At 38.0% G+C, this 144,179-nt stretch overlaps 1 long non-coding RNA gene across 1 annotated transcript; it reads left to right on the forward strand.

Annotated features, from left to right (window-relative positions):
* Window positions 1-5,435: 5,435 nt before the first annotated feature.
* Window positions 5,436-96,553, forward strand: LOC144294359 (uncharacterized). The gene is made up of 4 exons (XR_013361761.1): window positions 5,436-5,564; window positions 9,681-9,921; window positions 64,092-64,196; window positions 95,759-96,553. It is a non-coding gene; the product is annotated as an uncharacterized LOC144294359 (long non-coding RNA).
* Window positions 96,554-144,179: the final 47,626 nt, after the last annotated feature.

Below are 144,179 nucleotides of genomic sequence, written 5' to 3' on the forward strand. Positions count from 1 at the left end.
TGTGCTTTCTTTAGAAAAGCATTATCACTCAGTCTTCTAAATAAAACAGATCAAACTCTTTCTTCAACTTCTTTAAATGTCCTCCATATTATTTTCAGAGGTATTTGTTATGCATACTGTATCGACATAATAAAAAAAGAAGGCTCTGAGAAGCAGTCTCAGAGGTGTGATCTAGAGACCAAGGCAGGGGCAGAGGATCTGAAATACTAGCTTCTCGTCATAGTTGCAGCCTGAATTTCTGAGAATCATTATTCATAGGTTGTGTATGGAATTAGGTCTACCCATAGGGACTTTTAGCTCCAACCTCTGAACATACAAGTGGAGGCATTTACCATTTCAATAATAAAAGGAATAAAATTGTATCCTGACAAAATCTGCAGTCTAAAAAATGAGTTAAAACATTTCTAAGTAATATAAATTTATCAATTTTATTAAAAAAACAAAACAAAATAAACAAATAAAACACTAATGCTTATATATGCATAGATGGTTCAGGAATCAAGTTTATGAGGCCTGTAGACTCATAGAGGATTTAGTCTTGAGATACTACCTCAATTCTCCTATCTGGAAAATGGGATCATAATATTAGCTCATTTTATATAACAAAGATGAATGAATGGGATGCAATATTTTTCTACCACGAGAATTAAGTGTAAAGCATTTTGGAACAGACTATTTCTAAAAGTAGCCAAAAGGATTTAAAAAAAATGGTCAAAGTCAGCCATAGAAACAATTACCTAGGGCCCAGAATTTGGCATTTTTTCGACCAAGGATATTATAAAACAGAGGCTACCTCAGTCTGAGGGTTTTGCATCTGTTGTTATGACAAAGCCATTTTATGCTCAAAGGTTACATTATAAACACCAAGTTACATTATAAACAGGTGAGACTGAGGTTGGGCTAGCTTCAGGGTTTTCTTGTGAGTGTCTCCAACACTATGAGCAAGGCTTAGAAGTGCTGGCTTGCACCATCAGTGCCTGCAAACATCCTCTTTGATCTCACTTGATAATGTTTTTGTGTGAACTGAGATCCAAGCTCAAATAAAAGAGCATTAAATGTACAAGAGAGATAATGAGTCTCTAAGTTTGCCTTCTCCAAGTTAAGTCAACAAATACTGGGAATTTTACAAAAAGAAAGACTCAGGAAAAGTAGCATAGTTAGTGAAATGCAACAGAAGAGTCAAACAGATTTCAGTTTGTTCATTCTTTTATCTATTAATTCTATTTATGTTTTTCAGTATCACCTATTAAATATCTATCTTACTTATCACATGCTACAAACATCATATATGGTGCTTTATTTACTCTCCACAATTTATGAGGTGAAGAAGGTGAGTAGCATCACCTTAAACATAGGGAAATAGGCTCAAAGAGGGGAAGAAACTCAGCCAGGGTCACACAGCTGTTGTGAGATGGAGTCTGGATTTGTCTGTTGGGGGAGTGCTTCAGTTTCAAAGCCCACACCTATTCTCTGGGGCAAGGCTCAAATTTTCTAGTGTCAGAATTCTCTGAGGGAAGCTTCTTTTTTTGTTTTTTTTTTTCTGGAATTTATTTTTGTAATATATTTTTAATTTAAATTCAATTAATTAACATATAATGTATTATTGGTGTTAGAGGTGGAGGTCAAGGATTCATCAGTCTTATATTATGCCCAGTGCTCATTACATCATGTGCCTTCCTTAATGCCCATCACCCCACCCCTCTTCCCTCCAACAATGCTCAGCTTGTTACCTATGATTAAGAATCTCTTCTGGTTTGTCTCCCTCTCTGATTTCATCTTGTCTTATTTTTTCCTCTTGGGGAAGCTTCTTAGGGACAGATTCTAGGGTACCACCTCTAGATATTTTGATTAGGTTGGTCTAGAGAGAGGCTAGGGATCTCTCTGTGACTGGGATGATGTTCATCCATGAATTATTTTGATAAACACTGCCTATGTGATGTTGTCACTCAATAAATAGTAGTTCCTTTTGGAATGACTTTGAGATCATTCTCATGGTGAGGATGGTATTTTCACCTGAAAACTTAAATAATATAATTGAATTCAATCCCTGTTGGGAAGATGAAAGAAGATATTGTATGGCAAACAGTGTGTCTGACATGTGGAAATTGCTTTGGAAATCATGGTTTTCTTTCCCAGCAGAGCAGAAAGAACCAGAATATTTAACATTAATTGTTTTAAAGAGTGGCCAATTTATGAGGTGAATCAATTGCCTGATCTAAATCAGGGCTACTGGACAGAGAGGAGATACAGGAATGGAATTGGTCTAAGTGAGGAGTGGTGGGTATGGAAGTATAGTTAATCATAGCAGCAGAATTCATTGGAAAATAAAGTAATCTTTATCGCTAAGGTAGCCCAGAGGTCAACTTCACTACTGGCCATTGTGTTACTGTGGTCAGGTCATTTTTTTCTGAATATCACTTTCTTCAGCTACAGAGCTGAGATCATAAAGGCTTACTCATAATGTTGTGTGAGAATGAAATGAATTAAGGGTACACTAAAAAAGGGGCCCTGGGTGTCTCAGTTGGCTAAGTGTCTGGCTCTTGGTTTCTGCTCAGGTCATGATCTCAGGGTTGTGAGATCAAGCCCTACGTCGGGCTCCACGGTCAGTGGGAAATGTGCCTGAGATTCTTTCTCTCCCTCTCCACCCATGCTCTCTCTCTCTCTCTCTGTCAAATGAATAAATAAATCTTAAAAAAAAAGAGTATATGGAGAAGTCAACATGAAAGAAGAGTCATCTGGCACATAGTATATGTCAAAATAGAAGCTCTGGACACTATAGTTATATTATGATTAGGAGAGTGATTATTATTTCCATACCATTGAACCTGAAGAATAATACGTCCCATCATTTTTTATAGGAAACCCTGAGGCTGGAGGTGTATCAGAACTTTTGGATTTTAGGGATGCCTGGGTGGCTCAGTAGTTGAACGTCTGTCTTTGGTTCAGGTCGTGATCCTGGGGTCCTGGGATCAAGTCCCATATATTCTCCCTCTGCCTATGTCTCTACTTCTCTCTGTGTGCCTCTCATGAATAAATAAAATATTTTAAAAAAAGAACTTTTGGATTTTAGAAAAGTAATATGGTGCATATATTACCTATCATATAACACATTAGGGACTGGAAAGAACCTTGTAATGACACACACTCATCTTTCTGCAAAGAAATGGATGCATATTCTCACTAAGTGGTAAAAGTAGCCTCATGTCAGGTCAGGTTTTGCCATCAAATGCCCTACAAAAAGCTTTTAGTTTTTTATAGCTTTTTGGATCTCAGAATTGCAGATATGGCATTATGGACCTTTCTAACATTTCCATTAACATTACTCTCCCAGGATACTGCTTCCCAAATCCATAAAGTGGGCACAGCATTTGTAGCAAGTGTAATGTGATGTCTAAATTCAATATATCTTTATAAAAAGAGTTGGACAGATTACCAACCAATGGGACTAATTGGAGGGTTAGATTGCACTATTCCTTCTTTATCTTTTTTCCCCAAATTTTAAAAAGTGAAATAAAATATGAGAAAGTTTAGAAATCAGAGGGAAAAAGTTATTCCAGTCATGCAAACATTTTAAAATGCAACTACAATCATTTAATGTGCATTCACTTAGGTTTTATGTATTTTTTATCTAGATGTAAATATATTGAGCATAAAACACATATTGCTTTAAATGAATTTATCTTCCTACAATATTTTTACAGTGGTCACTTTAAAGTTTGTGCACTATCACATATTACCATACTCATATAATAGTTCCCTTATTGGTGGAAGTTTTCACTCTTACCAAAATGCTCTGATGAACCAACCACATTTGCTCTTAGCCAAATTTGTTATTTCCTAGAATTAGTCTTAGTATGGTGATGTAAAATTTTGATACAGAAGATGTAAATATCTGGCACCAAAACTAGGGAGAGTTAAGAGCCAAGTGTAATGCTGAAGGCCTTTAAATTTACAAAAGGGGGGCGGACAGGAGTCTGGGGGATTATGCCACTGTTAAGTGAGAGAAGAAGCTTATTCAAAGCTAGAGGTGTAAGGAAAAGTGAAATTAGAGAGTTAAGGAGTGAGCAAGGGCCACCCAACAGTGTTGGACAGCATTGCCAGCAGTGTGGCCTCTCTTGAGTCTGTGGATGGACTGCATGTCTTGGTTTGCAGGCACAGAAGCAGAATTGATACTCCTGGAATGTTCCTTTCCTTCAGTATGCCTTTTATTTCTGTTAAGTCATCGCTCAAAGTGGACCTTCTTTTTACCTGACTGTAGTCCAAGTGACCATCTGCTCTCACCTGGACTCCTGCAAAACCATCTTAACCCCTCTCTACCATTCAGCCTAGAGCTTCTCTAATCTATTCCCACACAGCAGCCAAAGGGGCTTCTGAAGTGCAAATTTACTCCTTCATCTCCTGCTTAAAACCCTTCAAGGTCTCCTTAGTGTTCCTAGGATAAAGACAAAAGTACCTGATGTGGATTCAGACTTTTTTTTTTTTTTTAAAGAAATGGAAGGTCTTTTTTTTTAAAAAAAATATTTATTCATAAGAGTCACACACATACACACACACAGAGAGAGAGAGAGAGAGAGAGGCAGAGAGAGAGGCAGAGAGAGAAGCAGGCTCCACGCAGGGAGCCGGATATGGGACTCGATCTTTGTAACTCCGGGATCACGCCCTAAGCTGAAGGCAGACACTCAACCGCTGAGCCACCCAGGTGCTCCCAGACTCTTTTGATTATAAGTAATAAGCAGCCTAATTCAAGCTGACTTCAATAAAAAAAAAAAAAAGGGATCCCTGGGTGGCGCAGCGGTTTGGCGCCTGCCTTTGGCCCAGGGCGCGATCCTGGAGACCCGGGATCGAATCCCACATCGGGCTCCCGGTGCATGGAGCCTGCTTCTCCCTCTGCCTGTGTCTCTGCCTCTCTCTCTCTCTCTCTCTCTCTGTGACTATCATAAATAAATAAAAAAATTAAAAAAAAAATTAAAAAAAAAAAAAAAAAGAAATGTTATTGGATAATTCTATCCAAAATCCAGGCTCAGGACTTTAAAAATTTAATAAAAGATCTGCTTTTTCTCTACACCAGCTTTACTTCCTCCACGTTGATTCTTTTCAAGTGATCTCTCTTTCTTGGCCACAACACAACTGCCAGCAACTCTACTTTATGTACTGTGAGGAGAAACCCTTATCTCAGCAGTCTTTTTTCTTTTTTGAAAGATTTTATTTATTTGAGAGAGAGAGAGCAGGTGCAGAGAGGAGAGGGAGAAGCAGACTCCCTGCTGAGCAGGGGACCCTGGGACACTTAACCGATTGAGCCACCCAGGTGCTCTATTAGGCCAGCACTCTTAACCAGAATCCTTGGATCTGTTCTGATTGGACTGGTGGGTCACGTGTTCTCTCCTGAACCAATTACTGAGGCCAGGGGAACAGGTTCTATTGATTGGCCCGCCAAAGGCTGGATGACATGCTTTACCTAGATTCTGCTTCACAGAAGCCACGTAGATAGAGAGTGGGGGAAGCGCAGATACCTGCGGGAAACCCGGAGCTTTTGCTTTAAGAAGGATGAAAATGAGCTGGGGCAGGTGAGATACAAGTGTCCACTATTACGTATATATAAGACTCTATATTGTCTGTTTTCTACCTATTTCTCCTGCTTTGTCTAGCACAACAGTCCCCCTTGCTTTCTGTAATCCAGACACATGAATTTTTTGTTTTTATCAGATAGCATAACAGACTACCCTCAAACTTAGTGTCTTAAAACCATACTATTTAGCATTTCTCACGAGCCATGGATCAGCTTGGTGGTTCTGCTGATCTGAGTTGGGCTTTGTTAATGCTCTCCTTGCTTATTCTGCTTCTGTGCTTGGGTCATCAGAGGGATAGCTGGTTGAATAGCCCTGGCTGGGGTACCTGGGTGGCTCATACTGCCTTTGCCTCAGGATGTGATCCTGGGGTCCTGGGATCCAGTCTCACATCAGGCTGCCAGTAGGGAGCCTGCTTCTCCCTCTGCCTACATCTCTTCTCCTCTCTCTGTGTCTCTCATAAATAAATAAATAAAATCTTAAAAAAAAAAAAGAATAGCCCTGGCTGGGATGATACAGGTTTGTTCCATGTGGTCTCTCCTCCTCTAGCAGGTTAGCTCAGGTTTGTTTTCATGATAGACTGACAGTCTGAGAGAGCAAGCAGCAGTGTCCAAGGTATCTTGAGGCCCACCCAACTTGGAACTGCCACTTTCACTACAAGCAACTGCAGAGCCAGCTCAGGATTGGTGTGTGGGTGTGGGTGTGGGTATGGGAGGGTACTATCAAAGGGTGTGGCTACAGGAAGGTGTGGACCCTGGAGCTCTTACAGTAATCAATCCACCAGTCTTTTTCTAATTCTTCAAATAAATATGCTTTGCTTCTTCCTATTGCACTGTTTTTTTGCACTTGCTTTTCCTTTGGCATAGAATAAATACCCTTTGCCCCACACTTTGATTTCCTCCGTTAATTCCTACTTATCCTCTGTCCTCTCTAACTAGGTCAAACCACTATGTTGTATGCACTAACATCACAATGGAGCTGTCTCTCAAAGCGGTTATCAAGGTTGGATTTTATATTTATCTGTGTGATTAGGCAATGACTATATGCCCACAGAAGCCTATAAACTCCTAGAGGAGAGGACTGGATTTTCTTTTTCTCTTTCTTTTAAATTTTCTTCTTTTTTTTTTTTTGGCATGTTTTCTTCTTGTCATTTTAGGCTTGGCACATATACTTGGCAAATATTAGGCTATCAAAAATATTTGTCAACCAAATGTGTAATTGAATGAATATTCTGAGAAAGATTGTGCCCTGTAGAGTGCTCTGAAAAGATGATTGCCTGTCCTGCCTCACCAGTCTGTATGGCTCTAGGCCATGTATGTGTTCTTTACCATACTGTGGTAGTGGAGGGGATTGGGTATGTAACTTCCTGAGTGGGAGAAGAGCTGAAAACTTATTCTTGTATTGAGCCAAATAGGAGATGAAATGACAAGTTCAGTTCAAGCCACATATTCCTTGTGGTTCCTGCACATGGAGTTCCTGCAGCACAGTTGGGATGGAAGTAATTTTGTTCACAAATTACAGAAACAATAATCACCTTTCCTCTATGGGCATCGTTGGTTGAGAATTAATGCATGTTCAGGCATATGTTAACTCATTCATTTATTTATTCAACAAATGTTTATTGAAGACCGACTATATTTGAGAACTTTTGAATATAATCATGAATGAACATAGATGCAATGGAGTAAAATGGGGAAAAAAAGTGTTTGCTGAGGAAAACTCAGCATATGAATACACTTGGAATACTGGTAAGGTCCCCCCCCCCCTTTTTTTAAAGAACAAAGAGAATCTGTTACTGAGATTTCTCAAATATGCTTTCTTTAGATATAAACGATTGAAAAGGAGGTGAATCACAGTGTCAAAATGAAAAAGTAAACCTTTTGCTGAAATATGAAGAAGAATATTGGAACGAGGAGAGGGAGAGAGAAATACGATTCAATGTAAATGATTCCGTCTGCTGCAGTAAAAAAATTTATATGTTTCTTCATTCTTCAAGTACTTCCATATTTCTAAAATGATGACCCTTTCCTTTTGAATAGGCTCAAGCCTTATGTGAAAGCCAGCCACAGAATTATAAGAACTTCCAAAATTTATTGAGGGACTGCAGGAAGATCACTTATTGGGTGAAGAGGAGAGGCAATAAACTTTAGATATTCAGTGGCTCTGTGGGACTGGTGCCAGCTGGGAGAAGGAAACCACTCACCATAGTTAACTCTAAGGAGGCCAAGCAAATTGCAGGGAGGGCTCCAATTCTTCACCCTTCCCTTTATCCATGCCTTTTGCCATATTATTTTGCAGTTCCATCCCGATATGGGCAGCATAACCTGCCCTGCTCCTTGCCACTGAGGTCAACCATGAAACTTGCTTTGGCCAAAGGGATATTAGCAGCCAATGCCAGCAGAAGAGGCTTGACTTGGGGCCTGGTACATTGGGGCATACCTTTTTTCTTGGACCTCTCCCAACACTATGGAAACAAGTCCAGGCTAGCTTCTTGGTCTCAGGGGAAGGATGAAGGACACATGCAGCAGTGGTGGGCTGGATTGGTTGATTCTAGATTAGATCAGTCAACAGCCAGCCAAACCCAGAAATCTAAATGATCCCATTCATAGGCAGCAGATCTGCACAGATGACTCCCGTTGACCCCAGGCGCAAATGCATCTGGAGCATGAGGTTATGGTTGCTATGCAACAACAGCTAACTCATACAGGATATACTTGACCTTCCAGACCTTCACTTGGCTGCTTGACTAAATCTGGAAAGGCAGTATAGGGTTTTGTAGAATATGAAAGAGTTTAAATCTAAGTACAAAGATCAGTGTTCTCACTGAATTCAAGGGTTAAATGGTACACTTGAAAAGGAGTGGGCTCCAGAAACCCTGAATTCAGGTTCTAATTTTGCAGTATACTATTGCTGGTTGCACTTTGGATAGATACCTTAACTTCTGTTATGTCAGCCTCCCCTTTCTAAAATGAGGATAGATAACACTTCAGGCATTTTATGATAATTAACTAGCATAACACAGGAAAGATGCATGTGCCTACAGCTACATATATATGTTAGGGGTCAAATTGTAGTCCCCAGAAAGATATAATGGAGTCCCAATGCTAGGTACCTTTGAGTGTGACCTTATTTGAAAATAGGGTTATTGTAAGTATAATCAGGTTAAGACTAGATGGGCCCTAATTCACTAACTGATATCTTTATAAGTAGAGTGGGATTTGGAGACATACACAAGGACATTGGAGTGAGGCACTGGTGGGCCAATGGATGTAAGGACTGCCACTGAGGATTATTGGCAGCCACCAGAAGCTAGGAAGAGGCAAGGAAAGATTCTTCCCTAGAGTCTTCAGAGGGAGTGTAGGCCTGCTTGATATTAGACTCTCCCAGCTCTCAGAACTCTGAATGAATAAATTTCTGTTGTGTTGAGCCACTGGGTTTGTTGTGCTTTGTCATGGCAGCCCTAGGGAACTCATGATATGAGTGTTAGGTGTTGTGCTAAATTATGCATTTTACAAAGAAAGAGTCACCTTGTTTATGAGTATCTGTGAGTCACCTTTGGGGACTTCAGAAATACCAAGGAATAGGATCTTTTTTTTTGGATTCTGAGTTCCTACAGGTGAACTAACTAAGCTTATGGAATCTGAGTATTAATATTAATGTGAACTCAATTGTGCACTCATAAGAATAAAGCTCAAGGGATTTCTCATTACTTAGTGGAGTAATAGTATGTAAAAATATTTAATAATCACTAGTATTTATCAAGTTCTTAGTACTGTTCTTAGTGTTTTTTAATATATTAACTCATTTAAACATTTCGATAACACTGTGAGGTACTGGATCACTCAGGGTTTAACTGGGACTGACCAGCAAAACCCTATCCTGAATATGTAAAACAGAGGGGGTTACTACACAGGTGATGGAATTGATAGATGTCAAAAAGGGACATTGAAACACCTTAGGTTCATAGCATCAGGAAGCTGCTATCACATCTGGGCTGGAAGAATGATGAGAGGAGGCAGTGTTGCAAGAGGCCAGTGGGGAATGGTCACTGGGTCACAGTCAAGGTTGTAATCCTAGCAGGCTTATCTTTTTTTTTTTTTTTTTTTTTTTTTTTAGATTTTATTTATTCATGAGAGATACAACAAGAGAAGCAAAGACATAGGCAGAGGGAGAAGCAGACTACCTGCAGGAAGCCTGATGAAGGACTCGATTCCAAGACCCTAGGATCATGACCTGAGCCAAAGGCAGACACTCAACCACTGAGCCACCCAGGCATCACCTTAGCAGGCTAATCCTGAGAGAGCTGGAGCTGTGGAGGAAGAGAAGACATTGCAGAAAGCCTGTCCTAGGAGGAAAGGTGGGGAAAGAGGTTTTCTAGCTTTTTCTTTCCTCTAACCCTCTACTCATTAATGCCACCTACTGGCTGAACCTACTGGGAGTCAGTTGATGTGGGAGCTACAGAGCAGAGCAGGGTATAAGAGTTCTGGGATCCATTAGGTATTTTTTGAGATAAAAAACGGGAGTAAAGTAACTCGCCTGAGGTCACACAGCTGGAGCTGAGATTTGAACCTAGGCCATCTGGCTCAAGTCTGTGCTCTTGTTCACTGTCCGCAGTGCTGTACTGGATTCAGAAGGAGAATAGAAGCAGGGATGCCAGTGTGGAGGTTGTCATGATTGTCCATAGCTAGACATTCAGGGCCTGGATCAGATTCCTATCAGTAGTAGTGAATAAAATAGATTTCTTTGAGAGATATGACAAACTAGAGAATTACTTGATTAGGAAAATGTGAAAGGACATAGCATTTTGTCATATAAACAGAGAAGAGAGAGACTATTTTTATTACTTATTTATTATTTGTTTTTTGAGAGAGACCATTTATTTGAACTGTAACTGTTCAATTTCAAATCAGAAAATGAGTGAGGCAGCAAGATGGGATTTAAAAAAAATTCCTACATTCATTATAACAAATTTCACCTCCAGAAAATGATTTGAGGTGTCTCTGGAAGTCTGCATTTTCCTTTTGTGAAACTTCCAAAGTTGTTTCTCTTTTATAGTTTCCTTTTATCATCTGCCTCAAGACACAAGCTGGTTATGTTTTTCTCAATAAATAACAGTGTTCTAAGATATTTTTTTTCTTTGCAACTTGGAACCATGAGCCTAAGATGACAGTAGTAAAATTAGAAGTGTTGTTTTATGCACAATTTACTTTCTAGTCTAGGAGGTACAGAATAAAATAAGGAATAGTTAACTAATCACGCTAGGAAACACTGTTGCATTTTTCTTTCTTTTTTTTAATGATTTGTTAGCTAAGTTTAATTAAGAAAATCAACAAATCTGCTAGAAACTGATAATTACTTGAATAATGGGTGATACAAATCCATTCTAAAAATATAAGCTGTGAAAAAAGGAAAAACCAGCTACAAGAAGCATAAATGTTCTTTCTAATGGACATGGCATATGGGAGAGAGATTGCATATACAGATTAAGTATTTCAATTTATTTCAACTTGACCAAAACAAATGCCAGTCTGCATGACTTAGATAACCCTGAATCCCCTTTTACTTCAGTTACTGCATTTTGCCATTGACTGGAATTATCCAGGTGATTGCATTAAGTGTCTCTGCTTTGCCCGTGCAGATAAACATAGGGTGTGACAGTTTCCATTTCATGCAGGTGAGTGAAAGCAAAACCATACAGGAAATGCCACTTGGACAGATCTGAGTTTTCCTTGAGCATTGGAGATTGTACCTTCTCTGTGTCAGTAATGGAATATGTAAAGGACGTGTGGGTCTTTGGTTTCAGTCCATGGGAAATATGTCGGGTACTGATGTCTGTGTGGTTTAAATCATACAACATTGTGAACCTCCCCATCAGCTTAATTTATTCAAGCAGAGCTTGGACAAATATTGGGCAGGACCATCATAAACAAAGGCCTGAAATTCAGGATCCAATTGAACTGATTAGCTGAGGTTCCTTTCAACGTTGTGATTATTTGAATATATAAAATCTCAAAACTTTGTCTTTACAAGCATGATTGAATCTTATGGGGTTAAAACCAGCCTTATTTTCTATGGGAGTGCTTGATAAAGTGATCCCGAAGGAAACAAACATATGCCTATTTGGTTCCACACTATTTCAGTTCCTGTTATGTATATTTGGATGAAGATTCTGGTTAAGGGACTGTTTTACTGACACAAACTGTGGACTTTACCTAAGAGTGCAGAATTTAGACTGCAAGTGCAAATGGATTTCACTGGGAACAGTGGTTCTGAAACTGGAATACCTATAGAGGTTCATAAACATAATTATGGGGGCTACTAAATTATATTCCACATTTTAAAAATGTGGAAGTAAGTTTTAAAAGTAAAAAGAAATTTGAAAATCAAAATATCCAATTGAAAATTCTGTATGTCTGTGATGAATAGATATTATGAAATCCAAGCTTAAATGCAGTCTTGTTGGTGGAGAAACATTTTTTTAATATGGGGTTTATGAGAGAGAAGTGAGGAAATGTGTCTTTAATGCTTATTAGGGTTGGAATTACTGATCTTGTTCAAGCCCTTTGTTTTTCTCAGATAAGATGATTGAGGTCAGAGCTAGAGTGGTTTCCTTTAAAGCCACAGAGATCTGTAGTGGCTTTACTTGTACTAGACATGAAATCTAGAGATTTCTAGGGAAAAAGGCCAGAACTCACATGTGAAGAACTTTCTGAGGGAGAAATAACAAATCTAGGAAGTTCTCTTATCCTTGGTTACATATGAATTTATCCAGGACAATGTACATGCATGAAAATATTTTATCATAAACATTTTCAAAATTATCTCTTCCACTACCATCAAAACTTATTTTCAATAGGGTTACAAAATATAGATGTATTTTGCCCTTAGGGAACCTGTGTATATACCCCTTTAGGTATGGTTACCTTTTATAGATAAAGCTTTGAGTGCATGCAGGTGTCAGAAGCTTCAATGATAGTATAGAGCTAATTAATTTGTTATCATGAATCTGTAAAGACTAAATAGAGTATATGGAAAATAACCTTTAAAGCTCCAAATTGAAGAAGTGGATAATTGAGGTAAAATATCTACATAAAGTGGTTTATAGGAACCATACGGATAAAGATAAACAGAACATTTAGATATACTTAAATATTTTCAGGTACTATGTTTTATCTAATAGAAGACATTATATTAGTCAGGTTCTATATAGGGAAAGATGAATCATACCAAGTATTTCTGATTGAGGCAATTTAATACAGGAACTGGTAATGCAGGTGTTGGAGGTTACAAGTACAAAAAGTGGATGGAGGGTTCCCATGATATGGACACTGTAGTAAACAGTTACCATGGTAGGGAATAAAAAGAAATGGGTCCACCGAATCTGGGGGCTTGGTGCTGTGTGGCTGGTGCTTGAACCTCTGGGGCCTACAGTGTGGCTGATGTGGGCATGGGTGGTCATCTCTTAGAAGACTATTCTATGGCTGGTTCTGGAACTGCCAAAAGAATCTTGAGTCTGAAGCTATAGCAGCCCTCCATTATTGGAGCAAAGCTGACAGGAGCTAGACACAGAAAATAAGTCCTTTCTTCCCCTTTCCCACCTTCTAGGCTCCTTATTGGGTCTCCCATCAGCAGAGCCTACTGGGGAGCCATGAGGCAGGGAAATGTGGGATCTGTGGTTTATCAGAGAGTAGGTTAGATTGGCTGCTGAGAGGAATAAAGAAATAATCTGCACAGATGCCACTCATCCTAAAATATCTCATTATTTTATCTATACTTAGGGAGGAAAAACTGATGGATCACCATATAAAGCTTTAACATCTTAGAATTTTTTATCCCTGTGTTATGGAATGACTTGTGTGTCTTGTGTCTCAAAACTCGTGTGTTGAAGCACTCAGGCTCAGTACCCCAGAATGTGACTACATTTGGAGATAGGGCCTTGAAAGAGGTGATTAAGTTAAATGAGGTCTTTAGAGTGGGTCTTACTCCAATCTAATCAGTGTCCTTGTAAGAGGAGATTAGGACACACAGAAGAAAGACACCAGGGATGGTATTTTGTTATCATTTTTAAATGGTGCTTAAACTCAACACATAAAAGGCCAACAATTCACATACTAGCTGAAGTTGCAACATTATGGACATCTATGAACATCTATGATGAGGGTTACACACATGCAGGCAAGTAGAACAGTAGCCTGGGGACACCTGGGTGGCTCAGTGGTTGAGTGTCATGATCCTGGGATTGTGTCCTGCATCAGGCTCCCTGCAGGGAGCCTGCTGCTCCCTCTGCCTGTGTCTCTGCGTTTCTCTCTGTGTCTCTCATGAATAGGTAAATGAAATCTTAGGAAAACAAACAAACAAACAAACAAACAAACAAACAAACAAACCCAGTAGCCTGGCCACTTGTCAGATGTAGCCCAGTTCCTAAGATCTAAAATGAGAAAAAAATGTACATCTTAGACTTAACACAATGCAGTCATTCCTTTATTCTTTTACCTTTCACGTGTCACAATTCCATATCAGGTCTATTCTGTCTAGAAACTGGTTTTTTTTAAGCACTTAATGTTCAAGGAGTTCTGAACCCATGTGTTTGGGTGAATTTAAGAGCTATATTCTTTATGTGGCCATTGACTCAGAAATCTAAGAGAAAAGGGATAATTCAGTATTGACTTGCAAGTTAAAAGCAACCTGTTAGGTGTAATTTTAACGCGCAAATCAAGAGTCCTCTTACCACAGAAGACTTATCTGCCAGCCAATGGAATCCTTATGGTGCCAAGTCAGTGGGGGTATGGCTAAGGGAAGGAAGACTGCAAAAACCCAAACCATGATTTGACCCAACTTCTATCTGGACAGAAAGGAGACTGGAGTGGGGGGAGTTGCTCAGAACCACACAGCAGAAATTTCTGTTATATTATTTATCTGAAAGTTCAAGCTTTAACATTTAAAATCACTATTGCAAATATAAGATTTTGCCATGTCCATGATATGTATATATGTATGAAAATATATGCTTTCTTTCATTAAATTGCCAATTTTTCATCTCCCTGTCCTTATTTATTTTCTCTAGGGCTCCCAGAAAAAACATGCCATATATATATATATGCAAGTTAACAGAATATTATGGAGCTATCACAGAGAACAATAATCCTTAGACAAGGGATTTCGACTTTTACCAGTTTGAGAACAATCAGTAATTTCCTTCTCTGCAGTCCCACTGGGGTGAAATGTTCCCCTTTACAAATGCTGTCCCCAAACTATAATTAAGCAATTATCTTCTAGTTTCCAGCACTGAATTTTTTCTTTGTCTTCGGGACTCTGTTTGAATGGTATTATTTTAAGATGCATTCAATTCTCTGTCCCAGTGCCCAAAACTCTATCACTCTTTGGCTTCTTCATACATCCTATCCATTAAGTATTGTGTCAGAAGCTTGTGGTTGCAAGTAAAAGAAAATGGGAGTCAAATAGGCTTCAACAGTAGAAGGGATTTATTGGCTCACACTCCCAAAAAGTTTAGAGATGAGGCAGCTCTTAAACATGGTTGCTTATTTTGTGATTCTCTACACCTTGCTTTCCTAAGTTATCTTTCTGATGCCTAATGGTCATGAGATGGCAACCGGGAGACTGTGGTTTTCCATAATTACTGAGCAGATTTTCTGAGTACTATACAGACTGGACTGCCCCAGAGCAAAGATAAATACCTACTTAGCAATAGCCAATATATGGAAACAACCTAAGTGACCATCAATGGATAGATGGATAAAGAAGATGTGGTATATATACACAGTGGAATACGATTTAGCCATGAAAAAGAAGGCCATCTTACAATTTGTAACAACATGGATGGACCTTGTGGACACTATGCTAAGTGAAGTAAACCAGACAGGCAAGGACAAATACCACATAGTATCACTTAGGAAATCTAAAAAAGAAAAACAAAAGTCAAACTCCCAAACAGAGAAGACAAGTAGTTGCCAGAGGTCGGGAAATAAGAAGCTAGGAGAAAGAGTTCAAACTTGTAGCTATAAGATAAATAAGGTCTGAGAATCTCATGTAAAATCTTGTGAAAGGAGGTTAGAGATGCTGTTTTACATAACTGAAATCTGTTAAGAGAGCAGAACTTAAATATTCTCACCAAGAAAAAAAAGAGAGAAGTAGGTGAGGTGATGGATGTGTTAATTAACTAGATGGGAGAAATCCTCCCACAACGTGTATGTGTATGTGTGTGTGTTTGTGTGTGTAAAGTCAAATCACCACAATGTATGTGTTAAATCTCTTACAATTTTATTTGTAAGTTATACCTCAGTAAATCTGAAATTTTTTTAAGAAGGGGAAAAAAGAAAAGGATTTGTTTGGTCTATCTGGTAAATGACTTTTGACAAAGGAGGTGCAATGTCTATGATTGGTTTGACCCATCAGATCCTGCCCTGGAGCTGGGTTTGGTGGAGGAGAATAGATAGATACTGGGGAGCTAAAAACAATACATGCCCTAGGCTCATGCTTATTTTACTTTCCTCTGTATGTTTTTTCTCATACTCTGCAATTTTTGTTTCTGATTTTTTTTCTTGCTGATCCCAAATACTGCCATTTAAGTTTGGTTATTGCTAAATGCCTTGTTTTAACTAAATGTAGGTTCCTTTTCTTCCATAATGTGAGCACACAAGGAATGAGAGAAACCAAAGCAAGTTTTCATTGCCTTCTCATTCATGTTCTTTTCCATGCTCCCTGGACACAGTGGCCAGCAGGAGGAGGTGTAATGGGCATGTCTCAGCAGCCTGCAGCCCCCGAAGGACCTGGTTTGGCCTCATTTCGTCAGGGAAGTTTCAGCAGTTGTGCCAACAGGCTGCAAGTGAAATAGATAAAATCTATTCTATCTATTCTCAGGGTGTCTGGGAGAGAGCCACAGGGTTTGCCAATCTCATAGGACATTCAACTAAAGTCACAATTGTTAACAATGGCCAAGAACCCAGGGTCTACTCTGGGAAAACAAACATAATACAACAATTCTATCAAATAGTATTACCAAGTGCCATTATATTCTTAAATTTTGAATTTAGCATTAGTCCCTACATAAAAACTATAGAAATATAATGATGTTGTAACCCTTTTCTTGTATCTTAATTCTGTCAGGCTTTGAGTAATTGAGGACCCGTCTGGGGACCACACTTTTATAAATATCACATAAGCCATTCAGTGGAGCCAAATAGTTATTTATAATATATTAGCACGCTTAATGTATGCATTGCTATATTTTGTTATAAACATTACTAGCTATGTAGTTCTTTTCAGAATCAAGACTCAGTGAGTCCAAAGATTAACCTCTTATTCATTTAGTGTTTTTTAAAAAAATCCAAATAGAATAGGTATGTAGTTTTGAAATTAAATAATACTGCAAATCTAATAATGATAAAGACCCTCAAATCTTGCCATTCTCACCTCTATCAACTTTCAGATTTTTTTTTTTGGGGGGGGAGGTGGATATTTACCTCCATATGTAATATAATTATACTGCTACCTTTTGATTCTACTAAGAGAGTTTTGTTTTCTTACCCACATATCCTAACCTTGACTGACACATTCATGTCCTCTGTTCCTATCACACTATTCCTTCCTCCTTGACTCTGCTAATGCAGTATAGTCATGTCATAATGCTGTATTAAATCAATACTGTGCCTCCGTTATTATATCTATGTAAATATTATTCCCAGCTGAGCCAACTTGTGTAATACGATTGCATTTTTTTTTTGGTTGTGTTTCAATAATTTCTCCATCTTTCCTGTTGCTTAGTTTAATCTTTCACTGTCATTAAGTCTGTTCTTCTTGCCCCGACCCCAGTCTCTGCCTGATGTATAAAGCTCTTCTCCACACAGCCCTGCACATCAGCAACCTCTTGACTCCATTTTCTCCAGAGAAGTCTGTGCTGAGTCCCAGAACCTCTTGCTCTATCTAGGACTTGTTCCTGAGGCTGGCACATAGCTGTCATCTGGGGACTTTCTTTTTTCAGTGCTGGGATTCCTGAGAGAGCAAAATATTAACATTATCTTGGAAGGTGCAAATTCATTCTATCAAAAACCTGTCTGTGCCACTCTGGTAGTCACTGGAAAGGCTCAAGAGCTAGAAAATGAATATCAAAGGCAGATTTTATCAGAGGGAATAAGGCATATACGGGATTCATCGTTGAAGCAAGCAAAAAAAAAAAGAATTATGTTTTCCATATCATTGTAACTTGATCATTGATATTTAGTGTTTCTGTTGGATTTATGCAAGTATTTTACTCTTTTATTTTTCCTTCCAATTTTTTCTTCTATTTCTTTAGTGCTATCTACCCATCTTTCGGACCACCAACTTTTGTGTCACTTCTGTAATCTATTTGACTTCTGGACTTATGACCTCAAGGTTATCATATAACTTTTGTTCTCCTTCAAACTTTTAAAACTTTGGTTAAGTTAGTAAATCTGAAAATAAATGAAAATGTTGATGAAACAAATGTTCATATTATGCATGCAATTAATATAATTATTTTATGTACTATATTGAGTTCCAAATCCTATGTGTTTAATTAAGCACACTATCAACATTCTAATCTTAATTTTAAAAGTTAAAAAGATACATGCTCAGAAACACATACATCCTTATAAAGTTATTCCCTTTTCACCTATTAATGTCAATATTTATCAAATAACAGATTTGATTTTTACAGTATCACTGGATGCTTACCTGTCCATTAACTGAAATGGTCGTAATGAATTCAGTTTACCTCTAGCCAAACCTACCTGAATATGTATAAAACATACCTGAGCACACAGATATATAGGTAGGGAAAGAGAGATAGCTTGATACATGGCATCTCACTTATGGAGCATTTACTGTGTGCATTGTTCTAACTGCTATATTTGCACTAACATTGTGAATTCTTATTACAGTTTAATGAAATTGGTATTGTTATGGCCTCCATTTTAAAGACAGGAAAATGGATGTAAAAGTGTCCACAGTCACATAGCTAATAAAATGGTAGGGCCAGTATTTTAATCCCTATCTGCCTGACTCATAGCTGGAGTTCTCAGTTACACTACAATACAGAGCATGTGTTAAAACCTGATAGTAACCAACAAGCTATCAATTGGGTCTCATATGAGGAGTGTCAGTTTTCAAGCACTGCATCATAATCTATATATATATGAACACTCTTTTACATGTCATTTGAGAACATATACGCACTTTTCTGTTGGGTATACCTGACAGTGTAATTATTAGACATATAGTAAGGCTACGTTCAGCTTTAGTAAATACCACTAAAGATTTTCCTAAAGTTCCAATTTATACTCCTTCCAATGGTAGCACTTGAAATTTCCAGTTTCTGGTTAATAATTGATATTGTTGGTTTTTCTTATTTTAGGCATTTGGTTGGATTGTCAATGGCATCTCTTTGGAGTTTCAGTTTGTATTTCCCTGATGCCTAATGAAGCTGATACCATTTCATACTTAATGGCCACTTGGATACCTACTTTTTTGAAGTGTCTGTTCTAATCTCTTGTCCATTTCTTTCTTTCTTCCTACTTTCTTTTTAAGTATTTATTTATTTGTTTGAAAGAGAGAGAGTACAAGCAGGGGGAGGGGCAGAGGGAGAGAACCTCAAGGAAATTGGACTCCCTGCTGAGCATGGAACCCAGTGCAACCCCATGACCCATGAGATCATGACTTGAGCTGAAATTATAATCCAGACCCTTAACCAACTGAGCCATAAAGGTGTACCACCTTTGGTCCATTTTTCTATTTGGTTGTCTGGTTGATAATACTTAATGGCTTCATAATAATTTGGGGCCATATTTTTAGGAGCATGGAACAATCCCACTACTGCTGGGCATTTTGCTGTATAGAGTTGTTGCAGCTTATTGAATGTAACTCTAGTTCCACAAAGTTGCATAGGGGAAAAATGCCTCTCCACGTTTCTTCAGAAATTAAAAGCTGTCATAAACAATATATATTTTTGGCAACTGATATTTAACACCTGACCTGTTAGTGGGGCACTTTTTTTTCTATCCCAATTGCCATATGCTCCCAGGTGACAACTCTGAGAATGCTTACCTCTTAGACAAATGCTGACCTGTCACTGCTTGACATATGGTGAGTTGTAGGTAGACCTTTGCTTCCCTATAGGGCATCTGCTACCCACTGATTTCCTGGAGAGGTCAACATGCTTCTGGTCATATGCCTATCTAAGCCATACAACAGTGACACTTCCTTTTCCCTGGGGCAAGAAGCCCAACCCATGTCAGCGCCCCACCAGTTTTTTTACTTGGCATGAATTAGAAAATGACTTTTTAAAAGTAGAGATTTGAGTAGTGTTTTATCATTAAAAGGTGGGAGTAGAAATGGGACATTGATGGTAAATATACATGAGTTGCTCAACCTATGTGAAAGTCAAATTTCTTATTGGCAAAATGGGGATAATTATACAGGAGCCACTTTTCAATGTTGTTGTGAGGTTAGAGATAATATATATAACAGGACCAATCCAGAGAAGTGTTTAGCTGTAAAGAAAGGGCATAAAAGGCCTTGTTTCATGTATCTATTATGTATGCAAACCACATCAAAACTTAGTGGCCTTAATAGGTCTCAGAAGGCCAAAGTCAAGGCCAACTGGCATTTATCTGGAGGCTTGAGGGGAGGAATTCCACTTCTAAGTTCATTCAGGTTGTTAGCAGAAGCCAGTGTTTTGTTGGTTGGAAGAGGGTTGGAAGCTTGCAGGAGGAAGGGGACCACTCATTGCTTATGGAGACAAGTGCCCCCTGTATCTTCAAACCAACAAGAATGCACTGAGTCCTTCTCAGGTTTTAAATCTGTCTTCTTCTTCTGCCACCAACCTGGGGAGCTGGACTTTTATCTTCCAGGTAAAATGAGGGAGTGGAGGCCTGCCACATTTTAGGATGTTCACTGGACTTCCAGTGCCAGTAACTAGATCTCTATGCCTGAGGATTTTTCTGGAACCCCAGAAAGCTGCTGCTCTGCCTGTGTAAAAATAAAGATAGGCTAACAACTTGTCATCAGACACTGATTGAGCACCCTTCAAGCGATGCCTGATGATGGCGTATAAATATCCCCCATACCTCTGAGTGTTAGTTTCTTAGAACTTCTCTAACAAAATACAGAAACGTGTTCTTCCACACTTCTGGAGATCAGAAGTGCAAAACCAAGGTGTTACCAGGACCACGCTCTCTCTAAGACTCTGGCTAGAACCCTTCCTTGCCTCACCCTAGCTTGTACTGTCACCAATGATCATTGGTGTTTCTTAGCTTGGAGCTGTATGAGTCCAGCTCTGTCTCCATCTTCACATGATATTCTTCCCTCTTATCTTCACATCATCTTCTTATAATGGTACCAGTCATATTGGATTCAAGGCCTACCTTATTCCAGGATGACCATATCTTTACTGAACTAATTACATTTGCAATGACCCTATTTACAAATAAGTTTACATTCTGAGGTCCTGGGTGTAAGGACTTCAATATATTTTTTGGGGGGACATAAATCAACACATAACACTTACAGTGAGAAAATTCTTCTGTATGAATTGTACAACATTTCCCACTTTCTCCAGAGGATTAAATTTTGGTTGCCACTGTGGTAACTGGCTCTGTAACACTTTTATTGGCTGCCTTCACTCCCCCTACCATCTCTCTCCTCCTCCCTGATGGTGTTCCCTTTATGTCCTAAAAAAGCTTTCTATACTCAAGTCCTTATCTCAAAAATAACAAAAATAATAAAGATTTTTGAGGGTGGGCTAACCTGTTCAAAACCTACCTTTTGGACTTTAGTGGACAGTGTCCCAAAATTTGGGGTCAAGGGTGACACATTCAAGGCTCTGGAGTTAAATAGAAGCAAAGTCATGCCATAGCTATTTCCATTCTAGATGGGACATAAAAAAGACAGACTCTGTTGGTATACAGGAAGGTATCTTGCCTTCTATAAATCTTGCTGGTACCTTCTTCTTAAATTCTGCTTAGAACCAGAAGATTGCATACCTCCATCAAAGATAATGACAAATAGCTTTGAGCCCTTAATTGTGTTATCTGAGATTTTTACTGTTTATAAAAACAGTCCTGGTAGAGGTTCAACTGTGGTTAATTTAAGGATTATGTCTTTTTCTAGGTTAGTCTCAGGGTTTCTTACACTTTCAGCTTACTTAAGAATTCCTAAACATAAAATTTCCAAAAAACTCCTTGACTCAGTTCCTCCATCAATTTAACTTAGTACTTAATACGCTGTAAGGAGTTGTTGCAAAGCAGGAAAACAGAAGACACATTCTCACTCCTTAAGAAAAAGAAAGGCAACACAATAATTATTAACAAGAATAACCAACACAACATCAAAGATAATAATGGTGTGAAATCAAAGGATGGGGAAAGTTGGTAAAGGGCAAAGTCAGGTTATTTTTATAACTCAGTCTCTTGTGCCTGCCACAGAATTATCCAGGAGTGATCATGAATGCAATGGTCATAAATTTATTTCACATATGAAGAATCATTTGTGACAACCTTGAAACTAAGATCTAGATGAGCAAAGAAATATGTAATCAACCCTTTGACCCCTGTGTGATTATCCTTTCTGATTCCTTTAGCAGCTGAATCCCTGAGAACATGCTCCCCATTTTCTCATTCAGCTCTCTGGCCATGAATGTAATCTTGTGCCTGTAAGGTCATATCTGTCTGGAGTGCAGTGTCTGAGGTCATGCCCCCTGCCTTTATGTAGGTATGTCAGTATCAGCATCAGAGCAGACATGAGAGGCCCACAAGATTTGGTTTCTTTCTTTTTTTAAATTTTATTTAATTTATTTGACAGAGAGAGAGAGAGTGCATGTGAACAGGGGGAGGGGCAGAGGAAGAGGGGAAGCAGGTTTCCTGCTGAGCACAGAGCTAGAAATGACCCCATCCCATGACCCCAGATCATGACCTGAGTGGAAATCAATAGTTACACACCTAGCCGACTGAGCTACCCTCGCACCCCAAGGTTCAGTTTCTGATTAGATATGATGTTTGTATGGTGCCACAGCTTATAGCTCACGCATTTATTATATTAACTATTGTATTCTGCATTGCATTCCAGCAATGGTTCATTTGATATGTATCCTCAGCACTTAGCAGAGTCTTACCCATAGGGAATGCTCAATATATGTTTGTTAAAGAAATTAATTGCTTAGAAATTTCCGAAGATGAGGTCTATGACAGAGCATAAAACCCTAAGGAGTAAGCTTAGAGTTGAATATACACATGAAAGATGAGGGTGATCACCCATGAAAACAAGCCACATAATCAGATGCTAAAAATTCCAAGTATGCATAATGAAGATATGCAAACAGCCCCTAAAGAATGATAGCTTTGTCTAGATCCTTTTTACTGGAGATTGTTTGTAAGCTGATTCTATTCACTTGGTGGGCAAGTGATAGCATTCCTTTAACACATGACCTGGAGAGTAAAGAAATGAGAAAAAGAAAATGGGCTGAACAGGTCTTGGCAAATGTGTATTGCTCAGTAGTGAGGGATGCTCTGTATCAAATGGAGCTCAATTCCTAGTGGAGGTTGCCCTTACTTTAAAAAAATCATCTGTTCTATGAGATATGCATGTACATAACCAATTCTTAGTATCACATTAAACAATCACAGAGCCAATACCATATCATGTGTGGAATGATTGTTATGTCTCTGGCGTGCTCTTCTTATGGGGTGCTTTGTGGTATTACTCAGATAGCAGCACTATATTGCCCAAAGTCAGGAGCCATCCTGGGCATGGGAGGGAGTGCTCTGCTGGACATGGCCACAGACCAAACAGGGAGACCCTGGCTTTTTCCTTAGTCAACACGTAAAGGAGGTGGCCAGCAGTTCACTTGGAGTGTTGGAGACGCAAAGATCACTCTGAAAAAAGAATGCTATATGCTTGCCGATGCAGAAACCAAGGATTATTTTCAATCAGTAAGCAAAGGCCCTGAAATAATACAATAGCCACCATGAGTAGAGCTCCTACTCTGTGCCAAACATTACGTGTGCCCCGTAAGTAAACCTTAGCACAATGCTGTCAAATAGGTGTGCCTGCAGATGAGAGATAAGAAAAAAGATGTGAAATGAGCGCCAGGTCTCAAAATTGTAAGAAGCAGAACAAGACTCAAAACTAGGTTTGTGAGATTCTACAGATCTGAAGTCTTCACAGTACACTGCCCTGTAGTGGCTTCCTATAGAAGAGAGCAGGACAAGGCTTTATTTGCTATGTTAGTGAGGGTTAGCAAGCCTGAAAACAGAAGAAGAATCCAAACCAGACAATTATCATGACAGTTCAGGGTTGTTATCAGGTCCCTAATACAGGAGCAACCTGGACTGGTCTTAGAATTCACTGAATGCTGTCATGCTCACAAATTAATAAGTCTACTTTTATCATCCAGGAATGCATACATTTAAAGAATCTCTTCCAAGTCTTATCACAGATACTGATCTTGCTCAACACCGGGGATTCAAGATTCTAGTCTTTAAAGTCAGACAAATCTTTCAATGGACAGACACCAATGTAGACTACTGTTAGCACAAGCCTTGTCCCTCCACACACTGAAGTTGCCTTCAACAAATAAAAGTGACTGTCCTCAAAGAACTTCCAGTTTACGAATAACCGACTTAAATTTATGAAAACAGACCAGTCTCCTGACATTTCCACGTGAACTTCTGCAGGTTGTCACACAATGAGATTAAAAGCCTGTAAAATTATAAGGGGCATGCGCTGGACTTCTCCTATTCCATAGAACTTGTCATCTGAGACTGATAGGATGAGATAGAGTCTGCAGAGAAATGTTCAGTAAGATTTATAAAAGGGATTAGCATTTAAGCAAGTAAAAATAGCACCTGTGGTCATGTCAGGGAGACCACAATTTCTAAACATTATTAGGGGTCATTGTTCCATTTCTAGATGTAAATTGCTCCCTAGCTAGAGTAGGAAGAAATTTTGTCCTCCTCCTACAAGGGCAAGATATTACAAGTCTCCCTTCCCTGTCCTCAACCTGGCCTTGACAGGTAGGAGATCTCACTCCATAATTCAGTGTCTGTGAGTAGCACAAAATAGAAAGTGTCTGCAATCAAGCTTGGGGGGAACTGTCTCAAGTTTGAATTTACCAAAGGGGATCTTTAGAAAGGGCAAGAAAGAAAGCAAAGGTATGCAAATAGAGCCAGGAAGGGGGAGATTAAATGTTGCTATTTGAATGTACAAATCTCTTCATGTTTAATAAATACTCACTGATCTAGAAAAGGAAGTTTCAGACAAAATACTTATAAATAGTACCCTGAGCAGCTTGTAGACCGAGCCAGCACTGGGTCTCTGTATTTATACTAGCCCAGGAGCCCATGCTTTGTTTTCTTTTCTTTTCTTTTCTTTCCTTTTCTTTTCTTTTCTTTTCTTTTCTTTTCTTTTCTTTTCTTTTCTTCTTTTCTTTTCTTAGATTTTATTTATTTATTCGTGAGAGACAGAGAGAGAAAGAGGCAGAGACACAGGCAGAGGGAGGAGCAGGCTCCATGCAGGAAGCCTGACGTGGGATTTGATCCCGGGACTCCAGGATCATGCCCTGGGTGGAAGGCAGGCGCCAAACTGCTGAGCCACCCAGGGATCCCCTTACTTTGTTTTCTGATTCAGTATTTATGCTCTTTTACCTACCCAGTGCCTACTACTGCACCTTTTTGATATTACCAGGTTGAATTTCTTTAGGTAACTATTCTGTACCCACCCCCCCGCCCCTCATGTAAATCTAAGTACTTCAGGTGAAACTGTCCTATTCCTTGCTTCCCTATCCAACAGTGCCACAAGACTTAGATCCAGCCTCTTGGCATGTTTCACAACTGCTTAATTTTCTGATTTTGATTAGTCACAGATACACACATGACCCAATTGGTCCAAAAAGACTCAGCTGTGAGAATTCTTTTTTTCTTTATTAGAACCATTGTGAAGGAGAAGCTCTCTTCCTGTCAGGGTTGGTTTCGGAGCTGGTAAGAGGTAGATCTGGAGTGATAAGCACTGTACCATCACACAGGAAAGCAGAGTCTAATAATGGAGACAAACTGAGTTTTGATGAGAGTGTTTGAGCTCCTAGATCCTGCTATACCTGAAGTTAGCTATCGCTGCATTTTTTAGGTACTATTCTAATAAGTTATCTTTTATTGTTCAAACCACTGTGGGTTAGACCACTTTCAATGAATAGGTAGGATGCTAATATACTTCTCAAGTCTTTTCTGGAGACTAGAATTTGTCCCTAAACCTCAGCCACCTTGCCAAGGTTCCTGCTGTCAAACCTCTCTGATGAGGATCTCCCTAGATCTTTGACCCTCTTCCTTTATATCAGGAGACATTTTTGACTGTCGTTTTTGATTGGGGTAGGAGGGCACAGTCCAGGGGTGCTATGAAACATCCTACAATACACAGGATAGCCCGAGACAACAAAGAATTATCTAGCCAAATGTTTTTTATTTTATTTTTTTTATTTTTTTATGATAGTCACACACACACAGAGAGAGGCAAAGACATAGGCAGAGGGAGAAGCAGGCTCCACGAACCAGGAGCCCGACGTGGGATTCGATCCTGGGTCTCTAGGATCGCGCCCTGGGCCAAAGGCAGGCGCTAAACCGCTGTGCCACCCAGGGATCCCCTCTAGCCAAATGTTAATAGTGACTGTGATATAGTGATTTATAATAAGAAATATATATTTTGTCTTCCTTCTGAAAGTTCCTAGTACAGAGCTCTTAGAATTTCCTAATTGTGATGAGAGTGATAAGAGCAAGCAAGTTGTCTTTTGTTATGTTAATAAGCCAACTTTTGGAAAGCCCCTACCTAGGTAGCCTAAAAATGGGGGCTGGTTACCAGTGAAACCATCCATGTGATTAGAAGTTTGCAACTTTCAGCCCCATGTCTGACCTCAAGATCAGGGAGAGGGACTAGTGACCGGGTTCACTCACCAATGGCCAATGATTTGATCAATTGATGTCTACTTGATGAAGCTGCCATAAACCCCCAAAGGTCAGGGTTTGGAGAACTTCCTTTGGAAGATGAGGAAGAGTGTCACCCCAGAAAGCATGGAAGCCCCACACCCCTTCCCACCTACCTTACCTTATGAATGTCTTCCACCTGGTTCTTCCTAGTTTTTTTGTTTTATAACAAATGGGTAATCTTGTAAATAAAGTCTTAAGTTCTATGAGCCACTTTAGCAAAGCAATCAAACCAGAGTAGGGCGTCATGGTAACCTCTGATCTCTGGCCCTTTGCTCTGAAGCACAAGTGACAACCTGAACTTGAAACTAGTGTCTGAAGTGGGGAGGGGGAATCTTGTAGGAGCAAGAGCTTAACCTGTGGGGTTTAATCCTGTCTCTAGATACACAGTGTGAGGATTGAGTTCAGCTTTCAGACAACCAGCAGGTGTCACAGAAATGGCTGGTGTGGGAAAAATTCCTACATCTGGTATCAGAAGTGTCAGAGGTAGTGCTGTAGTATTCAGAATATCATGTGCAATGTAAATGAAAACAATGGTGTGTTTTGTTTTGTTTTTCACAGCTGAGAAACTGCTTTAGATATTATAATCTGCCTGTCTCTCAGGCAGTAGTACTTGCCCCCATTCATTAATTCTTAGCTCAAAATCCATACATTAGGGGTGCTTAATTGATTAAGCGCCTATCTTTGGCGAAGGTCATGATCCTACGGTCCTGGGATGGAGCCCCACGTTGGGCTTCCTATAGACTGCTTCTCCTCTCCCTCTGCTGCTCCCCTGGCTTGTGCTCCTTCTCCCTCTCTCTCTCTCTCTGTCAAATAAATAATAAAATCTTTAAAACAAAAACAAACCAAACCAAAACCATACATTAGGGGCTCTGAGCTGGCCATTGTATAGATGTCAGGAATGCAGCACTGTCAAAGCCCAGTTCTTGCTGCCAAGGAACTTGCGAAAGTATTAGACCACACCAGCCTTGTCCTCTACTTGCCCAGTGAACCTCCCAGAATCTCAGATCCAGCCTGGGACTCTAGGCTTGTGGTGGTGGATATCCCGGACGTGGTCCATTCTGTTGCCTCTTGAATCAGATCATGACAAATAACATCCATCATCCCAAAAAGATATTTTTGGCACAGTAATACATCTCTCATAATGACAGCAGCAAATTATCCCAGATTTTTTTTAATTTATTTATTCACGAGAGACACACAGAGAGAGGGGCAGAGACATAGGCAGAGGGAGAAGCAGGCTCCCTGCCAGGAGCCCCATGTGGGACTTGATCCCAGGACCCCGGGATCATGACCTGAGCCAAAGGCAGACACTTAACCACTGAGCAACCCAGGTGCCCTATCCCAGATTTTGTATGGTTTAAAAGAATTTCAGCTTTTTTGATCTTTCTTCTGTTTTGTTGTTGTCATTTTGGCTTTCACGGGAGAATCTTTCTCTGGAGAAGCAGCAGACCATAATTAGGTCTTTTTTGTCTCCGTGATGTGGTGAGTAATGGATGTCGGTAGAGCAGAGACCATTTACAAAGATAGAGGAAATAAATGCAAATTTATTGTTCTCTCTAGAGTATTTGTAATACATATTTTTGGAAAACTGCTCGCTAATGTCTGGTAGATAATTCTCTAGGTTTCCCTTTAACCTTATTATGCTGGTAGTGTCTTTCAGAGCTCAGAAATTTGATTCAAAGAACTGGCCCTCTGTGTGAACCAGAGGCTGTGGGAAGAATCACCGCATGGATATGTTTTCCTAGGTGAATCAAATAGAACAGGTTGCTGTGGAAAGCTTTCTTTGTGCTATTTTGAAAACCTGGTCATGTATTTTTAGCCTGCAGAAACTTCTGTGCTGACATGTTGCCTCATGGGGATATGCGGTGGCTGTTAGGAAAAGGGAAGCCCCAGCCCTGTGTTCTGGTCCTGTAACAGCAGGCCGTGCGGGCAGGTGGGGAAAGCCCTTTTGAATTCTAGAGTTAACATGGCCACACGCTCCAGCTTTGCAAAGTTATTTTTTAACATAAAACAAAGGTGCCCTGGGGTCAGCCTGGCTGCAAAGAAAGTGCAAGCTGTTGAGGTAATAAAGGAGGGAAGGCTGTGATCTAATTAAGGCAAGTCAGGGCATTGCCCTTTTAGAGCAGCATGTTTATAATTCATAGCTGGAGGTGCTGGAGGAACCACCCCACCGGGTTTCTTAATTTGTCATCATTAAGTGGCCCTACATCCCATGAAATCAGAGACACTGCTCTGCCTTCCATGATTTCTGCAGAGTTGCAGGGAGGTAGGGACAAGGGTCTTCACGGGCTTTTAGCTGGATCATTTGTTACGAGTAGAATTAGGATGCCTTATTGCTTTGATGGTTTCTGTACTCCAAATGGTCCAAATTCAAAATATCTTCCTCATTCCTCTCTTTCCTTTTATTTTGTGTGTATGTACAGCAGATGATTGAAATGGAGTCCAATTTTCTCCTCTTGAGCTGGGAACACTAATGAGGATGTCGAAGTTATAAAACGCACAAATAATGGCTAAAATATATTTCACACTTTCTATATAATAAGCATTAAGTTGTGCATACTATATTCATTATCTAATTTAATCTCAATGAAGAAGATGCAATTATTATTTTAATTTTGTTGATGCAAATGTCATAGGAATTGTGTTTTAGAATAGTGCCGGTATTGTAGAGGATGTCCGATTAGTGTTTGTTGAATAATTCATAAAATAATGGTGTAACTCTGGATAAGAAAGATGAAATAAGTTTTCTTGTCATTTCTTTTTTTTTTTTTTTTTTTTTTCAGTGGGGAGAGGGGCAGAGGGAGAAAGAATCGTGAACAGGCTCTATGCCCAGTGCAGAGCCTGACGCAGGGCTCAATCTCACCACCCTGAGATCATGGCCTGAGCTGAAATCAACAGTCGGATGTTTAACTGACCGACTGAGCCACCTAGGTGCCTCTTCTTGTCACTTCTTATGATGGTAGAACACATTGTTGCAGACTGGATAAAATATTGATAGAATAATCTGTTGGAAGTAAGAAACACAAGTCAGTTCTTTTTCAGAGGTCATAAAGAGATAAAGCCCTAAATTGAAAGGGGGCATAGGGACATGAGCCTCAAATTGATGCCTTCTTTCCTCCTTGAGAAAGGTGCCTCCTAGAGTAGGGGAGGAAACCTGAGAGGCTGAGAAGAGCTTTCAGAATATGCATGGGGGGGATCCCTGGGTGGCTCAGTGGTTTAGCGCCTTGCCTTTGGCCCAGGGCATGATCCTGGCATCCCAGGATGGAGTCCCACATCAGGCTTCCTGCATGGAGCCTGCTTCTTTCTCTGTCTCTCTCTCTCTCTCTCCCTCCCCTTCTCTTTCATTAATAAATAAATAAAATCTTAAAGAAAAAAACCAGAATATGCATAGGGCTGAGGTATAACCGTGAGGATGCTGAGGGACTACATACTGGATTCTAATCCCAGCTTCACCGCTATCTAGCTGGGCATGTTAGCCATACTGTTTTTTGGGGGGAGGGCAGTTATTAATAAACTTTTATTGACACATCATCTTTTTACACCCTGATGAATTAATACAAAGTGAACATACCATTTAACCACTTTCCAGATCAAGAAACAGAACCCCAGAAACCTTTCTCATGCCTTCTTTTTCCAGGTAACTATTATCCTGACTGCCAATGCTAGAAACAAATTTTGCCTGTTTTTGTTAACTTTATATGAATATCTGGCTTTTTTTCATCAGCTTAGTGTCTAAAGGACTCATCCATTTTGGTGGATGTGGCCATATTTTATTCATTTTCTATTGTTATGTATCATACTATTTGTAGCCCACCATGGGGTCAGTTTGGATAATTTTCCATATGCACTTGGAATGTGTACTCTACAGTTGTTGGGGGCAGTAGTCTACAGATGGTACTCAGGTCACAGACATCTCACGGGATGTATTCAAACTTTGTTGTGTTGTCCAACTCTTCTGTATCTTTACTGATTTTCATTCCCCCCCCTATCGATGACTGATAATTGTGTGCTAAAATCTCATTATGAGGTAGAAGGGACATTTTGAGATAGAAATCGCCTAGTATAATTTTTTAATTTTACAAATTATAAACTGAGGCCAAGAGAAGGAAACAAATGGACTACACACTTACTGAATAAAAACTATGTGCCCAGTAGTGATCTAGGCCTTCTACACATATGATCTCATTTAGTCCTCATAAGAACCTTATCAGATAGGTAAATGCCAAGACATTTTACAGTGAGGTTAAAGAACTTGCTGTCTCCAGAGGCTAAAATGGACCACGTTATACCTAAGGTTCAGCACCTTGTCCAGGATTCACAGAAACTTGGACTGATTGCCAGTTGTTCTGTGGGCATTAATTTAGGCAGCTACTCAGTGTTTCAGGAGTTAGGGCCTTGAGATTAAAAGGAATAAAGGTGAGGGTGTTTTCCCTAGGAAATTCACAAGTAAATGGAAAAACCAACATGTAAGTGCAACAATTCAGCACAAACTCAAGGGAAAGCTTCTTGTGTCCTATAATTGAGTTTGGATTTCATCTAGAAGGCATTGGGAAAAGCATAAAGAATTGTTACCAGGGACGGAGCTGAGCATTAATTTCAGCGGAAGCTTAGTGGCAGCCTGCCCTGTGGTTGTGGCAGTGGGGATTACAATCAGGGTATTGATTCCAAAGGTTTGTAGAAAGTAGTCCCCTGAACAGGTAGGACAATGAGCCTATAGTGGCCAGTGTAGATGTGTCCTCTGGAGAAGCATTTGTTAGAACTGGAAAATCAGTGCAGATTAAAGCAATTCAAATACTACCTTTATAGAATCACAGCACCCCTAATTTCTCATTCTTCTTGATTGAGGCCATTCTCCTTGCCCGAAGTGGGAAGAGGGGCTTCCTTGAGGTAGAGCAAAGACCCAAGAAACCTTGGAAAAGCATCTGAGCTTAGAGTACATTTGAGCATGAAGAATGGGGTGTGTAAGTGTGTGGGGGTATTTCTCATCCCTGATCACACCCTTTCCCACCAAAATTTCAATTAGTTTGAGAAGCCTGCTTCATGATCCAGATATGGCTGCTAATTCCTGTTTAGTAAGTGCATGACCACCAATGATTCTCATCGCTTCTATGTCAGTGCCTGGTCAACTTGGGGACTGCCTGGATGCCCCTGTGTTACTGCAAGAGAGCATTTCTGAACGGAGTCCAAAGGCAAGCTGGTCACATATGAGCTCCCTTTCATGCTACCTGCAACAGGACTGGGTCCACACCCTCTCTGGCTTTGGAATGAATCTCCTTTGGGGAGCACTAGACCTTTGTCTAACTTGCATCTGGCACACATTGCTCACAACCCAGAATGCTTTATTTTCCTAGCCTCCACCCAAAATTCGTTTTTTTTAGTTGTCCTTTAAGAGTTGTCTCTTGTTTTAAATTTTCTTTTATTCTAACCCCTCCAAAGAAGGATTTAAAAATTTAAATTTTTTTTCCTTTGTTAAAAACATAATTAAAAATAGTGATTTTGGGGGGAGGATTTAAAATGATCACCGTGATCATGAATATTTAGATTTGCTCTGATAGTACAATGCTATTGCTGCTTGGCAAGTGTTTGGTATTACACAAAAATGCCTCAAGTCTATTACATTCTAATACAGTAGCTTTACAGTTTTACAGTCTTACTGTAAAAGCTTTCCTAGCTTTTCCTACAGTTAAGTCCAAATAATAGTAGTTCATCTCTGACTTCTAGACTGATGCACTGTTGAACCCATCAGAGCCATGTTTAGATCCCTTTCCAGCTAGTACATGGAGTTTGTGATAGCTGTGGCCACATCATTTTTCTAGAAAATTACACTTGCTGAAACATTGAACCTATGTCAGTAAATTTGAGGATAAATAGTAACAGAGGGTAGTGAATGACTTTTCAAAAGCAAAGATACATTTCTGGAGGCTTTCTTTGCCTGGGCTTGCAGTGAAGTCTCTCATCTTGGGTAATCATCCCTTGATAACTTATTTTCAGATTTTCAAGATTGTCCCTAAATGATGTTTTGCTCTTGGAATATTTGATATTCAGAATCTCCAAATTGTAGGTCTCATGGTGTGAGCTATGTACCAAGAACTTTAAAAACCCCAAAGTGACCTTTGCCTTTCTTCTTTTACTCTATCTAAGCCCCAAATGTAGTGAAAGAAGTAGCCTATTTTCAGTGACTGGTTATTTTTCTCAGTGAAGGAGGTATTTTACTTTCCACAATTTGGCTTACCTGATCCACAGAATCCACAACCTAATTTCCCTTTTGGCAGGAGGGTGTCCTGTAGTCTCAAGAAAGAAAAAGGATCCCAGGATGGCAAAGCTGAGATGAGTGCCAAGGTCTAAGAAGTCAAAGCATGTGTGGGTTAGGGGTGGGTGGATAGTTCCCAGACATGAAGGAGGCCGGGACACATATGGGAGTCTGTAACCAGAAGAGAGAAAGCGACAGAGTTCGGAAATGAAAGAGATAGATGGGGAATCGAGGGAAGTGGGATGGGCCAGAATGGCCTGTTTCAGACACCGTGCTATTGCTCAGACCTCTCTTTGCGAACGAAGAACTTATTCTCCCAGCTGCCACTAGCACTGCTCAGAGATGTCCTTCAGCTCTGTTTGGGCAACTCTCTTTCAAATTACTGACCAAGGCAGGAGTGTAAAGGCTCCCTCCACTCACACCAGTCACAACAACTCTCAGGAGCCCTCCCAGTTCCAGAATTCCCACTGGCTTCAGTTGACAGAGCCCTTCACTGGGACGGCATCACACCCCAGCTTCTCCCTCTGGCCAATCCTGTTCCTTCCTTCCCTTCCATAGGTGCTGATTCTGATTATTATTCTGTAATAAACACCCATCATGCTGTCTGTGTCTCAGAGACTGCCTTCTGGGGAACCCATCAGAGGCAGACACCTAAAGCCCCCTTTTGTATCTTTATGAACAGCTTGGACTGAGATATGAGGATGATCAGATAAGTTTAAAACTAAAACAGCAAACCAGAAGCTCAAGGTCTAATGGTATCTCATTCTTATATGGCTAAAATGCTGAACAAGTGAAAAAGGATTGTCTACATGGAAAAAAATCAAGTGTGTGTGGCCTTGGGGACATGCAGACCAAGGCCCCGACCTTTCTGAGTTCAGATCACACCTGACCTCAGAAGAGGTAAGAACTAGACCTCTGGGAGGCAGCCAGTTGAATCTTCAACCTAAGGAGATGAACAGAAATCGATTCAGAGTAAACTGAGGTCTATAATGAGGAATCCATTAGAAGGCGGGAGGCACAAATAGACAAATGAGTGGTCTTTAGACTCCTCCTGGATGCTGGTGTCCACTTGGGCAAGAGCTGATATTTAAAGGAGTGAAAGCAGGAAAAATGCCCGATGTTACCTGAAACCTGGAAATGAAAGAAACTAATCAAAAAGAGTGAGGTCATTAGCACCTGGGATTTCTATAGAAGGAGGAACTGCAGCCACAGATTCTGCTAGAGATTAGACAGATACAGCTGGCATCCTGACAGCCGTGGGAAGAGCCCGGGAGGCCAAGACAGAGGCGGTGTCCTCTGTCACTGCTCCACCTCTCCGCATCTACAGAGCCTAGCTCTCCAGCCTCAAAGCACACAGGGGGAACTGACCAGGTTGTGTTGGCCCATAACTCTTTAGAGCATTTACAACAGTGTTTTAAGGAATGGAATATAATGAGATGGGCACAATATATTTCATTTTGTGGTTCCTTCAGAGCAGATTACAGAGCTCTGGACACTGAATTCGGTGCACTTGCAGATTACTTCTGGGTATTATGTGATCAGGTCCTGTCCTTGCACCCATAACACATTTTTATTTCTCCTTTAAATTCATCTTATTTCTATGGATATGTACAGATATATTCATGATGAATTTAGGATAGGTCAAATGTCTAAAAGTGTTAGTGTTGAAAGCTAGGATGAAGTTTTTTTTTTCTTTAAAGATTTTATGTATTTATTCTTGAGAGATGCAGAGAGAGAGAGGCAGAGACACAGGCAGAGGGAGAAGCAGGCTCCATGCAGGGAGCCCAATGTGGGACTCGATCCCGGGTCTCCAGGATCACACCCTGGGCCAAAGGCAGACGCTCAACCACTGAGCCACCCAGGCATCCCAAGGAGGACGAATTTTACGTAGTAGACTCAAGCTTTTCAGTACATGACATACATCAAATTTTAGGATGTTTTGCCAGCACAAAATTTAAAATGACACCGGCCAAGACAGAAATAACTGTGACACAGTCTACATCTATAGGACAACAGCATCTTGCTGCATCTATAAAAATGTCTATATTATTCAATTTGTCCTCCATTAACTTCAGGCTTTTGTTAAATAGAACTACTTGCTTCCCTGATGTTAGATTTATATTTGGAGGACTGAGTGTCCATGTTGCAGCAGACATACTGTTTTCCTGCTTGACATTCCCCATGCCTCTACCCAACATCACTACAATCATTTGTATACCTAGGAAGTAAAAATAAGATTTTATTTGTTGATCAAAAGTACAGTGTACTGGTGCAACCTCTAACTGAAGTGTTATATGTAGCATTTTTAAAAAGATTTTATTTATTTATTTGTCAGAGAGAGATAGAGAGTGTATAAGCAGAGGGAGAAGCATGCAGAGGGAGAAGCAGACTCCCCAATGAGCAGGGTGCCTGATGTGGGGCTCCATCTCAGGACTTTGAGATCATGATCTGAGCTGAAGGCAGATGCTTTACTGACTGAGCCACCCAGGCGACCCTGTATGTAGTACCTTTTTTTGACCATATTTAATTCTGTAAGACAATCCACAAATGAGTATGAATTTTTTTAAGATTGGATTTAATTATTTTAGAGAAAGAGCAAGAGAGAGAGTATGAGTGGGGGAAGAGGGAGAGGGAGAGAAATCCTCAAGCTGACTCCTCACTAAGCATGGAGCCTGTTGCAGAGCTCTATCCCAAGACCCTGAGATCATAACCTGAGCGGAAACTGAGTTGGACACTTAACTGCCTGAGCCATGCAGGTGCCCCTGAATATGATTCTTAACTGCTTTACCTCTCCTCCTCCCACTGTTCTGATTAGTATTATCTTGCTTGTTTCCACAGATGAAAGAAAGGGACTAGTGGAAAAGAATGAATTTCTGGGCTGTTTTTTTTTTTTTTTTTTTTTAATGGTAGTGTTACATGCTTAGAAGATCGTAGTCTGGTAGTATGTATATATTTTAAAATACCACATAAAAGGCAGTATATATCTGATCAGCCTCTTGTTTTTTTTTGTTTTCCACTGAGTATTTTATACTGGAATGAGATCCACTTTATTTATTTATTTATTTATTTATTTATTTATTTATTTATTTATAAATATTTTATTTATTTATTCACAAGAGACACAATGAGAGAGAAGCAGAGACATAGGCAGAGGGAGGAGAAGCAGGCTCCATACTGAGAGCTCGATGTGGGACTTGATCCCTGGACTCCAGGATCACACCCTGAGACAAAGGCAGATGCTCAACCACCCAGGTGTCCCAAGATCGACTTTAATACATGGAGCAGGGCCTTATTAAAAAAGATTAACTTCATGGTACCAGATTTTATAAAGCTATCATGATTTATTTAATCAGATGCCAAATTACGAACATGTAGTTTGTTTCTGTCCTTTGCCACTGCAGACAAAGCTGCAAGGAATGTTTGTATATTGATGTATAGCCTATCAGCTACCTATAAATATAACATCTGAATCTCTCCAAGTTCTGTACAATTCTCCTGGCTCTGAAACACAACATTAGAGGTAAAGAAGGAGAAACCTAGTGGGGGTCAACCTCCCATTCTCATGCCTGTCATTGTAACTTTCACCCCCCCATGTTTATTTTTCATCAGTGCATCACTACTTGAGTATTTCCCCTGACACATCATACTGCTTCACAGTTTCCCACTTGCTGCCAACAGTGTTTTTCTGTATCGAGCATCTAACACATTTCTAACTCATCCTTTTAAAACCTATTCACACATCATCAGTTCTATGCAAGCACCTTCCCTCTGCTTCCAGAATTAATCACCTTATTTGCATGCCCTCTACCATGTACACATTTCTGTTACTGCCCAAATGGCAATTTATTATAATTATGTGTGTACATGTTTGACTTCCCTATTGGACTCTAAGTTCCTGGCGGGTTGGGACTGGAACTTACTTGTTTTCTCATATTTAATGCGAAATAGACTATCTCTGACAGATAGACCCCTTGACTAATGTTTGCTAAATGGCACGGGAGAAAATTCCAAGTGAATTTGGCTGTATTTAAAAGGGAAAAACGTTTGAGGCTCAGAGTCAATGGTTAGTTTTAAATCTTTAGGAGACAATGGGGACCTTTGTGGTAGAAAAGGCCCTTTGGAGAGATGGTGATATCAGCTGTCTTCCTGTCTCCTCTGTGTGAGTTTTGGCATTTTATTTTCTCTGACATTCTTCAGCTTGTTGGTATTGCAATGTTGGAGTTTTGTTAAGCAAATCAGAAAATTTCAAGCTATGAGGAAATAAAGTTGATAGAAGGGACAGCATGGGAACCAAAGTAAAAAATCTTGGGTGAGAAATAAAGGATAACTAAAAAAAAGCTTAAGAACCTTGAAATATTTATGTGTAATGAAGTTTGAAAAGGAACATGTGTCTGAATGAGATTATCCAGGGGGAAATCCTTGTTCCAACTATGCTGAATTACCATTAATCCTATTGGCAGAAATCATTTATATCTGCTCTCAAAGTTTGTGTCAAAGACTAATTTTTAGGTTTTAGTATAATTATTGTCTAAGCTTCCAGCATTTTAAAATAATATTCTGATTTTTTAAAATCATAGATTATAGGAAAATAAATCTTCAACTTAAAAAGAAATTCACTTTCAAATGCCATGTTTGATTTTTTAAAAGTTTATACTATGCAAAATATCAACTTCAAATTAAATAACATTCCTAGTAATTAAGTAGAAATTTCTCCCAAATAAAACATTTTAAAGTCAAAATTATAGTTATTGCTATAGCAACAAACAAGAATTTGTAACCATTATATTAATGAATGAGTCAATGTTTTTGATTTATAACCAGATGGAAAGATAATTTCGTTTAGTATGAGCCCAGTACTTTCTCTCTATATCCCTCTTAAGCTTACTCAAAGCCCTCTTTTAGAGATAATTTACATGGCATTACTGATTTTGAATTTTTGCACATGATGTCAAATTGAAAAAGTACGAAAGAGTAGACAAAGAAGGTAAACTTTTATCACTTCCCTATTTTTTTAAGGAACTCACCTCTACTCCCAGAAAGCAAGCACAGAACATATCTTTAATGTCTTTACTATATATTACTATATTTGCTCATACTTCACAACGGCAACATACTGTATACACATTTCTCTGCTTTTACTTTTTTGCACTTGAGAGTGCAGATGTTTTCCTAATAGGCCAGAGAGCTCTTTATTTCTAAAACTGCATTAGATTCCCCTCATTGGTTCTATTACAATTTATCTTAGTCTTCTATTGATGGACTTTTGGATTGTTTGCAATCTTTTACTTGTAGCAAATATAATGTAAATTCATCACTTGGCATTAGTGGGAGTAGGAATGTAATTACTGAGTCAAGGAACATGTAATTTTCAATTCTGATAGATAAAGCAAAATTGCTCCCTGTAGAGGAGATAGCAGATTAATATTCCTCCCAGCCATCAATAAGAGTGCCTATTGTCCATATCATTATCGGTTGGGTGTATCATAAACATTTTTTAGTACCTGAATTGTAAAAACTGTATCTCATTATGCTTTTAATATATAATGCTTTATGAAGAAATCAGGCATTTTCATCCAAACAGAGCCATTTGTGTTCCCTTTATCATATTATTTATTCGCTATTAAAATAAACATGGCTTTATTGAGAAATAATTTATATGCTATACAATTTTCCCCATTGTAAATGTGTAATTTAATTAAATTATTTTTAAAAAGTTTTTATTTATTTGAGAGAGAGAGAACATAAGCGAGGGTGAGGGCAGAGGGAGAAGCAAACTCCCTGTAGAGCAGGGAGTCCAAGGTGGGGTTCCATCCCATGACTCTGGGATCATGACCTGAGCTGAAGGGAGATGCTTAACCTGTTGAGTCACCCAGGCACCCCTAAGTTCAATGATTTTTTAAAAACTTTGCTGTTATATGAACGTTGTCACATTCTAGCTCTAGAACATTTGTGGTACCTCAAAATGTCTTCTGATTATTTTCAGACCATTTGCAGACACCTGATCTAGGAAATCATTGTGATGCTTTCTTTCTCTTCAAATTTATCTTTTCTGGATATTTCATATAAACGAAATTATATGTAGTCTTTTGGGTCAGACTTTTGTTAAAAATTATAATGTTTTGGGGATTCATCTAAGCTGTAGCATGTATCAGTACTTTGTTCTTTTTATTGCTGAATAATATTACTTTGTATGGATGTACCACTTTTATTTATTCATCATTTGATGGACATTTGGATAGTTTCCTGTTTTGGCTATTTTAAAATAATACTGCTATCAACATTCACTTACAAAGGGTTGTGTGGACATGTTTTCATTTCTCTTGGATGGGTTCCAAGAAGTGAAATTGCTGGGTCATACGGTAAGTCAATGTTTAACTTCATAAGAAACTGTCAAACTGTTTTGCAATGTGGCTTATCATTTTACCTTCCCACTAATAATAAAGAAAGGTTCCAGTTTCTCTACATCTTTGCCTATACTTTGGACTTTTTTTTTCTAATGACAGCCATTCTAGTAGGTGCTAATATCTCAATGTGATTTTAATTGTATTTTAATTAATTTTTATTTCCCAAATGACTAATGAAACTGAATATATTTTCACATATGTATTGCTCATTTGTTTATTTTTTATGTAATATCTATTTAAATATGTGGTCTATTTTTTCTACAAACTTGTCCATTTCATCTCATTTGTTTTATTTTATTGGCATAGTTGTTTATAATTATCTTATAATCTCTTAAGCTTCTGTAGCTATGTTAGTGATGTTTCTTCTTTCATTCCTAAATTGGGTAACTTGTATTTTCACTCTTTTTTCCCTCAGTTGGTTCAATTAAAGATTGTCAGTTTTGTTGATCTTTTGAAAGAGAATCAACTTTTAGTTTTATTGCTTTTTTTCCTCTCATTTTTATTTTCATTTCATTGACTTCTGATCTTTGTCATTTCGTTTCTGCTGTTTAGTTTGGATTTAGTTTACTCTTCTTTTACTAGTCATTTAAAGAATAGGTGATTGGTTTGAGAGCTTTTCTCTTTTTTGATATATGCCTTTACAGCTGCAAATCTCTCTCTAAATACTGCCTTAGCTGCATGCCAAAAATTTTGGTATGTTGTGTTTGGTTTTCATTCAATGCAAAATATTTTTGAGTTTACCTTGATTTCTTCTATTACTTGAATTTGGTAGCTTGTGTCCTCCACCCACCCACTTTTTACTGGTTAGTCTGGTTAAGATTTGTCAATTTTGTTGATCTTTTCAAAGAGCTAACTTTTAGTTTTATTTCTTTTCTTTTTTTTTTCCCTTTTAATTTGAAAGTGTGTTGTTTAATTCTCAAGTATTTGGGTATTTCCCAGATTTCTTTCTGTTTTGATTTCCAAATTAATTCCACTGTGGCTGAAAACACAGTTTGTTTGATTTCAGTCTTTTATTGAGATTTGTTTTATAGCCTACCATGTGGTTTTATCCTGGAAAATGATCCATGTGCACTTGAAAAAACCATGCATTCTGCATTGGTTGGGTGGAATGTTCTACATAAGTTAGCTAATTTGAGTTGGTTGATAGTGTTGTTCAAGTCTTCTGTACCCTTGCTGATTTCTTGTAAAGTGGTTCTATTATTGGTTCCTAGATATTGAAATCTCCAACTATCACTGTTGAATTGCCTACTTCCATATTTCTCTGTTCATTTATTGACTTATTTTTTAAAGAAAATATTTTTAGGGGCACCTGGGTGACTCAGTGGTTGAGTGTCTGCCTTCGGCTCAGGTCGTGATCCTGGGTCCTGGGATCAAGTTCCCTATTGGGCTTCCTGCAGGGAGCCTGCTTCTCCCTCTGCATGTCTCTGCCACTCTCTCTGTGTGTCTCTTATGAATAAATAAATAAAATTTTTAAAAAAGAAAATATTTTTAGTGTACCATTTTAAATTCTCTTGATTTTTAACGCTATTTAAAACAATTCTCTCAAAGGCTTCTCTAGAAATTATCAAATGCATCTTAATTTATCACAATCTCCTAAAGGTTAGTATTAACTTAATTTTGATAAAATACAGAAACTGCTCCAATGTATCTCTATTATTTCCCTCTTCTTTGTGCTATTATTGTTACATATATTACATGTATTGTTATCAATCGGACAATACAGTATTGTATTTGTTGCTTTATAGGATCTTATGTCTTTTAAATAAGTTAAGAGAAGAAATGTGAAAAAAATATGCTTTTAAAGTATTTTATATTTACTTACATTTCTGGTTCTTCATTTCTTCTCGTGTATTTGAGTTTCCATCTGTTTCATTTCAGGTCATGGGATTTCCTTTTAACCTTTTAAATGTTTCTTTCCTCCCTTCCTGAGAGCTTTAAACATATGAGTTAGCTCATCAAGAGCCTCTCATGAGGGATGCCTGGGTGGCTTAGTGGTTGAGCATCTGCTTTTGGCTCAGGGTGTGATCACAGGGTCCTGGGATTGAGTTAAAATTGAGCTCCCTGCAGGGAGCCTGCTTCTCTTTCTGCCTATGTCTCTGCCTCTCACTCTGTGTCTCTCATGAGTAAATAAATAAAATCTTAAAAACAAACAAACAAACAAACAAACAAACAAACAAACATGCCTCTCATGAAGGATAAGGAGACTTTCCCAAGAAGATAGGCCTCTTCTTAACCTGGAAATCAAGCCCTCTCCCTGTATTTAGGGAGAATTTGATTATAACCAAATGAGAGAAAATTTAATTCAAGTATAAGGTTGGAACTTGACAAACAACCTCTGTGTTAGGTTTGGGAATACTAGATTCGATGTAAATCTTTTACACATGCATAATGGGCATATTCATGCTTGCATAACTTGTTTTCAGAAAACAGATAATCCTCTGTGATTGCTGATGATTCTGCACCATTAGGTAAATATGGGGCTAAATTTACTGGCCCAATTGGTCGGTCAGCTTGACAGCTATTATAGTTCAGAATTTCAAACCTATGACTAAATTTCCTGCCCAAACTATATATATTTGGAAATGAAAACTTTGAAAATTATGTCTATGTGAAGGTTTGGACTAAATTATATATTAACCAGGGGGAGATAACATATTCAACAAAGAAAAACGAAAACAAAATCTAATAGTGTGCTCCTTCATTTTTGCATTGTTTTCAATAAAGAAAGCTGAGAATAAAAAGAGGAAAGGACAATTGTCTTGAGAAGACATGGGATTGATTCCATAATAGACTTTACTTTTAAAAAGAGGCATTCTGTCCTAGATTAAGTGGTGGCTCTACTATTACATGACATTATCCATGAATCCCTTGCTTGGTACTCCAATTATTTGAGTACTAACTCTATTATTAATCATTTTGAATATTATTATTACTGTTACCAAGGCATACAAAAGGTTTAAGTTTCAGAAGTTTTATTTTAAATCTTTTGCTCTACATTTTTCTTGGTGACACTTTCTTATTTCTCTGAAATTTATATTCTTCTCTTTTATTTTCTGAGAGATGTCACGAGGTATTTTATTTCTGCTAACTTTTCCATAATGTTGAGAGCTGCAAAGATTTGTGAAGCTGAAATAAATTCCTTCTTAATCATTTTCGACATTTCTTTAATAACATATATATGTAATTTCTCAGTTCTGTTGATTCATTGTGCTTTAGAAATAGTCCTTTAAGGTTAGTGCATGATAGTCTTGTTTTGTGGTAGGAGAAAAGAGTACAGAAGAGTTTGAAAGCTATTTTAAGACAATGGGAGGGGATCCCTGGGTGGCTCAGTGGTTTGGCACCTGCCTTTGGCCCAGGGCATGATCCTGGAGACGCAGGATTGAGTCCCATGTCAGACTTCTGCATGGAGCCTGCTTCTTCCTCTGCCTGTGTCTCTGCCTCTCTCTCTCTCTTTCTGTGTCTCTCATGAATGAATAAATAAAAATCTTTTAAAAAAGACAATGGGAAAAATGTTGTGTGGATGTGAGGTGATTTTAATACAGGTTTTTCATGCATTCTGCTGTTGCGTGAAGAGGCAGGTCTACCAAAAATGGTGGACCAAGAGTTTTTACTTTTTACTATTTTTACTACTTGTAAACGTTTCTTCAGGAGCCATGGGATTGAAGAGATAGGTTTAGAAGACAGAATGCCTCTTTTTTTCCCTAGGGCTCTGTTGGATTTTGCACTAAGAATTCTTCAGAGTCAAAATAGTGCCATGAGAACCAGTAAATATATAAAGTGGTTCATCTCTATCCATCTCAGCATCACATTCTATCTTATGGTAACATTATTACAGAAGTTAACCTACAGAAGAACTAATTCTATAGTGTACTGCCATGAAATAGGCTACTTAAGAACCCTGATCCCGTGTCCCCATCAAATCTGCATCATTAAACAAAAGATACATTTAGCAGAAAAGATGAAATTGAGTGGACATGATATATTACTTCACAGGACTTAATAGATATTAATTTGTAGTATGTTCATTTTTTGCTAAGGTAGATATACCTAGAATGGCATTGGTTGGTTGACTTCCTATCTGGAAAAATGTGAGACTATTGATGGGTTTCCTCCCAAAAGAAAGATATTTATTCCTTCGACAAGTAGTTATTGACTTTCTATTATGTATATTAAGCACCATGTTAGATGCCTCATCTAAAATAAAATGTTAAATAGTCAAAATCCATTTTCTCATAAAGCTTTATGAAGGAGATAATGAAATAATGATACAAATAAATATGAGTGATATATATATATATATATATATATATATATATATATGTATTTGTGCAATGGTATAAAACAAAGACCATTGGTCTGGAGGCTAAGGGAAGATTTCACAGACATCAATGATGTCTGTGGTGGAGGTAACTGATTTAGAAAGGAAAGAGTAAGTGCATTTGTCTCATGGTGGAAGTGAGCATTACTTGTCCCCAGAACCCAAAACAAAGCTCAGATGGCAAAGCAGGAAAAACAAGAAGCAGAAATGTAAGGTATGAGACTGGAAAGGGAAGCAGAGGCCATATCAGGAAGGATATTGAAAGGTAAAAAAGGAGTTTGGTCTTCAGAAGCACTCCCAACCTTAACATTCAGGAAAATAGATTCAGTTCTGAATTACCAATTAAGTAGGCACATTCTTAGCTCAAGAGATTTTCAATAATTGAGACTCTCTCTCTTGGAGAAGTAATAAAATAAGTGATTTGTGCATTGTTGTATATGACTAAAGAAGTATTCCTAATATCCACAGCAGGAAAAGAAAAAAGAGCCCTTTTGTCTTTTAGCGTGGTGCTACGTTATCCATTTCTGAATGCAAAGCTAATTATTTGTCAAATTAAAGCCTATTTTTACCCCTAATATTATGACCACTTGGAAATAATCAATCATGTTGGTTTGCAAGCTCTAATGTTGGAAAATATAATTTTTCATATTCAAAAGGCTTGTAATAAAGGTAGTTTGGTAGGTTTAGGATTAGCTTTAAAAGTAGAAATATAAATAGAGCAAATAATTTGTCTTTTGTTCTTTCCTGCTGTAGTTGTTAGCTAGCATGAATGTGAGAAACATCTGGATGCTTATATTCTAGTAGGTAGAGTGTGATGATGTCCTCTTGGTCACCATAGAAAAGAAAAATTATATAAATGAATCACTTGTTTGTAGATGGGGCAAAAGCAAAGTCAGCTTCTATAGGTGTCTGCATACTCATTAATTGCCTAGACAAGAATGCTAAGTTAAGGGTTATTTTTATTTTCTTCTAATTTTTTTTTGACTCAGATAAAGTGGCAAAGAAACTTAAATGTAGATTAAGATCTTGCATCACTGTGGGAGTGAATGGGTGACGGGCACTGGGGGTTATTCTGTATGTTAGTAAATTGAACACCAATAAAAAAAAAAAAAAAAAAGAATTAAAAAAAAAAAAAAAAAAAGATCTTGCATCACTGCATAGGAATTTTCCCTGATAGTCTTTGATATATTTTTAAAATCTTTAATGTTAAGGTAAAATTTATCCTTCCTCTCTCCCATTCGGGAAGTTAAGGAGAAGACCCCTTTGCTCCATTCCCCCTCCCACAATGCCACACCTGGAAGACTGACTTCACAGATGAGAGTAGATGAAATGTGAAATCTCAGGCCCCTTTCAGGAAGCCCTTGGTGGTTGTGAGACCCCGTGTTGAATCTAAGTAGGAGAATGAACCAAGTTTCTGTTGCATGAACATCCCTCTTTGAGAGTCTGTGACTGGCCAGAATTTCTCTTGTAATGGACTATGTTCCAGGGGATTTGGTTCTGACCCTTTGAAGGCTTTGGTGCATTTCTGGGGTAGTATTTTCATGTGTCCCTTTTGTGGGTCATGTATCTCCTCCAGGAGAGACTAGGGGTACCAGTTCAATGGTGACATGTGACAGAGGCCCATGATGTATCTGGCTGAGCACAATGGAGGTCAGGCCTCATTCTTGCATTCATCACCTGCTTAAACTCCTCTCCACTTTGCCCTTTTAATTACAACACACACATTTTCTTAGTATTTAGGAACTGAGGAGCTTCATTTTCTGTTCTCAAATCCTGTGTACTATGCCCACATATTTGTCATATCCAGTAAAAGGCACTGTGCATTCACTTCAAATAAAAAAAAATATTGAGCACATGTGCCATCACTCTGACAAGATTTTATACACATTCCCATTCAATGCTCTCAATAGCCCCACAAGGCAATGTTATTATCCCAATTTTAGAAATAAGGAAACTGAGACAAGTCAGGTGAAATAGTTGGTCAATGACTAGGAAGTAGGAGAATCCTGATTTGAATTCAGGCAGGCCAAGTTCAAGGCCTAAACACTTAAACACTTGAGAATACTGCCATGGCGAATAAATTCTCTCTTTTGTATCACCAATTAATACTTTTTTTAGCATCTTAGCTTCTACTTAACAAAAAAATAGAAATCATCTAGCATAAACTGTCTCAGAAACTCATATCTGGACCTCTTCCAAGCTGGCATGATAAAGCGAAGCCCCTGTTGCTAATTTATTTTTTTCATGGAGTGAGAAAAGGGCAGAGAAGGAGAGAGTAGTGTTTTAGAAAGGCTAATGAAAGGAATTTTTGAGGTTTAACACCAAATGTTGATGTGATTTGCTCTTCTTCCAGTGCTGGGATATGATATTAAAACAAACTAAGAAGAAAAAGATGGTTCCGGATTTCACACTGAATGGATATAATATGGAGCCATTATGATGGAGGATCTGGGTGGGCTGGGAGGAAACAGGTAGATTGGGATCTGGTCTCCGTTTTGCTCCTCCTCGGGATAGCCTCGAGCAGTTCCAGACCTGCCTCTGTGGCATGCTGTTAGGTGAGGGAACGAAAACCAACGAAGCTGCCAGGGGGTCATGTTTGTACCAGCCCAGCTCTTGAGGCCCCTCTAAACCTATGAGTCTGTGAAATGTAAAAGCAGACAAGAGAGCCATTTGAACCCACTTCTGGGTGAACAAATGAGTATAGGCCAGATCTAGTGAACAAAAGGTAGAGAAGTGTCCCTGTTTTTCACTACAATAAAATTCCTTTTCCAGATGCAGGCATAATTAAAATAAACTTAGTCTAAAAAAATAACATCAATCTTTTTTGCAAAAAGTTTGGGCACAGAAGATCTCTGCCTGATGTAGAGAGAATGACGGGGGCTAGTTGTAGCTCATGAGGAAAGAAACTATGATTGTCGGTGATGTGCCTGCTGCCTGCTCTGAATGTTCCTCCTGTTATCTCCCTAAAGCACTCATCTGTGATTTCAAATATCATTAAGATTTCCATGGTAAATTAGCTTCCAATTATTCCTGGTTTCTGTCTGAGGCCACAGCATTTCAGCTCAAACAGGACTGCCAGCACACTCTGATGGGACAAAATGCAGACAAGCCATTGAAAGTAGCGTGGTTATCTTTGCCTCTCTTAGAAGAAAAAGGCAAAGATGACGGAGGCTGTGTATGTTTATGTGACTCTTCGTGGCCTGTGCCCCAGAGAGCACTGTTCGGTGTTATTCGTGTTTGCATTGAGCATTTCTGGGCTTGAGACTCCCCACTGGGGAAGTCATCTTTTGATCTGATTGGTGTTCAGAGCCCATGCTGTTTTGTGAAGAATGAGGCTCAAGATATCTCAGGCCCACTGTCCTAGCGGGTTTTCTATGGTTTCTTCAAAGTAACTGAATGCAGCTTCGTGCCTCCAGCACAAAGAATCATCAATGATCTTAAGCTTGTTTCATGGGTGACAGCAGGAAAACATCACAACACCTTCCTAGGACGGTTGTATTGATCTGCATCATTTTACTCAGGTTTCCTACCATGTTGCAGAACATTTAGAGAGCTGAGCTACAGGAGACCTACTTCCATCAGCGCTCCTTGCTTTCTTATTCAAATAAAAGAAAAAAATCAGTCTAGGGTTGCCCCATGTTGGGCTGGCCCAGATTTTGTGTTTCATCATAATTTTATGCGCTCTAGAGAATGAGTGAATACAAATACACTGTTAACAATGAGGCGTATGGTCACAAGCAAGAAAAGTGAAAGAAAGAAGAAAGATTGGAAGGGAGGAAGAATTAAAGCACTTTGTCAGTATACAATAGAAATGAGTAAGTATGGTTCTCTTATTGTAAACGATTCATAGACCTACACTGACAAGTTTACTGTCAGTGCTTTTTAAGGCCTGCATTTGAAATTTTATATAGAATCTTACACTCTAATTCAATTATTACATTCACAGAGAAAAGTAGAGACATAGGCAGAGGGAGAAGCAGGCTCCCTGCATGGAGCCCGATGCGGACTCGATCCCAGGACCCAGGATCACAGCCTGAGCCAAAGGCAGATGTGCAACCACTGAGCCACCCGGGTGCCCCTACATTCAGTAATAAAAGTGGAATTTGTCATTTTACCACAAATTAATGTCATTATATATACTTTTGGAATATGCACCTGTATATTTAGAATTTGTGATGAGTTAGACAGGGGTTGATCTGCAGTTTTGCTCCTTGTCAGGGGATAAATAGATTCCTTATTCTGTAGATAAGCTTTTGAATATTATTTTTTCCCATTGGCCCAAGATTACTGATAATATTCTGAGGAAATGGATGTGTTTAAGTGGGCTGATTTGTAGTGAATGATCCATTTGTCACCATTCTGGGTGATGAGGTGCTGTAAACAATGTGTAGAAAAAGAAAGTGAAATAAAAAAAGAGAAAGGAGTAGAAATGAATCAGCTATTAAGAATTAGTAGATGTATGAAAGCAGTGAAGACTTCTGTTCTCTAAGAATTATTTAGGATTGTGGCTTGCAGTGTTACAGGCTCTGGAGGGAGGAGTGAAAAATATGCACATTTGAGCATTTACTACAGTCAGGCTGCTTTGTATATATTTTCTCATTTATTTCTATATTCTGACTACAAGAAATAGCATTTTCTAAATACTGCTTCATAGAACAAGACAAAAACTGTTATATTATGTAACTTTCTAAGAGTTGTACAATGAGGAAGAAGAGGTAGGATTTGAACTCAGGTCTGTCTGGCTTCAATTCTTTGTTTTTGTGGCAGAAGGTATTTTCCAAAGGCAGTCACAATATTATCTGCCATCTCACTAGCTCTTGTACAATGTGACCTTGCCAATCACCCATCAAAAGATGTTATCTATTTCTTTTTCCCTCAAATCTAAGCTGGCATATGACTCACTTTTAGCTATTAAAATATTACAGAAGTAACACTGCATAGTTTCCAAACCTAGATCAGAAAACGCCCAAAGGCCATGCAGCTTCTGCCTGAGTCTGATGGGACATGTGTTCTGGGGAAAGCCAGTTGCCGTGGTAGACGTATGGCCAGGAGAAGTGCCATGTTGGAAAAGCCACATTAGAGGTGCCTGCCAGTAGTCCTAGCTGAGTCCAGTCTTCCAGCCATCCTTGCCAAGGCACACATTCAGTACGTGAAACCATTTTGGATCCTCCAGACCAACATAACCACCTCCTGAGTGACCCCTGTCAGTATTCCAAGGAACAGAATGGCTAGCCAAGCCCTGCCCACATTCCTGACCCACAGAATCATGAGGGATAACAGATTTGACATAGCGTGTTATACAGCCATGATAACTGCAATACCTGATAAGAGTATGGTTGCCCTTTGCCCTAAGGCTAGACCACCAGAAGAAAGACCTGCATCTGAGTGATGGGGAGAATGTTGACAGGCTGATCTGAGGCTAGGTAGAAACTGGTTGAAAGTGATGAAAAGACAGAGTTTTCAGGAGTCTAGGTAGAGAAGGACTTGGGCTGAGAACAAACTGGTAGGAAAACCTAAACTATAAAACAACTATAGATATTGTATCTTTGCAATTGTCCAAATCTTGTCTCTGTTCCCTTCTCCCCTTCAGCGATCTTCTCCACTTCTAGAGTTACACATTTACTTAAGATCAACTCCATCGTTTTTTAAAAAATATTTTATTTATTTATTTATTCATGAGAGACAGAGAGAGAGAGAGGCAGAAACCTAGGCAGAGGGAGAACCAGGCTCCCTCCGGGGAGCCTGATGTGGGGCTCAATCCCAGGACCCTGAGATTATGACCTGAGCTAAAGGCAGATGCTCAACCACTGAACAACCCAGGTGCCCCTCAGGTCCATCATTTTATCCTTTATTTTAAAATACTGCTTACTCACTTATATCTATAGGATATAGCCTAGATTTCTCACTTTGTCAGATCAGACTGTTCAGTCCAATATAAAGGCTGAGAGTAAGGGGTTTGGAATCAGAAAAATGGGGTTAATTAAATTTCTAATGAGAGAACCTTGTTGTCTGTCAATGTTTTTGTGTGGTCTCTTTCTGGATATGCAGCATCTAATATGACCAGGATAATGTTTTCTGGAATGATGTGATTCTTCTATGGCAGGCATCCTTATAGACAGATAACTCATGTTGATGCTTTATAAATTTTCCTGAATTTCTCAGTAAATTCCACTATTGGTCACCCATTCCACAGATAATTTAAGTCTTCTCTGAAATCCCAAACAGTTATCTATATAATTTGCTCAACCAAAAAAGATATCAGGGAGGTATCTGTGTATTAAAGTTGCTAGAGGAAGTGCCCTAAATGATTTAGGGTTATATTTCTCTCCCAAGTTCATGGACAATTGCTGTATCCAAATTACCTGGGAAAGTCCTCAGACCTACACATGCTGTCACATAATTAAGGATGAGAGAAAATTAGTGGAAATATCAGAAAGGGAGACAGAACATGAAAGGCTCCTAACTCTGGGAAACGAACTAGGGGTGGTGGAAGGGGAGGTGGGCGGGGGGTGGGGGTGACTGGGTGACGGGCACTGAGGTGGGCACTTGATGGGTTGAGCACTGGGTGTTATTCTATATGTTGGAAAATTGAACACCAATAAAAAATAAATTATATTAAAAAAAAGGAGGAATCCTGCCAACCCATTATTATAGACTGATGATTGGTAGAGATTTAAAAAACAATTGTAGAGTGTATCAGGGACCCTCTCAACTTTCACAACAGAAAAGTCCGTTTGTGTTCCACTGTATTTGGTAGGTGACCTTGTGGGAAAAGTGGTGGCTACCACAGTGCTAAAGTACTTTGTGACTAAGGTCCGTGACACTATCAAACAGCCAAACATTTGTGGTAAGAAATTATGGAATTATTAGATGCTGGGGCAGAAATGCACAGCTTTGGAGATTATTTGGAGCACACGCTCAAGGTTGACACCATAGATTTCTGAAGGGACCCTATCAGAGAATGTGAACCAAGAAAGTTTGTCTGGACCTTTTGGCTTGCTATTCATCTCACTGCTTTTCCAACCCCCATCATCTATAATTTTAAATGAGCTTTTCATATTTGATTTATTATCCTCAATCATTCTTGAATTTGGCATCTTCTTTTAATTGGCTTAGAGATGACTTTGTCCCATGTTCTATTTTTCTCTCACCACAGGCCAGGTTCTGAGAGGCTGGCATATCATGACATTTGAGAGCTTTGTCTTTGGCCTAGATCCCTTAGGTTTGATCTAGGCCTTGGCTTTTGTTTTACTACCATGGGCAAATTGTTCACCCTCTCTAAGTATCATTTTGTATTGCTGGAAAAGTGGTTTTAATAAATGTACTTGCACAAGGGTTGTTATGGGAGTTAAAAATATTGTATATAATATGCTATAATTAGCCTTTATTGTTGCTCTTGTTTTAAATATATAACTTTGGCCCATTTTCTATTTTTGGCTTTTCCATTCTAATTCTGCCTTGCCAAATTCAAGGATTCCCAGCCTGTTTCTCTGCTAATTACCAACCCCCCATAGGATAGGTTTAATAAGAATGCTTTCATGCAAATGTACTATTCAATATTTGCTAGACTTTTGGATCTACAGAACAACTTCTCAGAAAAGAAAATGGTGGCAGAAAAGAAAAATTCTACAAAAAACTAAATTGACTTAAAAGAAAATTTGAAGTGGTTTCATCATACATTGAAGATAGGTTGCATGAATTGCTATTCTGTACATATTCTGAGGGCAAGAATCATGTCTGCCTTGTTCATTGCAGTATCCTTAGCACCTGAAACTGTCCCTTATGGGGAGTGTCTTCAGTAAATATTTACTGAGTAAAAGAACAAACTGAACATATGTTAGAAGATTTGTTCCAATATCAGTATCGTCTAAGGAAACAGCTCTAGAAAATCCTATTCATTTTCCCCTTCCTCCTTTATCTCTTTGGTTTTCTTCTTTCTGAGAGCTGGAAACACTGTGAGCTGTTTAAATTGTTTCCTTCAGTTCCCTCTACATTGCTTTCACACTAGGATATCATCAAAACACAGTATCAGTCTTGGGATTCTTTTTTTTTTTTTTTTTTTTTTTTTTTAAGAACATGAACCATTGGAAAATTTCAGGGGCAATAGAAATTTCAAACTGAAAAGTCGAGTCTTCAGGTTCATGAGGTAGCAGTCCTTTTCAACCAGCAATGGAGAAGCTTGGTCAAAGTTGAGATTGGCAGACATGTTTCTCTGGGCATAAAAAATAGTGTGGCTCTCCACTGGAGACGCCAGGAACAGGTGTGAGACAGTAAACATCGTCGTTTTGAATAGGGACAATAGGCAGAGGGGCCTGTAGAAAAAGAATGCAGGAAACATTTTTGCTGACTATTTTTATACCAAAACAAGAGACCTCTTTGGTCTTGTACAGGAAGTATTCTTAAAAACTCTGTTGCACATATGCCAGTACCTGAAGTATCTTGCCCTGGAGATTTTGAGGAGGATATTCCTCCATCATCACAGAAATACTCAGGATCACAGAGTATCTTATGGGGCAAGTGTTAGTATTCCTTAGTTATGATTTCTTTAAAAAAGAATACAGTCTCTGCATTGTATAGCTTCAATCTACATCCTAGCATCAGCATTTAGACCATGGACATTGGCCTCCCCAGCCTGATCACAAGTGGATGTGATAGGATGTACATCCTCTGTGTCTTGGTGACTGTTGACCAGTGCTATTTACTCTTGTGTCACGGTATTTATGCATCTGCCATAGGTCATCCTGTCCACCTAAGTATCACTGATGACTCCTTTAATAACACAGATTAGGTGACATAATCATTCTGCTAGTGTCTTCTCTTGGGCCCTCACAACTGTCAATGCCATTAAAGGACTCTGCCGGCAACTGGACATGTTGGGATCCTACGGTACATCATCCAATAAATCCCAGACTTATTGGATGTAGCTTTAGGGCAGAAACCACGAGGTTGTTGATTACCTTTAGGTCATTTATGTCTGATTAGTGCTGGTGAAAGTACATGTTTGGGATTCTTAAAGTTTACAAAATGTCTCAGTCTAAACCGAAGTGAATCTGAAACTTTTCTTCTTTGTTATTTCCTCATCTCCTTGGAGTAGTTGGTGCAGTAGTTCCGGAAACCCGAATAGATACCTTTTGCCATGGAACTAGCTGATGGTAGGTCCCAAAGCACAAGGGAAACAGAAAACCTGCCTGAAAGCTGAAGCCCAGAGGCTGAAAGGAAAGCCAGAAAGTCTCCCATTTGGGCATGTCTGGATCCACAGTGTAGCAGATCTGTGGCTGGACTGCTTCTGTTTGCATCTTGACCCCGTCCTTAGTTGTGTGGGTTTTGTAGTATTATTTCATCTGTTTTTACCTCTGATTGCCACATTTGAGGAGAAAATAGCAAATTCAGTGTTAGATATGTAGTTCACATATGTGTTAGCTGCTAGTAGTATTTTTACTGTTCTCATTACTGCGCCTAGAGGTAAAATCAGGGACTTGATGTTCAGCTTTGACCCCTTTGCTGCTTGGGTGGGGTCCAGCAACCAGCTGCCTTGCCTGGGAAGTTGTTACAAATGCAGAATGGCAGGTCTCATCCTCCTGATTCAAAACCTGCATTTTGACAAGGCCCTCTGAATGATTCAAGTGAACAGTGAAGTCTGGAGAGCCCTGGTCTAGATCAAAGGGCTGCAGGTAGAGCAAGGGAATAGGTGTGGGATATGGGCTCAAGGATTGAAATCAGGGTCCTGAAGGAGACTTCACTGGCTTATTTTCATAGGTTGACAGGAACCGGCAGAAGGGATGATTTGCCCTGGTTTTCCTGCAGGGAGGGGAGCAGGGAAATGAGCGAAGGCAGAGCAAATACTGAGGCCTACAGCTGGGACGTCTGTGCAAGACTCTCACTTATGTTTGCTTAAGAATAAAATGAAAGGCTCTCGGAATTGCAATCCCAGAGTAGGGGACAGACCTCGAAGCCTTCAGGACTCTCCCAGCATGCAGTTTGAGACCTGAACTGATCAGGTGCCAGGAGGAAGGTCATCGTTGATTGTTTCCCTGGCAGCCTTGAGAAAATTTTTTTTTTTTTTTTTTTTTTTTTTTACTTTGTTTTACATTCTCCAACCTTTTTACTCTGAGCTTCACTGGAGGATTCATGACGAGAAAAGAGATGACGCTGTGCAGAAAAATGATCTTTACCGCTGCAAAATTTATCCCTGCCAGAAACGCAAAATGCTGCAGCACTTAATTAAAGAATATAGAAAGTCACCAAAATATTAACATTAAACCATGGCCTCCGCCTCTCACTTTTTGCTTAAGAATCTCACCAGAGGAGAAATGACAGGAGGGAAGACAATCTGAATCTTTCTTCCCACCCCACCCCCAGTCCTCTGAAGAAAGACATTGTTCAGCAAATTAAACAGGTAAACAGGATTTTAAGAAGAATGTTTAAACTGCTTAATAGAACAAATTGTTTTTTAACACTCTTAAGCAGCTGTTGGAATCATCGATTTGCATACACATAATGAATATGCTAATAGCAAATCTTTCTCTCCTCATCATTAAAAATAGGTTTCCTTTGGGACTTCTAAAAGACAGCTCATTGTTATTCTGGTTGTAGTTACTATATATACTTGGGTGCACTCATTTAAGTATCTTTACAATATATAGGCTTTTGCTGATGGAGGTATGTCTTTCACAATCAAGTAGTTGAGTCTGTGAAATCCTACTGTATGTGAACATGTAGAAACTTGCAAATACAGTTTAGAATCCACTGTCCTGCAAAATAATTTAAGCAGCGCATGAATTTTTCACTAGGCTTCCCATGCTTACCTAGTTTGAGTTTTAATGTTTTGTGCAGAAGGAAATAATACAAGTCCAGATAATTAAAATATTATTGCTTTGGGTCATCATTTCAATTACTACTGATGTTTCTAGACTTTTGGGGCATTATATTTTTAAGTGTCACCCATTTCTTTTGAATCCTGAACCTGTGGGTTTATTAATCTGCATAACTCATTTGCATCAATATGAATGGAAATATTGATTATGTCTGATTTATTCATCACTTAGGCATGTTAATCTGAGTACAGTTGCTTCCTTGAAAATATCAAACAGCATTTATTTTACTTACTTTCTATATGAGGCAGTTTGGACGCTTAAATATAACAAGAGTAAATCTGAGAAGACTCAAGGAAGCAGGAAGTAAGATAGTAATAGGTACCTGGTAAGATAGTTATCTCAGACACTGAGTTTGACTGTAAATTCAAAGTGGCTCAAGGAATTGAAGAAATCATCTTGGATTACATGGTGAAGTCACCATCCATTTTGAATCCCCAATTTAGAGCTTTGGGTAAAAAACCTCATGAGTGATAATAATTTATGTTGTAAGAAATTTGACATGGCCTGATTATGAAAATTCAGTTAGGAACATTACAAAGTGACATGGTGACACGATTCTGAGCTGTGATTGCAACATAGATGCTTGAATAATTAAGGTGAAATCAGGTTTTGGACATAATTCAAAGCAATGATTAAGATATTATCAGGTTAATCATAATTAAATTTTCTGTTGTGTATTTTTTATATATTTATTTATTCATGAGGGACACAGAGAGAGAGGCAGAGACAAAGGCAGAGGGAGAAGTAGGATCAAATCATGTATTTATGATCCTGAAATACATCTTTTTATAGTGGTTAATAAATAATGAACTGATTTGAAAATATGAAGGAATGAAAAACATTTTAAAACACTAAAATTGCGTCTGACTTCATTAATATTAACATTTTTCCTCAACATTGGTTCACTCTTTACTCAAGCTCCTTGCAATTCTGTTAATGAGCTCTCCTACCTACCCCAACACCTTTTTTGGGTCAAGATTAGAGAAGTTTCCACTGAATTTCATTTTTTCCTTAAACCAATTAAGTATCTCTTACAGAATATGAGCTCAACATGCTTTCTTTGCATCCTCATCAACTTATACTCTGGAGATTATACCTTTTGTGAACTAATTTTTTTGTGTGACTTTCTTCACAGCTCTCAATTCCCATTTTTTCTGCTTTGTTTTACACCATTGTCCTTATTTAGAAAATAAGTGAGTTTTCAGAATTGTCCTAAATTTCAAGCAATTAGAGGTATTTCAGTAACAAGCGATGCTCTCCTAATTCATCCTTAAGAGCTCCTTCCTTTCCCTTCCTGTTCTCTTCATTTTTCTTGTCTTTCTTCAGTAAACCTATTTACACAGGTATTCTATAATCACATATGGGTTTTAAAATTGAATAGGAAAAACTACCATTTTATAACCTGGGCCAGTCTTGCATATTATTCACCTGTAAATAAATCTTGAAGCTAAGCACAGAGATGAACTTACCAGGTGGACATCAATGTGGAAGAAGGATATTGGGTGACAAAGGGAAAGATTTCTTGACAACTGGTTGTTCTAGTGGTCTTATGAAAACATAGGTAACATCATTAAATGTTACCTGAGTAAAATTACTTTAGGTATGGCTGATGGCCTAATTTAATAAAGGGATGAGACTTGAAAAATCTATGGGAACGTAGAACAATAAAGTGTACATCTTAAGCAAGCATTTAGTGAAATCATAATTAAATTTTCTGTTAAGTGTCTTTTTTATATATTTATTTATTCATGAGGGACACAGAGAGAGAGGTAGAGACATAGGCAGAGGGAGAAACAGGATCCATGCAGGGAGCCCATTGCGGGACTTGATCCCGGGACTCCAGGATCATGCCCTGAGCCGAAGGCAGATGCTTAACCGCTGAGCCACCCAGGCATCCCTGGGTGCCTTTGAAGCCCAAATCAGAGTATTTAGTAGATCTCAGGGTTTTTTTTCCCTGAAATTATTAACAGAAAAGAATGAAATGTTGCAAAACCAACATAGTGTCAGGTTACTCACCCCTTTAAATATATATGTGGACATGCCCTGTGAATATAAATGCATGTAAACCCCAATGTGGTATTTAAATGTATACTCCTGTCAGAATTATTATGATAACAGTGTCTTTTCTTGCAGCTAAAAATGCAAAATGAAAAGAGGAAAAATAAAATTATCCCCAGCATGCTGACAGTAATAATAGAGTATTAAGAAGAACAGGAAGACATTTTCAAGAAAACAGCCATGAAGTCTAATCCACCTAGACTTTTATTGAGGATGACATGCCCTTTGTAATCTCCTGTCCTCTATCTCTATCAGCAAAACAGACTTCTACTTCTGCTTCCACCTCTGTGTTGTTTTAGTCAGCCAGAAAATTCTATGACTCCTTTTGACACAACAGATTTTGTCCCCCTATTCCTTCCCTGCAGAGGTTATCAACATGGCAAATAATTATGAATCCTAAGGTGAAAACAGAACCTTCACGTAGAGCTGAGCATTTTTTACCCCAGGGGATTATTGATTTGTGCAGTGACTTTTGTCCTTGGTAAATCTCAATTTTCAATGGTGAATGCATTTGTAAGTATAAGCCAAACTCCTGGGGAGGCCTTGCTTCCATTAATACATACTTTATTGGGAAGCTTGTCTTTCTCCATAGGACTTCACTCTAGACATTTGAAATTCCAGATGTAGACAAAATGAGATTTCAAAGAAGTAGGTCTACTAAAATGATGGACTAATGTCAAAGTCAAACTAGCTTTAGATTAGCCTTGCAATTATTTGGATTAAAATTGGAAATCAAATTTTATTATGGATTGTATTTGCAATATTATTATGGAGTATTTGCATAATACTCCAGAACAGTTTCTTCATCTTGTTACTATGGGTATTTGGCGCTGGAATTTTTTTTTTTTTTTTTTTTTTTTGTGGTGGGGAAGCTATCCTGTGCATCACAGGAAGTTTAACAGCATTCCTAAACTATACTCCCAAGATGTCAATAGCACCTTACCTGCCAGTTGTGACAGCTAATACTCTGTAGAGTGTGCCAGATGTTCCCTGGCAGACAAAATCATACCCTGGTTGAGAACCCTTCTGTAAAATACTCTGTGACTTCTCTTGAAATTCACACAGAAAATTATGGATCCTTACAGCTAAAAATGTTATCCAGGATCCCCTCATTGGGCAAAGTTGTTTTTTTTTCCATTTTTTTCTTACAGATTTTTTTTTCACAAGAAAAATTTATTTATTTATTCACGAGAGACACACAGAGAGAAACAGGCTCCATGCAGGGAGCCCTATGTGGGACTCGATCCCAGGACTCCAGTATCACACCCTGGGCCAAACGCAGCTGCACAACCACTGAGCCACCCAGGTGTCCCCCCATTTTTCCCCAACAGAGTTCAGTTTCCTCATTTCTAAGACATCTAACCGGGGATCCCTGGGTGGCGCAGCGGTTTGGCGCCTGCCTTTGGCGCAGGGTGCAATCCTGGAGACCCGGGATCGAATCCCATGTCGGGCTCCCTGTGCATGGAGCCTGCTTCTCCCCCTGCCTATGTCTCTACCTCTCCCTCTCTCTCTGTGACTATCATAAAAAAAAAAAAAAAAAAGAAAAAAAAAAAGACATCTAACTAATCCTCAGTTCTTCTGGCCTAATATGATTGCAGTTTTATTTTCTGATGCTAAAGTCTGGTAGGATGACATGATGGTACTTTCAGGACAACTTCCAAGTGTCCCTCACCATCAGGGCCATGAAATTTTATAGTCATTGTTACCTGCTGGCATCCTTCTACCTACAGCAGCTCAAGTGTGGTTCCCCTTTCTTCTACATTTATTTCTTTTCTTTTTTTAATTAAAGTATAGTTGACATACAGTATTCTATTAGTTTAGTCACACACTGTGGTGATTTGATCTTTTATATATTTCAAGTGATCTTTATAAATGTAGTCACCTCCTGTCACCATAAAAACCTATTACAATATTATTGACTATATTCCCTATGCTATACATTGTATTCCTTAACTTATTTATTTTATAAATGGGAGTTTGTACCTCTTAATCCCCTTCACCTATTTTGCCTGCAACCTAACCCCATCCCCACTCTGCTAAGCAACAGTTTCCTATATCTATGAGACTGTTTTGTTCTGCTTGTTCATTTTTTTCTTTGATTCCACATACAAGTGAAATCATATGGTGTTTGCCTCTCACTGTTTGACTTCTCTTACTTCACATCATAACCTATAGTCCAGCCATGTGTTGCAAATGGCAAGATTTCATTCTTTTTTTATAGCTGAGTAATATTTTGTTGCCTCTGTGTATGTGTATGTGTGTAAATATATATATATATCTTACCCATTCATCTATTCATAGACACTTAGGTTACTTCCATATTCTGGCTATTGTAAATAATGCTGAAATTAAAACAGGAGTGCATATATCTCCTCAATTGGTATTTTTGTTTTCTTTGGATAAATGCCCAGAAGTGGAGTTGCTGGATCTATCTAGTCATTCTATTTTTAATGTTTTGAGAACCTCCGTACTATTTTCCATAAAGGCTTGACCAATTTATATTACCACCTGTACAACTGTACAAGGCTTCCCTTTTCTCTATGTCCTTGCCGACACTTGTGATTTCTTGTCTTTCTCATTTTAGCCATTCTAACAGATGTGACATGATATCTCATTGCGGTTTTTGCATTTCCCTGTTGATTGATGATGTTGAACATATTTTCATGCGCCTCTTGGCCTTTGTATGTCTTACTTAGAAAAATAATTCAAGTTCTCTGCCCATTTTTAAATCAGGTTGTTTAGGGGCACCTGGTTCCCTTAGTCATTAGGTGTTTGACTCTTCTTTTCAGCTCAAATCATGATCTGAGGATTGTGAGGAAGAGCTCCATGTCTGGCTCCGCACTCAGGGAGAGACTGCTGGAGATTCTTCCTCTTCCTCTATCTCTGTCTCCCCCATCTCGCTCTCATCAATCAATCAATCAATCAATCAATCAGGTTATTTGGTTGTGTAAGTTCTTTATATTTTAGATACCAGTCCCTTACTGCATGTGTGATATGCAATATCTTCCCCAATCACTATTTCTCCTTTTCATTTTGTTGATTATTTTCTTCACTGTACAAAAGCTTTAGGTTGATGTGATTTGTTTATTTTAGCTTTTATTGATCTTGTCTGAGGAGACTGATCCAAAATATATTGTTAAGACTGATGTCAAAAAAATTATTGCCTATGCTTTCTTATGGGAGTTTTATGGTTTCAGGTCCTGCATTCCAAGTCTTTAATCCATTTTGAATGTGTTTTTGCATATGGTATAAGAGAATGGTCCAGTTTCATTCTTCAGCATGCAGCTGTTCAATTTTCCCAGAACCGTTTATTGAAGAGACTGTCTTCCCCATTGCATACTGTTGCCTCCTTTGTCATAGATGAATTGACCATATATGTATGGATTTATTTCTGAGCTCTTTTATCTATGTATCTATTTTTGTGTCAGTATCATAGCCTTTTGGTTACTACATTTTTTTGTGATATAGTTTGAAACTAAGATATGTAATACCTCTAGCTCTGTTCTTCTTTCTCAAAATCGCTTTAGCTATTAGGGGTCTTTGTAGTTCTATATTAATTTTAGGATTCTTTGTTCTAGTTCTGTGAAAATATGCCATTCATATTTTGATGGAGATTGCACCAAATCTGTAGATTGCTTTGGGTAGTATGGACATTTTAATGATGTAAAATTTTCCAATCCATGGACATGGACTATTTTTCTATTTATAGGCATACCTCATTTTATTGACTTTATCATTTTGCACTTCCCATATAATTGTGTTTTTTAAAAGTTGAAGGTTTGTGGCAAACTCTGTATTGAGTGAGTTCATCAGCACCATTTTCCCAATAGCATTTGCTTCTTTCATGTCTCTGTGTCACATTTTTGTAATTCTTGCAATATTTCAAACTTTTCTTCTTATTGTATTTGTTATGATGGTTTATGATCAGTAATTACAATTTGCTGAAAGCTCAGATGATGGTTAGCATTTTTAGTGGTAAAATATTTTTTAAAGATTTATTAATTTGAGGGAGAGAGGGAGAGGAGGGGGAGAGACAGAGGGAGAGGAACAGAGAGAATCTCAAGCAGACTTCACGCTGAGCATGGAGCTTAATATGGGGCTCAATCCCATGATCCTGAGATCATGACCTGAGCTGAAACCAAGAGTCAGACATTCAACTGACTGAGCCACCCAGGTGCCATGATAAAATATTTTTTATTAAAATAAGTACATTGCTTTTTTAGGCATAATACTACTGTACACTTTATAGATTACACTGTAGTATAAACTTACTTTTAAATGCATTGAGAATGGGAATCCAAAAACTCATTTGACTAGCTTTATTGTGATATTTGCTTTATTGTGGTATCTGGAACCAAATTTGCAATATCTCCAAGGTAAGCCTGTCTTTGTGTCATCTTCAATTTCTTTAACTACTTCCTTATAGTTTTCAGAGTACAGTCCTTTCACATCCTTGGTTAACTTTATTCCTAGGTATTTTATGCAATTATAAATGGGATTATTTTCTTAATTTCTCTTCCTGATAGCTCATTGTTTGTGCAATAATTATTCAATAATAATTCTGTATATTAATTTTGTATCTGTGTCTTTGCTGAGTTCATTTCTCAGTTCTAATCGTTTCTCTATAGAGTCGTTAGGGTTTTTAATATATAGTATCATGTCTTCTTCAAATAATGACAGCTTTATTTCTTCCTTTCCAATTTGGATGCCTATTCCTTTTTTTTCCCCCTAATTTTGTGACTAGGACTTTCAATACTATGGTGGATAAAAGTGGTGAGAATTAGCATTCTTGTCTTTGTTCTTGATCTTCGACAAAAAGCTTTTATTTAGCTTTTGACCATTGAATATGGTGTTAGCTGTGAGTTTGTCATACATGGCCTTTATTATGTTGAGGTACATTCCTTCTATATACACTGTGTTGAGAGTTTTTTTTTTTTTATCATAAATGGATGTTGAATTTTGTCAAATGCTTTTTCTGCATCTACTGAGATAATCATATGATTTTTATTTTTTATTTTTTTTTTGTAAATCTGGTGTATCATATTGATTAATTTATGGATGTTGAAATATCTTTGAATCCCTGGAATAAATTCCACTTGGTCATGGTTAATGACTCTCTTAAAGTATTGTTGAATTTGGTTTGCTAATATTTTTGTTGAGGACTTTTGCATCTATGTTCATCCAGGGTATTGGCCTATAATTTGTGTGTGTGTGAGATTGTGTGCATGCTTGCACATGCATGGTGTTTTTGTCTGGTATTGATATCATTTATGAAAATGCTGTTTTATAAAATGAGTTTGGAAGCTTTCCTTCCTATTCAGTTTCTTGGAATAAGTAGAGGATAGGTACTAACTCTTGGAATGTTTGGAAGAATTTATCTCTGAAAGTTTAACTTGATTTTTGGTAGTTCTTGAATTACTAATTCAATTTCATTACTTGCAATCAGTCTATTTAGGTTTTCTGTTTCTTTGTGATTCAGTTTTAGAATATTGTGTGTTTCTAGTATTTATCTGTTTCATCTAGATTTTTCCATTTGTTAGTGTATAAATATAGTAATCTCTTATGATCCTTGTATTTCTGTGGTTTCAGTTGTATCATTTCCTCTTCCATTTCCAATTTTATTGATTGGGGCCCTCTTTTTCTTGATGAGTCTATCTAGAAGTTTATCAATTTTGTTTATCTTCTTAAAGAACTAGCTTTTAGTTTCATTGATCATTTCTACTGTTTTTCATCTCCATTTCATTTATTTCTGCTCTGATCTGTATTATTTCCTTCCTTCTACCAACATAGTTTTTGTTCTTTTTTCTAGTTTCTTTAGGTATAATGTTGGATTGTTTACTTGGAATTTTTCTTGTGTCTTGAGATAGGCTCATATTGCTATGACTTTCCTTATTAGAATTGCTTTTGCTGTGTCCCAGAGATTTTGTGTTTCAATTTTCATTTTTTCAAAGTATTTCTTTTTAAAATTTTCTCTTTGGTTTCTTTGTTAAACCACTGGTAGTCTAGGAATATATAACCTAATCCTCATGTGTTTGTGGCTTTTGTCCAGCTTTCTTCTTGTATTGATTTCTAGTTTCATGCCAGTATGGTCAAAAAAGATCTTAATTTAATTTCAATCTTCTTGAATTTATTGGGACTTGTTTTGTGGCCTAATATGTGACCTGATCTGTCCTGCAGAATGTTCCGTGCACACTTGAAAAGAATGTGTATTCCAAAGTTTTTGGATGAAGTGTTCTCTATATATCTATTAAGTCGATCTGGTCTAATGTGTCACTTAAGGCCAATGTTTCCTTATTGATTTTCTGTCTGGATGATCTCTCCATTAATATAAGTGGAGTGTTAAAGTCCCTTACTATTATTGTATTGCTGTGAATTTCTCCCTTTATGTCTGTATTATTTGCTTTATATATTTAGGTTCTCTCATGTTGGGTACAGAAACATTTATAAATGTTATATCTTCTTTGATTGACCTCTTTATAATTATGCATTGCCCTTCTTTGTCTTTTGTTACAGTCTTTGTTTTAAAGTCTATTTTGTCTGATATGAGTATTGCTGTACCAGCTTTCTTTTCATTTCCATTTGTATGGAATATCTTTCTCCATCGTTTTACTTTCACTGGGTGTGTGTCTTTAGATGTGGAGAGAGTCTCTAGTAGGCAGTATATAGATTTTTTTTTAAACCACTGACCTTTGCTGAAAAATGTGAAATTGTGGTCTTCCTGCTTCATAAAAATTATATTCATTAAGATCCTTTGACCTCATAAAAGACTGATGACTTCAAATCTAGAGGTTTTTTCTTTAATTTGCATACTTCTTTCTATAGTATTGGTTCTGTTGTCTACCTCTTGTTCCTTTAAATTCTTGTGTCTCTCAGCATCTCTTCATCATTCCTTTTTTCAAAATATTGTATTGATTTATTTGTGAGAGAGAAAGAGGGAGAGCATGAGTTGGGCGGGGGGCGCTGCAGAGGAAGAGGGAGAAACAGATTCCCTGCTGAGCAGGAGTCCAGTGTGGGGCTTGACCCCAGGACCCTGAGACCATGACCTGTGCCAAAAGCAGACGCTTAACCAACAGAGCTATCCAGGTGCCTCAACTCTTCCTTCCATCATTCTATTTTTAAAGTAAAAATACCTTTCTCCATTCATTCAGCTTCTTCTTTTCTCTAACTTTGGGCTCTTTCCAAGATTTCAGTCTTTAGTTTTCCATGTATTTTCTCTTCTTTTTGCTTTTTAAACCTCCCCTTGAAGATAAAATAATTTTTGTAGCACAATCTCTTACATCAATGCACATGTCTCTTGGAATTGGGCTTGAGCTACCAAGGCCCAGCACTTTCTTTTTTTTTTCCTGCTAATTGCCATAGGAAAAAAAGTAAACACATGAGAAATTATGATGCATCTGCCTTCCATTCTGATTTTTACTTACCCCAGTCCTCAACTTTAGAATTTTATAACTTGATTATTATTTCATAAAAATAATTTTAATTACTACTTGTTATTGTGGATATATATCATTTTCTGCATTTGTATAATTTTCCATAATTTCTTTTTCCATTGTTCAAAGAATACTGGAATTCACAGACTGGTAGGTAAATGCTTGCTTACTTCTTCATTTTTTGCCCATAGGATTCATTCCTTGAAGAAAAAGCACTGATTCAAAGAGCCTATAGATATTTAATGGCCAATCAGTATTGCTCAGAGGGGATCTCCTTGGCTTCATGCATCAACTGGGTAAGTACTCAATAGGTTCTTATTACGATCCGAGCCCTGTACTCCTTTAGCCACTTCTAGAATCCATTTGTCATTCTATTAAATTAATTTTGCTTAAAGCTTATTTTCATTTGTCATTTTCCTGCTTGGAAGCCTCTTACATACACTCAGGTCTTAGGGCTAAAGCTGAACTCTCTAGATTGCCAGTTAGGCCCTGCCTGGCCCCTTCTACCCAAGAGCAAGTGCATGCATGTGTGCACGCACACAGAGCCCCAGCTTTCTTTTCCGATAGGACTTCCACCACCCTCTAATGTCACCCTTCTACATTTCTTTAGGTTGGTGTCCTATCCTTTTGACACATACTCATTCCTGATTTTATATTTTTGCATTCCCACCCACCCTCTCACCATCCCACCATTCTTTCAAAGAGCTGGAAAGGCATTCTAAGTGTTTTCCTCTTCCAAATGTAACAGTGTATTCCAGTGATTTTCTCCTCAAACCCTAATTAGTCCTGTCTTTGCCAGGTTAACTGGTGGAGCCAATTAATCACCACTTAATGTTATTTTGTCGTTCAAGTATATTAAACTCATTCTAGGTAGGATGGTAATAATTTTCACCTCTCATTCTGAACAGAATGCCGTATACTCTGTTTTATGGCTCATAAACGAATTTAAATTTTTTGAGCATCTACTATGTGTTAGTCACTGTTCTCAGTTCTGGGAATACAATGATAATAAATTAGCTATGGTCTTTATCTTCATCACATGGACAATCTAAGAGTCTACTGTTTTTGCTTTCCAGACCTACCCATTTAAGCACACCCTGAACACCTATATTTTCCTCATAAACTCAATTTTGGACTGCTATCACTGTACCTCGTCTCAAAACTGATTTGTGATAAACTTATTTTACAAATAGACAATAACCTGGGAATTCAGTAATTAAGTAAAGCTCAGATTTATGAAATTTATGAAAGTTAATTCTGCATTATCTGGCCTTTCCAGCATAATAAGTGAAAGTATTCAAAGAGTTGTAAGACTGGTGGAGCTTGATTTCACAGAGAACTTCACAAGGTCAATCCTGGGGCTATCCATAAGGATTATTATATATATATATATTAAGATTTTATTTATTTATTCATGAGAGACAGAGAGAGAGAGAGAGAGAGAGAGGCAGAGACACAGGCAGAGGGAGAAGCAGGCTCCATGCAGGGAGCCCGACATGGGACTCAATCCTAGGTCTCCAGGATCAGGCCCTAGGCCAAAGGCAGCACTAAACTGCTGAGCCACCTGGGCTGTCCCAGGATTATTATATTTTAAAGAAAAATATATACAATGTCTTTTTATATTCTAGTTTTCCAGTGTTAAATAAGATTTACTAAATGAGAGTAAACACAGATTATATAAAACCACATAAAGATGAAGGAAATAGATTACAGCTGTGAAGAATTTGTACACTGAGAAGGAAAGACATGCAAATGTGATAACCTTTATTTTTAGCCCCCAAAATATTGTAATGGATTCACTTTGGTTGGTATCTCAGCTCTGAAAAGTCCTTTCATTGAGAAAACTGGAAATCCTCAGCCTTTGATGAGTACTGTTAGATTCTATTTTGCACTGTGAAATATGCAATTTTGTCAAGATCTTAAACTATAACAAAATATCTTGATATTTGAGAAAATATCTTAATGGAGATGTAAGTACTGAGGTTTCCTTGGGTCAGCGATCTCCACTGGTATCAAAATCCCCAAGAACACAAGCAGGAAATGGTGGAAGTGATTAGGGAGATTTTATACTTTAATTTGTAACAAATAATACACAAGGAAAGAAAGGGCAAATCTCCTAAGTAAAGGGATTAGACAAAAATCTAACTAAGGATATAAATGACCTGTATGTTTCCTTTGACTAATCTGGTAAGAAAATAGGAAATAAAGCAAAACAAAGCAAAGAAAAAAACACCTACGCTATAAATAACAGAAGAAAGATAAAGAAACAACAATGATGATTTATTCACAAGTTCCCAGGGACTTAATGTAAAATATTCTTGGGTATAATGAGATGATTTTGATTGCCTTTATTTGTCACAATTTCATTCAAGATGATCTAAGCAAAAATATGAGAATACAATTACTGAATGGTTTTCAGTTTTAACACTTTACATCTAAAATTTTGAATGATATTTTAAACTGGGAAGACAGTTTTAGGGGAGTATTGTTCTTTCTTCTTTGTTTAATTCATTGGAAAGTTATAAAATGATATTTTAGAGACTCATCTCTGAAAATAGAGGCATTATTTAATAATATATATAATAGATAATATAAGTATATTTATATCAATATATATATTTACAAAATTAGATGGGTCTACCATAGTTAGGCATAAGGAAAACTTTTGACTGGTATAGTTTGCTGCATTTCTACTTTTGCTCTCTCTTTATATCACAAAGCCTAGAAAATTCCATGGAGTTCTGTTTTTCAGAAATATATGTACAGCTTTTGTTGTTTTTATACCCCTTGAACATCAGTTTCACTTTATCATTACAGTTCATATGTTTCCAAGACCCATGATACCCCTATTTCCCTGATATAAATCATATATGAATTGGCACTGAGTTGGTCTCAGTGGGTTGTAAGTCCAACATGGTTTCACACATCTATTTATATAGTCATTTTTTTAAAGCTGTGATATAATGTTTTGCTAAAGAGTACATTTGGTTTTCAACCTAATATGATATTTTCTTCAGACCTCAAAATCCTTGTCAATGACTGAAATTGCAAAGAATTGGAATATGGAGGAATTTTCTAAGGATGAAAAGGTCCCAGGTCACAACTCTGGCCTGTGTGAGTCACTGTGGTTGAAAATGCTCAAAATGAGGCTGCATCGCTACCTGGAAACTGTGTGTAGTTAAAGGATGTTTTACTCTTTCTTTTGGAACTAGAGTAAGAAGTTTATTTTATCTTTTTTTAAATCTTAGTTTCAGAGTTTATACTCTTCATTTCATATGATCCTCACCATCCACTTGAGTTCCTTTTGTTTTATTTTTTATTTTTATTTTTATTTTTTTACTGCCCATAGTATTTGTTTGTTGTTTGTTTATCAAGAATTTATCATTCTAGAGCCTAATGTTCATGTTTCATAGTTCAGGAACACAGGGGACTGACAAACATCCATGGAATTCAACCCAAATAAATTCTATACATTCCCAAGTCACTTTGCACTCTTCAAGATGCCAGCCTTCTTCATCTCCTCAAGATCTTTCATGAATCATAATTGCTGTAGAAATCTGCATATGCCTTCTTCCTTGGTTCAGTCACAACAAACTTATAGAAAGCTGCAGTCCCCAGGGATACGGTGATTGCTCCAACGGTATGAAATCTTGCACATTTGGCCAGAAGGCTTCACATCTGAGATTTTATCAAAGCATTAGAAGTCATTGCAGTTATTCTCCTCAACATCAAGCTCAAATCCAACATCCTTCCTAACTGATACAACAAGAGTTCTTTTTTTTTTCCCTAAATTTTATTTCATTTCATCCTCCCTTTCTTCACCAATCCTTACCTCATTTTATCCCCCAGATGGGAACTCACTCAATTATGTGTAACTTATCCTTAAATCTCCATTTATTCTTTAAAAATGTGTAGACTTTAATGAACATCTATGTCTTAAATGTAAACAAATGGTATTACTTACAAATCTCATTTACTTTCCTAATATAGACATTTGTTGATATTTATTTACCACTAATTATAGCTAGGTCATAATTACTGATTTGAAACTTTTGTTTTGGCTTTAGAATCCTCTATTAAAGAAGATTTTTATAGACCATCAAGACAGACAGATGAAAGTAGGGCTGCTTTGGCAAAGGTGTATAGGGGTCTGGCGCCCCCCTCAATCTGCCTGGTCTTTTCTACTCCCTAAAGTGGTCTCTGAAATATCTCTTTTGAATTGAGGGCTCTTTGGAACACAATACAGGAACTCTTGGACTAGATGCTTCTTAAATTATACTCCTACTCTTTTTCCAAGATTTATCCTTCTATGAAAAACAGTGTATACATAAGCTTATGTGTCATGCCAATTAACCTTTGTGAGAAAGATCTTGTTTTGGTATCTTCAGTGGATCTACTCAGTGCTCCATACACATTTTAAGGGAGTGGGTGGGCAAGGCCCTTATTTCAGTTGACAAGGAGAGACACTGGTATGTAGACAAGCAATTTATACAACAGGCTAGTAGAGTACTTGGAGGATGCATCACTAGGTTACCTCTCCCTGTATATGAAAGCTCCTTCATTCCTTTTTCAAATAAATGAGAATATGGAAAGTTAGCACCTCATGAGATATCACATGGGGTTGCACCCTAATGAAACTTCAGCACTAACACACACACACACACACACACACACACACACACAATATGACATTTAAGTAAAAATCTTTTAAAAATTAGTTCTACAGTTTCAGCCTCCTTACAGAGAGTATAGTGAAGAGAAATATGAACTCACTTTTCTCCAGGCTATGGGGCCTCTGAGGCCATTTGTGTCTGTACTACATGACCTCAAGCTGAAAGGATTTTGAATTAATATGTCTTCCTTCATGTTTTTTGTTGGTGGTGGTATTTCTTTCTTGTATTTCTCACTAATGTCAGCCTATCATTAGTAGTCAGTCTTTTCCACTTCCTCTTAATTGCCATGTCTAATCTAGTGTGAATTGAGAAAGCCAGATAAGCAAGCCTTTAAAAATTGGCTCCAAACTGTACAATTTTGCCTGAAGGCTCTGGTGCCCCCTGAATAAATTGCACAGCATTTAATGTTTTGATTTTATGGCAGCTCTTTTGGATGCTCAGAGGTTTTTTTGTTTTGTTTTGTTTTGTTTTTCATCTCCTTTCTGGCTCTTGTCTACTTTTCGGACAGTGAAGGTTGCTAGATGAGTGCTAGAGGGACAGAGTCAATGTTCACTGTGTTTGTTTTTGGTAGAAAATACATATTCAGGGATGTTGGAGCTCCCATTATCCTTCTGCTGCACTTGGATTGGGATTAATTTGACTTGAAGAGCCAGATATTTTTTCAGAGTCAGTGAATTATTTTTGGTTTACTGAAATAGTCAAGCTGATTCTGGAATAGGTCCCAAATGTACTCATGGGATGTTTCTTAGATAATCTGTGGTTATAATTGATTGCTTCTCTCATGATAACTAAAAAATTCCAACCGTTAGAAATCTGTCCATACTCATTGGCTCAAAGACTCTCAGTTGAAAACCATGGTGCTATTTTGTTGTTTTGTTAGTAATACCAGTTGTATTAAGTAAAAGTCTTTCAGAGGTTGAATACTTTTTTTAGATGATTTTGTAATGCTGAGAGGTGAATTTACCTATTAGTATTTTTAATACTAATACCTATTAATCTTTTAGTTATACTAAGTATTTATTTATATTTTAATACCTATTTAATACCTATTAGTATTTTTTAATAATGGTGATGTCAGTGAAACCCAATAGATGTTTTACTTGTAGGTCTTCTAATCACAAGGATTTGAATTCAATTCAATTTTGGAGAATGTAGTTCAATGTACAGTGTATATCAGAAAGAGGACATATAATAATTCCTGTTCTTTAATGGGGTTTTATCATATTCCTTTAAATAATAGCCTGCCATAGTCTAAAAGAAAAGATGGCTATATGAGTATTCTCAAGTTCCAGCTAAAACACGTTGATGCTAATGTGACATGATCAGTATTGACTATGCCATTCTTTCTTTTTCCTTCCTGACCTGATCAGCAACCACAAGACTCACACAGAGTCTGTGCCCCCCAGCTGCTTTGCCATTGCTTCTTTTCTTCCATTTCCAAATTTATTTATTGTTCTACTTTGCTGTCCAACCCTTACTGATTCTATTTTGAAATGAGACATTGGCATAAAAAGGTAAGAATCTGCTTTTCTCCAATAATTCTTCATAATTCCCACCAGAAAGAAACAAGATGGTGGAATCCCATGTAGTTGTTTAGAAAGGACAAACAAGGTCAGCAAGCTGCTGTGCCTGTGGCAAGAGTCCATGATACATGATTTAAGTAAACAATTGTGGTTGCAAAATAGTATTATGATTCCATATTTGTACAACAACAGTAGTAGGAATAACAGTGCAATGATGCATAGGAATGTTTCTGGAAGAAAAATGACCGTACTACCAAAAGTGCTCTGACTGGGGAAGGGGAACAAAGAGGGAAGGATTTGATTATTTGGCATTGTATCTCTTTCTAAAATGACAATGCACTACATTTGTAATAAAACAATGCCATTTGGGGGATTATTTTATGGAAAAGACTGGAGAAGCTGAGTGATGGATTTCTTTGGGTGCATAAAGGAGGATGACATAGAAAGGACAGGTACTTCTGGCCAGGATCACTGATAGGTGCCTACTTTGTCCATGCTGGGAACATATATTCTATAGGCTTAGCACCGAGACTGTCTAGCTGCTAGTAGTTAAATGATAGAATTGAAGGATAGACTTTCTGTCACCCTCCAAATCACTGAAAATAATTGGACTGACCCTCTGATTGGCCCAGAAGAGGTTCTCACAGAGGTGCTTTGACCCAATTCTCTACAGTCATTTTCTGACAGAGGTTACGTTGCTAGTATTTAATTGGATTGGAGAGATGAAAGGAAAAGCGTTATATATTTAGAACCACGTTGGCATTGAGATGAGCTCCCTCCAGGCATGTGTGGACCTGGGATTAGTCTTAGATTGACCACTAGGACACAATCCAGAGTCATTTTTCAAACATTTCTTTTAAATATCATGGTCTGCAAATGTGATACCAGATAACCAGATATTACAATTACCATTTGAGCCATTTTCACACTTTTGAGTAAAAAAAAAAGATCTTTCACTCATTTATTTAAGAAAGGAAGAAGAGTCTGTCTGACCCTGTCTGTCTGTATGTGGAGCACAAGAACAGCAAAATCTCTTTATTACAAATGGAAAACACGAACGTGTTTTTTTTGGCTTTAGAGTCAAAGTAAAAGGTCAGCCAGAAAAAATACCCTTTTTAAGTTTTCTACTGTAAAGAACTAAGTTGTAAGTACATAGGAATTTTCATATAGTAGTGGTAGGAGAGTAAGTAAATGATACAGCTTTCTTGGGAGGGCTCACTGGGAAACACTGATTAGCAATGAAAATTAGCATACATTTTTGTTCTAGTTATTTATAGCTACATTAAAAAACCCTCAAAATTTAGTGGTTAAAAAATTAATTTCCTATGGCTTCTGTGGAGGAACTGGGCTTAGCTGGGTTGTTCTCATTGGGATCTTTCATATGGTTGCAGTCAGAGGACAGCTAGGGTTGTAGTTACCCAAAAAATCATCTGAACTAGACATCCAGGTTGGCTTTTTCATTCATGGCATGTACAGTACCTCAACTTAAATATCTAGAGCAGATGTGAGTTGACTGGTTTTTCTCTCTCTCTCCTAATATGGCATTTCCAAATGATTAACTTAAGCTTCCTCACAGCATGAGGGTTTCAAGGTAGTCATGTTTCTGACACAGTGACTGGCTTCCCCCAGGTGGAAACTGCAAGGCTTCTTATGACCTGGCTTCAGAAATTCAACACAGCTTTCACTGCATTTTGTTGATCAAATAAATTGGTTCTGTTCATTTTCAAGAAGATGGGAAATTAGACTCTACCTGTTGATGTGAGGAGCAGTATGTGAAACCATCTTCAGAGACCATTTAGCACTCCTAGCTGTGGATGGGCAGTCTCATGTTTTTCTAATTGCCCTACAAAAATGAATGCACTTGTAATCAAGAGCACATGTATAAAAAGTCACTGTAGCATTGTTTATATTCCTTCCCCCAAATTAACTTAAATACTCATCAATGGGTGGATGTTTAAATAAACTATGGTAAATTTATGTTAATATTAAAAGGAATGTACCAAATCTATGTAAAGTAACATCAATACATATCTGATATATATTATTGAGATAAAAGAAAGAAGTTGCAAAATTATATGCACAGTAAAACTCTATGTAATACTATGTAATTTCCATGAAGTCTATTTTTATAAATATATAGTTGTAGATGTATATTTAAAAGCATAGGCAAATGATCTGGAAGGAGGTATGCCACAAACTGTGATGTTTGGTGATAGGAGAAGGATTGGAGTTTTTCAGGGAGGAGGGGGCATAGATTTAGACTTAAATATGTCAAGTCTCATTTTTTTTCTGAAAGGAAAATTGGTTTTTACTTGACTAAGTAAAAATTAATTAAGAATATACAAAATATATTTGAATGGTGTAAGTACTAAAGCCCACTTATACTCAGTGGCATATGTTGAGGAAAAAGAAACTAATAACTTTCTTTGTAAGAAGTTACTAAAAAACTTAGGTAGATAAATAAAGAGGCAGAAATGAATAATGCCCTCCTTATACAGGTAGACGTGGATTTTCTATAAAGTGATGTGCATTGCTTTGTGAACAGCCAGGTCAATATCTAGTAGAGGACAAGTTAAGACAGAGTCCTTTAAAATGTTTCCACAGACGAGATCGGGCGCGTTCAGGGTGGTATGGCCGTAGACAGTCGGAGAAGGACAAACATTATATGTTCTCATTCATTTGGGGAATATAAATAATAGTGAAAGGGAATATAAGGGAAGGGAGAAGAAATGTGTGGGAAATATTAGAAAGGGAGACAGAACGTAAAGACTGCTAACTCTGGGAAACGAACTAGGGGTGGTGGAAGGGGAGGAGGGCGGGGGGTGGGGGTGAATGGGTGACGGGCACTGGGGGTTATTCTGTATGTTAGTAAATTGAACACCAATAAAAAAAAAATGTTTCCACAGCTTAGATCAAGGAACATCTTTTTCAAAGTTATTGCAACTGCCACAGTGGGAGTGTGAGAGAAATTGACGTCTAATTTTCCTCCAATTTTTCTACCTCTCATTGTGTTTTGTCAGCATCTCTCACTCAAATCCAAACTTTTATTAATGTTTAGAGGACTAATAATTGGCCTAAAATCTGGAGACTCGATATTGAAGCAAATATAAATGAAAGGTAAAAGGGTTTTGATTCGGCTTTTCCTTTTATCTCACTGCCCTTAGACCTTGCCAGGATATGTACAATGAAATATATTTTCCAAAGTTCAGCAGCTCTGACTCAGTCTCTTTCTTCTCATAGTAACCCTGCTTTGGACTCAGGCTATGCCTCTTCCGATCTATTATCCACTCTTCTCTTCCCATAGGCTGATATGTATAGATTGCATCATAGCATTGCCATAGCCTCTGAATTCTGATTGGATTTGGTAAATGTGGAGGCTTAGACCAAGATTATAAAAGAGAAGGAGAGGTCCAGGCATTAAATCCTTCCACGAAAAATTTCCTTGGGCTGGCTGTGTCCATCAGCTGATGATCACTTCAAGGGCAGCTTTTGGTATTTAATTCCCCCCTCCATTTTTTTCTGTCTTGAGGTGGTAATGACTTGGCTGCTATTGATTCTAGTTACTGCCTTATCCCTTAGTGTTACTCTTCTCTTACACGTTTGTCCTAGCCTCTTATAAATCCTCCACATCTTCCTTCCATGTCTGGTTCTGAGTATGCCATTTGTCTTCTGTTAGGATGACTGCTCTGTGGGGTATGTGTGTGGTGGAGAATACCATTCCCTTTCACCCTCAAAATCTTCATTTTTGTTATTTATCATAATAAAGATATTCAACGTGTACAACAATTGTATATATAATATATATAATGTATACAAGTTTATATATATATGAACTTGTATATATATTCCTATTGGAGGTCTTTGATGTATTATGGCAGGTGTTGTAGGGAAGAGGAGTAGACCTGGGATAACATTCTAGGTACCTGAAAGTCTGGGAATCTCTGAAGGAGTCTGAAACTTTAACAACTTATTTAGAGTGTTAGAGAACAAGAGATGCCAATATATGTGAAGAAGAATATAAGAATTTAAGACATTGTCCCAAAAAGCAGACATCAACTCATCCTAACTGTTTCTATTGCTAACCTACTAACTGTTTACTATGGGCTGTAAGTTGCTGAGATCTAGGGTAGGTGGAGGGGGCAAAGCCCACTTGAGGAGAGAATGAAGAAGAGTTTGCTGACTGAGTTGATTCAGTCAGAGTTCATCCTCTGAGTTAGCTTTGACACAGGGCATAACCTACCTGTTCTCTACTAAGTCCCATAAAATAAGTTCAACATTGAAGGAAATTATAAGCCAGACCAATCTTTATTTGCACTATGTTTCCGTGGGGTTTTAGAGAGGTAGTACGGAAGTGAGTCAGGCAGTGGGTACCAGTACCTTTTAACCTATTTTTTTAAATGGATAAGAAAACCTTGACTTATGGCATTCCTATTTTGTAAATAACACTAGGGAAAGTATGGTATAATTTCCAGCAAAAGCCTACTTCCTTGTTGTAGAAGAAATTCTTCAGAAGCATTAGTACTGGGCTGAAATTATTAATAATAATAATGAATAGCTAGGATTTGTTAAGCATCCTATCATTTAGGAGTTTTTCCCTTTCGAGTAATAGAATAGTCAATTAAAGTGGCTTAACAACAGGACATTTAATTTTCTCTTGTACTAAATTGTCTACAGAGAGATGGTTTCAGGGTTGTTAATACAGCAACTCAAATCTGTCAAGTTCCTTGAGTTGGCTTCTCTGTAATTCTCTTAGCTTTACCCTCATGGTAATGGGATGGAGGTCACACCTCATAAAACAATGTCCATGGAAGGAAAAGGGGGCAGTCTTTTTTCTTCCTGACTCTGTTTTTACAAAAAAGGAAAATCCAAGAAACTCCTAGCAGAATCCCCTTAAGTTGCATGAAGTGGGACCAAGTGTTAGGCCCACCCTTAAACCTATCATTGTCAAGAGAATTCCTTTGTTTGAGTGTGAGGGATGGATTCACCTTCTCAAAACACATTGCTGCCCCATAGCAGAGTAACATCCAGTACTTATTAGCAAGAGGGATGGTTTGGGAGTAGGTGGTCAGCATTCTGCCACAAACTTCTTCTAAGAGCCAGACATGCTGATAGACATTTTGCATAGTCTCTCTGATCATGCCCACAAAGCAATAAGGTTTATGTTATTAGCCACATATGAGGAAACTGAGGCACAGAGAGACTACGTAACTCATCCAAGACCACATTGTACTTAGTGGAGTGGAGAATCATTCATTCAGCAGATATTTGTCAAACACCTGCTCTGTGCAATGAGTATGTGAAGAGAAATAAAGGATCCTCCCTGTTCTCAAGTTGCTTATGGCAGAGTTGGGCAGTTTTGACCAGCAAAGTAATAATGGCACTTTTCATGGTAAGGGCAGCTCATGCAGATGTGTATCAAGTCCACCAATGGCACAAAAAAGTGGGTTATTAGCCCTGCATGAATGGGTCTGGGGAGTTTTCCCAGGAAGCCTGACTCTAGCTGGGTGGATCAACTGAATCTCACACAGAGAGATAGACTAAGGCAGGGAGGGCACTTCAGGCCAAGGGAAAGCATCAGAAAGGTATTGCTCATCACGGAAGGAATGTTCCTTTTCTATTTGTCAAGCTTTCCAATGTTAATTGGAAATTGTGTCTCTAAGGGAATTAGAGCAGATATAAGATGCAATGATCCTAAACCAATTTAGAAATGTACTCCTGCACCTTCAGTGAAATGACTGCTTATAAATTGCTTTAAAGGGAACCTTTCTCATCTTCACATCTACAAAGAAATTCAAAGAAGAGGAGATTTTCTTTCCTAGATAGACTCTTTAGACAACTCCAATCTGTTTTCAGAGAACAAAATAATTAGTTGTAAATTCCAAATGGCACAAAATTTTATCATTTCCCCTGGAGACGAGTTCCCTGAAGAGAAAATTTCTGATTTTTTACCCCCAGTTGATTTGAAAGGGACTGGGTGGAATTATGGTTAGGGAAGAGGAGTAAAAGTAAAGGAGAGATGATAATTAATTTAAGAAGAATCAAGAAGACATTTTAAGGACGTCTGGGTGGCTCAGCGGTTTAGCGCTGCCTTTAGCCCAGGGCCTGATCCTGGAGTCCCTGGATCGAGTCCTACATCAGGTTCCCTGCATGAAGCCTGCTTCTCCCTCTGCCTGTCTCTCTCTCTCTCTCTCTCTCTCTCATGAATAAATAAAATATTTTTTAAAAGGTATTAAAAAAAGAAGACATTTTAGACTAGGATAGCTTCAAGAGCATTAAATATACCTTCTTCATCAGGGCTTAAAAGTTAATTATATTTTGTTCATATGAAGTAATATTCCCCAGTGATGAAAAATTACTAAAACATTTAGTAAAACAGTAAAAAAAAATCACTACAAGGAGTAATAGCTTTTACCCCATTAGCTTTATGTTCTGTAGAACATTCTGTGTGATAGCCTTTGTTTTCTATATTAGAGTTAATGACTTCTAAAATGATTGTCATATCACTTTGTCCCTCTTTCCAGTCTTTCTTACCATTTTCTTGTCCCTCCTCATCCTGTGGATGCACCAACGCATCTAGTATGTACTGATTGGTAGTTCACACTTGTAAAGTTTGATTTAAACACCAACAACTGAAAGAGTCCAACCAATACAAATAAGAGAAAGGAACAAGTGGTGGTGGTGGCGGGTGGTGGTGGAAAACAGGTCAGGGATTGGATTTCTGGCTGGCATTTTATGTTATAATAAACAAAATGCCATCCAGCTGTAATTACTTGATACACCAGCTTTTTATTTATTTTAAATTTTTGCTCCTTGTTTTTTGGGATAACAGATTTGGAGCTGGCTAGTAAGAATCCACGCCCTCCATCTTTCTTGCCTCTATCCTTACCAGAGCCAAATGAGTGCCCAAATGATTTCCTATAACTAATCATCCCCAGCACTGTCATAGATCTAGATGACATTGACATGCTTTAAATCCAACTGGGAAATGACCAGTCATGAAGGATAGCTTGGAGATGACATAGGGAGCTGTGGTTTTAGTACATCCCAGCTTCATACCTTAGATCCTAATACCTTACATCCCAATTTAACAATGCAAATTATAAGAGAACATTCATAATCTAATAACAATATAGTTGAAGATCCTGAGAAAATAAATTCTGTTTTCTTCATTGGAAATGACAATAATGTGTAATTTTTTTTTAAGTTTTTTAATCAGAGAGCTTTTCATTTGGAAATATAGGAACTATGAGCTGTAGGCATCTTTATACTAGTTTATCCTATCTGTTATGTGAATTGAATAAGGGTGATAGATACCTCTGCAAAACTTGAGTTAATAACCATGACCTTCAATAATGAGTATTATAACCTTTCCTCAATAAATGACTGATGATTTTAGAATGAACAGTCCCATCTCAGGGTTCTCAGGCAGAGTTGGCCTTGGCTGGAAATATAGAAAGAGCTAGCAGTAGAAATGGTTGTGGCAACTCTGTTACTCATACCACATACATCCCTGAGGAATTTAATTCACCCTAAATTAACTAGAGTTTGGGATTAATGATGTGGTGATGATGAATATTCCTTGGAAAGACTGTTTGTTCTGTCACTTCTATCCTGATGACTCAGTTTACCTTTGCTACACTTCATAAGCAATCAGATAGTTTGAAGACAAGACAGCATCCACTTGTATTTAGACACCACAAGAAACCAGATATCTTTAAAAACAAAAACAAAAACAAAAACACATAATCACAGTCTTATGGAGCTGGGATCCCAGTTGCAAAAAAGGCCTAAGGCAAACATTTAGAGACCAAAATAGTACATAATAAATTGCCAAATGTAGACTGTATAGGACTTTTAGAATTCAGAGAAAGGAGAAATTTGTGTAGGCAAAAATTGCTTGAAGAGGGGCGTTGAATTATACTTTTAAAGGTAATGAGAAATTGTAGTAGAAAGTGGAAACTTGGTGAGGGGAAAGGATGATAGTGTTCAGAAATGTGGTGAAAAGTCGTATCTGCTGGAGACTGAGCAAAGCCTCTGAATTCCAGTAGCAAAGTCTCTGAACCCTCACCTCAATACCTCGGAGCATCTCATTTTATTTTATTTAAAATAAATTAAAGATTTTATTTACGTATTCATGAGAGACACAGGGAGAGAGGCAGGGACAGAGGCAGAGGGAGAAGCAGGCTCCCTGGGGGGAGACTGATGAAGGACTTGATCCCAGGATCACAGGATCACGACCTGAGCTAAAGCCAAAGGTTCAACCACTGAGCCACCCAGATGCCCCAGGCCATCCCATTTTATAAGCTGACTCACTCCACTGGTATTCCATGTCTCTGAAGTTGGGACCATTCTTTCTCTTCTTCTGTTACAGAAGATAAACATTCCTGATCCTCTCAAAGGACAACTCTTCCACTGTCCTTTGGGTTCCATTTCTGTCACATTCTTAATGAGTCACTTCCTTAGCTCTACCTTCCTGTCCTCCTCATAAGCAGTATCCCCCACTGTAATGACTTCTACCTATGGGTATTCGAACATGCTTTCCCACCTCCAACTAGTATCAATGACAAAGACACCTGTAGACTACCGCCCTCCTCTACCCACCACCCCCTTTTAGTGCTCCTTCACAGAAAAACTTATTGAGTTAATATTGCCATTGTTCTCTTTTCCTCCCACCCCAGCCTCCTTACCTGACTTCAACTGAGTTCTTTTTTTTCCAGTCTTCTGAAGCTGTTTTTGTGTAGGTCATGATTACCTTTGTATTGCCAAATCCAGGGGGCATTGGCTATCTGGACCTTTCTCAACCTCTCACTGGATTTGGACACAGTTGGCTCTGACTTCGTAACACATTTTGTTTTCTTGGTTTTGATGACACCAGGCACTGGGTTATTTTTTACTCCTCTGACCTCCATATTGACTTTCCTTTTCTGTCTCCATTTTCTTTTCTTTAGGAATGCCCCATAGCAATTATGGGTTCTCTATCCTTCTTGGTCTCTATTCTTAGATGGCCTCATTGAGTCTTATTACTTTAAATGTATATATTCTTTACATCAAGCCTAACCTCTCTCAAATTCCAGATTCATTTATGAACTACCTATTGCATACTTTATTGACTAATAAGCCCTTAAAATTTAACATCACTAAGTCAGAACTTCTGATGGAATTTCTCTTCTCTCATCCCTCTGGTCCTCTCTCTTGGTGTAGAGTACTGTTTATGTTTACTGTACTGTAAATCTGTTTATGTCCTACAGCCCAATAGTCATTCCTCATTACTTACCCATAGGCAATTTCACAAAGTTTCTTTTGCCTCTAACTCCAAAGCATATCTGAAATCCATCCACTTCCCCCTATTTCAAGAGCTATCACACTATTTCAAGCTGTCATTAGCTCTTTCTTCACTTGTTGCAGTAGCCTCCTGACTGGCTTTCATAGGACTCTTCTTTCTCCACAGTTTTTTATGCAACAGTGATCTTTTAAAATGTAAAATAGATCATGCCACGATCTTTTTAAAAATGCTCCAGATGAGTTGTCAATTGTACTCAGATTAAGAGCTGAGCTTCTAACACTGTTCTGGATGTCCCAGACCACTCTCCAACTCCCCATTACTCTCTTCTTGCTTACCATGCTTATAGCCGCAAAGGCCTTCTTTGCCTTAAACACTCCAAGTTATGCCTTCAAATTGGCTGCTGAATATTCCAGACACATGGCTGGCTCCTTCTTATCATGTAGACATCAGCTCATAAGTTACCACCTTGCTGAGACTTTCCCAGGCAACTGATTTTTAATTAGCTCTCGCTTTTTTTCAGTTTCCCCATTAACTAGTTACTGTCTCTCAGATCACTTAAAAAATTTCATCAGACAATAAGTTAAACAAGAAAGAAGGAGATTGACAATGGAATAAACAGAAAAGAGGAGATAAATCTACCACTTGCTTTGGTTTAATTTGTATTATCTATACATAAACAGTATAAGAATTTTGAGGCACAGGGATCCCTGGGTGGCACAGCGGTTTAGCGCCTGCCTTTGGCCCAGGGCGTGATCCTGGAGACCCGGGATCGAATCCCACGTCGGGCTCCCGGTGCAGGGAGCCTGTGTCTCTGCCTCTCTCTCTCTCTCTGTGTGACTATCATAAATAAATAAAAAATTAAAAAAAAAAAAAAGAATTTTGAGGCACAGATTGGTGACTTCTGAGCTTGGCAGTTACCTTTTGGGAAAAAAAAAATAGTGTGCCCAGAAGTCCCAGTCCCTGGTTTCATCAATAAAATTGGTCTGAAGCTATTTATTTAATCTGCTTCCCTCGTTGGAAACAAAACATTGAGGTATCTTAGTGCCTTTTCAAAGGGTCAGAAAATATCTACAACAATCTGTTGGATTATCCATAATTAAGGAGTGAGCCCATTGTAGCATTGGGAATTCCCAAATGTTGCATATTAGGTAAATTGGAAAAATAATGGTTGCAACATCACAAAATGTTTCTCCTCACTTGCTTTAATAAGTGTATTCACAGTTCTTAAAGTTTTTCATGGTCCATTTGGTGAGCTCATAAAGCCTCAATGGCATGAAATGTCTATGGTAGGGTCTCCAGATACAGTTTTGCTTAGTGGTTGAATAAGTTCTTATATGGTTTGTGAATTGATGGAGCTGAGTACCACTTAAATTTATGCATTATATACATCTGGCCTAACCTTTCTCTGGAGTCCCTAGAGCTGAGTTTTATTCTTGATTGTCAGAAACTAAGTTTGGATGTACGTGCACTTATCTGACAGAATTACATGGAGCATGGTCTGGATTGGTCCAGCTAGTCACACAGAAAAGTTAGCTTAACAGATGCTGAGGACTGCTTTTTGTTTCTTCATCCAATGAGGCTTAAGGTGGAAAAGACACCAAGCAAGCAGATTGTTCAAGTATGATACTGAAACCATGCTCTGGTTAAAAGATATACAGTCACCAAGAGATTATTAGAAAATATATCACATTAAGATTTATTTTCAACTACAGTTATTGATTGCAGGATTAAATTAAAAGGGGGAAGATATGAAAAAAATTTAAAAATCCACCAATAAATAAATGATTAAGTCAATCATGGAATATTCCATTCAGAAGTTTCTAGAATTCTTAAATTCTGTTACAAGAATATAGAAACATGGAAAAAGCACTCTAAGCATAAACAGCAAAGCAGTATAGCAAACTATTTATTATAGGAGAATATCTTTATGAGAACTCTGCATAGAAAAAATAAATTGGGAGAAAATGTATTCATATGTGCAGTAAATGCTTACATAGCACTTATGTATTAATTAGGCTAGTATAGGCAGTGCTAAGAAATGACCTGCAAAGTGTATGTGGCTTCAACATCACAGCCCAGAGCAGATATTTTTGATTAGAGGAAAGCATCACTCCATATAGTGATCCAGGCTCTGCCGCCACCTAGGACTCTAATTCCTCTCTCGCCATTGCTGCTGAGGAAGACAGAATGAAGAAGGCAACTTGCTTCTGAAGATTCTTAGCCAACTGCATGTCTTTGGTGAGAATTAGATGACCCTACTTGGGGTGCAAGAAAGTCTGGAAAATGTCCTTTGCTGGGCAGCTACTTCCCTTATGCCAAGACAAGATTTCACATGAAGGTCAGTAATTTCTGTCAAACTTCGTAAGAGGAATGGAACTAAATCAGAATCGAGCTCTCTGACTCTGAAATCTAGGCTTATACCTACCATGCTGTTTGGAAGCTAAAAACCTAGGAGTTTCCCTACAGATTACAAATGGTTGATAGATGTCGGTGAAGCACCTCTAAGTCATGAACTTTAATACCTTAGGAAGTTGTGTTATCCATTAGAAACTCTGGGTTGGTGTCAATGCCTTCTGAGGTTCCCATTTCCCCCAGCTCTGGAGCAGTCTGCTGTGCCAGTGAGAGCCCAGAAATCCTACCTACAGCCTCCCCACCCAAACACATAGCTGGAGTTAGGGACAAAGCTGCTGCCTTACAAGTGAAATCACCGTAGATGCAAGGGTCCCAGGTATCATGTGAAGAAGCCATCCTTGAGGGTTGGAATGGATTGAGATGATGAGTGAGTCTGAGCTCCAAAATCTTGCCCAATCTTGTTAGTTGCACTTCTACCTTTCCTGAGGTCCATCGTGTAGACGCACCTTCAGTTCAGCAGGGAGGGACCCACAGTGTATTTGATACTTGATTCCCAAGCATAAGGAGGTTTCACCTTCTTAGACTGAGTATTTGGATTAAGGTTTTTGATTGGTTTGTCACCCAGAACATCCTCTAGAATGTTGCTATTGAAGTCATGAGTTTTAAAAGAATAATCTGATAATCAGGGAATAGGTGGTTCTAGAGGATAACATTTTCAAGAATGTCTTCTAGAAAAATAGAATGATGCAGCTATTGCTGCTGATGGTCTTTATTTTGTCATGATTTCTATGCTTAAGGTTTTTGTACACATTATTTTATCTGGTCTTTGGAAGAAATCTACAAAGCAGATGTTATGTTCATCATCATACTCATTATCATCCTATAGATTTAAAAATCTAAATTTGAAGATAGGATGTAATTTGCTCAAGGTCATATACTTAATAAGTAGAGTCTAACTTCAAAGCTCATGCTTTTTTCCTAGATCATTTGTCATTTTAATTTGTCCAGAATCCATCCTCACTTGTCTTCATGTTCCAGTTCCTTTGGGAGTTTACCTGTCTTGCATCTTTTTGGAGTGGAGCTTCTCATTTCCCAGTATGAAAATGAAGGGAGCCAATCATTTCACTCCTTCCTGTTCTCTGCATACTCTGGTGGTAGAATGTGATCTAAGTATGGGCAACTAGATATTGAATCTTGGGTTATGGAAACAGGAATGAGGAGGGAGCCACTTGAGACTATAAAGTCTGTTATGGCACTCTTATGGCTTTGTAAATCATAGCCCTCTATTACCTCCTAGATTTCTGCTAGTTTCCAGGCCTGTTCTGTCAGATTTTAATAATGTCCTGTGATCCCTCAGGTATCTGTCTGATATACCTTCTCTTGGATAAGCGACCCGGAATTGGGTTCTGGTGCTTTCAATTAAGAATGCTATATTTTATATTTGGATGCTATTTGTTATAAGTAATAGGAATTCCATACTTAAAGTGGCTGAGACAACAAAACAGTGTATTAATTCTCATAAAAAAAAAGGCAGAGAAGATGTCAGGGATTTCTCTAATCCCGGTAGAATGGGCCAATCTGCTATTACCCAAACACTGATTATAAAATTCTTCTCTGACTTTCTTGCTTTCTTGTCCTAAAACTCATGGAAATGATGAGTCATAGTTGGAGTTAGTGTTGATAATTAGAAGTCATAATGTGGAATGTATATCACCTTAATGAGAAGCTGATTTATATTGTTTTTTCTAGTAAAAATATGCCCTGTAAAACCTGAATTACACATTTTTACAGTGTTACTTCACAGGGGGGAAATAGCATTAGGGTTTAGAGTTGGGGATGTTTATTTATGTATGTATGTATGTATGTATGTATGTATGTATGTATGTTATTTTTTTGTGAAGTTGGGGATATTTAAAAGTAGTTTGTGGGCAGCCCGGGTGGCTCAGCAGTTTAGCGCCTCCTTCAGCCCAGGGCCTGATCCTGAAGACCCGGGATCGAGTCCCAGGTCGGGCTCCCTGCATGGAGCCTGCTTCTCCCTCTGCCTGTGTCTCTGCCTCTCTCTCTCTATGTGTCTCTCATGAATAAATAAATAAAATCTTTTAAAAGAAGTTTCGTACTATTGCTTTTGTATAGCATTGAATTATGAAAATTCAGTACAAGAGCATATATTAAAAATGCAGAAAAAGAAAATATATAGTCTTATAGATTCAGTAACATACAACACTAACTTTTTAATTAACCAAATATGTGTAAATGGCCCTCATTTCCCAGATTCTCCCAGCAAGTGGTACATGATGATTGCCTGATCTTTCTCTCTCTCAAGGAACTAAATGTGGCTGATTGCATTCCCTCCTAGGGAGCCTTTTAGTAGAGGGAGGAGTTTTGTTTTTTTTTTCTCTCTCTCTCTCTCTCTCTTTTTCTTTTGTATTAAGGGCTTCTGGGAAAGAAATACTTTTCTAAATCATATATGTGAAAGTGACTACATTTCTTTCTTCTTTTTTTTTTTTTCCCAAAGAAAAACATAAACCATTCTCTACTTTCTAGACTAAGAGCCAGAAACATAAATACAAAGGTAAGAAATAGAATGTTCTGGTTTGAAAGTCTGTTTAGTTACAGAAAGAAGTTATAGAGGAGTAGGGGAGGGAAAGTAACACCAAGATAAAATGACAATAGAGAAATGTGCAAGTGAGACCTTTCCTCTGATGGTTTTTTCCTCCACAGAAATACACACTGAGAAGGCCAGAGAAGGGAGGTTGCAGAGCAGATGTACACATTCCAAGGGCACAACCACAGCAAACCATACGGATAGACAAGAGACATTCTTTGGAGTAACAATACTGTCTTCACAATTTTCAGGTTATGAATATTTACCTGGGAAATTGTGTTTTATTTTTGAGCCCATACATCTATGTGGGAGCGGAGATAGAGGATTTCATGCTACTCTCTTTGCAGATATTTAGGTGAAATCTGGAGGAACTCATTCTAAAAATTATGCCCTTTCTTCATCAGTTTCTTGATGTGAGAATTCATCAATGAAGAATTGAATAATGCCTCCAGTTTACCATTGACAAGTTGACAGGTGTTTTTGTAAACAATTGAGGCTAAAATAGGTCCCTAAGTCCTACAAAACAAAATCAAAAATTTGATATTTGAAGACCAGAAGTTCTAGTTAAACCACAAAGAAATTAGTTATAGGCATCTGACAGTGATCTAGGCCAAAGGGTCGGGGAAGTAGAATACAACCTAATATTGAGATCCAGTAATCACTTATGTTTGGTTTGTAAAATAAAGCAATTTAACCTTCTTCAATGTGTTTTGCTTAAGATAGGATTAAAATCTGGCAGAGATGTGGTGTAGTGCTGAAGGGTATTCAGTGTCTCAGGAAACTAATGGTACTTAGAAAAAAAATGCAGCCTAAGAAACAAAAATGGGTAATTTATGCAACAATAATGGAAAGCTGCAGACTATTCCCATGTGGGTCTTTCCTTTTCTTATTTTTCTATTATTTATGCTAACAAAGATAATTTTCAGATATGTGACAGAGAATGAATACTTTTACTTTTTTTTTTGTAAAGGAAGCATAAAATACACTGTGTCTTAAGCAACAGAAACCATATTTTATAATAAATACACAGCTCTCTTTGCAATAGAAAATGTCCATCTGCTACCACTGGGTTTGCCTTGCACAAAGCAGCTTTGAAAAAAAACAACGTATCATTAATTTAGACCTGCTGTGGATGTGAATGCTTAGAAGCAATCGGTTCTACTCTAATCGACACAATGGAAAACTATCTTAATTAACGGAAAATGCTCAAAGGAGTGACCAGGGCACTTTCAGCCATAGCACTCATAGGATAAATTGTAATGGGAGATGTTTTAATGGAAACTTTTAGTTGGCCCTGACATTTTCTCCGATTATTAGCATCACTTTTCCCTCTGATTAGCTGTGCTTTCACTTTTATTCCACATTGACCTCTCCTATCCACTTAACCTGATAAAAGTAAAAGAATGTAGAAATCCTAACTTCACAATGACATACCCCAAATGAACAGAATCATTTTAAGAATATATTGTCTAAGAGGGACATGTGATGATTGTTCATTATCAATGAAATGAATAAGATATAACCTCATTTTTGGTACACACTGCTTCCTGGAATGCATCAGAGAATCTGAAAAGGAAAGGCTTAAAGAATTCGATTTACAGATACCCCCCAACCCCCCACACACTCCCTGAAAGCTCACAGTACTGTCACTTCACGTTTATGAAAAATCTGTTATACCTTTTTCCAAGAGGGTATATATACTCTTTGCTTAAAGCCATTTCTGCTTATGAAACTTTTCATAGGAACACTCTACTTTTTTTTTTTTTCTTGAGCAAGAGAGAGAGAGAAAATGCATGCATGCGGGGCAGGGAGGGGGCATGTTAGAAGGAGGGGGAGAGAGAATCTCAAGCAGAATCTCCACGCTGGGCATGGAAACGAAGGGTCCCACATAGGGCTCATCTCATGACCCTGAGATCATGATCTGAGCTGAAATCAAAAGCTGGACAGTCAATCCACTGAGCCACCCAGGCACCCAGAAACACTACTTTCAAAAAGCAGGGGCGATCTGTATTTTGGAAGGAGGATGCTAAAGAGGCTCTCACATACTAGGTATGTGATATATATACATACCTAGTATATTGGGAGAGCAAGACAAGCCTTGCAAGTGGGCACTAGCCTGATGTTATTCCAGAAAAAGTTTGAAAAAGATAATTCACCCAAGTATCTACCTATTGGCTAGGAATTTCTTCTGCTGTTCATCCTTTTGGATTTTGAAATTTTTTTCAGATATATCTTATTACAGCAGACATTCTTTATCAGATCATCTTCCTACTAATAATATTCTACATATGTAATTTTGTCTTTTAAAAATTACTACTTTGAACTTATTTCTACCACAATCCTATAATTTAAGATTACTGTTAACCATTTTACGGTTGAGAAGACTGAAGTGCAGAGTGGCTGCGAACTGCTTCCAGTCCAAAGCCTGATATCAGAGCCCAGAGCTTTTGCTTCTGGTACAGTCGTCTCTCCCTCCACAATTTATGATCAGAGCCTCTGTGAAGGAGACTTGGGATAGGCTCACAGGCTTAGTGAGAGCCAGAGGCAAGAATAGAAGACAGGGGAATGGAAAAAATAAGAGCAACAGAAGTCGAAAGCTGAGGGAGATAACACTTTACTTGCCCTAAGAACCCTCAGCCATCTCTTTGCGCTTGGTGCGGCTCTTGTCCATTCAGGAAAAACTCTGATTTTTTTTTCCCCGTTTTTTCATAGTTGTTGATAATTCTAAGTTGAACTCTTAGCACTCTATTCCCTAGTATGACCTTGAGCCAGTTGCATAATCTCTTGAAACTCAGTTTCCTCATCAATGAGAATAATGCTAAAAGCTCAGTCCCAGAGTCAACTCAATGAGATAAAGTATATAAGGCAACTCAGTAACATTGGTGCCTGAAACATGGTAATAACAGCTCAATGAATGTTAATTACCATTGATATATAGGAGATGCTTGTCAGTTTCTGACGGCCTAGTGTTTGAATTCCCCTTTATATATATGGCAGCTCATCAATATGCTATTCATAGTGTTGTCTGTCAGGTATTTCTGGATCTTTTTCTGAACACACAGAATTGTATTTCCCTACATCCCACTTTCTCCTGAGTTTGGGTGTGGCCATGTAGCTTGCTTTGGCCACTAAAGTTTAAGCAGGGATGACGTGTCACTTCCAGTTAGAAGCTTTATGTACTGGTATGTGTTTCACCACACTCTCCCTTTGTCATGATGACCTACAGCTTTCCACATAGAGGCTGTCCTGTTAGCCTAGGTCCTTGAGTGAGAATGAGAAGAGGTCTCAGGTGGCAAGATATGAAGGACGACTAAGGGGAAAAAAAAGAAAAGGAAAGAAAAAGAAACAAAAAAAATTTTCATTTAAGCCACTGAGTTTTTTGGGGTGGTTTGTTTAGTAGCATAATTTGGTCTCTCCCATCACCCTACCCTGAGTATTGGCAGAGCCCCATTAACATCCTGGAAATAGAAAGGGATAGATATCTTTGTCACCTCTCTTATAGGCACTTGATCCAAATCAGTACATCCACCTAAGTATATAAATTGGGAGCTAGAAATGCAAAGAAATAGGAATAGTGGTAGTAGCAATGTACATTTCTGGGAAAATTGGTGCTAACAGATACAAGAGCAACATCTGGGGTCTGGGGTCATTGGTAGACATTTTTGTAAATTATTTTGCCTGGTTTTCAGGGACATCAGAAGCAGAGTCCCCACTGGATAAGTCTGTGGTATAACTCTGGCCCCAGTTGGGGTGTGGTCTAGTATCCCTGGTTCCTGACCAATTTCCAACCTTCCTAGTGACTCAACTCTGCACGTAGCTGATATAATTTCAATTCATTCATTTTCTGATTAAATCAGCCAGAATGTAATCCTTGCAAATAAGATTCCTGAGTAACACAATATATAAATTAATTTTAGAATTTTCTTTGTTAATGTGCAGAGTTATTTTAGTATAATTCTGGCAGTTTGAATTAGTTGCTCTGAATGCCGTGCTTATCCATGCCAACAGTATACTTATTTTAGAAATGCCCACCCTTTATTTCAGCAATTTCTTGTCAACATATTAGTTCATGTTTTTTTTAAGATTCTTAATGAATTAAAGTCTACATTTCACTTACAGTTTAAATTATGTTGAAAATCTGATAGTTAAAACCATTTCTTTTACTCTTTCCCTCTGAAGAGTATGAGTTAATTTTCCTGTTTGTCTCTTGATTTAAGTACTGTGTGACTGAAAAAGATTAGTGAGTCTTTGGCTGTTTTAGGTACAGATCACATTGTTCTCTTTATTTTGAACTTGGTTTTACCTAGACATGAAGATGACCTAGAATGGCTCAGAAGGTTCTTTCCAGGTCCATGATTCCTAAGACTATGATTTGGTTACAAGAGTCAGAATTCCCACTGAGGGAGATTCATTCAGTTAGTTGGGTAAGATGATTACTCTTCTAAAGGGTTATTAATCTTGACATGACTTGACAACTAAATTGAACCACAACTTGGGCACTTCAGGATAGGGAAGAGAGAGAGACTCATTACAAGTTCCCAGCAGAGATGTCATTTTACATATTCTGGGTTTCTGTTTGAACTTACTGGGAAAAGATAGGAAAAGCAAATCTATTCCCAGTGGGGGCACCGACACTGTCATTTCCTTGTTGCAGTTCAAATGCCAGAGTAACTCTGATTGCCTCTCTGCCACTCCTTTTCATCTGCGACTCACCAAGTCTAAAAAGGAAATTAAAAACAACAACAAAGTTTGGAAATACAGGCAGCCCAGAAAGCTAGTCGGCATGCCTCAAAGTAGAGGAGAGATAAATGATTAGTTACCCTGTTCTGAAGCATGTGTTTCTAGAAAGGTGGAGAAGAAAACAGTGAGGGGCAAAGGGGGTGACCCCAGGATCAGGTCTCTTCTATTGAAGGTTTAGACGAGAAAAAGCAAACTCTAGTGAAATGATGAGACTTGGAGCAATAATGTGAGCAGGCTAGATCCCAGAGTGTGAGTTAAGATAACTGCTCTATGTTAAAGCAAAGGCTCTTAATTTCCAAAATAACTAGTCAATGTGTTTTTACAATGTTCTAACTCATGGGAAGGAAGGAAAAAACCCCACAGTGACCAATACATGTGATGTAAATGTAGAAATGTAAGGTTGATAGAAGACTTAGATGTTGTAGGTCACAATTTCCAGAAGCCAACTTTTAAGATCTGATTACTTGTCTAACTTTACTACCGTATTTGTTCTGCACATAAAAAGGAGCTGGGCTGGAAGTCAGCAGATCTCCTTGAAGATTCAGGTGATGTGAAAATGTCCCCAGATTTTTTTTTTGGGGGGGAGCGGGTGGAAAGGACTCTCCCCCTACTTTAGAGACAGATGAAAGCCTGAAGGCATCCAGTGACTTTCCCAAGGTCACACAGCGTTTTCAGCATGGGATCTGGAGTAATACTCAGGCTTTGCTGATGAGACCCTGATGTCTTGGGATTGTCTTCATTCACATTGATCCCTTGTTGGGGACAATGAGTGCTCTTCAGCTAGCTATTGAGATTCAGTGTCAGGTCCACTGCTCTGCCTAAGAAAATGTGGGACAGCCAGTCAGGCTCACTTTAAAAAACAGATAAACCTTTATGAAGTGTCCTAAAGTTCATTCTTATCCCAACAGTTTATAAGGGGAACTTGAGAGATGAAGCATCCTGGAGGGTTATATGCTGCCTCTGGACCCAGCTCCTCTTGGATTTAGGTTCCAACTCTGCCCCTCACTCTGTATGCCATTTTGGGAGTGTTAATGTCCCTAACCCTCAGTTTCCTGATGGTAAGATGGAGATAATTATGGTATCTGACTCATCTGGTTGTTGGAAGGATTTATTCATGCAAATGAGGAATATGCAAAGTCTGAAATCAGAGTTTAATAAACAGCAGGTTAAAGAAGAGCCAGGCATTAAAAACTAAAGGGTATGGATACATATTAAGAGAAAAGAAAGAGGACATTTATCTTAATACTTATTAAACTTTATTTTTGTCTTAATATTCACTGATATCTATTTTATGCCCTCCTCCACTGCTGAAATGCTTTTTCCCCCAAATATGCTTACCTTGGCTACTCTCCTTGTAGACATCAATTATATACCCAACCCAAGAACAGAAACTTTGGGAGACTCTTTTTTTTTTTTTTTTTTTTTAAATTTGGAGAAGTTTGCCCCTGGGAAGGGCAGCAGGAAAATGTACCCAGAGATTAGCAAGTGGTGCTTAGACCCACGGGGACCCAGCACAGCTAAGAGAAGAAAGGCACTGACTACAGTTATAGAACTGGAATTAGTCTTAGTGGTCATCCTGTTGACTCATTCATTTTAAAGAAGGGGAAGAAGGGAAGTCCAGAGAGGTTGCTCATGTCCATGAAGTCTTGTAGTACTTTCACTTACAGCACATCACTCTTAACTTTTCACTCTTCTATTTATCTTCCTTATTTCAGCTTCATTTTGCATCCTTTTGAATGCTTCCCATGGTAGATTGGTACAAGCATTTGGAGCTTCTACATAAATTGGTTCCTACCTTTGGATCTCTTGGGATTTTTGTAGGACCCTGCAAGGGTGACTGTAGTCCAGGTATTCCAGATAAATGAACCTTTTGCTGGCAGCCACTGCCTCATTCCTGTACCTAAAGTTAGCAAAGATTCTCCACTAGGGAGTGGAGTCTGGCCTGTGTCCATGACTATGAATCTCCTTCTTGGCCGCCTCTTACCTTCATCCTATCTCTTGACAATTTCTGAGAGATAAGTTAACAAGGACAGGACCTGGAATTAGGTGAAGAGGTTTCTCTTCCAAACAGGAAGCATGTTATCACTGGAAGACTTTTCCAACCAATAGGGAAATGTGTTTATAGGAGGGGCAAACTCCAGCTAACATGCACCCATGAGGCAGAGACTGGGACCACCACATCCCTTATGCTCACACTAGGGACTGATATGTTTGGAGGTGAGAACTTTGACCTTTCTCTGTAAGGCCTTAAAGCTACAGTGAAAAAAGACCCCAAGAACAAGCTCTGCCAGATGGGTATAAGCTTCAAAAGGCTAAACCATTTTTGTACCCCATAGCACATAGTGTTTGTGGAATGGCAACAGTTCCTCTTTGGTGGTGGCAGGGTTTCTATGTGAGCTGTGCCTTAGACTAGTGACTCTCAAGTTTAACATCATCAGAGTCACCAGAGGACTTGTAAAACACAGACTGCTGGGCCCATATTAAGAGGTACCTGGGTATTTGTGTTTCTAACAAGCTCACAGGGGTTGCTGATGCTGGTGGACTGGAAACCACACCTGAAGAACCATTGCTGTAGGAGAAAGAGGCCCATGTTTCCTGAACTTTCAGCCTTATTTGTTGCCCCAGCCACACCTTTCTTTTATCTTCAGCTGCTCAGACCTTTTTTTCCAGTGCATAGGAGCTTTCAGATTCTCTTTGCATGCTCAGACACAAATATTCAAAATTTTACTCCTCTCCAAACACTTATTCTACAATGGGGCATTTCCGACTAGCCAGTCTGCACCTTAGAATTGCAGGTACACATTGGATGTCCAGAACTCTCCCCAGTAATTCTGTGCATACATTAATGTGCCCCATGCACACTAGACTTCTGTTTTATGTAACTGAAGAAGACAGACATTTATTGCAGGTTGGCTTCTCAAGGGAAAAGGGGTATGTTAAGAGGAGTGGCCTTTTCTCTCTTCTCCAGCTGTCTCCTGAGCCTAGGTTTTAAGAAGGCTAATTATTCAGGGCCTTTTCTGGCCAAAGCAACCTTGATAAAGAAAAGAAAAGATGGAGGCATCACAATTCTGGACTTCAAGTTATATTGCAAAGCTGTAGTGATCAGAACAGTAAGGTACTGGCACAAAAACAGACACATAGAACAAAAGGACAGATAGAAAACCCAGAAACAGACTCACAACTATATGGTCAATTAATCTGCAACAAAGCAGGAAAAAATATCTGATGGCAAAAAGAGAGTCTCTTCAACAAATGGTGTTGGGAAAACTGGATAGTCACACACAGAAGAATGAAACTAGACCACTTTCTTATACCAAACATAAAAATAAATTCTAAATGTGAAACATGAAACCATAAAAATGGTTTACACAGGCAGTAACCTCTTTGACATTGGCCATAGCAACTTCTTTCTAGATATGTTTCCTGAGACAAGGGAAACAAAAATAAATTGTTAGGACTTCATCAAAAAAAAAAAAAAAAAAAAAAAAAAAAAAGGCTTTTGCACAGTAAAGGAAACAATGAAATTGAAAGGCAACCTACAGAATGGGAGAAGATATTTGCAAATGACCTGATAAAGGATTAGTATCCAAAATATATAAAGAGCTTATAAAACTCAACACCCCCAAAATCAATAATCCAATTAAAAAATGGGGAGAAGACGTGAATAGACCTTTTCCATAGAAGACATCCAGGTGGCCAACAGACACATGAAAAGATGCTCAATATCATTGATCATTAGGGAAATACAAATCAAAACTATGATGAGATACCACCTCACACTTGTCAGAATGGCTAAAATCAACAACACAAGAAACAAGTGTTAGAGAAGATGTGGAGAAAGGGGAAGGCTCTTACACTGTTGGTGGGAATGCAAGCTGGTGCAGCCACTCAAGAACAGTATGAAACTTCCTCAAAACGTTAAAAATAGAACGACCTTCCCATCAAGCATTGCACTACTAGATATTTACCCAGAGGATACGAAATACTGATTCAAGGGACATATGCACTCTGATATTTATAACAATGAATACAATAACCAAATTATGGAAACAGCTCAAGTGTCCATCGTCTGATGAAGGAATAAAGCAGATGTGATACACATACATGCACACACACACACATACACAGGAATTTACTCAGCCATAAAAAAGAATGAAAAAAGAATGAAATCTTGCCATCTGCAATGATGCGGATGGAGCTAGAGCATTATGCTATGTCAAGTCAGTCAGAGACAAATACCATTTGATTTCACTCGTATGTGGAATTTAAGAAACAAAACAAATGAGCAAAGAGGGAAAAAAAGAGAGAGAAGCAAGCCAGGAAATGGACTATTAACTATAGAGAACAAACCAGAGGGGAGGAGGATGGGGGAAATAGGTGAGGGGGATTCAAGAGTGCGCTTGTTGTGATGAGCACCAGGTATTGTATGGAAGTGTTGAATCACTATATAGTACACCTGAAACTAATATAGCAGTGTGTCAACTAAATGGAATTTACATACAAACTTAAAAAAGAAGGCAAAAGAACTGTTCAATAGAAATTTTTGTGGCATCCTAGGCACAAACAGACTTGTTCTGGGGCTGGGGCAAATGGGGTGGGTCTTTCATACACTGATACATCTTAGGCATTGATTAAGGGCTCTTAAAGGGGGCAAATGAATTTTGAGGTGCTTCAGGCTCTCCCTTCCAGTAGCCTGAGAGTAGTCCTAAAGACACCTGTTGGCCCTTGGTATGTAAAACACACCAAAGGGAGGAGGTACATGCACAGACAAGGTCAAAAGCCATCCTGGGAATCTAGGGAGACCTTTAGCAGCAAGTAGAGAAAGCCGGTTGGCAGGGGGGCGGGGGGGCTGAGAATCCTCAAGGACGTATGTTTATTTGACTTTGATGACAACTCATCTCACTTGCGGGGGAAACTGTTTTCATGTGTGTCTCTGAGGTGGAGGGGCTTGTCTGGCCTAGACTATCCTAAGAAGCTCTTTTCCTGTGACTCTTAGTGGTATGGGATGCCTGGGCTCATTTGCTAAACCTGAGATTCTTAGTGAAGGCTGCCAACACAAAGCTCCTTCAGGCTGAGGTTAGCAGCTAAGCATTTAAATCATCTGGCTGTGTTGCCGGATTCCTTCTCAGGCAGGGTGCCCAAGGGTGGCATATTTTCTGGGACAGCCTGCCAGCTTCTTCTCATGCTTACTTTCCATTATCCAGGGTGGCCAGGTGCCCCCCTAGAGCTGCGGGCTGGGAATCAGATGCAACCACAGTCATGAATTTTGTAGCATCATTTGCATGTTTAACCTTCCTCTGCTTCTCTTATTCTCAGACAGATGCAGGCAAAGCCATTTCTGTAGAAGTTTCTATGCTGCTGAACAAGGCTGGGATGGTGATGAAATAAATAATCATCAGGACTGTTTGAGTCTTATCCCCTCTCTAGGTCTCTTTTAAGAAGGGCATTCTGAGCTATAGTGTTACAAAGATACTTTATCAGTAAATATATCATGGATTTTTATTTCACCCCTGGCCTCAAGACCATATTGTGTCTTATCTTCCGCATCCATACAGAAGTACTAACGTTGCACATTTCTCTTCTGTGGAAACAATACTGGTAATGGAATCAGGAGATTTGGCCTTCAGTTGTGGCCTCCCACTTACAATCTAGCTGAGCCCCCCTGTGACATAGGCTAAGATTGGTTTTGCTTACTCAGTATGGTCATTGTGAGGGTCAGGTGCAGACAAATCTACTTGTGAGACTATTGAGAGCAATCCAAAGAAAGAATTTATAGGATAGAAAATACCACATACTCATCGATTATATTGGGCCATTGTGATCAATAGCAGCACTCCAACTAAAAGGGATTACTCTCTGCTCTAGGTTATTTCTGTATCTAGATAGACCTGGGATCAAATCCAGGCGATTCCCCTTACAAGCTACTCAATTCTATGAAATGAGTTGGAGCCCTCTGAATCTTTGTTTTGATAAATTTGCCTTTTAGGATGTGGTGAAGATTATAGCTAACATATATACAGAAGGCTTCCTGCCACCCAATCAATGATAGTTTATTTTATTTTATTTTTAATTTTTTTTTTTTTTGCCTATTGCCAACTCCGAAGGAAATCTTTGGTACTATATAGGGCAAATTCTTATCTGGCAGCGAGTACTATTGCTAAGACATGAAATTCAATTATGGAATCTCTATCCTTGGCTCAAGTAACGGTGATTCCATAAAAAGGTGCTGAGTTTCCCTGAGGAGGGAAAAGTGCTTCAGAGGCAAACCATCACTGATTCTTAAACACTGATGTCTCTGTTTTTTGATGAATAGGGTCCTATTTCCAGGTTACCTGTTTTTTTTTTTTTTTCCCCACCTTGGCTTAGTCCTTATCTCCCTCCAGAGCTGCCTGCTCCTACCCTAGTGACATTAATAACACAAATTTTGTAGCCATATCTGCAATAAAAAGGACACAATGTCATCTCTCCTGTGAGCCCTTCCCTTAGTGACAACCATGCATGGGGCTCCTTCTTCCATAACTCACTTTGCAGTTACTGCCTGTCACTCAAGAAATTAGTATCTGTAACTCAGGTAGCACCTAATCATTATTCTCTCTAATTGTCTAAAACACACAGCACAGTACTGTAAATATATGCATACATCTTGAGTTTTCTTTCTTTCTTTTGTGTCTTAACTCTTCAGGTACATTCTGAGCGCTTTCTGGATGGGCCATGACTTCCTGCCTCACAGAGTTAAAGTGGATCTGGCAACCCAGTGGGGAGCACACAGTAGGCATTTTGTATGAATTTTTTGTCTGATGGGAAGAGAGCAGTGATTTCTATGGTGAATATCTGCTCATTTCATGCTATGGGCTGCTGCTTGATTTGAGTTTTCCCAGGAGATCAATTAATTACTTTGCTCCATTGAATACTTTTTAAGGATTCTTACAGATGTTTGATAAATGCCCGTATCTCAGGAGAACAGGGGGCATTCATATATTAAAATACTTGTTTTGAGAGATACCGGACACAAAAGAGCACATACAATATTACTTCATTTAAGAGTGCCTCGGTGACTCAGTTAAGAGTCTACCTTCAGCTCACTCAGGTCATCCCGGAGTCCTGGGGTCGAGCCCCACATTGGGCTCCCTGTGTAGCAGGGAGTCTGCTTCTCCCTCTGCCTTTGCCCCTCCTCCCCAAACATGCTCTTTCTCACTCTCTCTCTCAAATAAATAAATAAAATCTGTAAAAAAACATTACTACATTTAATAAGGGCCCTAAATAAGGAAAAATCACACCTTTACCCCTATCCTGGAAGATGAATTGACTGACAAAATATGGGAGGAGATTTGTGGGATTCTGTGATAATTTTGTATCTAGGTCTGGAGGATGGTTAGAGAAGTGTGTTCAACTTTGTGAAAATTCATGCATCTGAGTACTTACAAGCTGTGGGCTTTTGTTCCTGTATATTATTTATTAATAAAAGAAAAAAATCTCATTTGTGTTCTCTTGTTTATTTTGGTAGAACAAGAGTAAAAGCAATGTCAGTTTGGGTTCAAATAGTGATGATGTTATTATGACCTCCACTAAATGCCATCTGCTCCACATACCTTGGAAAAGAGAAATTTTGCTTGTGTAGGATGTCTCTCAGACTTAAAAATAAGGTTTATAGAGAAATGAAAGTCAGCTGGTGGACAACCTGCAGTTTGTCTTGCCTAGACACAGAAGCAGAAGTGGCAGGGGACTGTTCTCGATCATCGATTAGGAGCACAGCCATCCTTGGGTCAGACAGCTAGGTCCCAGCTTAGGTCTGCAAGGGCTTGGCTGTCTCATTGGGCTCACAGATGAACAGCTTTTATGGAGAATATTGGTGAGGCATTTGCACATTCACCCACATATGCAAACTTCATGGTTTATTAAGGGAGACGAAATATGTACTTGTGGCCTAATTTTTCTTAGAGGAAAGAAATCTTAATTTATACAGAAAATTAAGCTTAACAGTCTAACAGCATATTTTTTCTAGACACATTTCTTTTGGTGAATAACAAGTCATTTATAATGTTTCTTCTCTTTTTGGAACAGTTTGCATACAAGCTCTTGTAACACTATTTTCTATTGCTTATCTGCCAATTCTTTCCTGGAGGAGAGAAGTATTGAATGCCATGATAAAACACATTTTGCACCCACATGACCAGGCTCCAGTATCAGGGTTTTTCCAATTTCACTCTGGCCCACCTGGGATGGTGTTTTTCAGCTATGCATCAGAACCACCTGTGTTACTTATTAAAGAAGTTTGAATTTCTGGGCCCCAGCCCACATGATGAATCTCTAGTGGGCAGGTGCCAAGATGCTACATTTTGAAATAAGCTCTCCTATTGATTCTTTTTTTTTTTTTTAAGATTTCATTTATTTATTTGAGAGAGAGAGAGATAGAGCAAGTGAGAGAGAGAACACACACACACGCACAACACGCACAAGTAGGGGAGGGGCAGAGGAGAAGAAGGCTCCCTGCTCACACACCTGACTTGATCCTAGGATCCTGAGATCATGACCTGAGCCAAAGGTAGATAGTTAACTGATTGAGCCACCAGCACCCCTCTCCTGTTGATCCTTAAGCACACTGAAATCTGAAAACCTTTGGTTCACTAACTACTGGCAGATGTCGAACACTACTGGTAGATGTCTCTAGGGGGTGAGGGGATGTTGTCCCAGGAAGCTTCCCAAGAATCTCTTGGAAAGAACTTGTGTTGGGAACATAAATTCAAATTAATATTAGAGAGCCATTAGCTTTAGGTGGGAAATATGTGCAAAATATCCATTGTCTTGTGTTTCCGAGCAGAGTGAGACAAGAAATTCTTTGTGCATAGACAGAGACTTTGCCTTTTTAGTGTTTGCACTTCTGTCCTTCTATATTGGCAGGAATTCTGACTTTTACATTCCCTTTGAATCAGACAATTGTCCTTTTCTGTGCATTTCTTTTACCACAGCAGGCTATTTCTAAAAGAACAGTGTTGCCTTTCTTCTTGTGGATTGTTTTCTTTTTTCTCAAAAGATTTGAAAGTTTTCTCCCCTCTGCGTTTTGCTCAGATGACTTTATTACAAGGACACATCACTAAAAGTACATCTAGTGTACACTAGTTAAGGGGGTGGGGACTTTGTTGGAAAGTAGCTAGAAATAAACAAGGGAAAAAGATTATCTCTGGTATAAATAAGTATTTCTTGGAAAGGGCTGCAAAGAATAGCCCAAAGCAAACTGGTTGGTTTCTTCCATTCCCAGAATAAGCATAGGTATTGGAATTAGAAGCAGCAAGAACATCAGAATATTCTCTCATGATTTCACTATTTTAAGTCTGAATTTTGTAATCTGAGAAGCCCTGAGGGAAGAAAGGTGTTCATCTTTTCTTTGATGGATTAAAAAATGGCAGATTTGTAAATGAAATAAGGGAGATGTCAGATGTGAAAAAGAATTTCTAAGAACTATAAACTTGGGAGTTTGGGTCCTCCATGGAAGTTTCCTGGTATGGCCACCTGCAATCCAACTGCATGGAAGTATTAAAAGCAAATATAAGTATGAACTAGTCTAGAGATGCCAACAGGCATCAAGGAAGGTTAAGTATAATCTAACAGTTTTGATATATGATTTTGAAAATTTCAAAAACTAGAATGTCAACTAGGGGCAATATCTGAAGATACTTTCAAATTATGGTAACTGAGGGGTAGGAGGTGCATGCTACTGGCATCTAGTGGACAGAGGCCAGGGATGCTGCTGAATATCCTATGTATAGGACATTCCCTCTACCCTCTAACAAAGAATTATCTGTCCTCAAATGTCAAATGGTCAAGGCTGCCTGTGAAAGCAGGGCAAAGTTCAGTGAAGATTATGTGTGGAGGAACATTCCCTGAAGTACAGTGGCTCAGAAAGCTGTTTCATTGATCTTTATAAGTCCCTACATCGGGGGAAGTATCAAGCCTGCAACCTGAATGAAAGATTTGTGTTAACATGATGAAAAGAAGAGAGAATCCACAATTTATATTTTTGTTTCCATTGTCTTGAAATGGAAAGCATTCTCTGACTGAACAGAGGAAAACTAAAATCAAAATAAAGCATAGTGTGGCTGAAGAAATATGACAAGTGAGTAAAAGAAGATTCAGTAAATTTAAAAGAATTCAAGCATCTGAGAAAAGAACCATGCCTCTAACAAAACTTAGAAATGCTAACAAAACTTAGAAATGTGATTTCTGAGTCTCAGCATCATTGTCAATAACCTCTGAGGGCTCATAAATAAGTTCCAGAAAAACGGAGACAGTCAAATAATTCCATTATTCTCACAAAGGCTAGCTTCTGGTTGATATAAACTGGCAATCTTGACATTTACAACCATGCAACATTCTGAAATAGATCATTAAATTGTTTATGTATGTTTAGAAAAGGCAAGGATCCATAGCCACCTGTGTATTTCATTAAAAGGAAGATAGCTCAAGCTATCTTTAGTTCCTTTATAGATACCTTTATGAGGATGGTAGATCCAAGGAGCTCTCCAACTACAATTGTTCTTGAGGTCCGGAAAGCATTCAGTGGCATCACTTGTAGCTGGTTTTGTGGACTTATGTTCACCCATCTGGAGATCTCTAGTGGACTTCCACAGGATTCAACACTTGGTACTAGTTTTTTGTTTTTTTTTTTTTCCCAAAGGCTAAATGAGATGATGCAAAGCAAGGAAGAATGACACATATATTGATTCTAATAAAAATTCTACTTTTTGCCCCAACAAATTGGAATGATGATTCCAAAATCTCCAAAAAGAATTTTAGGAGTGATGAATACACGGTCTTTAATTTTTCTAAGATAGTTAAACATGGATGTAAAAATAAGGAAGATTTGGTTTACTAGCAGTTTCTGAAGAACATCAGTGGTTGAAATGGACCACAGCCTGAACAATATGAGGTAACTAAATGATAGAAACTAACAAAACAGACTGCTTAGTGAGAGATCACGAAAGTGATTATTTATGCTAATGAGGCCATGTAGAATATCTATTATGTTCTAGTATGATTTTTAAGGGGAATATTATGATTGAGCTAGTGTTTAAAATGGGGAGGAAAATGATGTTGAGATGGTTTAGAAACTGTGTCCTAGGAGAAATATTTGAAGAAGACAGAGAAGACAAAAAACGTACAGCAGGATTGGTAAATGGCTTCCGTAAGATTTTGGAGAAGTTATTACATAAGAAAAGTTGTTCCCTACTAATAAAGATGAAGGTGTAGAAATTATAAGATTTTGGGGCCCTATAGAAAACACTATCCAACTATTGAAATGACACTGGAGAAAATTCTGTCTACCTGAGAGCACTGCAGGACCCTGAAGGTATTAGAGCATGGATTTTGAAGAAGGGATGGGAAGTTAGATTATATCAGAAGGTCACATACATGGATGTTTACCAGTATCACCTGGGAGCTATTTTTTTAAACATGCCAATGTCAGGAATCCATACCAGAGGATTTAATGGGATAGATGTTTGGAAGGGTTTAAAAATCTAGATTTTTAAAATAGAAAGTTATGCAGATGATTCAGATGTGAAGTCAAATTTAAGAATCACGAGGCCTCTTTAGTTTCGTGATTCTAAGTGAAGATAAGATCATATGGGGAAGGTCAAAGTCCCAACAGCACCTGTGTGAACTTGCACTTGCTTTCTATCTCATTAGATTTTGTAGAGGGTTTATTAAACTCAGGCACCTTGGTGAAATGTTTACACAGATTATCTCACTTAATCGTCACAATAAACAAATGAGGCAGGTCACAGTTAGAATCACACTATACTTGTGGAAGCTGAGGTTCAGAGAATGACATGGTAGCAGAATTGGGATTCAAGCCCAGATTGTCTAAAGGTAAAGTTTGGCCTCTGCACTGATTTGGACTTCTGCCTGCTGAAATGCTATTCTGAAAACAAAAGTGTATTAGATATGGATCCTAGAAAATGCTGGAAAATGCTAAATGAGAGATATACTCTTGTTTTTCCTTCCTCTTGTTTTACCCCCTTTCTCCAACTTATGTCAGTTCTACAGGTACCTCATTCTTCCTTTGACACATTAGTGAAATACATGTTTCTTTCATTCTTAAGATAGGATTCTTTATTTCTTAAAATGTCAAAAGTTTCCTGGATCTTTGATTTTGTTTTCAAATCAACACTAGGAATATTTTTTGTGGCTAATTGAGAGCTTCATTTGTCTGTGCAGAATTTACCTGAATGGATTGGAAGGAAAGACACTGTTTCAAGAAATAATTCCAACAAACATGACCACCATGCCTTTGCCCTCACAAGCTCCTACTGCAGGCAACAATGAATAATAAGTTGCGTGTCACATGAATGCAGTTAGAAATATAGACAAAGAACCCCTTAGTCAACCAATAATGTAATATGAAAATTCTTTGTAAAAAAAAATTCCCCATAAATTAAGCACAGAGTGTGTGTCTGTATATCCTTTCTCTGAACTTAGGATAATATATAACCCATATCATCAAGCAATTGCTTAGAGTCATGTTTTTTCAGCTATATCAATTATCTATCATTTACCACCTGCCTATCTGTCCTTTTATCTATCTGTTGATATACCTACCTACCTACCTGCCTACCTAATTTCTTTGGACTTGAATTGATTCATTAAGACAAACTGGGATTCTAATTTCCCCAAACACAACTGCTAAAAAGGTGGATATTCTGGAAGTGTGTACAAACAATGCCTTTGAATAAGCCTTCGTGAACACAGAGGGAAAATTGTCCCACTATTTGTCAGCTCTCAACTCCTCTCATCCCAGGCTCTGAGTTTCTTATAGCTGATGACCTTTGAAACACAAATCACCCAAATCAAATGGTTCCTTCATTCCAAGCACAGGCTGAATGTTTTTGTTTTTTTTTAAGCCTTTAAAAAAATACAGTAGATTTAAATAAAATCTCCAGGCAGGCTGTTCAGTTGTGTCTGACCTTTTTGTAAATATGATGAATCGAATTCTAGTGTAAACACTGTGCCCTGGTGAAGTTCTGCAGTGTGGAATGGCAGGTCTCTGGCAGAGGCAGATTGGTTTTACTGAGCTGTTTCAAAAGGAAGAGAAAGGTGAGGGCCAACTGTCAATCCAGGGCAGCCTTGCCAGGGCTTTTTAATAAACCATTATTAGGCTATAGAATTCTTTCCAGGCTTTCAGCTCTGCTCACATTTAACTGATCACACTCGGTCTTTACAGCTGCTTCTCACATAACATCCTCGAGCACTTGCTGGAGACAGTGGAGTTTGAATTTCATCCAGGCATTGGATTTCCATTAAATTAAACAAGGAGCAAAAGGCAGGAGGGGAAAGGTATATTTGATGGAGATTGGGCACACTGATGTATAGGTTCTCTGAGAAATCCTGCTTCTTTCCAGTCACTTAACAAATGTCTGTTGAGCTGTGACTTGGGGAAGAGTAGAGCACAGCCCAGAGGATTGGGGGGCAGGCCTAATGCTGCTGGGAAATGGGAAGGGCAAGTCCTTTCCCTTCTCTGCACATTGTTTAGGAAATTTTTCTGGCTGCCTTGGGCTCCATGACTCTAGTGCAGGGGTTGACAGATTTTTCTCTATAAAGATAGTAAATATATTTGGCTTTGTAGGTCGAGAGACAAAATCAAGATCTTATATAGGTATTTATACAACGAGAGAAAAGAAATGTCCGTAATTTTTTATTGAGGTATTTCAAAAATCATTAATAATAATCACATACAATTTTTTTTTAATTGCAGATTTTTTAATGAGGAGAATGGAATTCTTTTACCATTTTGTTTTGTTTTGTTAAGGTTGAATAACATTTCACTTAATTAGGATTCAAAGTTAGTATTCCTTATTGTTAGATTGATTATAAATATTCAACTGTAGAAATCATTCTTAGATCATGGGCTACGCAATAACCAGATTTGGCCCATGGGATATAGTGTGTCAATCTCTGTCTAGTGGTGCAAAAAGACCCTTAAAGGAGGTAACACAGGAACTAAGTTAGAAGAAGGCAGAAGACCACCAGATAAGGAAGGATGTCAGGCAGATGGGAAAGCATGGACAAAAGCATGGCAACAATTCGTGGTAAATAACACAGGTCATAGGGCAATGGAACTCAGGAAGGTAAAGGAGATTGGTTCTAGGTGTAAGAAGAGCTCAGGCAAATGTCACACAAGACACAAAATTCATCCTAAAGCCAACCAACTAAAAATAATTTTTGCCTAATTTGATTGAACTTTTCCACCCTTGTCACATTTTCTCTGACTATGGTCATTTTTATGATTATTTGACTATTAGTCATTATCCATGGCAAATTTACTTTTTTAGTAGATTTCTATAGCTTCCAAATTCTATATACCTACTGTCAAAAGTTAGTTAATGAGTTCTGATGGCTGATATTAACAAGTAACCCTAGGGGCTCAGAGTGCTTCTGAATCCTGATTCAATGAAGTAAGGTGGTACCCATGGATTAGTTTAAATGTCAGCATGTCAGCAAGTGATACACATGCAGGAAGATTTTAATGTTGCCTCTGCAGCGAAGTATTATTATATGCTTTATTGATTTTTCATATTATAGAATAGTTTTAGATTTTTATAGGTAAATATTTATATCCAGTTTAATGATTTATGCTGTTGAGATGTCCACAAACAAAATTAAATCTTCCCCAAAAGTGGCCTGAAAATATGTACTCATTATGTATACCTTATGCAAGTTTCACCAGTGGAGCTAAAACAATAATGTTCTACACTAGATGGAACAAATGACTGGTGGTCCAGAAAGACATGTATCCCATTCTGTCTGTGAGTCTGTCATAGCCTGAGTTCTAAAAGGCTTGAGGCAAGGGTTTAAGTACTTTATTAAGGAGATATAGTCTAGGGTGGGAGAGTGAGGTAAAGAGAAAGGCAAAAAATTATTTAGTTTGGAGAAAGTCTGGCTCAGGAAAGTCTATAAGAGACATAAAGGAGGTGAAGCTTATTTACCCATCTCCTCTGTTTCTCATTGGTTCAAATTCATCTCATGGGAAGTTAACTTCCCCATGCTCCTGAATTGCATAATGTGACCCCTTTGGTGTCTTCTTGGAAGGCAGCTCTTCTCATCTCCAGAGTGGGGTTTCACATAAGTCCAAAAATGGTGGAGAGCCAGAAACTCCAGGGTTATTGCCACTTGGGCCAAATGCATGGCAGTAACCCATGGGGAGGGTTAACATTTCCAGAATGAGTGACTGGTCAGCTCCTGGTCATGGTAGCATAGTTTGAGAGGTAGGCAGTCAATGGGGTTTGTATCTTATACAAGGTCTTTAGTCAGATGTCAAGTTACCCTTATGTGGGAACTGCTACTACAAAGAAAAAGATCAATAGGCTAGAGGTGAGATTGAACTGTAACTGAAATCTTTGGTGAAATTTAGATTTCTAGAGAAGTAGTAAATGGCCATTCCTAAAGTACTTAATAACAACATGATACAAAGATAAAGTCTGGCAGGCAAATGCCCGGGACCATTAGTAAACTTGTCTGGCTGGAGTCATCATGGGCTTGTTTCCTCAATGTTATTTATTTAGCCCTGATGGTTGCCTACCCACTTTTCCTTTTGCAGCAGAAACAGAATCACATAAAAGGGCAATTTAAAAAAAATCCCCATGCTCTATCCTTTCTTATTGCCAACTTTTCTTTTTGTAGGCAGATATAATGATCCGTACCTTAGAGGTCTATTGTAAAGATGCAATGAGGTGTTGTATATAAAGCCCTTGTGACAGTGCAATCAATGAATGTCTTCTTTTTCCTTACAGCATACTTATTGACATTCCTTATATTGACAAAAAAGTACTTTTTCTACCATGGCAAAGATTTTGACTTTCTCTAAATGACCATATGTGAGGGTCTTTTTTTTTTTTTTTTAAAGATTTTTATTTATTTATTCATGAGACAGAGAAAGAGGCAGACAGAGAGACAGACAGAGACACAGGCAGAGGGAGAAGCAAGTTCCATGCAGGGAGCCCTATGCAGGACTCAATCCTGGGACTCCAGGATCACGCCCTGGGCTGAAGGCAGGCTCTAAACTGCTGAGCCACCCAGGGATCCCCAATATGTGAGGGTCTTATAGAAAGATGCTAACTTTACCTGGCTTTGACTACATCCAACAAGCAATAAGCACTTTCTAATCATGAGAGTCTGTGATTTTGTGATCTTTTAAGTTTAACTCTAATAACGGCAAATATTTGATTATCTGAGATCTTTTCATATTTATGTTATAGAATTGTAGGCATAGATAAAGATTAATATCCAGTGTATGAATAATACCTTTTAGGGGTATGTTTACTCATATTATCTGGCTCATTTCTAAAAGCAGAGAACTTTACATAAACTAATATCCTAGAGTTTACAATTAGTTATATTCTTCCATCAAAATTTTATTTTAAGACTTGCACCAGACTGTGTTGACATGGCATAAATAATTTAAGTGAAACATACTTGGCATTTTTTGGATTTTAAGATTCCCTTAGCTTAATCAACCTAGCTGGACTTATTTCATATTGGATGTGACTTTACAGTAAGACTTCACAAACTGATTCCTCAACTTACACTCTGTTTAGCTCTTCCCTTTTATGACTCTGAGAATCTCCCATTACCATTCTCTCTTATGTTCTCCACTTCAACAGAAGAGCCACATTTGGCTAGCTTACTCATTCATCTTTTCACAGATCCTGCCTCTATGTAGGCTAGAACAGGGTGGCTGGTCAGCTGAAGAGTGTAGCTCACCTCAGAAAATGTTGTGAATGATAATGAGCCACTAGTAATGTGCATTTGAAAATAACTTTTATACAAAAGTAATATGTTGTCATTACGGGTCTTTCAGAAGAAGGAAAAATACCCTTGGGACGCCTAGGTGGCTCAGTGGTGGACTTTCTGCCTTTGGCTCGGGTTGCGATACCAAGGTCCTGGGATTCAGTCCTGTATTGGACTTCCTGTGGGGAGCCTGCTTCTCCCTCTGCCTGTGTCTCTGCCTTTCTCTCTCTGTCTCTAGTGAAAAAATAAATACAATTTAAAAAAAAAGAAGGAAAAAACCCACACCAAGGCACCCCACTTGGAGACAGCTATTTTAAACATTTAGTTTTTTTTTCTATCTTGTCTCTTTCTTTCATTCTCTCTCTATCCTCCCTCCTTCCCTCCCTTACTTTCTATACCCAAAAATACACAAGGAGTTTTTTGTAGGAATGAGGAAATTTGATCAAATATTTATGCTATCTTATATTCTTTTTTCTTTTTTCATATGTGGATTTCTTTCTAGATATGTTTATTTTCAAAGGTTACATGTGCTCTATCATCACTATGCATTATAACTTATTCTATTTCTTATTTCTCTATTGATGGAGATTCATATTATTTTCTACTTTTTTTCCATTACAAACAATATTGAAGTGAAAATACTGGTACACATATTGCACATTGTCTTATGATTATCTCCCTGGCAAGCCTAAGAGAATCTATTGAAAAACTATTAAAAAAAAAAATGCTGAGCAAGGTGGTCAGTTACAAAATGAATATATAAAAATCAATAGCTTTCTTAATATACCAGCAGGAACTGGTTAGAAATTTTAATGGAAAAGGAGATACCATTCACAATAGCAACAAAAGCGTAAACTACCTAGGAATAAATAATAAGTTTCTAAGACTTATGTGAACAGAATAACATTCTATATAAAAATATATATATATAGACAAAGAAATGTCTGTTCATGTATTGGGGAAATTACTATTGTAAGAATGTAAATTCTCCTTAATTAAGTCTGTTCTGCCAACCTAATCCTCATGGAAATCCCAATTGTATTTTTATGTAGGTGAGTGCAGGAGAGGACTGAACACAGTGTTTCCACAATCCACCTGTGGAGATTGGATTATGAGAATGAGCTGAGCACACACACCTGTCTCCCATTCCCACTCCAAATTCCTAAAAATGACATGAAACATAGTATTTAAAAACAAATCCATAACAATGATGGAAATCAGAAGGAATCCTTTAGATAGAGGATTGGATTGAAATGGGAAATCTATGGAATACAACATCAACAGAGTGCAGGATCAGTTTCAAGAGAGGTTCAAAGTCAGGAGAGGTAGATAGAGGAGAAGGAAGAGAGGCGCAGGAATGATCCTCAGAATGACTGTGTGGGGTGCCACAGGTGGAGAAGCCAGGAGGCCCAGTGTTATTCCCTCCTCCAAATCTTGTCAAACAGTAGATGGCAGAAATGTATGGTTACTAGTAGAAGTGATAAGTAGGGCCACTTGGGCCTGAGAGAAAGGCCAGTGTCCAGGGTAGCTGCTGACATCTCATGGAGGAGAGGGTCCCAAAGATAAAAAGACAAATGGCAAGTCTTCCCTACCAGGCAGCACATTCTTCTTTCCTCACAATGAACAATGATAAATCCAGTACTCATAGGAAGGCTAATAAAGCATCTCAAAGTCAAGAATGCGGGTACTACCAAGAATCACTAAATAGTTTGGAAAAGCTAACATCATGAAAGAAAGCCAGCACAACCAACAAATGGAAGAATGAACACAAATGTTCAGAATTAATAGAGCACACAGAGAAAGAAACACAAGTTTTAGAATTTTCTCATGAGTCAATTTAACTCTACCTTGTTATTTTAAATACATGTATCATATTCTAAAATGTGCCACACCTTATCTAACCATTATCTTGTTGAAGGCATCGGAATACTACTTCCAATTTTCCATTATTGTAGGTAGTATGCAAAAATGATCCTTGTATAAGCCTCTTCAAACTTGTATGTGAGTATAATAAATAATTTCAGAGAAATGTGAGAAGATACTGTCATCACTAAAACATCAACTAGCTAAATATGTTTCTTTTTTTTTTTTTAAGATTTTATTTATTTATTCATGAGAGACAGACACAGAGAGAGGCAGAGACACAGGCAGAGGGAGAAGCAGATTCCCTGCAGGGAGCCCGACATGGGACTCGATCCCCGGTCTCCAGGATCAGGCCCTGGGCTGAAGGAGGCGCTAAACTGCTGAGCCACCGGGGCTTCCCCGCTAAATATGTTTCATAAAGAGGAGACATATCAATTATTCTGATAAAAAACATTTTGTGATAACATTTCTTAAATTGTGATTACTTATTACAGAACAATCCTATACAGCACTGAAAATAATTAAATAGCTTTAAGAAGCATTTACAAATATATATATTTTTCCTTTGTAGGAATTAATGCCATTCTAAACTATGCATTTTATTTTAAAATCTTATTTTGATAAAGGCAAGATTCTTGTTATACATACTTCAATATTTTTAAAGGTATGAATATTATGCCCATATTCCATAGAGTAATTCAATAAGGAGCAGAATTTGAGGCCTCATTCACTTGGTCACCTGTGACATAGAATTGATTCAAAACTGTTTTCTGAGGAAAAGCTTGACTGGCCCAGCCTTTGGGCTAATGGGAAAAAAGGAAACTCTCTAAATTACACAATTCTTCCCAAGCAGTTGGTTTGCTTCCTCTCTTCTGAACACTGTGAATTGTGTAGCTGACCTGGTTTTCCTTTTCCCATTGGCTGCCAGCCACATTGTGGGTCACAGGCTCACACTATGCTGTGCATTTTAAATTCCTTTCCTCTTCCTTGTTTATGTCTCTGATGTGTTTTTCTTTTTGATTCTCTTCTCCCTTCACTTTTAATTTTTGCTATCTCTTGTGTAATTTCTTCTTATAAGCCCTTTTCAGTTATTTCTGAAACAAAGTGTGGTAAAGATGAATAAATAGTATAGGCCTTGCCTAAATAAAAAATAATAAACATACAACATACAAGCTCTAAGTTATACTTCTTAATGAGTATTGACACCTTCAAAATATTTATCTTGAGAGACCATAAATTAGTTGCAACCGATGTTATCACAGATGAAAACATCTTTGAAACTTCTCTTTTAGAATTTTACCCAAAGATGTTGGCACAGTGTATAAACATTTTCCATGGTCATAAGACTTTGTGGGTCATTTTGGTTTTTGGAGAAAGCCCAAAGTATTTCATGGGGAAGCCTGCTAACCTGGATGGCTCATTAAGTTGGATAATCAAGTTGGTTCTTTTTATGTGTTTTTTTCTTGTTTTGTTTTGTTTATAAATATAAAATGCAATATAAAGAGATGAGTCTTTTTAAAGAAAATATAGTTAATAAACTGGCATTAAAAATGTATACCAAAGAATAGCTTTCCATGAGTGCATTGTAGAGGGGCATGCCCTTTTAGGAAGTACATTGATTTGCGTTTATTTATCCTTAGCTGTTTTTCAAAAGCATCTCACCACCCTCCAATCCTAACCCCAACATCATCTTCACTATCTGAAGTAAAACAAGAAAGTTCAGTAAAGTGTTAGTCATGGTTATCAATGTATTGCAAGGAAAGTCCATATAGGTGAACTCCCTTCATATTATATATGAATACAGAAAACTACTTGGGACCCTAGGCATTTTTCTATCAGTCTCCAAATCATCTCAATGCCACAAGAGACGTATGAGTTTTGTTATATATGTCTGGGCCATAGACCTCCATGTCTTTCCTTTGATTGCTACTACTGGAATCACGTAGTTATTTGAGACTGGGAAAGCTGAAACAATTTGGCCCCGTATGTAGGACTCTGTAAAGTCTTGCTCATGTTCTAGTCCTTTAACTGCTACTTATGGCAGCAAGCCTCTTCTGACATATGCTACATGTTTAATGTCACTGCTGTAGTGTCCATGACATTATAGAATGTTACAATTGGAAGTTGCCTTAGAGACTGATTAATCAGTCTGCTGGGTTATAGGCTGGTATAAAACCGTTGGGCACACTGAGGTGTATCATTGAAAGGTCCCATGCTTTGCGTTAAATTTGATGCTTGTGTTGAGGTTGCTTCAATAACTGTGAAACAAAACAAAACAAAAGAACTGTGAAAAATACTCAAATAACATTGGAGAAGATTGTTTAAGAGAAGCTAACCCCAATTTCATCATAGACAAGTTTAGGGAGACAGTGGAAGAGAGGACCAAAAGGACAAAGTGACAAGATTATGATGTATGCAATGTGGCTTAAGATGATTTCCATATCTGGTTTGAAGGACACGACATAGCTAATTAAACATGAAGACTCTAGTAGGATCATGTCATACCTGGTCTTATAAAAAAAATGGGGTAAAACATTAAACTGTGGAATGACGAGCTGTGGAGCGGGCTTCTGCTGGTATAAAACCTCTTCTATGCAGATAGAGTGCTGAGTTGCATGTAGAGTTTTTCCTGCCCAGATTGATTGGAGTTGCCAAAAGACATGCTCAGCATCTCTTTAGATTAGACTAAGTAGAATTAAGATATGTCTTTTGGCAGTAATACCACAGTCTCAACCCTGGACTGTAGCATATACCAGGAAAAAGTGGTTCAGTGCACAACATAATGCACAATTTTAGGCTCAAAGACACTAAAACCAAACAGATGAATGATGAAAATGAATCAAATTGTTGAGGGCAGAGCTTGAGTCACCAACTGTTCTCTCTCTGCCCCCATTTCTGCACAGGGCTTCCTGTCCAAAGTAAGGAAACCTCCATTTGTAATTATTCTGAGGTTCAAACCATCCTGTCCATGAACTCAGTGATGTTGATGAGCTCCCCTAGTCTCTGCTTGGTTTAGATTTCCTTGCAACATTCTGAAATATGTAGGATCTGTAACTACTAATTTCTGTAAAAGAATTCTGCCTTTTATGATGCTGATCATCTGGATATTATATTTCAGAGCAATTATCTCGGGCACCTCTTTGCCCTCTTGCTTCATAAACATCAACTGAAATGGGCCATAACTGAATAGGAATTAATGCTGATTAACCCTCACTTACCTTTTGTAGTGTTTAGGTTTTGAGTTAATCGATTATCTGTAGTTATTAGCAATTTACTTTTGAAAAATATCTCAGTGACTTTTTCTTTATTCCTAAAAGAAAGACATGGCAGAGGGTGAGGAGAAGATTGTAGGCAATAGGGAGATAGTAACTGGAGAAAAGGGAAAAGAAGAACCAGATTTACTTCTACTGTTTTCTTCCCCCGCCCGGCTCTTCAGTTTTGAGTCCTGCAAAAGCGTTTGTAGCATTTGTTTGTGGATAAGCACATCAACTTTAATACTGAACAGACATAGATTGAAATCCCAGCTAGATGATGTTGGGCATGTCACTTAACCTTTCCAAGATTTTTTCCTTCTATACGATAGAGATAGTTGGGTGCCGGGGTGGCTCAGTTGGTTGAGCACTCTCGGTTTCAGCCTGTGTCAGGATCTCAGGGTCTTGAGATCAGGCTCCCCACTTAGTGGGGGTCTACTTGAGATTCTCTCTTTCTCCCATGCCCCTCCCTGGCTGGCTCATACATGCTCACCCTCTCGCTCTCTCTAAAATAAAAAAAGAAATACATCTTTTTTTTGAAGATAGACATACCAATAGTGCCTATTTGATAGGGCCATTGTGAATATTAAGTGAGATGAATTAAATATGAGTCTTATATTGCAAGACTGTTATATCTGAGAGTGATGTTCCTGGAACCATGCCCTTCACCCTCTGGAGAAACCAGTGTAGAGAGGAGAAAAGGAGTTTTAACTTTGTTCACGACCTTTATTCCGGTCTTCCTAAAAGCCAGTCCCAATTCTGCCCTCTTAGGCTTTGTTTATGGAGTTAAATAAATTCTCCTATTTTGTTCGGATTAGTTTAAGTTGGGCTTCTGTCACTTGTCTCATACATTGGACATGTGTATTGAGTGCAACTCTGCATCCAATTAAGTGAGGATAATGCAGCCAAATTTGAGTCTCTTCTCTTGTGGCAGGTTGTTTTAGTATGCCATCTAGTAGCTCTTACCCTTAGACTAATCAGTCTCTTTAAGCTTCAGTTTCCTTCTTTTTTTTAAAGATTTTATTTATTTATTCATGATAGAGAGAGGGGTGGGGGCAGAGACACAGGCAGAGGGAGAAGCAGGCTCCATGCTGAGAGCTGATGTGGGACTCCATCCTGGGTCTCCAGGATCGCACCCTGGGCCAAAGGCAGGCACTAAACTGCTGAGCCACCCAGGGATCCCCCAGTTTCTTTCTTGAAAGGGAGTAGAGTAATATCATGGATGATAGATATTGAAATACTATATCTAATGTGCAGAAGATGATGTGTGGAATACAATAAATGCCTATTGAATGTAAATTCCCTTCCTTTGCATCATTTGCATACTAAGGAATAACTCATTTTTTAAAGGAAATGCTTTGGAGCATTTCTTGGGTACTCGTTGTAGGATATTCTTGGGATTTGGGGTTTTGGATACAAGTCTTGAAATTCAGAAAGAAGTCTACTGTGAACTATCAGAAGTTGAGAGGAAAGTTACAGAAAATGTAGAACATTTGAAATGGTCAAAATCTACAAAACTTGTGTTTGCTCACAGCCAAATAAATATGTAGAGCTTTTCTTCTGAAAAAATGACAGAGTTGACCATATATGTTGAGTAGTAACTCCTAATCTCCAATATGTTGTCAGAAACTTCGATTTTCCATGAGACATGCAGCTTTTAGATAAAAGGTAGGCAATTTGATTCATTTTTTGGTTTTTTAGTTTATTTCAGTTTTCCTATGAGGTTCATATTTAACAGATTACTACATTTTCTTTTTATTGGCACAATGTCTCTTCCCTAGTGCTTTTTTTTAAAACTTTTTTAAAATTGAAATTCAATTTGCCAGCATATAGTATAACACCCAGTGCTCATCCCATCAGCATCCTCCTCATTGCCTGTCACCCAGTTACCCCATCCCTCCCACCCACCTCCCCTTCGGCAACCCTTTGTTTGTTTCCCAGAGTGAGAAGTGTCTCATGGTTTGTCTCCCTCTCTAGTTTTTCCCACTCAGTTCCCCTCCTTTCCCCTATAATCCCTTTCACTATTTCTTATATTCCACGTATGAATAAAACCATATGATGATTGTCCTTCTCCAATTGATTGATTTCATTCAGCGTAATACCCTCCAGTTTTGTCCACCTCGAAGCAAATGGTGGGTATTCATATCTTCTGATGGCTGAGTAATATTCCATTGTATATAAATATACCACATCTTCTTAATCCATTCATCTGTCGAAGGTTCCCTAGTACTTCTTTATGAATCCTACAAGAAAGCAAGTCAGGTAAGGCCAAACGGCTTCCAAGAAGAGATTCATAAGTTTTGCCACACTGGAATAAAAAATGAATTTAGCAAATCTGGAAAAGACAAATTTAGGTATTCGTTCCTGGAGATCTGTTCACTTTTGAAATCTTAAAATTGTAGCCCTAAAATGTAAATTTGTGGCAAGAAGTAGCTTGATATAGTACAGTAATTTCAGGATTTTTTTTTCTTTTTAATGCTACCAAAGACTTGTATTTTGAAAGATTTTTTTTAACTAAACTGCATCCTTTTTAATTAGTTCCATTTGTGTTATTACTGGTTTTTAAATGCATAAATCCAGATTTAGACCAATTATCCAAGTTTATCATAATATTATGAAAATGCAGAACTCATTACTTCTGTTATAATGCTACTACATAATGAAATTAAGTAAGAATATAGCAGTAAACACCATTCATTGTTATGGGTAACTTTATTTTAGCTGTCTCTCTGCATTTGGGTCTGAGTGAGTAGGTTCTATTTAGATAGGATGTCTTCTGGACTTGGGTCAGAGTCAGGTCCATGTCCCAGAAAATCCTATGATGAGGTAGTTTGTTATATTGCAATAGTTTCTGGAATCTTTTAAGAATCTTTTCAGACTTCTGGGCAGCATGAGAGCATCCATGGTACTATCCTGAGCTTATATAAAACAAAGAAAGTCAATTTTAAAATTTTTCTTCCATAGCTTATGAGTAAATTCCCAAATTCCAGATTTCCAGAAATACTGAAACTACCTTATAAGCCTGTGCTTTTTCTCTTTTACAGATCTGGAACCTTAAGCTGAAAATCATTGATTTAGCATAAAAGGAAAAACAAAAAGAAACCAGTTGAAAATAATAATCTCATTCTAGCCCAGTTATTAATAAATGAAGTGGTTTATGGCACCACTTCCTGTCTCTGACCTTTAGTGATCCACTATCATGACCATGAGGATCTTGAACTGGATATTATTGGGTCACTCCCAGCATGATAAAGTTTCCTTCCTATAAGAACCTTTGCTACTTGCTAGGCATCTTGCTAGTTGCTTGATGTACATTACCTCCATTTAGCTGTCTGGACAACACCAAGGGATAGGTATTATTAATTTCTCCATTTTACAGATGACAAACTAAGGCTTACATTGGTTAATCTAAGTGGGTTGCAGGAATCCTCACAGCTAGTGAAGCAGTGGGGGTTAAGACTTGTTCCTGTAGTAGCCTCCAGACTTGAATCCAGATTCTAATTTTACCATGTGACTTGTACTCTATGTTACTTGTCCATGGTGGGAAAACTGATAAATGATCATTGTTTCTTTCTACATCAGCTCCTGGTAGAGTTTCCATTGATCATGGGGCGAGAGGTACTCCCTTCAAAACCCCCTGCTATGTACTGAGTAGCCCAGGAGCACCACCCTACTGCTGATCTGCCTGTTGCTTTTGTAGTTCTCACTTTGAGGAATTTATATTTCATATGACCTCAGCTTATATTCCTGTTGCTCCTCCTTTCTTTGACCCCACTGCATTTCTTTTAACCAAAATTTTTGAGGCTGGCCATTTGTTCTTTGAATATTCCTGTCATAAACCCTTTCTTCCTGAGGACTGGTACTACTTAGAATATTAGAAATGGGTGGCATTTTGGAAATGTGGGCAACATAAGTACCATGTTATTTCTGACCCACAGTAAATTCAGTGGTCTTGATAAAATCTGAAACTCTGCTTGCAGTATGACTTAAAGATTGGAGAAAAGGACATTTTGCTTATCTGCCTTTGGTAAAGCCTCCTATTTTTACACAAGTTTGTGTTCAAATCTATACCTTTCAAATTAGGGCCTGGTTGGAGTTTTATTGGCATTAGTGATATACAGACTAATTTACCTGGATGAGAGAGCTGTTATTAAATATTTAATGAGAAATTTATAGCATTAATCCTCATCTCAAGTTAAATAAATGAACTTGATTCAGATGAGGTGTTTGCTTTGCACTCATTACCCACAGCTACAATGACCGCTTTTCTCTTCATAGCAAACATTTTGTGTTTGGTTGACTTTAGGAAGTACATTTTTTTTTTTTCTTTTTTACTTAATACTCTTCAGTCTATTTACATTTGTAGTAGATTCAGTTATCTCATTTTTTTCCAGGTTGCCTGTAACTTTACAATTCCTTCTCCTTGACTTTGGACTTGATCATGTGACTTGTCTTGGCCAATGGGAAGTTGCCACATGCAACATAAGGAGGGGCTTTAAATATACCTGTACACTTGGGTGATCTCTTTTGCACCCCTGCCATCTCCATGAGAAGAACACAAGGAAGGTAAGAGACAAGTGGAGCAGGCCTACACATCTGCCTCCTGAGGTAGAGGCATCCCAGCAAACCCACAGATTTATGAGAATAAATAATGATTTTAAGAAATTGAATTTTTAAGTGATTCATTACATAGCAATAGTTAACTGAAACAATATATTTCTATTTTCATTGCGTATGCACAGAGCACTGGGTAAAGAAAGCAGAGTTTTGAACTTTTATCATTGTACTGCCACTATCTTGGTGGTTTTATGCAAATTACTCTCCCTTTTGAATTTTAATGTATCCCCATTAGTGAAGCAATTGCACCGAGGCAGGGGCAGAAAGCATAGCTCTATTTAGTTCAGAATACCTCTAACATGGGAATATCACTAAAGTGGTACTGGAGTGAAAATTTTAAGCTAACAAACTGGCACACATAAATCGATGGGACCTACCCTTCTGGTAATACAGAATTTGTATATTCTTTCAGCAAGAAAACAGAGGTATTTAGTAGATATTACTGATATTACTGATGTAAAAGGAATTACTGATGTAAAATGGTGTAGCTACCATTTTATCAGTTATCACTTTGGCAAGTCAGAGTGATGTGATGATGGAAATCACCAAAGACTAGATGATATTTCTCTGCATGCCTTATTCCTTTGTTCATGATTTACTCACTTTTTGAAGAATCTAAATAAAAAGGATTATCACTTTTCCAGTCATGGATAAAAGAACCCTCATCACGGTCCTTTATTACTTCAATTTAGCCAATTCATCATTTCTGTTGTCGAAATCTGAATACTGAAATGCACCCAGTTCACACCAATTCACAAATTAGATTTATGTTTCACTAATCTAAAATTCCAAAGTGGAGCAGGCTTTGGTTAAATTAAGGTCTCCAGAGTGGAGTTAGCCCTTAGTTAAACTGAGGTCTTGCATCTGTTTCTCAGAAATTCTCTATGTTTTGAGTTCATACCCAGCCTGGCTTCCTTATGATCACAAGATGGCCACCAGCAAGAACTCAGAATATATGCTTCTATGTTTACATCAGGGGTGGGAAGAGCATGGCTTCCTACAATTATTTGAACAAAAGTTTTCATCCTCTCTCTTATCTTCTCTGAATTCAATCACTTTGGCAAGAGGCATGAGATTCTCTTAATTGGCTTAGACCCATTAGGATACATTCTGGAGCTAGCGATGGGTTAGTCTTCTGGAAAAATCACATTCTGCTACGCAATGGGGATGGCATAAAATGAATGCTGGAGAGGTAACCATACCATTTTCTACAGAGCAAAGTATCTAGATTTAATTTATTTCGGTGTGTGAAATGGCTAAACATATGTATTGCAAACATTCATTGAAATGGTTAACTAAGTAAGCCAAGCCTTCAGACATTAACATTTTGGAATATAAGAGCTGCCAAAATCCAAATTTGGTAGATTTCCTAGGACTTTATAAAGTTGAATGTTGTCACCGATATGATACACTGGAGTTGAAAATGCAGGAGGCCATGAAAAACTGTTAACATGTTCAACAAAGTGCAGGATAGAGGCTGTCCTCATTTTCCTTGGCAAATTGTCTCAGGGTAAACAAATTGTAGAATTTTGAAGAGTTAAATAGCAGTTTGTTGAAAAGGCAGTCATTGTTTCCAAAGAGATTTATTTATTTAACAAACACTTATATAGCATTTACTATTTGCCAACCACACTTCAAAGTACTTTACAAATATTAACTCACAGATTTCTGTTTCTGTAGCTGCTTTAGGCTAAACTATTAAGCCTCTATATTCAAAGAGCCTGATCCAAGCATGCCATGCTCACAGAAAAAAGTGCAATGTCCTTGGAATTTTAGAAATGAGAGTTTTGAATCTCAGAATTCACATAATTGTTTTGACATGGAGGGCAAATTTTTAGCCATATATGAGCCCACTCGACTGTAAAAGTACATTCTTGGTCATAACATCACTGAGATGGATGAAAAGACTCAACATCAGTGATATGACCGTTGAATTAGGACTGAGATATACCCAAGGATTAAATTTCAAGTTTTTTGAGAATAATTTATTGTGCTTAATACTATTATTCTCTATAAATATATACCTTTATACATATATCTTATGTAATTGTTTTTTAAAATACTTTATTTATTTGAGAGAGAGTGCATGAGAGAGAAAGCATAAGCGGGGGGAAGGGCAGAGGGAGAGGGAGAATCAGGATCCCCACTGAACAGGGAGTCTGAGGTGGGCCTGGATCCAGGACCCTGAGATCATGATCTGAGCCAAAGGCAGACATTCAACCAACTGAGCCACCTAGGTGTCCCTGTATAATTCTTTGTATATTCTTTAAAATATATTAAATTATGTTGATCTGATCTTGTACTTTTTCATTCTAATTGTAATATTTCGGACCTGAAACACTGGGTGAATTAACACCCTTAATTGACTACATACTATCAACATTGAAATATAGATAGTGGTATTTTTGTGTATTTGTTTAATAAGATAATAAAAATCTACAGGACTGACATATCCCCCAAAACTAATTCCATAGCAACTCACATCTACCTATGTTTTCCTTTTCCATAAAACCTGCATTACATAAAGTTTGAATAAATACGTGCATATAAAAGGTAACCCAAAAGAGAGGCATGTGTTGCCAAAATAAGAGTTTGCCTAATTCACAGACGGTGCCTAATTCACTGGCTCCTGTTGGGTTTTATAATAACAATCACCATCAGTGTTATTACCTTCATCATAGCAACTCATTTTTATGGCACCAACGAAATCCCAAGGTCTGTGTTAAGATGACTTACTTGAATTTTTTACTTTATTTTCTCATCTCATCAGGAAAGGACTGTATTTATTCTGGTTTAAAAGATAGAAAAAGCATGACTCAGCAATGGTACGTAACTTTCCCAAAGCCATGCAACTAGCAAATGGAGGATCTAGGATTCAAGCCTAGGTGGTCTGAACAAGATATGGTTCTCAGAGGATAGATCAACATACAACAGACTACAGAGCTCACTTTGAGACATGTCTTACCCACAAATGAGGGCAATTTTCTAGGGAAATTGTTGAAGGCCCATCTGTCATTTGGCTTGGGAAAGGCGGTGTAGCAGAGAAAGCACTAGACTGAGAGTCCCAAGTCCTGGATTCCAGTCCCAAGTTACTAATCAGCCCTAAGACTTCGGGCAAGTAATTTCACTCTTTGAAACATGATTCCATTATCCCTAAAATAGGGTTGAAGACATCTGTCCTGTCCATTTTTAGTGGGTAGATATCAGGATCAATTGGTGTAATGTGTGTGAAACTATGCTATGAAATATTAGGTTCTCTGCAAGTAATAAAGGAGAGGGGTCAGGGGATAAATTATTTATGTTGAGATAACTGAGCTCTTTATTTAGGACAAAGGAAGATTCTTTTGTGACCTTCTTTTCCACCTATTCTAGTTTTCACTCTCTTACCTTATGATTTATTGTCTTTTATTTGTACCATATACTACCCCATAGTAAAAGGATTTAAAAAAATTTTTTTCGAGGGCAGGGAGAGTTCTGAGAATTTTAACGAGAAGGGAACAACTTCACTAATTGATTCAGATCAGAATGTGGGCTGAAAGAGTATACAGTTATTCCCCAGTGTGTATCTTCAGCGATTTTAGCAAAAAGTAAAGACACCTGAAATTCAGAGTGCTTTTTCAGATCCTCAAATGCCTATGGAGGTTTCCAGCTGTCTTCTAATCATATCATGTGGTGGTTGGAATTTCAAGTGCTTTTCCGGAACCTCCTACCTGGAAAACTCTGGGCAGCCTCCTCTTGGCACCACATCAGTGTAATTTGTATATGCTGATCTCCTGGTGCCTGGGGAGTGAATGATGAACTATTCATGCTGGTGACCATTCATTTTCCCTCCATTAAAAGCCTCTGCTATCATCCTCTTGAAAGGGAATTGGGGAATTTGCTTGCTGCTAAATATGCTTGTGCTTCTGTAAAAAAACAAAAACCTAAAAAAACCCCACAAAAAAAAAAACCCTCCAAAAACCCCACAAAAATCCAGATAGAGTTCACAAAATCAGGTTTCCAGTTTAAATCAGATGCTTGGAACTAATCCTAGATGAAGCTTTGAGAGCTTTTCCTGTAATCCTTTTAGTTGTTTCTAGCCCCCTCCCCTACCCAGCTGAAGACATGGTTGACTTTCTGATTCTGGAGCTTCCCTATGGTTGGCGATGTGTCCTGTCCCTCAGGTTCATAAGGTTGCCACTTCAGATGCAAAGTAGGTACTTTGTACCTCACTTTCTAATGTCCTAAGTTATAACATCATAAGTTTTACATCATTTGGGATGTCTTTGAGGGATGATGGGGTTTTGAACATCTGGATTATCCTGGAGAGGACTCTCATTTGAAACTGTAAGACTAAAGTCACAAAAATCAAGAGTCAATGTGAAGTAAGTAAATTTTTCATTCAAACTGAACAGTCTTTTTTGTCTTTAGTGATGTAAATGCCTTTGTGGTCTCATGGGAAACTAATATGTCTTCTGCAAATTCATCATTGCCAAAGGGAAGGCCATTGCTCTTGAAATTACACTGCCTCTTCAGACAAGCATTTGCAGAAAGCATAGCTAGGACAGTGCTGTGTGTTTGCCTTGAGCAGATATCAGTTTGGGTTCCTGAAACAAAGATACAATGCAAGTAGTTTATTTAGGAGGTGATCCTAGGAAATGGAGTTGAGGTAGAGGTAGAGTGAGAGAGGGGAGGATAAGCTAATAACAACAACAATAATGAATAAAGTTTGTGTTCTTGACATGGTTATCACTGTGGCAATTAGGTTGAAGACCATGGCAGACCCTCTGAGGAACCCACCTCCAAAGGACAAGATGCTGGGTGAAGCATCCACTGAATCCTCTCCCCCACTGTTTAGTAATGGCCCCAAATATATAAACTGCACTACCCTTCTGACTGATCCCACATATGGGATGACACAGTTTCTCAACGTTGAAAGTTCTTAGATAGAAAGGTAGAGAGAAGCTATAGAGCATGGTTGATGTGGGTCTTGGTCATATGCATGTACCTGTACTATAGCTGCCCCAAAATAAGAGATGGGCTAAATGGATGCACGGTGGCCCCCAAAACACGTGCCCCAGACCCAAAAGCTCTTTAGATAAGGGATATTCAGATTTCCTAAAGAGGAAAGAACACTGAGGGTAGAGGAGAAAGAAATAATAAAAGGAGAAGTAGATTCTTTCTAGGTGGTAGAGGAAGGAGAATCAGTCAGTAGCAAAGTGGCTTCTGCTGGAGGTCAAGGCTTGAGTGCGGGCGTATGAAATGTCACACATACCCACCTCCACACCACTCCCCACCATGCACAGCTCCATTCCCATCTCTGTGCCTTTACCATGCTGTCCTCTTGGCTTGGAAACTCCTCCAGTCAACCATTTCTCTCTATAAATCCCATTTGACCTTCAAAGCACAATGCCACTAGGTCCTTGCTTGATGCTTCTTCAAATGGCAAGCCCTGTAACCAGAATAAATTCCCCTATTCCTTGTCCTGGCATACTGTCTCCATTCCATTTTTTCATTCATTTATTTATTCATCAATTCAGCAGCTATTTATTGAACACTAATTACCTGCCAGGTATACAAATTACCTTGTATTCATATTAACTGTATTTTATACTAAACCTTTTGAACCGAGAGCTATATTTTAGCCTTCTATGATGGTAGATCTCAAACTGTGGTTCCTAGACCAGCAGCGTTAGCATTCACTGGAAACTTGTTAAGAATGCCATTTCTGGGTCTCACTCCAAACCTTCTGAATCAGAAACTCTAGGAGTAGAACCCAGCACTTTGTGTTTTAACAAAACTTCCAAGTGATTTTGGGGGCACACAGTGTTTTGAAAATCAGAATATTCCCACTATATGGCCAGAGTAAGAAATCAATATATTTTTGTGGAGTTGGATTAAATTTCATACATGGGGGGAAGAGAGAGGTCCTGGTCTAAACACTTAGGTTCTTAAGAGTAATGAAATTTTTTTAAGGTTCAAAGGCTCAAATGAAAAAAGGGCCCTTCCACATACTAAAAGGATGGCAATTCACCCATGAGGAAGCTGACAGCTTGGACTCTTGTTAGTTAATATGCTACAGGGGCATCCAAATGGGGCATAGCATTGCTGGTCAAAGCAACATTAAGTTTACCTCTACCTCTCTCCCCACCCAGAGGTCTCCAGGACCATGTATGCCTGTCTAACTTGACTGACAAGGTCTATATGGGTCAGTGCTTTTGTTGAGCTCTTTGGGCTCTGCCAATCATCAAGAGGGAATATCCAGTTCATACAGGGAGAAGTGTGGGCTCTGGATGGGGGGAAGCCCTCAGGATGACTCTTAAATTTCCAGGCCAAGTCATTCTCTGGTTGGTGGTAAAGCTCTTAGGGCAACTGCATCAAAACTGGTGGGTGATTATACCAATGCTTGTCAAAGTGTTTAGTGAATCCTAGGCCTATACATGGACTTCTTGAAAATCGGTCTGGTCCTCTTGCCCCTCTGGCTTCATTATCTCTTTGCACCAGGAACTGAGACATACCCTTTCACATTCTCGCACCACTCAGGGATCATTTTGCAAAGTATTTTGTAGACGCTTTAAAAAAATAAGAAGTAACTGGAGAAATTCCAAGTGACCTTGGTAGTTTAATGGAACAAAGATCAAGGAAGAAGGGGAACTTTCTCCCTCATCACAGCCAGGGAGGCACTTTTGCTGTAGCAGAATATGCCTTGGGTTCAGCATTTGTGGCTGCTCTGGAGACATAATGATGCATTTTGGAAACTATACGTGAGCACAGTGGGAAGACTCCCCTGTGGTTAAGAATGTTGCTCTTGGTCACGATTCTTGGCATTTGCCCTTGGGATGGAATCTTAGCTATCTGTAATCATTTGCAGAGGCCATTGCCATCCCCTGGTTTCTAAGGGGGTTTTCCAACAAGCGGCAGAAGCAATTTACCAGTAAACACAGGTGGCTAAATCTGGCTTTCTCAAGAAATGTTGGGGGGAAGAGGGGAATGAATAGACAAAAATCACTAAAAGGCAAAGCTTGTTTTACTCTGCCATCCCAACAAAACAATACAAAACAAACAACATAACTTAGGCCTCCTCCTCAAATACTAATCTCTGGACTCCTTTACCCTGTCAGATCAACCTGTTTGTGTTTTATGTCTTCAGATTTGTGGTTTAGAAATGACCTTTACTAATAAAGGTACCCAAATGTAGTACTCTTACAAGTTCCATTGGCAAGGACTGAGTCAATGATTTTCAAACTTCAGTGTGCAAAAGACGGCTTAACCTCAATATACAAAAGAAAACTCAGTAAGTGAAAGTTTATTGAAACTGTGAATGACCAGCCTCTACTTCAGCCTCCTGAAACTGAATTTTGATAGGAGGTGATGGTAGGATTTGGGGGGGGAGAGAAACTTAAAGGCCTGGTAGCCTCAACTGTATTGCAGGTGATGCCAATGCGGTCTTTGCATCACACTGTGGGAAACACTGTACTAAGTGATCATCATTTTAATAGTGGTCTTCTGTGGCCAAGAGGAAAACTCTACTTAGCATATTCAAACATTGCGCCAGGAGAGTAGAAGTATATTATGAGTTTGTCCAATTGAAATTCTATTTATCTGTAAATATTTAGTAAGGGAGACAGAGTAGTATACTCCTGAGAGAATGGCCTGGTTGCCACTCTTACTCTGACATTTACTAGTTGTGTGTCCTTGAACAAACTGCTTCATCTTTTGAGATTCAATTTCTGTGTCTGAATAATGGTGATGAAATAATACATGTGAAATGATTGGCACATTCCCTACTTGGAAGCTATTATTAGTGTAAACCAGAGAAGAATGAGAGGGTATTTAGAGTCATCTTGGTGTGTGGCCGGTAAAAAAAAATCACCTCCCAATGCTCATCACACATAGAAATCTCAGTGTTAACAGAAGACAACTGAAAGATTGGAGAAAACTGCAAAGCTCCAAATAGAGACTGGGCTGAGTTCTTACAGGGGAATTCTAACAGAAATGAAGTAAATTCTTTCATTTATCTAACCCATCAAAACCTGGCAACGGTAGGCTGAGGGCTTGCTTCACATTATTCTTTGATCATATGATTATCTCAACCATATGTTGAGAAGAAAAAAATGGAATGACCATCCCAGCTTTCCTTAATACCATATTAAAGTCCCTTATCCTCTGTCCTTAGATAGTATCCGTCTGGCAAAACCCCATCCTAAAAAGAATCTTCCAATGCACTGTCTTTAAGTTTGCTGAGCAATTGGGTGCTGCTGGGGGAAGCCAGCGTAGGTTGGTATCACTGACAATTCATGATCATCAACATCACATGTGCTTTTAACACTGTCTACCATTTTTCTAACCGTCTCAGTCCACATGTTTCAAAACTTCCCACGTATCCTCAAATCTCCACCTCCACTATCTCTACCCACCATGCTTAAGGACTGAGTTCATTTCCTACGGCCATTGAAATATGAAGCCATGTTATGGGCACCCTTATCTTCTGGCCATCACATCGGCAAAACAGACTGCTTCCAATTATGCTATTTTGCCCTAATTCTCATCTGCTACATTAGAGAAAGGGCCTTATGTGAATCCAGTCTCTTTACCTGTGTCTCCCCCTATACCTTCTCAGGAGCCACATACCATCTTTTGTATATTCCTTTTCTCTTTTGTGTATTCACTCATTCCTCTTCCTACCAGATACTTCCCATTCATACTTTGCTTACCTAGGACTTAAAACATCTTAGAAGACAAATCCCACCATAAATGTCATTCTTCTTCCATAACTCTGTGTTATCTCCCTTCAAAGCCATGTTTCTCAAAAGTCATCTCCATTCTCTTATTCCTCACTTATTTCTCAACATCTCACCTGACTCTTAGCTCACAGCTTTGCAGAACAGCAGAGTCTTGAAAGTCATTGATAATTTGCATGTCACTTTATCCAGATAACATTTTTGTCAGTCATCATGTTTTTGGCTTGGTAGCTGCTTTTGGCTTTGTAGATTTCCTTTTTAAAGCCATCTTGTCCTCCATTTTTCTAGACACTGGTTCACCTAATTTTCTGCCTCTCTCTGGTCACTCCTTCCTTTAGCTCATCTTCTTTGTCTGGGCCTTTGAATATTGAATTTCCTCAAAGCTGAGTTTTGGGTCCTTTTCTCTTCTTATATCATAACCTTTCCTGGGTGGTAGTATCAGTCCTTGTTACATCCATTATCACCAATAATCCGACTTCCAAATAATCACACTGCAGAATTCTCCTCTGACGCCCAGAATCATATGTCCCAATTGCCTGCTCAATTTCTTCATCTGGATTACTCTGTGGTGTTTAACAAGCCTAAAACCAAACTCTGGGGCACCACTTCTCAAACCTGGTCATTGTTCAGAATTCCTCTGATAACAGAATAAGCTGAACACATCAGAAAACTAGCAGTCCTCCTTGACATCTTCCTCTCCCTTCCTGATCTCTCTTACCTAACACAACCAATCTTTTCCCATGTCCTGCAGATTGTTACCTCCAGGGCATTTCTTGTATATATCAACGTCTGTCAATGTCCACTGCTATTATCCCAGGGAAAAATATCATCATTTTTTGCTAAGATTATAGTAATAGCCTACAATCTGGATGTTTTTTGCATAATCTCTGGGTTTTCTCCTTCGAAGCTTTCCCATTCTTCAAAGCATTGCTTCTTTCATCCTAACTCTGAAAATAAGGACCAAAATCTTCAACATGACCTATGAAACCTTGCATGCTTTCTGCAAATTCTGTATGATCATCACTTCTCTCCATTTTACAGCCTCCTGCCTGGATTGTCCTGCTCATTGTATGGATCTCAGCACAAGTTACTTTTTCAGAAAAGTGCTTCCTAATTCTCTTCTGATATTAATCAGACTCCTTTATTATATACTCTAATAGAACTGTACTCCATTTATTTCACTGAATTTGTCTTAGTTTATTTATCCATTATGTGATTGCTTGATTACTATCGGTTTTCTCTACTCAGCAGTAATACATATTAGAACAAGTACCATGTCTACTTTTTGTTCACCATTATTTCTCTGGTGCCAAGTATATAAGGGGCCCATAATAATAATTAAAAAAAAAGACTTATGTACTCAATTTGAGGGGTGCAGAGGAAGAGAGAGTCTTAAGCAGACTCCACCCTGAGAGTGGAGCCTGATTCGAGGCTATATCTCTAAGATCACAACCTGAGCTAAGGATGCTTAACTGACTGCACCACCCAGGCACCCTTCATAATAAGCATTTATTGTACGAATGTGTGAACATTTGCCTGTAAGGCCACTCGTGTGTCAGGGCAGTAACCCTACCTAATTTTCATTCTAGTCTCCTTGTTGCTAATAATTCTATGGTCATTTTGTGGCTGTGAATATAGTGGGCAGACATAATTGCCTGATTCACATTCATATCTTTGGTACATGGGAACTTAGGGGCATTTATTAAGAAAATTGCTGGGCAAAGTGAATAGCACTATTTGGAGAGATAAAAAGAAAGAAAGGAAGTTAAAAATAGTCAGTTTTTGAAAAACCCTGTGTCCAGTCCCTGACATTTTGGAAGAGTGTTCAGAGAAAAGCATGCTTTAATATAGCCAGTAGAGACCCAAATTGAATGTAAAATTTTATATCCTATGAGAAATCAAATGGGCGATTACCTGAGTTTTAAATTCTCTCTTTGCTTTTGTCTTGAGGGAAACCAGCATTATAACTAGAAGAGATTTGTATGGTTGTTGTTTTTTTTGGCCCATGGCAAGGGAGCAAAAGTTAGTTCCCATTTACTAAGCACCTACTATGTTTAAGACTCTGTGCTAGCTATATTCTTTTGATGAAAAACAATCCTTGATTTTGCTTAGGGAGCAAATTTGACATGCCCAAAATTTCCTTTGCATTTTCAGTTGGGTAAGTGGGCTCAAGGAAGTAACTGGCTGGGGAAGTATGGTGTGACATTTGGAAAATGCAGCAGCTCTGCCTGGCTGAATGAGTTACACTATCCAGTTGGTCTTCTGCTTTAACACTAACTAAATGCCCAATGTTCAAGAGTTTTAGTTTGAATTGGAAGGTTTACATTGCCAACTCGGTTTGATTTTTGACATCTGAGTTTCATGAACTGGAGGATGGTTTCCAATGAAAAAGGAATAATGTAGCAGGAATTCCATTAGAGGCCAAATCCAATGACCTAGTTTGGGCTTCTGCCTCTCCAGACACAAGTTGGAGTCCAATGACCTCTGCTGATTACTGCTCCAAATACCTCTCTGTCAGCCACCCTTTATCATTTGCTACATGATGTGTGTGTGGTCTCAGGAATAGTGTTAAGAAAGAGGCTTCCATAAGAGCTTTACAAAAGCACAGGCACCTCTTAATCATTTTAATTTTTAGGAGAGCTTTGAATAAAACTACTAATGCCGCATGAAAAATCATAGGTGTCTAGGGGAATCTCTTATTGGTTGGGAGGAATCAAATGGATTGAAAAATTACATGAGGTGCAATGTAACCCTTGGATATACCTTTTTTTTCCCCCTCTTAGTCTGATCCTTGTGATTTCCTTACATTGAGCCATGAATAATTCCCAGGGCATTTTATTTATTTATTCATGAGAGACACAGAGAGGTAGAGAGAGAGGCAGAGACACAGGCAGAAAGAAAAGAGCAGGCTCCATGCAGGGAACCTGATGTGGGACTTGATCTTGGGTCTCTAGGACCAGGCCCTAGGCTGAAGGCAGCACTAAACTGCTGAGCCACCTGGGCTGCCCATTTCTCTGTCTTTTGAAAGGAAATACTACCATCTCAAATGAGTAGGGATCTGATATTTAAAATCTATCTGCTGAGTACTGGGCTAGGTATTTTATATATGTTATCTGTTTTACTAGTATCTTTATAATGTGACTTAAAAATTAAAATTAAAAAACACTTATTATAAAATTGTACTTTAGAAATAACAAAATAATGGGAAAATACACTTTGGGAAGACCACTTAGAACCTATTCAACTTTATAACAAAAGCACTATCAATCTTCATCTTTTTTAAGAATGGTCAAGATAGATTTATGTAAAAAGGTATAAAGAAGAGCTGCAGCTGCTGAGTTTAGGTCAAAGATCAGAGAAAATTGTTCAATAAACACCCTCAAACAGAAAACTTGGATAAACTACACCAAGAAGTGGAATATAGAGGCCAATGAGCTTAATGTATACTACTCTATTCCTGGGCCACTTGCTGTATTTAGCGTGTGGGTGGACTTGGCATATAGCTATAGTCGCTTGGTGCAAAACAGCATGTGACCAGGAAAAAAGGTCTGTGAAACAACCTGACTTCTGAATCACACTGGCATAATTCCTCTATTTAATAATCACATATCAGCTAATTCCCATTTTAAAAAGAAGCATTATAGCAGAATAGACTATAATTTTTAGAATAAATATTTTTGGTGGATAGACACACACACACACACACACACACACACACATACACACACACTCACACATAGTGAGAACTAATGTTCAGAGGGCTTATGTAATTTCCCCCAAGGTCATCCAGTTTGTAAAGATGGGCCTGGGTTTTGAACTGGATTTATGCTTTTCTTCTTCTCAGGGATGTGAGGCATTTAAAAGTTGAAATTCCATCATGCTTCTTAGGGAGAAGGTAGGAAACCAATATACAGGGACTGCTTAATGTATGCTGGCTCTGAAATGCACACACATTCACATGCATTCATTTCGTTAATTCTTTTGAGGTGAATTATTATTCTCTCTGTACACAGAGAGCTTATGTAACTACCTAAACACACTCATAGTAAATAGTTGATCTGAAGCATGACCATTTCTTGAGCTCATTCTTTGACTATGATATCATTTGGTTCTCCCCGAAAGTCTAAGAAAAGAGAGATGGAGGAGGAGTACTTATTTGGTTGTAGTTCTAGGAAAACATATCATTTCAGTTGTAGGATCTGCTTTCTTATGTGTCGAGTACCATGTCATCAGGAGGGAAAGAATGAGTCATTAGTATTTAAAAAAAACCTACTTTAATGTTGAAGTTTGACATTGATAGCCAATTCTACACACTCCTTCAAAATGACTGTAAAGATGGCAAAATATGGATTATATTCTGTTTCTTTTTTTCCTCCAGGTTTTATTAAGAAACAATTGACACCTCACTATATATGTTTAAAGTACACAGCATGATGGTTCTATTCACATATATTATGAAATGATCACCACAATACGCTCAGCTAACATCCATCTTTTCATACGGATACAATAAAAATAAGAGAGAAAAGATTGGGAAGGAAAAAACTCTTCTTGTGTTGAGAATTCTTAGGATTTATTCTCGTAACAAATTTCCCATACATCATTACAGCACTGTTAGCAATGTCATCATGTTGTATATTTCATCCCCAGTACTTATTTATCTTATAATTGGAAGTTTGTACCTTTCGACCATCTTCCTCCAGTTCCCCCATCCTCACCTCCACTTAAGGCAACCACAAGTCTGATCTTTTTTCCTTTGAGTTTAGAACTCCCTGCTTCTTGAACCAAATGATTTGTTCTGGAATTATAACTTGCAAGTTAGGGAGTCTTAGGGAACTGAGAAATGGCACTGATATGATAAGCATGAAAGCTCTTTGTAAATTGCACAGCGTGATTCAAATCTGAAATAGTTATTATCATGATTACTTCACCAGACTGCTATTGTTTTGTCTTCGTTTTATTAGTTATGATGGTACTGTACTGATTGGTCTCTTATGGGATCAGTACTAAAATATAAATTATTTTAGCTTAAAGGGATTTTTAAGTATTGTCACAGAAAATCAGGGCTAGAAGGGATGATATAAATTGTAGAGTTCAGAGGCTTATTTCATAGATGCTGAAATTAAAGCCCAGCAACATGAAGTGTCTTTCCAAAGACCATCCAGCTGCTTAATGATTGCTGGACCGGAGTTCATTCCCTGATATAAATTACCTTTGATTTCTAGCTGAGAGGGGATTCCATTCTTAGACTTGTCAAAGTTATTCTTCATCAAACAAACTAACAAAAATCAAACAGAACACAATAGACATGTCTGTATTCTTGAGCCTCACCTTTTGGAATTGGAAATTTAGCCATAAAATAGATCTACATCTGGTCTAATTGCCTTTGTTTTAACTTGACATTGTCTTCAGAGACTTGAGACTTGGTAAAGCATCTTGTGAAGCTGAAATCAGTCAGACTGAGTAATTTGCTTTCTAGAAAACGATTGGTTCCTAATTTCCAGTAGAAATAGGTTCATTCTTTTAGTTGAGAGCATTTGGAAGCCAAATATTTGAAAATATATTATGTGGTATTGCATCTTTGTATAAAAATAAGATAGGGAAATTACCTAAATGCCAAAAATGATTTAAAAATGGGATGTTAATTTAATACTGGCTTATTTCAGTAACCACATGTCTGCACTTCTAGTTGAAGCTGAGATAAAGGTGAAGGAACCTCGTTTTGAGCCCTAATTACTTACTTTTGCCTCACTTCATCTTTTCTATCATTTTTGAGAATCAAGGTGACACCAAAGTTTCCTGCAATATTTGAATTGTGTCAACGGAAGGGCCTCTTTCCCCAGAAAATTTTAATTAGGAAAACTCTTTAGGGAAACAAAAAATAGTTCTGCACAAATTAGTTTAAAATACTCCAACCGAGAATGAAATAACTAGTATACACTAGTACCCTTGTGTACTAATGAGAATTTTCCTCAGGCTTTGGTTATATTTTTAAGTGATTTTTTTTCCAGTTATACACAAAACAATCAGATTGGAGTGAGAAAAAGAAGCTTCCTGAAAGTTTATGACTTAATTGTGAATGCCCTTCTAATACTCAACAGAGAGATAAGATTTGAAATGTTAATGGCTCTTTGAAAAGAATTGGGGATTTTCTTTTTTAAGAAAAAAAAAAAAAAACGAAAAGAACTATCACTAGATATATTTTGGCCACTTCAATGGGCAAGCAAATATACTTTAAATTTCTCAAAAACCACTATTTCCTGTGCTTCTGAAAGGACAGACTTTTACATATAAAATCTGACAAAGAGGGATCCCTGGGTGGCGCAGCGGTTTAGCACCTGCCTTTGGCCCTGGGCGCGATCCTGGAGACCCGAAATCGAATCCCACAGCGGGCTCCCGGTGCATGGAGCCTGCTTCTCTCTCTGCTGGTGTCTCTGCCTCTCTCTCTCTCTCTCTCTCTCTGTGACTATCATAAATAAATAAAAATTTAAAAAAATCTGACAAAGATCTTATAGATCTTCATGGCCTTGGTAAATTATTTCAGAATAATTCTGCCTTTATCTCCACACTCGTTCTTATAATCCTTTCATCAGAATGTACGGTTTCATTATTGGTTGTATTAATTATAGTTAATTTGGGATCCTTAAAGTATTATATTTGAGAATATTTGGGAGTCTGGATTGCTGAGAAATTATGACCTAGAATATTAAAATTATGAACCATATCACCCATCATGAAGCAAAATGAAATCAAAGCCTTGAGACATTGTACCACTCATTGATGTGGTGTTTTTCAAGCATTAGGAAGTCAAGAAAATTTCCTATTGAGAAAGTTATCTTTCTTCCATAACAGTGAGTGGAAAGTATCAATAAAAATCAATAAAATAACCATGGATTGCATTTTTGTTGGGTTTTAAGTTGTTTGTTTCTGCTTATTTTATTGGGCTTTTTGAAGGAAGGGAATTTTTTTTTCTTGAAATTCCCAGGGTTCAAATCTCTTTGTAGGAGAGTCAGGCACTTTGTAAATCAATGGAGGTAGATGATTAATTAAGGAAAGGATGTTGCTAATGGAAACTTTTTGGGGAATCTGAGTCCCAAATCTTCCCCAGATAAAATTACCACTTAAAATACTAGAAAAAGGGCAAATGATGTGAACAGGCTGTTAACAAAAGATATTCTTTAAATGGCCAATAAACATACGAGAAGGTGCTCAATTTTTTAGGCCCTGGGGACATGAAAATTAAAACCACAATGTAAAGCCACTATATAAGCACAAAAATAGTTTATAAATGAAAAAAATAATGCAGAATCTTGGTGACGATGTAGAATAAGTGAAGTTCTCATAAAATGTATACTGGGGGTATATAATAGTCATAACTAATTTGGAAACTGAGATATTTGGTATATAAAATCTTGTTTTGAGCAAGTTACTTAACCCAATGAGTCTCTGCTTCTTATATATAATTGGGGGTAATAATAGTGCATCATAGAGTTGTAGTAAGAATTAAATAAGTTTATGTGTGCAAAAACAGGAGCGAAGGCAGGTTATGTGGGCCTAGATATAGGGAGGAGATGGATGTAGTAATAGGAGTTATAAATAGAAACATACTTAACAAAATATTATAACAATTTATGCAAATGTTATATTTTCTGGGAAATGTTAAAATTTCTGATTAAGATAAAATTTAATCTTATATATTATTCAAAGTGTTTTAATAGTCTTTTTCTGGAAGGAAATAACCAATAACTGATTACAAGTCACTCTGAAAATGCCAAGGGTTTTATAGTAAAACGTTTTTCAAGAGTTTTAATTTTTATGTGTAAAGAGGCTAAAAGATCTTTTCAGTTAGAAAACCTAGACAACATCCTATAAAAGAGTGATAATTCTATAGACTGTATTCTTCACATCGAATATAAAGGTCAGTTCCAGAGAAAAATGTTATTTTCTACGGATGTTTTAGTGAAAATTACAAAGTAACTCATTAGGTTTATATAAATAGTTCTCTTTCAGGTTATTTTCTTTTATTATATTCACTAACAAAAATAAAATAATACACAAACACACACACACACACACACACACACTTCAAATTCTCCTATCCCATCATATGCTGATCCAGCTTCCTTTCCAGAGATAACAACTTTAAAAGATTTTGGGTATATTCTGGTCATTTGTCTGTGTGCTTGCCCAATAAATATGTATAGTGTACATAAGGAGGCATCTATAGAAATATAGAGGGTTTTTTATACATGTTTTCTTTTAAAACGAGAAATTGTATCACATCTTTTATATTCTTCAACTGAATTTGTTAAGTTGGTGATATGTCTTGGAAATATTCCTGTGTGAATCTACATATAATTACTTATTCATTTTAACAGGTATTTTAGTATTTCAGAGTATTGGAATAACATATTTTGTTTTAAACACTCTTCTTTTGGATATCACTTAGATTGTTCCCATATTTTCTCGTTTTTAACAATGCTGTAGTAGCCTCATGCAACAAACCTTACATAACTCTCCTTGGACATGTGTGCAAGAGTTTCCCTGGATACCCACTGAGGATGCAATGGTCTGATCATAGGGGATACCCATTGTTCACCTAATACCTAATGCCAGAATGTTCTTCAAAATGAATAAACAAATGCTCTTCCCTTTCATCGGCAATGTAAATAGAAAGCTTCAATTTCCCCATAGCTTTACCAATAATCTAATATCATTCTCTTAAATGTTGTCAATCTGATGGTAAGCAGTAATATTTCAATGTCGTTTAAATACTGAGGTCTTTGAATACTACTGAGGCTGAGCATTTTGGCATATGTCATCCTTCTGATTTCCTTAATACCATTGTCTACATTATTGCTTCTGATTTTTCTCTCTTTCTTAGTAGGATCCTGGTAGCCTGTCTCCAGGAGCTTCTGAGTTAGCAATTCCAGGCCTCAGAATAAGTCTCGTACCAGGAAAATAAGCTTTCTTTTCTTGTCCTAGATTTCCTTTCATGAAGCAAGGGAGTAGGCTGTTTAGTCTCAAACTTTGGTGTGCACAGGAATCACTTGGGGATCTTAAAATGCAGATCCTGATTTAGCAGATTTTGTGTGGAGCCTGAGAGCCTGCACTTCTAACTAGTTTACCGGAGGTCCTAAAGCTGCGGGTTTATGCAAGGGGGAATTCCATGATTGGTACCTAGAGAGCATTTAATTTATCTACAGAGACTCATCAAATTATGTGGAGATGTTGCAGATCAAGTGGTACCAAGGCATTCCCCAAAGTGCAGGCTCAGTATACTTTCTTTCATTTACAAACTCAAGGCGACCCCTCTGATACCTCACTTTGCAGTAGACGTTTACTCACTGTTTATCTCAGGTATGATATTATTATAATCATGGTAATGAGGAGTAGGAAATGAATCCCTTAATCTTTGTGAGTATCTGGCTCACATTGCCATGATATAACATTGCCTACTCCTGTGGTCAAAGCACTAAAATTATTCTGTAGCCCCTTTTCTTCCTTACTTTTCTGAATAAAGAATTTCTGTGAAGTATGTAAATTCCTATAGTACTTCTGGGCACAGGATTGCCTCCTTATTCTTGGCGAAACCTCTTGCCAAGTTAAAATCAATCTATCTTCCATCCATATTTCACTATTCTTTATTATATTCCTGGTTCTATAATTTTGATGCATCAAATAGATTTTATTCTTTTACATCAGATCCTTTTAATTTCATTTAATCTTCACATTTAATATCTTTTAATATTCCAAGGTGGTAGGTGTGGCCAGTTTTTCAGGTGATGGAACTGGGATCAGCTTCCTGCCAGCTGATGGCAAAGAGGACATGTAGAAGTAGATGTGTCTGGACTCAGTGCCCAGGTTCTTTTCATCACATTATGTTAGGCAATGTAATAATCTCTCTCTCACACACATACACACTGTATAATTTATGACTATTTTTAATAATAAAATCTTCATCTACTACCTCCTTGATTATTAACACTGACCCATTGCCTTAATGAACCCCTCTTAACTGCTTTATAATCAACTTATTGAAACATAATTTAAATGAGCTAAATGCCTTCATTTTGAGTATACAGTTTGATGAATTTTTTTGCATATATTTATACCCACGTAACTAATTAAGACATAGAATATTTTTATCATTCCAAATGTTTCGTTATGTCCCTTTGAGGTTAATCTCTCACACTCGACCCCAAGTAACCAGTGATCTCTTTTCTGTCACTCTAGTACCTATTCTAGTATTTCATTTAAAGGGAATCATAATGGTATACTGTGTTTTGCCTTGTTTCTTTGTCTAAGAATATATTTTTTAAAATATTTTATTCATTTATTCATGAAAGACACATAGAATGAGAGGCTGAGACATAGGCAGAGGGAGAAGCAGGCTTCTTGAGGGAAGCCCGATGCAAGACTCGACCTCCCAACCCCGGGATCACACCCTGAGCTGAAGGCAGATGCTCAACTGCTGAGCCACCAGGCATCCCTGTCTAAGAATAGTTTTGATATTCATCTATGTTAATAGATCATTCTTTTCTTTATCATAGAGTAGTATTCCATTGTATGGATATACCACAACTTATCCATTTATCTCTTGTTCCACAAACAAAGCCACTATAAGTATTCTTTTCACAGTCTTTTTGTGAATATATTATTTTATTACTCTTTAGTAACTCTTAGGAGTTAGAACTACTGGGAGGTAGAGCAAGTATATTTTACCTCTCATTTCAATAAATTTCCATACCTAAGATAATCTAAATTCTCCAAAATTGCATAGGGTTGTATATTGTCTTATATTCCCTAATTTCACATTTATTTTAAGTCCTGACTCTCTGCTAGATCATAAACTGTCAGATGGTAGGAGTCAGAAGTCATTATTGATTGATTGATTGATCTTTTTTTGTAACACACAGCATTTTATTTTATTCATTTTTGTATTTTTTTATTGGAGTTCTATTTGCCAACATATAGTATAATACCCAGTACTCATCCCATCCTGTGCCCCCCAATTTGTTTATTTTTTAACTTAAAAAAAAACTTAACACTGGCCTGTGGTCATATCATAATTATTTGTTGGATTATTATTATGTGTTTTATTAATAACATTCCATTAAACACAATGACTCTATGTTTTAGTTTTCTTTGAGATGTATTTGTAAAGTTGTTTCACTGGATGTGTTTCAGGTGGTCATAAACAGTAATAGACTCTCTCTTTTCCTTCTGGGTTGGATGTGTGACCTTCTCGGACCACCTGGATTATCCTGAGACTCTTGCTGGAACCATCAGGAATAGGTTCTAATGCTCCATTGGGGTTGCTAAGTTAAGAGAAAGCAAGGGTAGGTCTGCTATTTCTGTCTTTGCCACTTAGAGAGATTTGACCTGAAAATAAAGCCATCAAAAACAATCCTGTATTGTGTACCTGAAAGTTGCTAAAACATTAAATCCTAAAAGTTCTTATCACACACACATAAAATGGGTAATTTTGTGAGTTAACAGATGTGTTAACTAATCTTATTATGGTGATTACTTTGCAACATATACATATATCAAATTGTCACATTATGAACCTTTAAATGTATATATCAATTGCATCTTAACACAAATGGGGAAAAATAAAGCCATCACAGAGGAAGGAGACAAATTTGTGATAACACAGATCAAAACATGTCATTAGCATCCAGCAGTACCTACCTCTAAACTTTTCATGACATATGCCACTTTGAAATGAATTTTATATCTTGTTATTGCTATAATCCTGTTCAATACATTTAACCTTAGTAGTGCCAGCTCTAAACTAGCCATCTACTATATTAACAGTAAGACATAATCAAAAGATATTTTCCTTTGGACATATTGCCTTGGCTTCAACATCAGGAATAATATTTCACCAATTTTCTTTAGAATCCACTAGACGTCTAAAAATGTATAAATGATAAAGACACTAGGTTTCAATCTTTATATACCTAAAAATCATCCCTAAAACTGCATTTGAAGTGGCTACTCAATGTTGGAAGCTCTCAGAAAATGAGCATTCTCATAAATACCTGAAGTTAAGACGGGTGGGGAAAAATGTTTAAGCATTGTTGCTGCAGGGACACATAATTATGGTTATCTTACTTGAGAGCACCATTAGTGTTGAACAGTGTTATTACTCTAGTATACTTTTGGGTTTGAATTTGCCAAATAATTGCCTCAATTATCTGCTTCGCATTGGCCATGGAATCTTGGCCAGGACAATTATTCCTGATTCCCGCTGGATCACAGCTTAATGATCTCATAGACAAAACTTCATCTCAATGTCAAAGTGTTGGTAGGACTCACATAATTACCTTTCATCGTTATTATGGCTGAGACATAATTCTTCTGTCAGTCTATGCTGAGCAATCCTGTTGAAAATGAATGGTTTCGAAGTAGCATAACTGTATTGTATTGATAGAGAGAGGCATTCTCATTTGGGGCAGTTATAACTACATGTCGCCATAGTGACAGTGGGCAGATGGAGGAGACTTTTCCAGGTGCTCATTGCTTTCCCAGAAAATTCCCAATGGAACTGGTGGTTATCAGTGCCAAGCATTTTCCCCAGGTTGAAAGAATACCTAAAAGATTATCAGTTATCATGATCTGATTGAAGGAGAACTCAGTCCCTTTTATTTGCAGTAGTAATCTCAGGAACATATCAGCAAATCTGAGTAAAGACAGCAGAATTTGAAGTAGGTCATCTAATGGGAGAGGACATTCTATCCCTTCACTCCTAGTTTCTGGGAGAGACAGATGGAAATTTTAGGGCCTCCAAATGTCCTCAGTTGATTTTCAAATTTAAAGTAGGGAAACATGTACTTCTCCCTATGTTTCACTCATGTTTCAACACAGTCCTGTGAGAACTACCCCATGTGCAACAACATGCATGCATCCGTGAACCATTATGTTGAGTGAAAGCTGCCAGAGTCAAAGGCCACAAGTGGATTAATTCCATCTATATAAAATTTAACAACAGGCAACAATAATTTATGGTGATGAAAGTCACACGTATATACTCTTTCACATTATACCTTAACTTACAGAAAACTATGAAAGATTCACTATCCTAGAATCAATTTTCAGCACTGCCACCCTAGCTATGAGACCTCAGGTATATTTCAGTCTTTGGACTATAAAATAGTCTCCTTCTAGCTCAAATTTTCTGAATATCATCTTGAAAACTCCTCACTATCCATCCTTTCTAGAAGGTAGGGTTGAATGAAAGGGGGCTAAAGGAACTTGTGGGTGGTGGACAAGTCCCATATTTTAATTGGTGTGGTAGTTACACAGGTATATACATTTGTAAAAACTCTTCATATTGTACACTTAAAATCTGTACATTTTACTGACTGCAAATATGAAAAACTACTGAGCTATGACCCATATTTTGCTGAGGAGATACCTGGACTGAAGTAATGAAGTAAGTGACAATTTGCCCAAGTTCATTATGGGAGCTGGGGAATCTACATTATCCAGTGAGAATTGCAATTTTATCTTTTGAAAAGTGGGAAGATTTTCACCATGACATTAATTATGAGCCCAATGTCTTTGTACTTAGTACATTAGAAGAGAGCAAAACAAAAATGAAAAAATATGTTTCCCACATTCTGTTCTGTTTATGTGCACATTTACATTTTACAGAGGTAATGTGCAATGAGTTACTCCTCTTTCACTGGGAAAACCAGAGACAAAGGCTACCCAGCAGGGGAAGTCATAATGATGTCACTCAATCAGCAGTGTTCTGAAACATCTGCTATGTAGAGAATCCTGATAGGTGTTTTTCTTCAGAGAGGCAAAAAAAATTGACAGAACAGCCTTCACAGTCTGTGAAGTAGTTCCTGGATAAGCACTCCCTACACAAATCACTGAACATCTTGTTAAAATGTGTATCCTGATTCAGTGGGTCTGAAGTAAAAGCCCATCAATTTGTAATTTTAATAAATTCTCTAGGTGATGGTGCTATTGCCGTTGTTTGGACCATACTTTGAATGACAAAGAAGAGGTTACAAAAGTCGAAGTGGGATCTCTAGTTCCCATAAGGACTCAAACTCAAGTAGCAAGATGAAACCAGAACCCATGATTTTAAGTCTCTATATAACAACCCTTGCCACACACACACACACACACACACACACACACACTAATATAAGAAACAAAATGAAAGGTGTATAAATATAAATATAAACGTTTGGGACAAGGGAGAAAATTTATTTTAGCCATGTGTGTATTCAAATCGGTCGTTCAGAGTTATTAAATGTAAGCAACTTGTCCCATTTTTATTGCTGTGTTTGTACATACAAAGCTTTAGGTCAGTGTCTTCCTAAATTCCAATCTAAAAGTTACGTTTCTTTTTTCTTTAAGATTTTATTTATTTATTCATGAGAGACACACATAGAGAGAGAGGCAGAGACATAGGCAGAGGAGAAGTAGGCTCCATGTAGGGAGCCTGATGTGGAACTCGATCCCGGGACTCCAGGATCACGCCCTGGGCTGAAGGCAGACGCTTAACCACTGAGCCACCCCAGGCATCCCTAGAAAATACTTCTCTAAACAAGGATACATTTGTAATCTTGGAAATTGTAGATGAAATAGTAACCCACAGAAGTGTTCGATGACCACAAAATACATGCATATGGAAGTTAGTTGTTGATATTGTACCCATTCTCCAAGGTGGCCTTCAATAATCTTTGCCCCCCTGGTATTCCTGCTATTATGTAATTTCCTTCCACACTGAGTGGCACGGCCTTCTAGAACCAATGGGATAATGGCGTGTGACTTCCAAAGACAGATGATAAAAGACATTCTGTCTCTTCCTTCCTTTTGGGAGAAGCCAGCACCATGTTTTGAGGATCTTCAAGCAGTCTACTTGAATAATAGAGTCCTTCTGTCAACAGTAATGTAAGGGAGTAGATTATCTGTAAATAGGTGCTCCAACTCCAGGATTTTGAAGCACTAGATAATTAAAACAGTTCTTAAAGATAAGGAGAAACTACTTTATTAGGTAGATATAAGACTTTTTATTTAGAAAGGTAGGTTCTATAGTAGACTCCCCAAAATATTATCTAAATATAATCATATCCTATTTGAACTAACACTGAGTCATTCATGATTACCAGATCCTAATCCCAGATAAATAGATCTTTTTTGGTGGAAGAAACAAGACAAAAATGTAAAATAATAAATTAGAGCATTTAGATTACATTAATGAATAAAACGAATAAGTTATGTGATCTATTAGGTTATAGTCTATGCTCAGGCATGTCTTAATGAAGACTTAGGCTGGGACACTAGCAGAGGAAATAAGGAAGGGTAGAGATGGATTGTTTTAAATAATTGATAGGACTTCATGATAAATTGATTTGGTATATAAAGAAGAAGGGAGAACAAAATACACCATTAAAATATGTGCCTATTAGATTGAAGAATAATGACACTCATCATTGAATGAAATAGATTAGTTGGGAAGATAAGCCAAGCTGGGATTTTAGAGATGGGGAAGACAGAAGGCTTTATCTTGAGATATATTGAATTTCATTTAACAAGAAAACCTGGGGAAAAAAATGCTTTTTTTCCCCCCACTGTTGCCTTGTACTATGTAATGGTGATTTTTTTTTCTCATCTCCAAACCCCATCCCTGAAAAATAGAAATAGCTAATATATTTATTTTACTTAGAAAAACCATAGCAAGCAAAAGTTTTAGCAATATGTCTGATAGTATAGTCAGGGAAAGTCTAAAATCCAGCTTTCTCCCAAACCAAGCTATGGTTCTTTTGTGCTGAAGCATCCTGTGATCACTGCACAGCTTTCTTCTTTATGTTGACTACTGGCTCAGTCCCTTGATGTCTACAATTAGTCATTGTTTGGAAATGGGAAAGTGTTTGGCTGGATGTATCTGATAGAGTTCTAACAGAGAGTGTGTCCTTTGGTGGATACCTGGTAGGGTTTAGCTTTTAACTTTGAACAATTAGAAATTCAAAGCTGTAAATTCACCTAGGACTTGTAAAAGCTTATGGAAATCTACCAGTACAGCCAAAGTCATCAGGAGATTGATTTCTGAAACTGAATGCCAAGTGTTAATTGACAGATGGGCATACATAATTTTAATAACTGGAACATTCAGGTTTCCTTTACTATATTTCACCTCTGGAAGTGAGTTTTGCAATTAGAAAGTTACTTGATGAGTATAAAGTTGGAAGAGACTCTTTCTAGCTCTATAGGATATATCATATACATGGTGATGCCATTTGCAGAATATTTCTGCTCTGCTACAGAACATCCATCTTTAGCAACTAAACTATTTTCCTTTAATATCCATTGTTTTCTCTTGCACAGAGCTATGCCAAACAGCGAGTTATGGAGCAAATATTTATTAAGGACCTACCATGTGACAAGCGCTCTCTTAGGGGTTGAAGATATGTTTTTATCTTCAAGGAATTTACATTTTAGTGAACATCTGAATTTTATTAGTTTCTAAATCTCCTTCTGTTTTCACATTACTTTCCTTCATTATTTTCATAGTCATACTTTGTCTTTAACTACATTTTTAGTGTGTTCCTGATGAAATTTTAGGAAGCTAAACTAAAGTGATAGATAACATATTTACAAGTAATATTTTCGAGCTAAGTTGCTTTGTTGAAGATGACTTTTTTGGCTTTTATTCCTCTATTTCTCTATGTTATCCTCTATTAATGATAGCTTTTTATTTTTTATTTTTTAGTGTGTAGGTTGTTATTCAGTTTTAACAAGAAAAGGACCTAAATGGGGAAAAAAATATATATGGCTAAACAATCAGCTAAATTACAATTACTCTAAAGCATTAGAAATAAATATATAGTAGTTGCTTAACAAATCAGAGGAATTTTAATTTGACAGTAAACTTCAAACAATTCACTTCAAAGACATTTGAGACTAGCAGACTAATAATATGTTGCCTGAGGGAGGAAATATTTCCTTCAGCTGACATTGATTTGTTGCCTTTTAGCAGAAAACTATGCTGAGCTAATTAAAAAGAAGGGTTAAAAAGCTAATAATTTCAAACCTGAGGTTGTCCATAATGAAGCACAATGATTAATGGTTTAACAGAAGCAACCACCCATGAATCTTTAGTCAGAAACTTGAAATACCATGTCGATAATGGGGGAGCTTGAAATACTCTAATTTTTCTTTCTATATGAAAGTGGTGTTAGGGACACCTGGGTGACTTAGTGGTTGAGCATCTGCCTTTGGCTCAAGGCATGATTGAGGGATCATGCCTCAGAGGGATCATGACTCTGATCCTGGGATCGAGTCCTGCAGCAGGCTCCCCACGGGGAAGTTGCTTCTCACTCTGCCTGTGTCTCTGCCTATCACTTTGTGTTTCTCATGAGTAAGTAAATAAAATCTTAAAAAAAAAAAAAAGGTAATGTTAAAATTTCTAAGTGGTATTGCAATTGGATCCATGGTGTAGTGAATCTCTAAATGTCGTTTTCGAGTAGTCTTCTAGATTATTAATTTTTAAAATTCCCTATTATGCTAATATGCTCATCAGGGAAGTACTATGACACAACCTTCTTCAAAAACCAACTTAAAGTCAATTTGAGGGTTATGAAAGGGAATATAATCAATGGATCAACATCATGAATCCTGGGTGGTCAAGGTAGATCACCAAGTATCCATGTATATCCCTCTCCTCAGCCCTGTCAATGCAGGATTAGAAAAGGAATATGGGGGCTTATAATTGGGACCATATAAATTAGTGTTAAGACCTTTGAGATGGAAGGTGATATAGCACGGATACCATTTTGAGACATGAAACCAGAGCAAATGGATGAAACCTATTATTATTCTTACTATTATTTACAATATTTTCTAATCTGGTTTTAGCCTCAAATGACTACCATACTCAAAATCAGATTTCATTACCCTGGGAAGAAAGAGCTGTGATTATAGGTTGGGCTGGGGGAGCTTTTGGATGGTATTGGAGCTCAGGGTTACAAAAGCTTATCAACAGCACCAGAGATTTTATGAACAGTATGGAGGCTGGGGTGGCATCATCAGCTCTTGGTGACCATGGGTGTTGCTTGTAGCAGAGGACTAGCAATTTGAGAAAGCTGTAAAGGGCAGCCCCATTATACTCTGGAAATTGTGAGTAGGACTAAGAAGAATTTGAGACCTAAACATTTAGTTTGGAGGAAAGAGAGTGAAAATTCTATTATTTTGTTTTTACTAAGAAAAAAGTAACAATCACCTACAATTCCACCACTTCTTCCCCAGAAAGAATGATAGCTAACTCCCAGGTGTACATACTCTTAAAAGCATTTCTTTCTTGCTCCCTTGCTTATTAACTTTCCTCCTTCTATCCACGCTGTTAGATTTTTTAAATGAAAGTTACATAATGAACTTCTTTCTAGATTATTACTTATTCTTCCATAATATGATTTTTAGTGGCTTCTTAATATTTAGCCCTGAGACTTCACTATAATTAGTAATTAAGGTCATTGCCAATAATATTTTGATTGTAATCTAAATCCTTGTTTTATTTTCTGTGGATGAAAATGATGCCCCAAATACCCTCAACTCCTGAGTTCAGTTGCCTTTTCTTTCTTGTTTCCCACTGTCGGTTGAATAGGCTGGGAGTGACCTTGAGGTACTCTTTCCTTTTCTCTCAGTTTCTTCCAGGCCTGTCTTCCACCTAGTTTAGAGAGCTGGCCTCAGCGTTTTAACCAGAGAACTGATACTAGAGAGGCAATTTCTGAATTTGTGGCAATTGGAGGAAGAATGAGGGTAAGGGTGATGGGAAATGACCTGTTTCTCTTCAGTTTCTTGCTCTTCTAAGAGTGATTCATGGACCAGGCATATTGGTGTCCTGTGGAAGCTGGTTAGCAATATGGAATCTTGACCCCCCACCCCAGACCTGCTAAATCGGAGAATCTGTTTCCAGGATGATTCTCTAGTGATTCATATACAGCAAAAGTCTGAGAAGCACTGCTTTAGTTGATGGTGAATAATTTTCCTTTGATTAACTCTACACCAGTGTTTCTCAAACTTGTCTTCATATTGGAGTCACCAGGGGAGCTTCCAAAAATGTTAATGTTGCGTCCCACCCCTAGAGATTGTTATTTAATTTGTCTGCGGGTGTGGTTTGGGCACTGACAGCTTTGAAAGATGTTCAGATTTGAATATGCAGCCAAGTTTAGGAGCCACTACCTTATTCTTTGGTTACTGGTATGATCCTGTTTGAAAAGTTTGTTTTTGTTTTGTTTTTTTTAAGATTTTATTTATTTATTTGAGAGGAGATATAGAGCACAAACAGTGGGGGGTGGGGCAGAGGGAGAAGCAGACCCCCCGCCAGGCAGGGAGCTCCACTTGAGGCTTGATCCCAGGACCTTGGGATCATGACCTGAGCTGAAGGCAGACACTTAACCAACTGAGCCACCCAGTTGCCCCTCAAAAGTTTTTTTTAGCACCCCATCCTATCCTGTTTTGGGTTGTAGTTTTTTCTACCTATCAATTCTATTCCATATGCTTCCCATTTTGGAGAAATTCCTAGGCAATTCTGTCCTATTAATGGTATGAGTTCCCTTTTTTGCCTGATACTGTTATATTTTAAGTTTTGTGCTTTAACCCTTTCCAAAGCAAAATATAATCCAGGTAGTGTAGCTGTATGTTGTATATAGATTGGTATATCTTTCACCATTTTTCTTTTCCACTGTCCTTTTGTCTTCATAGCATGACAAGATTCCTAAAAATCCAACATGTCTATACCATTTCTCAACCCTTCGTTCTCAGTTCTTGATCTATCTTTTTTTGATTCCTCATTATATGTATTGGCATTCCCAAGGACTCCAATTATAACAGTTTCTCAGCAATG

The sequence above is a fragment of the Canis aureus genome, chromosome 22 (genome assembly GCF_053574225.1).
Source record: "Canis aureus isolate CA01 chromosome 22, VMU_Caureus_v.1.0, whole genome shotgun sequence".
Classification (NCBI taxonomy): Eukaryota; Metazoa; Chordata; class Mammalia; order Carnivora; family Canidae; genus Canis; species Canis aureus.